At 43.9% G+C, this 142,779-nt stretch overlaps 3 protein-coding genes and 2 long non-coding RNA genes across 11 annotated transcripts in view; 2 read left to right on the plus strand and 3 right to left on the minus strand.

Moving 5' to 3' along the window:
* Positions 1 to 270: 270 nt before the first annotated feature.
* On the plus strand, positions 271 to 67,344 carry KDM7A (lysine demethylase 7A). 2 transcript variants are annotated; one of them, XM_084786340.1, is made up of 20 exons: positions 271 to 613; positions 21,786 to 21,871; positions 30,286 to 30,403; positions 33,107 to 33,267; positions 35,018 to 35,159; positions 35,635 to 35,821; positions 37,239 to 37,401; positions 39,271 to 39,358; positions 40,954 to 41,060; positions 46,110 to 46,201; positions 49,930 to 50,019; positions 51,333 to 51,542; positions 53,401 to 53,525; positions 53,717 to 53,871; positions 55,214 to 55,311; positions 55,952 to 56,100; positions 56,232 to 56,428; positions 57,781 to 57,866; positions 59,741 to 60,014; positions 60,769 to 67,344. In XM_084786340.1, exons 1-20 carry the CDS (start codon positions 420 to 422, stop codon positions 60,861 to 60,863), a joined length of 2,817 nt encoding a protein of 938 aa, XP_084642466.1. In that variant the 5' UTR covers positions 271 to 419; the 3' UTR covers positions 60,864 to 67,344. The 2 variants fall into 2 exon arrangements, with proteins under 2 accessions (XP_084642466.1, XP_084642467.1); XM_084786341.1 differs by lacking the exons at positions 271 to 613; positions 30,286 to 30,403.
* Positions 10,504 to 35,007, minus strand: LOC311600081. The gene is made up of 4 exons (XR_014780129.1): positions 33,479 to 35,007; positions 30,629 to 30,729; positions 22,325 to 22,414; positions 10,504 to 12,478 (listed from the first exon to the last, which is right to left on the minus strand). It is a non-coding gene; the product is annotated as an uncharacterized lncRNA (long non-coding RNA).
* A 9,142-nt stretch (positions 67,345 to 76,486) lies between the features above and the next one.
* Positions 76,487 to 77,066, minus strand: LOC311599886. Its single transcript, XR_014780045.1, has 2 exons — positions 76,975 to 77,066; positions 76,487 to 76,931 (listed from the first exon to the last, which is right to left on the minus strand). It is a non-coding gene; the product is annotated as an uncharacterized lncRNA (long non-coding RNA).
* A 52-nt stretch (positions 77,067 to 77,118) lies between these two features.
* PARP12 (poly(ADP-ribose) polymerase family member 12) lies at positions 77,119 to 133,722 on the plus strand. 2 transcript variants are annotated; one of them, XM_084785963.1, is made up of 12 exons: positions 77,119 to 77,642; positions 81,230 to 81,365; positions 84,450 to 84,741; positions 87,084 to 87,185; positions 90,399 to 90,522; positions 95,163 to 95,358; positions 98,890 to 99,031; positions 101,658 to 101,754; positions 105,452 to 105,527; positions 106,490 to 106,620; positions 107,491 to 107,642; positions 133,045 to 133,722. In XM_084785963.1, exons 1-12 carry the CDS (start codon positions 77,272 to 77,274, stop codon positions 133,068 to 133,070), a joined length of 1,845 nt encoding a protein of 614 aa, XP_084642089.1. In that variant the 5' UTR covers positions 77,119 to 77,271; the 3' UTR covers positions 133,071 to 133,722. The 2 variants fall into 2 exon arrangements, with proteins under 2 accessions (XP_084642089.1, XP_084642088.1); XM_084785962.1 differs by lacking the exon at positions 133,045 to 133,722 and adding an exon at positions 108,877 to 110,082.
* Positions 110,806 to 142,779, minus strand: part of TBXAS1 (thromboxane A synthase 1) — a 183,556-nt gene continuing 151,582 nt past the window's right edge. For all 5 annotated transcript variants that reach the window (XM_084785965.1, XM_084785964.1, XM_084785966.1 and 2 more), the window contains 4 exons: positions 118,288 to 118,379; positions 113,592 to 113,729; positions 111,530 to 111,692; positions 110,806 to 111,096 (listed from right to left, as the gene is read on the minus strand). In XM_084785965.1, coding sequence (XP_084642091.1) covers positions 111,022 to 111,096; positions 111,530 to 111,692; positions 113,592 to 113,729; positions 118,288 to 118,379 — 468 coding nt within the window. In that variant the 3' untranslated portion in view covers positions 110,806 to 111,021. The remainder of the gene's footprint in view (positions 111,097 to 111,529; positions 111,693 to 113,591; positions 113,730 to 118,287; positions 118,380 to 142,779) is intronic.

The raw sequence follows: 142,779 nt of genomic DNA on the forward strand, positions 1-142,779 counted from the left end.
CGCCCGCCCGGCCGCTCGCCCGCCGCCACCGCGGCGCGTGTCCTCACGGCGCCTCCGCCCGCCCCCCATCCCCGGCCCCGCCAGCCCTTCTGCGGGTCGCCGCGCGCGGGTCGCCGCGGAAGGAGGCGGGAGCGCGCGCGAGACGCACGGCCCCGCGCCGAGCGCCGGAAGCAGCCGCCGGGCCTCGCGCGTCGCGCGCGCCGCCCCCGCCCCTGAGCGGCGACCTTGCTCGCGCGCGCGCACTAAGGCGCCGCCGCCGCCGCCGCTGCTGCTGCCGCCGCCGCCGCCGCCGCCGCCGCCGCCGGGGCTGCTGCTCCGGCTGCTGCAGGAGGCGGCGCTGGCTGGCGGCTGCGCTCGCTTCCAGTCGGCGAGCGGAGGAGCGAGCGTGCGTGTGTGCGTGTGTGTGTGTGTTTTTAAAGATGGCCGGAGCGGCGGCGGCGGTGGCCGCGGGAGCAGGAGCCGGAGCCGCCGCGGCAGCGGTGTCGGTGTCGGCTCCGGGTCGGGCCTCGGCACCCCCTCCGCCTCCGCCCGTGTACTGTGTGTGCCGCCAGCCGTACGACGTGAACCGCTTCATGATCGAGTGCGACGTCTGCAAGGACTGGTTCCACGGCAGGTAAATAAACCCCCTCAGCCCTGCCGCTGTCGCCTGCGGCCACCGGCCGGCCGCCGCCGCTGCCGCCTGCGCCTCCCTCGGGCTGGGCCGCCGCGTCGCGCCCCACGTCCCGAGACTTGGGAACGGAGCCCCCGGACCGTGTGGAGGCGAGAGCTGGGGGCCCCCCCTGGACTGCTGGGCAGGCTGCGGAGCGGAGCCGGTGGGCTCTGCCGGCCCGGCGAAGAGTCGCCACAACAAACAGGAACAAAGGGGCCGGCGGAGAAGTTGGCAGGGGAAGCCGGGGCGAGGGGACGCGGCGGGCGGCGCGGCTCCGGTGGCGGCGGCGGCGGAGCGCAGGCAGGCAGGCAGGCCCGCAGCCCGTTGTCCCCACCACTGCCCTGGCTGCCGCCGGCCGCCTCGTCCCGGGCTCCCCGCCGCCCCGCGCCTGCCCTCGCCGGGCTGCCGCGCCTGCTGCGTTTCCGGGCGGCCGCCGCTCGGTCCGGCCGCGCGTCGCCCCCGCCGCTGGTCCCGTCGCGCCCCCTTCTCTCTTTATCAAACTTCCTCGGGCGGCGGGACAGGGCGACGGGGCCGCTAGTAAACAGAGCAACAGATGAGGCACTCGCGACTCGGTGCGGGGCCCCGTGGCGGCATAGTTTGGCTGGCCGCTGGCCCACCCCGCAACACACCCCCTAGGGCCGGGGGCGTGTGGCCGGGGTCGGGGGGACATCGCCGCAGACCGTCCCCGGCGTCGCTGTCTCGCCGCGCTTCAAACTTTACACTGAGTGCGGTCTCGGGCGACACCCGGACGGCCCGCAGCGGTGGCCCGGACGCTGCGGCCAGCCAACTTTGGGGTGGTGCGGTGGCGGACGTTGCCCTCGGGTGCCGCCGCAGCCGCACCGCAGGTTTGACGTTTGGGAGAGCTCGGGCCGCCTCCGCAGCCAGGCCGCCGACTCGTGTGTTTTGTAATCAAAGTGTGAGGCTAATAAAGGGCGGCGCCACAGCCTCTTGACTCCGGCGTGGGAGGGATTCGCAGGCATTTAAACAAAGAAACTAGTTGGGGTTGGGCTCCCAAAGTCCTTATTTGGGTGTTGTGGCAAAGCCTGCGGTCACCTTTAGGTGAGGCAGGTTTTCGGGGCACGGTAGGATGTTGTATCTTGACGAGAGCCCGCTTGGGAGTTTTAGCTGATATGGTGCCTGTGGTTGTAGCAAGTATGCTTTGATTGACAGCAGGACATTTAAATACAGCCCCCGCTCCCCCTCCCCAATTTTACAGAAACATTGCACCACCAGGCCAGATGTCTTAGTCTCCCTCTACTGGTCTGGGGAGAGAAAACCATTGAAATTTCAGGGTTCTTTTCTGTGTTGACAACTGATTAGGTAGAATTTGACTTAATTCTCAGGTACAGTTAAATGTACTGAGTTTTAAACTTACACGACTCTGACAACAGATAGCACGAACAGAATGATCACTTTCACTTTAAAAGAAGGGCAATGTACTTATTTTTTGTAAAGGCAAACTTGAACAGTCTGACAAAAGGAGGGCGGGCATTGTAATGTCACTTAGAAAAGTTTTAAAAAAATTTCGTTGTACATCAAAGTGGAAAATTTTGTTTTTGTTTTTTGAGACAGGGTTTCTCTGAAGTGAAATTAGTATGTATCAAATATTTCCAATTCTATATCTACATTTTCTGCAACCAGAATAGATTATCCAACATTTTTAAGTTCTGAAAAGAATAAAACAAGAATTAGTTGCAATTGCAGAAGGGTTCCAGGAACTATTTGACAGAAATACACTCCACTGTGTAATTCAGGGATTATATAGCTTAATAAATTATAGACTGAGGGCTTTAAAGCTTCATTTATTGTAACATGGATGCTGGGGAGTCAGACTCAGGTGCTCATGCTTGAGCTGCGAGCCCTGTTCACCCTGGCTTTTGCTCTCTGTCTCCGTGTCTGTCTTTCTCCTGGGTTTCTCTGTATAGGCCTGGCTATTCTGGAACTCTTTTCATAGATTTGCCTCCCCCTGCCTCCCAAATGCTGTGACTAAAAGCATGTACCACCATGCCCAGCTGCAGTTGTTGGTCTTAAGTTAGGTGCCTTAATGCTAGAGCATGACAAACCTCAGGTGGTTCCTCGCCATTTTTGTCACACATTTGAGTACCCGTTTGTAAACAGGATTTGAAGAGGCACTAAAGAGCTCAAGTATTGCCAGGCGGTGGTGGCGCAGGCCTTTAATCCCAGCACTCAGGAGGCAGAGGCAGGTGGATCGTTGTGAGTTCGAGGCCAGCCTGGTCTACAGAGTAAGCTCCAGGACAGCCAAGGCTAACACACAGAGAAATCCTGTCTCGAAAAAGAAAAAAGAAAAAAGCTCAAATATCCTCTCCTCACAAATATGTGCAGTTTCATCCATGAAAGTGACTCAGGTGAGCCCAACGTCTCATCATTGAGATGTTAATGTGGTTCATAGGTCAGAAGGTAGAAAATGTGTTCATGCTGCTGTGCCCCATGAAAGTGCTATCTTTTAGCAGGGTGTGGTGGTGCACGCCTTTAATCCCAGCAATAGGGAGGCAGAGGCAGGTGAATATTTAAGTTCAAGGCCAGCCTGGTCTACAAAGCGAGTCCAGGACAGCCAGGACTACAAGAGGAACCTTGTCTTGAAACCCCCTCCCCATCAAAAAAGTGGTATCTTTTTAGTAAGTTTAATTTTTAATTGATAATTTAGAACTTATATGTCTTTTCTATGATTGATATTTATTTATTCTAATGAGTCATTTTTAAATCACAGAGAAGTGTTACATATGTATTAATTATTAATTATGTGAGAATTGGTCCCTAAAGGACAAGGCATATCTTTAATAACAACCCTCAGGTTTTAAAAAAATAGTCCATCTGCAGAAGAGTAGGGTGGATAAGCAGTTTTTATGTGGATAATTTGTATTTTGTGTGTTTCTTTCTTTTCTTTTTCTTTGAGACAGGGTTTCTCTGTGTAGCCCTAGCTGTCCTGGAACTCTTTGTAGACCAGGCTGGCCTTGAACTCACAGAGATCCACCTGCCTCTCCCTCTTGAGTGCTGGGATTAAAAGTGTGTACCACCACTGCCCGGCCAGATAATTTGTTTTTAATTTATTTATTTCTTTTAAAATCTGTTATTGTCATGTGTGGGTTCTAAAGACGAAGCTCAGATTGTCAGGCTTGCATGAGAGGCATCTGCTATCTGGGAACCTCAGAACTTGTCTTAAGGCCTTCCGTGATACAGCAAGACTGAGACTGCTAACCTTTGGTGCATGGTGTGTAGTCAGGAGTTCCACCTCTTAGCCTGCATAAGCCTTTTGCAAAGGAGAGAATGAAAGAATACTCAAAATCAACAGGTTGTAATACATAATAGATACCCGGGTCAGTGAGCCGAGAGATGTGCTGGATTCTCCTAGGGAGCTTCCTTTCAGCTTAAACACAGAGCTCTTCCTCTCCAGTCCTGGTGGATGTGAGACAGTGCAGGCCCTCTTTGGTGCTGCCCATCCTATAAACTCCAGGCTGTATGACTTTGATAGTACTGTGATAGCCCATGAAAAAATGCATCGTTCTAGCTAAGTAGTCTTAGCATGTTTGCGGTGTCTTTGTAATTATATATTCTTTAGACTTCACAAGAGTAATGTGTTACAAACATTAAAAAGTATAGAGAAGCCGGGCGTGGTAGCAAACGCCTTTAATCCCAGCATTTGGGAGGCAGAGTGTCCCCCCCCCCCACAAAAGTATAGAGAAATAGAAATAACACGAAAGTCCATATCTTTCATGGATAACCACTATTTAATGTTTGAGGTATGTCTGCAAATGCATTTGCATACCAGAAGAGGACGCTGGATTCTATGGGACTACAGTTACAGATGGCTAAGAGCCACCATGTGGGGAGCTGGGAATTGAACTCAGGACTTTTGGGAGAATAACCATTGTTCTTAACCACTGAGCCATCTCTTTAGCCCCATGACTTTTGGTGGGGGTAGGGTGTTCCGAGACAGGGTCTCTCTGTGTAGCTTTGGCTGTTCTGGACTCAGTTTGTAGACCAGGCTGGCCTCAAACTTGCAGCTATCCACCTGCCTCTGCCTCCCTTAGTTCTGGGATGTGTGTCACTGTACCCAGTGAGGTATGACTTTTTTTTATATCCTTAAAGAACAAAATTGGGATTTGCTTTATGTATTGTTATCTTTTTTTTTTAACTATTATGTACTTCCTGTCATATTTTTAATGCTATTTGAAGTTTTTTTAGTGGCTGTATTTTTTTTTTAAAGCTGCATAGTGTTTGATTCTACAAAAGTGTAACATTTGAAAGTCATTTTCCTCTTATTACTTTATTTTCCTACTCCTTGCATTTACTAATGGTAATATGATTTACACCCTTTAAACCAAAATTTTATGGGTATCTCTATTTCCTTAGATTAATTCATATTCAAAATTTTTTGAAAAAAAATTGGTGGTTAGAAGATGGAGGTGTTTTTGACTTGACATGTCTTTGCCGGGCTGTCCTCCGAAAGGGTATTCTGTTTGTTCTTCAGCAGTGCCTGGTTTAGTTCCCTGTGGCTTCAGCAGTATCAAGTATTAAAACAGGACTTTCTTTGGAGTGTCAGCTTCTGAATGCTGACACAGACTCAGCAATTAAAAAGAATGAACTGTTGATTCATGTAACACCGTGGACGAAGCTCACAGGTGTAGAGTTTGGCATCAGAAGGAAGATGTGAGGTAGGCACTGCTTTTCAACCCAGCACGTGGGAGGCACAGGCAGCGAGAGAGAGCGCTGTGAGTTGTAGGTCAACCTGGACTACACAGCAAGTTCCAGGCCCTCCAGGCTACATAGTGAAACCCTATCCTCAAACAAAAAAGTTCAACAAAAAGGTTTTAAAATTTAAGAATTGGCCATTTTGGTAGCCAATAAACATTTTGTAAAAATGTTTTCCTTTTCACTTGAGTGGGAGTGCCTGCTGTGTAGTACCATTAAGTTGTTTGTTTAGTTTGTAAGGTGCTGGGTGCTGCTCTTGATGCTAGGAAAACAGCAGAGAACACGACAGAAGCTTCAGTCTGCACCAGCACATTCTAGTGGGAAGAGTGAGAAGCAGGTAGGACAAAAGAATAATGTGAAGAAAGTTGAACTGGGGAAAAGACAGGTTAGGATGTTTGCATGCCATCTCTCTGTGGTGAGCTTATGGAAATGTAGTGCTCATGATGCTGACAAAGTTCTGGGCCAGAAGCCTGTGCCACCACACCTGCATGATGCTGCATTTCTTTTTCTTTCAGCCCAGCACTTTGTCACACTTTCTGATCCCTTTTTTGTGGAGAACAGAGTTTAGAAACCAAGGTCTGGTTGGCTGTAAACTTGGTGTTATGTTTAGGCTTTCTCAGTGGACAGCTAGGAAACACAGTATAACCCACACACATGCAGCTCTATTTCTAGACTGTTACGGTTATTTTTACATACCTGTGTTTGTTTCTCTTAGTTTATTTCTTAACCCAGCGATTGCACTAATAATTGAGACTTTTATGTTTGTTTATAAGGATTCACAACACAATCTTGAGAAGGTTAAGTCTGTTCTGTGTTATTCTGACTCTGTCTTTGTCAAAATCCCAAGTTACTTGCTTTTCAGTTCTTTCTTTGCTCCAGCTAAATCTTCTTCATGTCTCCTGCACCTCTGCCTGGGGCTGAGTCCCCTCCTTCCTCTTCTAACTCCTCCTCCCCTGGCTGGCAGGGAAGTCCAGCCCTATTCTCCCCGCCGCTCAGCAATTGGCTGTAAACTGCCTTACTGGCGTACAAGGGGACAATTGGGGAACAGAGTTTATACAACATTGAGACAGGAGATTCTCAGAACAAGGCTTGTAATCAGATATGGAGGATATAGAAATCAGCATTTGAATTATACAGTAACCTTACGTCAACAGTAGACCTTCCTGTCCACACAAAAACCATAAACTTTCGTAGTGGCACCTCGTACACTAACAACACATAGCTCCTTTTAGTTTTTCTCTTCCCACTCTTAAATAGTGGTAAACTTAGCTCTTATCTAGAACATTCTTATTGTTGACTCTTAGTGCTTGTATAGCAGAGTCCTAGAATTACTAACATAGCCCCATTGTGAGAAACAGATTGGCTTAGTAAATTACATTCCTTATATAGTTGCCTTTAGCTTTACAACATTTAGTAAAAAATATTGTATGGCATTGTTTTTCTTTTCTTTTAGGCATATAAGACATTATGAAATGGGCGTGAGAAGTCCATTACCTGAAGGTAAACTCAGGCCTTCCCCAGCCTCCTGCAACTCCTTCTCCTTTCTAATCCTTTCCTCTCCACCCCTTGTAAAAAGCCACTTGGCTTTCTTTCCCTCCAGAGAGGGTCTCACTATGTAATCCAGGCTGGCCTTGAAATCACAGAGAGCCATAGCTGTGATTTCAGCACCTGTGCAGGTGAGGCAGGTGGATCTCTGTGAGCTCGTTGCCACCTAAGGCTGCATAGTAAAAGCCACCCCAGTCACTTCAGTCCCCCAAATTTGTGCGTGCTGTCCTGCCCAGTCCTCAGCTTTTAAAATTTGTTTTAAAGAATTAAAAAAAATATGTGTAATGTGTTTTGTTTGCATGTATGTATTTACATGTCTAGTCCCTTGGGGGCCAGAAGGGACATTGTCATCTCCACTACCCTGAACTGGAGTCAGTTGCCAGCTACTATGTGGGTGTTGGGAATTGAACTCTTGTCCCCTGTCAGAGTAGCAACTGCTCTTAACTGATGAGCCACATCTCCAACCCCAGGTTTTCTTTTCTCTTTCTTTCTTTTCTTTTCCTTTCTTTCTTTCTTTCTTTCAAGAAAAACGTTTCATGTGTCTAAGGTTGGTCTCAAATTTGCTATGTAGCTGCAGATGGCTTTGGATTTTGACCTTTACTGCACCCAGTTGAGGTGCCGCTGGGGATATTGAGCCCAGGGCTTTGTGAGTGCTATGAAAGCAGTTTACTAACTGAGCTGTATCACTAACCTAACCTGGTTTATCTTTCTTGCATGCATGCATGGGTGTGCTGAGGATTGAACCCAGGGCTTCACAAATTCAAAACCCACTGTCTATCAATGAACTATATCTCCAGCTCTTGTGACTTTTTTCTTTCTTTTTAAATTTAAATCACAGCTGGGGGGGGGGGTGGTACACACCTTTAATCTTAGCAGTCAGGAAGCAGAGGCAGGCAGATTTGATGCCGGCCTGGTTTACAAAGTGAGTTCTAGGATAGCCTGGGCTACACAGCGAAATTCTGTCTTGAAAAACCAAAGCAAACAACCCCACCCCAAACCCAACCAACAAACCAACCAACGAATAAAACCTCTTAAATTACATTTTTATTTATTATGTGGGCATGTGTTAGTGACCATGCATGCACTGTGGTGTGTGTGTCTGTAGAGGTCTCGTGCCTTTGAGGTTGGTTCTCGCCCTTTCCCCTCGTCCAGAGGCTGAGCGCAGGTGACCAGGCTTTTGAGGCAAGCCTTTACATACTGTTTCATTCTTCCCATGCTGGGAATCAAAGCCAGAGCCTTACACATACTATGCATGTTCTTTTGTTCTTTGCCTATTTTTTTTTAAAAAGTTTTTGAGACAGGGTTTCTCTGTGTAGCCTTGGCTGTCCTGGACCTGCTTTGTAGACCAGGCTGTCCTTAAACTCACAGAGATCCACCTGCCTCTGCCTCCCTGGTGCTGGGATTAAAGGAGTGTGCCAATATGCCCAGCCATTCTTTGCCTTTTAAAAAAATTTACTGTATAACTTCCCATATTCAGTTTGACAAGGTTTTCTTGTTTTTTAAGTCCCTGTGATCATAAAACTCTCATGTGGATCCTTCAGGTCTTAGTCCACTTCTCTGTTGTTTGTGGGTGTTTAAGTTGTTTATACTTTTTGTAGTTACTAACACTTCTTTTTTTTGTATATATGTAACCACCATGTGTATATATGTATTTTTATATTGTTGGAAATAAGATCTATAGTTGGTTGTCAGTAATGGTAAATTGAGTCACAGCTATAATCCTGGCTACTTGGGAGGACTCTTGGCAACAGAGTCAGATATTGTCTCAAAACAAACAAACAAACAAAAAAAGGTTTTTTTTTTTTTGGTTTGGTTTTTGTTTTTCCAAGACAGGGTTTCTCTGTTTAGCTTTGGCTGTCTTGGACTGGCTGTGTAGACCAGGCTGGCCTCGAACTCAACAATGATCCACTTGCCTCTGCCTCCAGAGTGCTGGGATTAAAGGCGTGCACCACCACACCCCGCCCTGCCCCCAATTATTTATTTATTTATTTAGTGTACAGTGTTCTGCCTGCATGTATGTCTACATGCCAGATCTCATTATGGATTGGTCTGAGCCACCATGTGGTTGCTGGGAATTGAACTCAGGACCTCTGGAGGAGCAGCCAGTGTTCTTAACCTCTGAGCCATCTCTCCAGCCCCAAACAAAAGAGATTTAAAAGGAGCTAAGGAGGGCCCTGAGTCCAGTCCCCAGTACCATCACTACCATTGCCCTTCCTGCCAGAAAAGAATACACATATGGTTTTATTAGCATAATTACATTTCTTGCTAGTAATTGGGTCAGTTTGAATTCTCACCAACATTGTGTGGGTCTCACTGTGTAGCTCAGACTAGTTTGAAACTATTTAGCCCAGAGTGGCTTTGAACTGAGATCATACAGGCCCATGCTACTATTTTTAAGGTATCTTAGTAGATTAGAGTTAGCCTTTTGTGGCAGTTATGAATAGTTGCTTCCACTGTTCAGTTGTATTTGGTTTGTTGTGGTAGTTTTTGAACCATGAAAACAAAAGTTTTAAGTTATATAGTCTTTTAGCAATATTTTCTTTTGAGTTATAATCCTTTTCTATCCAAGGTTAAAAAGAAATTTCACCTCTTTTCTTCTAGTACTTATATAGTTCTTTTTGTTTGTTTTTTTGAGACAGGGTTTCTCTGTGTAGCCTGGCTGACCTGGCTTGCTTTGTAGACTAGGCTGGCCTCGAACTCACAGAGATCCACCTGCCTTTGACTCCCAAGTGCTGAGATTACAAGTATGCCTCACTGTGCCCGGCTATTAGTTCTATTTTTTAAACATTCAGGTTTTCTTTCTTTCTTTTTTTTTTTTTTTTTTTTTTCGAGACAGGGTTTCTCTGTGTAGCCTTGGCTGTCCTGGACCCGCTTTGTAGACCAGGCTGGCCTCGAACTCACAGAGATTCACCTGCCTCTGCCTCCTGAGTGCTGGGATTATAGGCGTGCTTATTTTTGTTTTTTGAGACAGGATTTCTCTGTGCAGCCTTGACTGTCCTGGACTTGCTTTTTAGACCAGGCTGGCCTTGAACTCACAGCGATCCACCTGCCTCTGTCTCCTAAGTGCTGGCATTAAAGGTGTGCACCACCACTGCCTGACTTTTTCTTTTTTTAATAAAAAAGTCCTGTGCCCTAGGCAGCTTTGGTATCAGTATTAATAAAATTATAATTTTAGGGCTGACAGGATGGCCCAGAGGTTAAAAACATTGGCTGTTCTTCCTGAGGTCCTGAGTTCAATTCCCAGCAACCACATGGTGGCTCACAACCACCTATAATGAAATCTGATGCCCTCTTCTGGTGGGCAGGTGTACATGCAGGCAGCCCACTGTATACATAATAAATAAATATTAAAAAATTATAATTTTAGCTTTTCTATTTTTTCTAAATGGCATTGTTATTTAAAACTCCATGTTTGAAGCCAGGCATGTTTGAAGCCAGGCGTGGTGGTGCACATCTATAGTCCCAGCACTGGGGGTGGGGGTGGGGGGGCGGGGGCGGGGACAGAGGCAGGTGGATCGCTGTGAATTCGAGGCCAGCCTGGTCTACAAAGCGAGTCCAGGACAGCCAAGGCTAACAGAGAGGCCCTACCGCGAAAACCAAAGCAAACCAAACAAAAAAGCTCCTTGTTGGGAAGCTAGAGAGATAGCTCAGCTGTTAGGACACTTGGCTGTGTGCTCCAGAGGACCCAAGCTCGTTCCAAGCCCCCGTGCCAAGTGGCTCACAACCATCATAACTTTGACTCGGGGAATTTTAACACTCTGGCTGCCACAGGCACCTGTGCACATACCCACACTTACAAATAATAATTAAAAGTAATAAAAACAAAGCTTTAAGAAATCCATGTTGGCAGGGTGTGGTGGTGCATGCTTATGTGTGTGTGTGTGTGTTTGTTGTTGTTGTTTGTTTGTTTTGTTTTGAGACAGGGTCTCTCTGTGCAGCTTGTGTAACCACACCTTGCTGGCACATGCCTTTAATTCCAGCACTTGGGAGGCAGAGGCAGATGGATTGCTGTGAGTTCGAGGCCAGCTTAGTCTCCAAAGTGAGTCTAGGACAGCCAAATACACAAAGTAACCCTGTCTGGGGCTGGAGAGATGGCTCAGTGGTTAAGACCATTGTCTGTTCTTCCAAAGGACCCACATGGCAGCTTGCAGTGGTCTAATTCCAGTTCCAGGTGACCTGACACCCTCACACCAATGCACATAAAAGAAAAAAGAAAAAAGAAACCCTGTCTCGAAAAAAACCCAAAACCAACCAACTACCACCACCACCACCACCACCACCACCACCACCACCACCACCATCAACAACAACACACACACACACACACAAAAAAAAAAAAAAAAAAAAAAGAAAAGAAAAGAAATCCATATTGGAGCTGGAAAGATGGGTGGATCAGTGGTTAATAGCACTTGCTGTTCTTGTAGAGGGACCAGGGCTTGGTTCCCAGCCCTCAGTAGCACTTTATAATTGCCTTTAACTTTAGGAGATCTGATATCTTCTTCTGGCCTTATGGACACCAGGCATGCATGTGGTACACATACATACATGTTCACACATATCCATAAAACAAATACATAAATAATACACAAACAGGTAAATTTTTCTTAGAAAGTTCATATTGACTCCAGTGGTTTGAGATGCCAAACCCTTGCCAATTATATATACATGGTTGAAATTTCCATGTGTGGTATTTATGTTTCTATACATTCTGTTCCACTCGTCTCTGTCTGTTTCTGTACCAGCTGCACACTATTTAAATTTTAGGGCTTTTTTGAGGCAGGGTTTCTCTGTGTAGTCCTGGCTATCCTGACTTGCCTTGTAGACTGGGCTGTCCTCCAGCTCAGGAAAATCCTCCTGCCTCTGTCTGGGCTTAGAGGCCTGCGCCACCACACCCGCTCAAATGACAGGGCTTCTGTAGTGTGCTCTTAAGTCTGACATGCCAGTCTCGTCCTCCTAGTTATTTGTCTTCAGTGGTTTTCTCACTGTTCCATGTGAACTTCATATTAATATACCTACAGTTTAATCTTTTAAAATATATTTTTAAAGTGCATATGTGTGCGTTTCTATGTATGTTATATGTGTATGTGTGCCTGAGGAGGCCAGGAGAGCTGGCACTTGTGAGCAGTCCCGTGTAGGTGCTGAGGATGGAACGTGGAAGAGCAGCAAGTGCTCTCATTAAGCCATCTCTTTAGTCTAGTAACTTGTTTAATTTTGTGCAGAAACTCAATGCTATTTTTTATTGAGATTACAACAAATTAATTAATTTCATAGTAACTGATATTTTATATGTTGAGTCATTCTCTCCAAGTGAAGCACTTTTTACAGCATAACAACGTGTCTATTAGCTTGTGTTAAACCTTTCTTTGTGTAGATTTTGCTTATTTCTCAAAATCATTCCTAAGCATTCAGTTTTCTTTATTCCTGTGTGAAATGTGATTTTCTCTTGTTTGTTTGGTGGTTGTGGATATGAAGAGTGGACTTTGGCTATGTTTATATCTTGCTGTCTTACTGAAGAGTTGAGTTTCCGGGGCTGGAGATGTCCTTCAGTTGAGTGATTTCTCAGTGCCACAAAACCTAGGAGTGGACGAACATAATATTATCATCATGGCACTCTGCTAGGCAGGGTCATCAGAAATTCAAGGCCATCCTTTGCTACAGAGTGAGATTGAGGCCAACTTGTGATAAATTTGACCCTGTGTGAAAACAAAACACAAGAAACATGCCACCTGTCCCCACTGAACCTGTTCTAGTTAAGGTTACTATTTCTGTGATGAAGCACCCGACCAAAGCAACTAGGGGAGCAAAGAGTTTAATTAAGATCTATAGTGGGCGTGGTGGCACACACCGTTAATCCTAGCACTTTGAGGCAGAGACAGGAGGGTCTCTGAGTTTGAAGCCATCGTGGTCTACAGAGTGAGTTCCAGGACAGCCAAAACAGCACAGAGAGACCCTGTCTGTAAAAACAAGACAAGCTGTCTGAGTTTGAAGCCATCGTGGTCTACAGAGTGAGTTCCAGGACAGCCAAAACAGCACAGAGAGACCCTGTTTGGAAAAACAAGACAAGCTGGGCGGCGGCGGTGCACACCTTTAGTCCGGCACTCAGGAGGCAGAGGCAGTCAGCTCTCTACAAAGTGAGTCCAGGACAGCCAGGGCTATACACAGAAACCCTGTCTTGAAAAACAAAAACAAAAAACAAAAACAAAAAACAACAAACAAACAAAAAAAGATTTATGGCCAGGCATGGTAGGTCATACCTGTAACTCCAGCATTTAAGAGGTTGAACTAGGAGGATTGTCACAAGTTTGAGCCCAGCCTGGGCTACAGTGTCATTGTTTCAATAGTGGAGGGAACCCTGGGCGTGGTAGTATACACTTCAACACTTGAGAGGCAGAGGTAGTTGAGTCTCTCTGTGTTTGAGACAGCAAGTTCAGGCCAGCCAGTGCTATCTGTACAGTAGACCTTGTTTCAAATCAAAACCAATCAGTCAATCAATTAATAAATGACAAAAAGAATAACTCCCTCCTTTCTTTTTTCTCCTTCTTTCTAAGATTTATTTATTTTATGCATGAGAGTACTACTTGCGTGTACACCTGCAGGCCAGAAGAGGGCATCAGATCACATTTGTTGCAGGTTAGGAGCCACCATGTGGTTGTTGGGACTTGAACTCAGGAGCTCTGGAGGAAGCCGCCTCTCCAGCCCCTCCTCTGTTTCTTTCTGTTTGTAATCTACTTACAGTATTCTTGTTATTAACAATAGGTTTAGAAATCAAGATTGATACGTGGAGGCACACAAAAGGAAACATAAGAAATGAATTTTTATGTAAATATGTAATGAGTGGAGATATTTTGTTTCTAAACTTGCAGCAAAACCTGAAAACTTAAAAAAAGAAATAAGGTAGGCGCTCACATGTTTAATTGCAGCCCAGGAGGGACAGAGGCAGGCAGATCTCTGGTTCAAGCCAGCCTGGCCTGTATAGTGAGTTCCAGGCCCCTAAGGCTACACAGTGAGACCATGTCTCAAAAACACTCAGCAAAAAATGTTGAATCCCATTTCATCAGCAAAAGTATGAACATTTTAGAAAGCAATCTTGGAAGATTTTTTTTCCCTCTTTTTAGTTTTTTTGGTTTTTTTTGAGACAGAGTTTCTCTGTGTAACAGCTCTGACGGTCCTGGACTCATTCTGTAGACAAGGCCAGCCTCAAACTCACAGCAATCCACCTGCCTCTGCCTCCCAAGTGCTGGGATTAAAGGTGTGCACCACCACACCCGGCAAGAAAACAAAACAATTTTGAAAGAAAATTTAATCACGTGTACCCTACCACCCTCAGCTCAATGCATAGTAAACATGGTCTAGGATAGCAGTCTAGACTAGCTCCTCCTAATCTGTTCAGCATTCCTGCTTTGTGTCAGTAGATACATATTTTGTGTGGATTAACTGTAGAATGGACCTGTGTAGATAGATCTGAGTAAAAAATGCTGAATTATGTATGAATACTAGCTGTTTTCATAGGAAGTGGTCGTGAATTGACAGTGTGCTAGGCACTCTTGTAGGGTTTGGATTAATAGTCCCCAGTGCCGTGCTCTGCCAAGCTGCCTGTAGAAGGGTTACCTTGGGGAACTTGTTAAAAATAAAGATTAATGGACTACCCATTAACTTTCCCCTGTAGATTGACGGTGGGGTTTAGGAATGTGTGTGTGTGTGTGTGTGTGTGTGTGTGTGTGTGTGTGTGTGTGTGTAGGCCTGAGATTGATGATGAGAATCAGCCTGAACCATTCTTTACCTTATTTTTTAAGACAAGGTCTCTCGCTGAACCCGGACCTTGCCAATCCATCCAGCAGGTCCAGGGTTACTGTCTTTGCCCCTCAGCACTGGGATTAAAAGTGCATGCTTAGCTTTTTTTTTTTGAGGCCGGGGGCAGGGTCAGTCTAACTCCTCCTCATGCTTGCGTGTTAAGCATGTTACAGGCTGGGCCATCTCCCCACCTCCCTTCTTTTGAAATAAGCATTGCACAATACAGATTTCAGTTGCATTAGGTTTTGTAGATGTCTCAGAACTGGTACCAGTTTCTTGTGGCGCTTCCACACAGCTGTGGGGACATACTATGCTAGTTATCCGCACCTGATTTTGTTGTTTTGCTTGATGATCTTTTCATGTCTCATGTCTCCTTTGGAAAGACTGCCTAGTAGCGATTGGAAAAGATCCACAGGGGATTCTAATGGATTATGGGCATTAGGAGGCACAGTCTGATTGTTACAGGGGTTAGAAACAGTTTTGTTTGGTTTTGTTTTTGACTGTTAATTCCCTAGATCTTGAATTTCACAAAGAACTGTACTCACCAAAAATTTCATGAATTTCAAGATTCTTACATAGTTTTACATGTTTTTTCCCTTGCTGCGATTAGGTAGAAATCATCAGTGCAAAGAAACAAAACATGATGGATGAGCTTGAGATGGTTCAGAGGTTAAAGAGCAGTTGCTGTTTTTGCAGAGGACTCAAGTTCGGTCCCTAGCACTTAGGTTAGGTGGCTACAACCACTGGTAACTCTCGCTCTAGAGGATTTGACACCCTCTTCTGGCCCCTAGAGGCAGCCACACCATACACAAATAACTGAAAATTAGGGCCTAGAGAGGTCTCAGCAGTTAAGAGCATTTAACTGCTTTTCCAGAGGACTTGAGCTTGGTTCCTACCTCTCACAGCTGTCTGTAATTCCAGTCCTGGACTTCAGGGATACATGATGCATGTGCACACAAACAGAAAAAATACTCTTACTTGTAAAACAAAGAAAGAAACAAGTCAGGGCAGGAAAGATGGCTCAGCTGTTAAGAGCACTGGCTGTTCTTCCCAAAGGACCTGGATTCAACTCCCAGCACCACATGGCAGCTCACAACTGTCTGGAACTCCAGTTCCAGGAGATCTGACACCCTCACACAGAGACAGACACACAGGCAAAGTACCAGTGCACATACAAATTAATAAAATAAAATCATAGCCTGGTAGTGGTGGCATATGCCTTTAATCCCAGCACTTGGGAGACAGAGGCAGGTCGGTTGCTGTGAGTTCCGAGGCCAGCCTGGTCTACAAAGTGAGTCCAGGACAGCCAGGGCTATACAGAAAAACCATGTCTCAAACGAAACCAAACCCCATTTCTTTCTATCATTGTAATGCCTATGTGTAAAAGATAGTTATATTCATGTCTTTGTTAATGACTTACTGTCCTATTCATTGTGACCAGTGCTTACTTGACAAGAAGCTACTTAATGGGGTGTAGATTGGTAAAGTGGAGTATCAGCTTGAGAGGTAGAGTGGCCACGGGGCAGTGAAAAACTAGAGCTTTGTGGCTGCATTGGAGCTGTTTACTCCTTTGGATCATTCTCATGGATATTATTACCTTTGGTGAGGATAGATTATTTTCATAAGCTCCATTGTCAGCTGTATTGGTTGTTCTGTGTGTTCAGTGCCATACAGGGACAGCCAGAACAGCAAGCACATTCTCTATGCTCAACAAGCATGTAGGTAAGGGGTCAACAGGGGAAGCATCCTATTGTCACACACTCGTCGGGGAATATTACCAGTGGAATTGTGTTAGCAGTATTTTCAGCTTTTAAGAGTATTTTATACCACCCACCATTTCTTCTCTTCCTCTCTCCCCCCATCTGTTTCTCTCTCTCTCTCTCTCTCTCTCTCTCTCTCTCTCTCTCTCTCTCTCTCTTTTTGAGATAGGGTTTCTCTGTGTAGCCTTGGCTGTCCTGGACTCACTTTGTAGACCAGACTGGCTTCGAACTCACAACGATCTGCCTGCCTCTGCCTCCTGAGTGTGCCACCATGACTGGGTTTGTTGTTTCCTTTTATATTGTCTTCTGTTTGGTTTTCACTCTCTTTAGTGAAGATGTTCTTAGCTGGTTGGGAAGCCAGTGAGACTGTTGGAAACATGAGCCTAGCTGTTAGAGGTGGGAAGAGTCCTTGATATTCTGAGAAATTGTGAAACAGCCCATAACTGTCCCAAGACCTATCCTGACTCCAGATGTAAATGTGAAAGAAAATAAGATTAAGCTGTATCTATAATGCTGGAGTTAATTCACCACAAAGGCCATTTCTTCTTTTCTATTGACACTAGTGTGGGAGCTTTAGGGGCACAGGGGGACTCAAGTCTTCTGGTTGTGTCAAATGCCAGAGTAAAGAAATTGGATAGCTGTGTGTTTCAGATGCTCTGGTGAACTTTAAAAAAAGATATATTTTTTTATTAATGTGTATATGTGTGTGCCTGTGTTTTTGTGTGTGCAGGTACCTTCAGGGGCTATATTAGAATGGATCAATTGAGCCATACACCCATCCTCCTGTCTATCTGTCTATTTATCTGCCTGCCTGCCTACCTATCTGGGATATAGGTAAAATGTCTGTGGTCTAGCTTGTTCAACAATGGCCGTCTACAAATGGAGTGTCTAAGAATCCAGTAGTTGGGGCTGGAGAGATGGTTCAGAGGTTAAGAGAGCACTGACTGCCCTTCCAAAGGTCCTGAGTTCAATTCCTAGATACCGCATGGTGGCTCACAACCATCTATAATGAGATCTGGTGCCCTCTTTTGGCATTCAGGTGTACATGCAGGCAGATCATTGTATACATAATACATAAATAAATCTTTAAAAGAAAAAAAAAAAGGAATCCAGTAGTGGCTCAGTCCGCAAAGCTGATGCTTCAGCTGGTCTTCAGTATAAGCCAGAGTACCAAAGAAGTAGCTGTGATGCAAGTGAGAGAATGGACTTGCCAGGGGGAGCGAGAGCGAGAGCGAGCAGGCAGACAGAGCCAGCTTCTGTGTTCCCTGTCGTTATATAGGCTCCTGGCAGAAGGCGTGGGCCAGGTTAAAGCTGAGTCTTCTCATCTCAGAAGATTTGGATTAAAAGTGGGTGTTCCCACTTCAAAATATTTAAGGAAAAAAGTCCCTGATAGGCGTATGTGGCCACTTGGATTTTAATTTTAGACGTAGTCAAGTTGACAACCAGAAATAGTCATTACAGAGGCCAGAGGGCATTGGAACCCCTGGAACCAGAGTTACATGTGGTTGTGACCATGAGATATAGATTCTGGGAGCTGGACCAGTCTTCTGCAAGAGCAGTAAGTGCTTTTAACAGCTGAGCCATCTCTTCAGCCACAGAGCTGTCACACTCTTGACACAAGGTGGAAACTTGTGCTGAACTAAAAATTTAAATGTATTATAAATTTCTCTACCACAACCTCTACTATCAAAGAAAGATGAAAACATCTCTTATTTATGTTGAAGGATCTTTGTTTTTATACCAATTATTGCCTTTTGTATCAAACGGAATGAACTTTAAAACCTATTAAAACATTGGCTTTGGGTTGATTGTGTGACTAGCTACTCACACACATTCCTGGGATCATTGTGGCCATAGTTACTGAGGAGAGTCCTAGGGAACTGAACCTAGGAAGTGGCTTGTCACTGAGTGACTGGAAACACGTGTCAGCAAAGTATGGGATGGTGTCCTGTGGGTGCTTATGTGGTAGTCCACCCAGGAGTAAGAATTTGCTCTGGGTTTTGAAGATGGGGTGAAGTGTAGCTACTTGGTGACAAAGGGAAAGATGAAGAAAGAGTTTAATCTAATGGAATCCACTATAATGGGCTCTTAGAAGAATTTGACCACCCACTCTTAGAGCGTCAGAGTAGAGAATGTAAATGCGGACGTTGTCCAAGAGTTAGAAGAAATGTTTGCCAGATCCTGGTGAACCCTGGCTAGTCATTAATTCCATTCTGTTCTCGTCAAGAGTCCATTCCTCTACTTCCCCAGCCTCCCAAAGCCAAACTAAGCAACAGTTTCAGAAAAGAAGACAATAGACAGTGCTAAAGTTGTCACCACCCCACTCACCAAATGGCAGTGAGATTGCTCATTGATGGAAACTGTTCAGCAAAGGTCACATTGTTACCTCACAGGACCTCACCCCCCCCCCCCCCCACAGTGGTGTATAAACTGATTTTCTGCTGTTAGGAAAACTGACAGCTTGTATAGGAAGGGAAGTTTAAAAAGAAAAATAAATGGAGAAGAAACTAAAGGGTTTGTGCCAGATTAAAAGCAGTTAGGATTTGCTTTCACACTTGTGCACCTCGTGAGTTCTGTTCCTATTCTCTTACAGACATTTCTGTTAGAGATTGTAGGTTCTTTCAATGAGCAGTGAGGAGGGTGGAATGGGTAGGCTGGGTAGAATGGAAGTGTGTTGGTTGCCTCCCGAGTGTTGGGTGAGTGCTGAGTGAGTGCTGGGTGAGTGCTGGGTGAGTGCTGGGTGAGTGCTGGGTATGCTGTATCATTTTTGTGCCTTTTTCTTTGTCTATACTTAGGTTTATAATCTCACTGATTTTTGTTGTTGTTGTTTTCTCGAGACAGGGTTTTTCTGTGTAAGGCTGTCCTGGACTCGCTGTGTAGACCAGGCTGGCCTCAATTTCACTGAAGTCCCCTTGCCTCTGCTTCTCAAGAGCTGGGATTAAAGTTGTGTACTGTCATGCTCACTAACTACAGTGGAGTTATATGTTGCAAGAACATAGCTGGTTTTTTCTTTTTCCCATGGAAATAAGTGAAATGTATCTTAGAAATGTTCATTGAAAAGTCTGTCCAAGCTGGGCAGTGGTGGCACAGGCCTTTAATCCCAGCACTCGGGAGGCAGAGGCAGGAGGATCTCTGTAAGTTCGAGACCAGCCTGGTCTACAAAGCAAGTCCAGGACAGCCAAGACTACACAGAGAAACCCTGTCTCGAAAAACCAAAAACCAAAACCAAAACAAAAAAACCCCCAAAAAACCAAACCAAACCAACAACAACAACAACAAACCCCCTAACCCCCCCAAAAAATTATCATAGGGCTGGAGAGATGGCTCAGAGGTTCAGAGGTTAAGAGCACTGGCTGTTCTTCCAGAGGTCCTGAGTTCAGTTCCCAGCAACCACAAGGTGGCTCACAACCATTTATAATATGAACTGATGCCCTCTTCTGGCCTGCACTATGTACATAATAAAGAAATCTTTAAAAATTTTTTTTATTTATGTTGGGAATCAAACTCTGGTCTTCTGGAAAAGCATCTAGTGATCTAAACTATTAAGACATGTCTCCAGCTGTTTCCTTTTTAATTTCATGCAGTAGAGCTTGCCAGTTTTTGGGATTTTGCCTGCATGTATATATGTGTACCACATGCATGTGCGGTGCCCACAGGGTACTGGTGGTACAGTGGTTTGTGAGCCACCGTGTGGGTGTTGGAAACAGAATGAAGTCCCTCTGCAGGAGCAGGAAGTTCTCTTAGCTGCTGAGCCATCTCTTCATTTTCTCAGTGTTTGTTTTTAATTTTTAATTGAGACAGGGTTGTTCTGTGTAGCCTTGGCTGTCCTGGATTCTCTTTGTAGATCTGGCTAGCCTGGAACTCACAGAGATCCACCTGCCTCTGCCTCTCTGAGTGCTGGGATTAAAGGTGTGTGCCACTATACCCGGCTTCCAAAATGTATTTTAAAATTGCAATTCTCTGGTGAGTAAGGATGTTCAGTAGTTTAAAAAATATTTATCCTTGTTTGTATCTCCTTTTTGAACGCTTGAGTTCAAAGAGTTCAAAGAGTTGAACTCTTGAGTGTTTAGTTTTTAGAGCTCTTTATAGACTTTCAATATTAATTGCCTGTTACATATATAGTTGGCAGAGATTTTGTCCCATTTATAGGCTGTTTTTTGTTGATTATTTCTTTTTTAAAAAACAATTTTTATGTATGTGACAGTTTTGTCTGCATTGTATGTGTTCTATGTATGATGATGGTGCTCATGGGAGATCAGAAGAGGGTACAGGTCCTCTGGAACTGGAGTTACAGATGGTTTTGAACTGCCTTGTGAGTGCTGAGAATCAACCTTGGGTCTTCTAGAATAGCATCAATGATTTTAATTGCTGAGACATCTCTCTAGCCCTGATCGTCGTTTCTTTTTTAACTTCATGCAGTAACGTTCGTCAGATCTTAGGATTCTTTTCTGTGCTATTAGAAGCCTTTTCAGAAAGTCCTTGCTTGTGATTATTTCTAGTTCTTTGCATATTTTTTTTATAACTCTGTCAAATTTTAAAGTCTTAAATTAAGATCTTTGGTCCAGATTGAAGTGATTGTTTTTTTTAAATGCCAGAAGACAGCTAGGGATCTAGTTTCATTCTCTGTGGGAATGTTCAGTTTTCCTGGCACCATTTGTTTTTATGGGAATCCATGCTGTTTCTGTTACTGTGGCTCTGTAGTGTGAGTTGAGATTACGTACTGGGTTATTTCCAGTATTCCTCTTTCTGTTTAGGATTGTTTTTGTTTTCATATATTTTAGAATTGCCTTTTCTATTTCTGTGTTGAATGTAACTGAAATTTTGATGGGGCTTGTTGTGTTCTTGAGTTTATTTTGACATTCTTGCTAATGTTTTTGAGGTGTATGTGCTTAGCTTAGTCTTCCTTTTTCAAATACATTCATTTAAGGATATATATTTCTATTTACAAATTCTGCAACCCACAAATTACATTATGTAGTACATTCATTGTTAAGATAAAAATAATGTTCAGAATCTCATTATAACTTACCTTTGACTCATCTTACTGACAATACTTTCAGAACAGATGACATTACACAGTGCTTGAGGGTTTATACTTATAATTGTGCATTACTACTGCTGAAAGTGAACCGACTCCTGTGCACTTCGACATATTCTCCCCCACAGTTAATAGCAAATTTATTGAGGGAGAAGATAATAAAATTTATTATTTTCTTTGTTTTAAACTTGCTATTTGAGTTATTGTATATTTTTCACTCAAGTCTAAACATTGCCTTATAGTAAGTAAAGCCTTTTCATTCATGTTTTGTTTTTATTTGTCTTTATCTTAGCTGTGTTGGTGTAGAAGAACATCATGCTGTTGACATTGATTTGTATCACTGCCCCAACTGTGCAGTTCTACATGGTTCTTCCTTGAGTAAGTACAAGATGCCTAACTAAAAGTTAAGTGTTTGAAACTTAGCATGTAGATGATGGCACTTTTATGATGCTCTAACAATATCATAGTATCTACCAAGACCTGTAGGAAAAAAATTGAAAATATTAGAATAAAAATTTCATCTGAAAAAATAATTAAAAATTTGAGGAGTAGGGGATTTAGCTCAGTGCCCTGGGTTCAGTCCTCGGCTCTGGGGGAAAAAATAAATTTTTTTTTGTGGTATTCTGGTTGTATAGGTCATACTGGCCACAAACTCTTGATCTTCCTGCCTTTGCCTCCTAAGTGCTTGGATTTCTTTGTTTGAATTATTAAATATGCTACAAGAATAGAGAAAAATAGTAACATTTTTAATTGCCCATGCAGAGCTCCCAAACTTAAGCACGTCTTTTCAAAAACTTTTCAGTTTACAAAGCATGGCAAAGAAAAACTTACCTGATTCTGGAAACTTATTGTGACTGATGTTGTATTGGAGCAGTGTGCAGAGTTAAGATTCGACTCTATGAGCAGGTGCACAATGTGTACCTAGGAGAAAACGAGGGTATTGATAGGTACAGCACTGCACGCAGTTGCAGAATTTGGTTGTTAAAGATTATCTGCTTAAAATATCTCCGTCTGCATTCCCAGTGTCCATGGAAAGATAGAGAGGGATGGAGGATGAGACCCGAACAGGCCTCTGATGACAAGCTTTTTAGAGCGGACAGGTAAAGGCTGGAGTCCTTGTCATCCACTAGGCCAGAATATACCAGCATTAGAAAGAAAACTATTTGGTCTTTTACAGATACTTCCAAGGACTAAGTTAAGATGTCATTTTATAGATGTGAGAGAAAATATTTAAAAGGCTTTAGAGTATAACCATTAAAAAAAAAGATTTATTTATTTTTATTATGTATACAGTGCTCTGCCTGCATGTACACATGCATGCCAGAAGAGGGCATCAGATCACGTTACAGATGGCTGGTGGTTGCTGGGAATTGAACTCAGGACCCCTGGAAGAACAGTCAGTGCTCTTAACCTCTGAGCCATTTCTCCAGCCCATATAACCATTTTTAAAACACATTTTTGACTGCAAACTATACTTTTTGTGTTCACAAAATTAAAGGAGAACTGTAGACTTTGTTATTATAAGACTAGGAGGACTAGAGAAGTAGCTCAGCCATTAAAGGCTGGCGCTCAAGCCTGAATTTCCAGTATCCAAATTATCAACGCTGGACTCTCCAGCTCCCGTTCCCAGCACTCGGGGGGCAGGGGCAGGGGCAGGGGCAGGGGCAGAGGCCGAGGCCAGAGAGGCCAGAGAGGCCAGAGAGGCCGGAGAGGCCGGAGGCAGACGCAGACGCAGACGCAGAGGCAGACACATCTCTGTGAGTTCAGGGCCGTCAGGGCTGCATGGTAAGCCCTGTCTAAAAAACATAACAAACAAAACAAGAAGGAGCCTTTGCCTGAAGGGACTTGAGTAAACTGTGGGTAGGGATAGGTAATCTATAGCCTCTTTGTTTTGAAAATGGAGTTTTGCCCCGTTGTACTTTTCTAAGTAGAAAATATGTTATATGAAAATAACATGTGAAAAGAGACTTAGTAACAATTAGACTGATTATTTGTTAGAAATACTCATACTTTTCTTAATCTCCTTATAAGAGACTTAGGAATTTAAGCTATAGAAATACATAAGACTGGTTCATGTCTAATACATGTTACCTGTTTCTGTAATATACAATATAAACCTTTAACATACCTGGTAGAATTGTTATATGAATCTTGCTTGGTGTAGCACTGATGTATGTTGTATATAAATTTTAGTCAAGAAGAGGTAAACAATACAGTATTATTATTTCAGATGAAACAACTAAATTTTATATCAATCTTGGTGTAGAATTCAAATATCTATTCCCAAATGAAATGTTGTAAATTTTATTTGTAGGAAATACCAAGTTACTAAGGGGGCAGTATTACTTCAAGGGATATATTCTTTTGTTTTCATATGATGTCATCTTTTAAAAATCTCAGCACACTTGCTAAATTGATTACATAGACCATAATGGATCACAACTTACACTTTGAATAAAGATACTTCAGAGAGATGCTTGCCTGTTACTTGGCCCTTCAAGACCTTCATTCTAGGCACTGATGATCTTCTGGGCAAACATCCAACTTTGAGTACTCCGAGGGAAGATGCCCAAGATGCCGTAATCTGTTCTGTCTTGGTTTAAGGCTCACTTTCCCCACACTTCTTCAATCACTTCAATTTGGGTAATTCTGTTTAATTCCTTTCCCTCTGCTATTAAATGTTTCTTGATACCTGGGGTTTCCTGCTTCCTGTCAGATTCTTCCAGATGTCTTTATCATAGCTATAACATAGACATTATAGTACACACATAATAAGGTGAATTAGACTGTGCTCTCTGGTTGAGAATTAGGAACCCTGTTTTAAAGCATAAAGCTGCTCAGCATTTGACTATGTTCTGTGTGCTTCTCCCAAGGCGCTGTGACCACTATTCAGGTATTCCTTCATTGGCTTCCTCTAAAGAAAGGTCCAGTTAGCTGTTGTAGTGGCGGGTTTTAGGTCTCAAGCTTGTTGGCCAAATAGGACAGTTGCATGCTTTTCTTAATCTGTAGGTCAGCACATTAAAGGAAGTTATAGTATTGTGGCAGCTTATTATTTGCCAGGTGCTATAGGAAGTAAATACTTGACCTATGTTATTTCCTTCAGTATGTAAAAAAATATTTTATGAGATAAGAGATAAATTACCAACCTTGTGTAGTTATTTTCAGAACTGTAGTTTGACTCATAGCTATCAGGTCACAAATTTAATATGCCTCACTGATTAATGTGCTCTGCAAAACTTAAAATAAAAAAGTAGACCGTGTGACTAGGAGTGGTGGCATATGTTTTTAACCCCAGCACATGGGCGGCAGAGGCAGGCGGATCTCTGAGTTCTAGAGTGTCCTGATCTGGTAGAGAGTTTCAAGATGGCCAGTACTATGTAGAAAGAAAAGCCACATCATAGTTCACTTAGAAAATAGGCAGCTGTTGTGTTGTTTTGTTTTTTACTATTTTATTTTTTTTATTTTTATATTTTTGGTGTTTTGAGATAGGGTTTCTCTATGCAACAGCCCTGGCTGTCCTGGAAATCCCTTTGTAGACCAAGCTGGTTTGCCTCTGTCTGCTGAGTGCTGAGATTAAAGGTGTGTACCACCACACCTAGCTGTTTTGTTTTTTTAAACGATGAAGCCTGGTGTTAACACAGAGGTTTGAGCTAAGGCTACCTACCACTTCCACTTTCCTTGATGTAGTTTTATAATATGTAAGAAGCATCTTTAAGATAATGTTGTTGTGGGCTGAGAGATGACTCAGCTATTAAAGGCTAAGCTCACAACCCAAAGTATACCAATGCTGTTTGTATTCTTTTCTGTTGGCTGTGATAAAATTCCATGGCCAAGGAGTTTAATTGGGTTTATGGTTCCAGAGGGTTAGAGTTTACTCTGGCAGAGAGAAGGCATGGCAGAGAGAAGGCGTGGCAGCGAGTGGCTAGAGCAGCACCTGAGCTCATGTTTCTACTCACAAGCAGGAAGCAGAGCTAGTGTGTGGGGAATGGTGGAGGGCTTGAAACCTCAAACTGGTCCCCAGTGACACAGCTCCTGCAGTAGGACCACACTTCTAACCCATCCCAGTCAGCCACCGCTGGGGGCCACTCCCAGCCAAATCACCACAGGCTCCTCTAGTATTTCTGAAAATTTATCTTGAGGAATTAATCTCAGAAATAGACTTATGTACTTGACTGTTAATCACAATGTTTGATTGTTTTTTTTAATTTTCGAGACAGAGTCTCTCTGTGTTAGCCTTAGCTGTCCTGCACTGGCTTTGTAGACCAGGCTGGCCTTGAACTCACAGCGATCCGCCTGCCTCTGCCTCCTGAGTGTGGGGATTAAAGGTAGTACCACCACTCCTGGCATTAATCACAATGCTGTATGAAGAAAAATTGAGATCAAATGAAATGCTTGTTTTAGTTACTTTTCTATTGCTTTGATGAAACACTATGTATGACTAAGGCAACTTAGGTTTTTAATTTTAAGCGTCAGTATTTAATTTGGCTTATAGTTTCAGCAGGATTAGAATCCATGATGGCACAGCAAAGAAACAGCTGACAGCATCACATCTTGATGCACAACCATGAAGCAGAGAGTATGCACTGGGAACTGCAGAGTCTCTTGGAACCTCAAAGCTTGCCCTGCAGTGACACAGCTCCTTCAGCAAGGCCACAGTTTTTTTTTCAGTTGTTTTTTTTTTTTTTAACATTTTAATTGATTCTCTGTGAATTTCACATCACACACCCAACTCCCACTCTTCTTCTTATCTGCTCTTCACTCCTGCAACCTCTCCATAAAAAGGGAACAAAAAATAAAAATTAAAAAATGAGGGAGGGAGGGATACACACACACACACACACCCCAAAACTATTGTGCCGTGGTAGCTGCAGTGTGTCATGGTATGTCACATAATATACCCCTTTGTCCAAACAGCTTTAAAAAAAAAGATTTATTTATTTATTATTTATACAGTATACTGCTCGCGTGTATGCCAGGGCACCAGATCTCATTATAGATGGTTATGCGTACCATGTGGTTGCTGGGAATTGAACTCAGGACCTTTTGAAGAATAGACAGTGTGCTCTTAACCTCTGAGCCACCTCTCTAGCTCTGTCCAAACAGCTTTACTTGCAGATGTTCATTGCCATGAGTCATTCTTCTGGTTCAAGGCCTCTGGCTTCTGCTACAGCGCCAATACTGGATCCTCATTGGGACTGCTCCTGTTGTCCTGTGTCCTGGAGATCCTGCAACTTTGAATCTGCAGGCCTGGCCCCTTCCTGTACTCCAGCAGTTCATAGATGGTGGGTGGGGGCAGAAAGTGTGGATGTTGGAGTGAACCAGCTGAAAGTCCCGGATCTGGGCCAGGATGGAAGCTGAGTTGGTTAGCCCGCTAGCCCTCCTGTGCTCAGGCTCGTGCCCCCAGCCCAGCAGGGCCAGCTCTGGTGTGCTGCCCAGGTGAGGTGGTGTGGGCCCACTCTTCCAAGTGCTGCAGCCAGTGAGGGGCTAGGCCAAGGGCCACACCTTTAATCCTCCCCTAGCTAGTTCTACTAACTTGGGATCAAGCGGTCAAGTATATTCCATTCTCATTCAAACCACCACTGTGCTTAAGAATAAAACGTAGGGGCTGGTGAGATGGCTCAAAGGTTAAGAGCACTGACTGCTCTTCCAGAGGTCCTGAGTTCAATTCCCAGCAACTACATGGTGGCTCACAACCATCTATAGTGTGATCTCATGCCCTTTTCTGGTCTGCAGATGTATATGTAGGCAGAGCACTGTATACATAATAATAAATAAATATTTAAAAAAAGAATAAAAAGTAATTATAACATGGCACATCTACGTCTTAAAATTGTTGGCTGTTTTAAAATTTTGAAAATGCTCATAACAAATCACTAAGAGTGTAACATTTATATAATTCTTGAATGTGTCATGGTTCTTCTTGCCTAGGTAGTTTATTATATATGTGTGTAATAATGTAAATATATATGTAAAATAAAAAATTAATAAAATAAGTAAAAGATAAAACCAATTAGATATTTAAAAAAAGAACATGAGGAGTTAAAAATTAAGCTATATTACTAATATAGATGTGCCTTAGACTATCTTGCATTAATGATGGGCAGAAAAAAACTCAAAATACTGAGGAGACCCTGTGAGATAACTCAGCAGGTAAAGGTGATTGCTTCCGAGGCTCCCAACATAATTTTCATATCTGGCACCCACAGAATAGAAAGAACTGATCTGAGCAAGTGCAGTGTACTATGACATATACGTGCATGCACACACTCATCCTTTAGACAGATCTGTCTGATGAAAACCATACGCCATGTGATGGGTTATATTTGTGTCTAGCAGAGGAAAACTGACAAAAGATGCCCTTGAATTATAGGGACAGTTTAAAATTTTTGTTTTTATATTTGTATGTGTTTGTGTGTGTGTGTGTGTGTGTGTGTGTGTGTGTGTGTGTGTGTATGTGCACATGTTTGGGAGCCCGAGGAGGCCAGAAGAGAGCATCACAGGTCCACCTGATGTAGGTGGTGGGAGCTGAACGCTAGTGCTCTGTAAGAGCAGCCAAGTGCTCTTACTGCTGAGCCATCTCTCTCATTGTATGAATGGTTTCAAATGAGAACAAATACACACAAAGGGTACCTAGTGGAATTTCTTATGAAGGTTCAACTGTAACACACGTTCTCTTGGGAGATTTAAAGTGGGGCTGGGGTGACACTTAACCTCTCCTGTATTGAAGATCTAGTCACAATAAGTTACTTGGGAATCTCCTTTAGGCTCTAATCTTGATTTCTACATGTGTTGATTTTGTCTGTCACTGTTATGTAGATGTGGATCCAGTGTTATGATCTTGGTAAGGGAAACATTTAAAATAACTTGAAATCAGGCTAGGGTAGAGTTCAATTGGTAGAGCATGCGTGAAGTCAGGGTTTGATTCCCAGCACTGCATAAAACCGGATGTGGTTGTGTGCTCGTCACACCTATGATCTCAGCACTCCAGGATGTCTGGATGGCCAAAATTTAAGGCCATATAACCTTAGCTACATGAAATCTTGCCTCAAAAATAATAAAATAACTTGATATCATACAGTTGTTTTCTCCATAACATTCCTGTGTGCTCAAACATACAGGAAACGTTTCAGTAACTTTACAGCAAGCACCCGTGAGGCATCTTCACATACAGTTATCCCCTTTCCGTGCTTGTTGTACTCCTTGTCTCCTCTTGGATTATGCCACTGTCAGTAGATTTACTATTTTTAAAAATGTGTTTCTTGCCAGGCACAGTGGCACATGCCTATAAATCCAGCACTGGGGAGGCAGAGGCAGGTGGATGGATCACTGAGTTTGAGGCCAGCCTGGACTACAAAGTGAGTCTAGGACAGCCATAGGCTACATAGAGAAACCCTGTCTTGAAAAAACCAAAACCAAACCAACCCCCCCAAAAAGCCTGTCTTCTTTTCTTTTCTTTCTTGACAGGGTTTCTCAGTGAAGCTTGGGCTGTCCTGGAACTCACTCTGTAGACCAGGCTGGCCTTGAACTCATAGAGATCCTCAACTCCAAGAGACCTGCCTACCTCTGCCTCCTGGGTGCTGGGATTAAAGGCATGCACCACCACCACCATCACGACCCAGTTTAAAAATGCATTTCTAAGTAGTACCAGAAAGTTAAATTATGGGAGTTTTTTACTTTAAAAAGGATCTGTTTAAAACTGAAACCTATACTCTAAATGAAAACAGGAATGAGAATCTGAAACACACACACACACACACACACACACACACACACACACACACACACACACACACACACACTTTTTATTTGCCTGAATCAATTCTTGTCTCAGAGGATTACTGCCTCTGTCTGCTAATCTTGTCCTAGTCCTGGAAGCTTCTAGCCTCTGTACAATCTAACCTAGGCCTAGAATGTTTTCAGCCTCTGAGAGGTACTGCTTAATAAGCTCACCCTTTCTTATTCTCACTGAGCACTGGGCTGGTGGTTCAACTCAGCTGTTCTGGCCCAATCTTCTCTCCCAGGTGACTTATTCAATCTGGATTCTTTCTAGTCCTCTGAACTGCTCTGCTTGGCCTCAAACTAACTCCTGCAATCTTTTCTAATCTTCTGTCTCCTTCTAATTTGGTCTTCACCTGTGTTCTTTCTCTGCAACCTGTCTCTATTACTGTCCTGGTAAAACTGCCTCCTCTCTCTCTCTCTCTTTCTCTCCCTCCCTCCCCCCCTCTGTCTCTCTGTCTCTCTCTGTCTCGCTCTGTCTCTCTCTCTTTCTCTGTCTCTCTCTCCCCCTCTCTCTCCCTCTCCATTGCCCCTTTCATACCTTTCTTTCCTCTCTTCTCGTGAGAGTTGGGCATATCCTAGTCTATGGCTTTTTGTTTTGTTTTGTTTTGTTTTTTTCAAGACAGGTTTCTCTGTGTAACCTTGGCTGTCCTGGACTCACTTTGTAGACCAGGCTGACCTTGAACTCACAGAGATCTGCCTGCCTCTACTAAATGCTGGGATTAAAGGTGTGTGCCACCACTGCCCGGTTTTTAAAGTATTTTGAATGAAATGATCAGGCTTAAAAAAAAAAATTAATGATGAGGCTTTAAAAAACCCACAGTTAATTATTTATAATTGCAGCATTAGCTTTTGTAAAATTTTCTTTTGTGGCCTAAGAGTACATTAAAAATTTGAGTGTTTTCATTGTGTCTACAGTTGTTAACTTCTGACTACGTAGACTATAACAACTAGACAGTATATAGTATTTCCAGTTAACAAACATGTTTCTTTTTCCTGACTGCCTGTAAATTCAGTGAAGAAGAGGAGGAATTGGCATAGGCATGACTACACAGAAGTGGATGATGGCTCCAAACCTGTGCAAGCTGGAACTAGGGCCTTTGTTACAGAACTGCGTTCTCGAGTCTTCCCAAGGTATGGAGCCTTGTTCTGCCTCACACAAGATTTAACAGCGTTGGCTGATAAAGTGGCATTATCTGAAGAGGTCTTTTCAAATTTAGGTGCCACCATGCCATTAGTGTTAACTGTCTTTTCACTTTTTTCTGTAAAGGTAGTAGAATATCAGTATGAGACTGGAGAGTTGGCTTAGAGGTTAAGAGCACTGACTGCTGTTCCAGAGGTGCCATGTTCCATACCTACCACCCACATGGCAGCTAACAACTGTCGGTAGCGTCAGTTCCAAGAGAACCCGCCGCCCTCTTCTGGCCATCCTTGGTACTGCATGCACCCGAAACACAGACCTACATGCAGACAAAACATACACAAAATAAAAATAAGTAATGTAAAAGAAATTTTTTTTACAAGGCATAGAGTAGCTGGCCTTATGTTCACGGAACTTCTGCTGTGTGTTTACATACTGGGTTACCATGTTAAAATACTCATCCCCAGAATTTGAAACTTACTGATTTGAAGCGGTTTCTAAGTTTATGATTCCTTCTGACAATGAGACTGCTGTTTTTTTCTTCTGTCCTCCTCCTGTTCTACACATCTTTTTTCTCAAACGTATCAGCTGCCTATGCCCTTGGTCCACCAGAAGTATGCGCAGCTATTGCTTAGCCTCTGATGGCATCAAGCCTGAGCTTTGTGATTCTGAAAAATGATGGAGTACATTTGCGTTGCCTAGCATTGAATCATTTTAATCAGATTGTTTCCTACTCACTGCCTGACATCTAAAGAGGGCAATGCGTAATAAGCTTTTACACAAGATCATATCTCTGCTTGTTAAAGAGAGGAAGCACAATTTAAATTTAAATCATAGTATCATGTTCAGCCTATTACAGAATTTCTTTCAGATTCTGAAATGAAAACTGCTATTTTCCTCTGTCTTTACATTTCTCTGCTCTGTTCATCACCTTTTAGTTCATAAACAGAAACATGATAGGCTGGGCGTGGTAGTGCACGCCTTTAATCCCAGCACACGAGAGGCAGAGGCAGGTGGATCTCTGAGTTCGAGGCCAGCCTCGTCTATAAAGTGAGTCCAGGACAGCCAAGGCTACACAGACTGTCTTGAAAAAACAAAACAAAACAAAACAAAACTCAAACCAGAAACATGATGAAAAACCATCTATATTTGCCTCCCTCAGTTGGGTGAGACATAGGAAAACATACGGAACAGTGTTTCCATGTGATTTTTGTTGAATTAAAGGCATGGTAGTGCACGCCTTTAATCTTAGCACTAGGGAGGGAGATGCAGGTGAGTTTGAGACTAGTTTGGTCTATAAAGGGAGTTCCAGGACAGCTAGTGCTGTTACACAAAGAAACCATGCGTGTGTGTGTGTGTGTGTGCGCGCGCGCGCGCGCGCGCGCGTGTGTGTGTGTGTGTGTGTGTGTGTGTTTCTGAAGCTATCAGTTACCAGCTTCCAAGTAGTAGGAGAAACAGTTTGCTTGTTTTCCTTTTTACTGGATAATGCTTGATTTATTAGGGGCATAGCCCTAGAGTTTAGTCTGGGCCTATTTATAGGTCTCAGGTGTTTTTGTGTTCTCCCAAAACCCATCTATGCAAATTAGTGTCTGTGTGGACGGACATACAGTTTTCAGGGAGAGGAAATGTGACTTTTACTTATTTCAAAGATGTGTGACCCTCAAAAAGTAGCATTAAAATCATTAGTAATTTGGCTCTTCTGCCAAAGTAAACACGGATGAGAACATGTTAGAGCTGACTACAAACATCTAAACTATTATTGCTGCTAATTAAAGGGCTACTTTTAACTATCTCTATAAGCTTTTGATTATTTAAACTATGGCAAAGTAATTAACTACTAAATTAAACATAGTTGATGTAATGTACACAGAGTAGCTAAGTTGAGTAGGTTTTCATAATCGGCTTATTGTAAGTCTTTTGAGAATTTTTTTAAAAAAAAGATATGTTTATTTATTATATACACAGTGCTCTATCTGCATGTATACCTGCAGGTCAGAAGAGGGCATCAGATCTCATTATAGATGGTTGTGGAGCCACCATGTGGTTGCTGGGAATTAAACTCAGGACCTCTGGAAGAGCAGACAATGCTCTTAACCTCTGAGCAATCTTTTCAGCTCCCAGATTTCTTTTTCTATACCAAAACATTTATGTTTATAGCTATATATACATGTAATTCTTTAAAAATGTGATTATGTTATGAATGATATTATATATAATTTGCTTTTATGATCTATATCATAAGTACTTTTCATGTGAATATATAATTTGCCTCGCTCCATGACAATTGTACTGCACTCAACATTTTATACTCCCATATGATATATTATTAATTAAACATGAATAACTTTTAAAAAAGATTTATTTATTTATTTATTATGTATACAATGTTTTGCCTCCATGTGCACACCAGAAGAGGGCACCAGATCACATAGATGGTTGTGAGCCACCATGTGGTTGCCAGGACTTGAACTCAGGACCTTTGGAAGAGCAGCCAGTGCTCTTAACCTCTGAGCCATCTCTCCAGCCCAAACATGAATTACTTTAAGGGTTCTGTATAAGTTTTAAAAGAGGAGAATTAAGTTGAGAACCACTGATACAAATGTTTCCACATTGTCTTCTCCAAGTTAACTCATTAACGTAGGAATTTTATAAACAGCTTATTAAAAATTTTTTTTATTCTCAATATTTTTTCCTAGTGCCGATGAAATAATTGTAAAGATGCATGGCAGTCAGCTGACACAACGATATCTGGAGAAACATGGATTTGATGTCCCTATTATGGTTCCTAAATTAGATGACCTTGGACTCAGGCTCCCTTCACCTGCTTTTTCAGTGATGGATGTGGAACGTTATGTAGGTACGAACTTGGTTTCTTTAAGTACTTGCAAAAACATGGTAAAGCTCTAAGTGTCAGTGTCCTAACAGTATCTATGTGGAATGGAAACCATCAGCTCTGCCTGCTCGATGCTCTGTAACGGTCAGGGAAAACACGCCAGCAGTCCTTCTGCTGAAACAGCTCTACACACCTACAGTGGGCAGAAAAGGATGAAATACTGGCTTATTCTTACCATCACAGCCTTTTCCTACGGCTCTCTTAGTTGTTAAATTTGATATTTGTGTAGGGAAGTCTGTTACTGTAGGGCAGCTGGAGATTCCAAGAAGACGTGAGAAACTTGATAGGTTCTAAGTGCCTGCAGAACAGAGATATAAATTCAGTCTGCTCGTCTTCTGGATCCTGCTTCTTGACCTCCCGCCTCTGAAGGGAGGGGCCGTAAACAGAGAAGATTGATTCAGTTCAAATGTGTGTTTATTGATGACCTGCTGAACATCGCCATTTATTAACACCTGTACTGATTCCTCATTTTGAGACCTGAGAAAGAAAGAAACAAAGCCAAAACTACCGATAACCATATTCTTGACATTTTCAGTTCTTTCATTTATGCTCATTATAAAGTTTACAGATAAAGCTGATTATATGTACATGTACTTTGGTGACAAAAGATAGGTTTTTTTTTGAGAATCAGAACCCAAATCTTATCTTAAAATTGTTTGCCCACTACTATACATTATTTGCTCAGCATGTCATACTGAAGAACTTGTCCTTCATTCATTTTCACTGATAATTGTTTCCTATAGAAAAATCCAGTTAAATGCCCTGACTTCAACATTCATCTAAATTTAAATATATAAGGGTCAGATTTAAGTTAAACCTAACCTAACTGCCTATAAAGTAAATTGCTAGTGTAATTCAATTATAGGAAAATCTACTCAAACTGCTTTATCTGCTAACTTTTGGTACTGCAAAGCTCTTTACTTAAAATAACAGTGTGGAACTATTATGTTTTATATGAAGATAAAGAAATCTGGGGCAGTATTACTAGCATTTATGAAGGTATATTAATGTAAGAGTGGAACACATTTTCTATTTCACATTGGTTAACTATTGCCATATTCTGAATCTGATTGGAACCCATTGTAAAGGGGTTTTGTTTCCTAGGGTGGTGCTGCAGAGGTCTGCAAGCATCATCTCCTGATTATATAGGAAAAACTGTAAGGTGTGTGAGCATTCAGTCTGCACTAATATGAATTGGCATTCGCTTGTTGGCCACTGACTCTTCAGGGAGAATATTAGAAGACACTACCAGTGAAGCAGAAATTATTTGTCTTGATGAACTTGTTTACTGATCCCCCTAGGGCCATCCTTTTTAAAACTTAGACTCTTAAGCATTATAAAAACGAAAGGGAAAAGCCAATATTCTCTTTTATGTATGAGGAAGTTGAAACCCAGGAGACAGTGAACAATTTTCATATTCCAATTTAATGGTTTTTTTGGGGGGAGGTGGTGTGTGTGTATGTGTGTGTGTGTGTGAGAGAGAGAGAGAGAGAGAGAGCGCGATTGATTGATTATGCACTACCTACAGGAAATCATTGACACTTGGAAAGCTAGAAGGCTCAGTACATTATGTTTTCACAGTCAGTGTTACTTTTATGTAGTTTTATAGTTGGCTTAATTACACTAAGCAAATATGGTTTTTAGTATTTTTGTTTAGAGTATCTATGTATGCAAATTTTAAGGCCAGTAATAAGACTGTAACTTTTTTTTGCAGGTGGTGACAAAGTGATAGATGTCATTGATGTGGCAAGGCAGGCAGACAGCAAAATGACACTTCACAATTATGTTAAATACTTCATGAATCCTAACAGACCAAAAGTGTTAAATGTGATCAGCCTTGAATTTTCAGATACAAAGTGAGTATCTCTGGACATTTTGCCAAAGCATTCTCAATTTTAGGTAAATGTAATTTAATGATATATTTATTTTAGTAAGATGCATAATTGTGACTTTTATAGCTATCCATTGGAAGTAGTGTTCTAAATTTTGCTTTGTTAGGCTCACAGAATTATTTAGAAACAAGATGTAGCTGGGCATGGTGCACACACCTTTAACCCCAGCACTCGGGATGCAGAAGCAGATGGGTCTGTGAGTTTAAGGCCAGCCTGGTTCTAGGGCAGAACTCCACAGCGAGACCACATCTCCAAAATGACGATGACGACGACAGTGGCATAAGATGTATTTTAAATGATTAAGTATTATTTCTAATTTCATCCATTAAATATTGAGTTCCATTTAGTTGTTTGGTTTGGGTGACACGGGAAGAATAGTTTTGAGAAGTTTTTAATTCGTATTATGTTTGTATGTACATATGCCGTTTTCTTTTAAAAGGATGTCTGAATTGGTGGAGGTCCCTGAGATAGCCAGAAAACTTTCCTGGGTGGAAAATTACTGGCCAGATGATTCAGTCTTCCCCAAGCCCTTTGTCCAGAAATACTGCTTAATGGGAGTTCAAGATAGCTACACGGATTTCCACATTGACTTTGGTGGGACTTCAGTCTGGTACCATGTCCTTTGGGTAAGAGTAGGGTATTTCTTATATTCTTATTAACAAAAACATGTCACAGTTTTCTGGTGGGACATTCATTTGCTCTATGTAACAGTTGTAAACATTTAAATATTCTACTTCTTAAACATTTTCTACCTTGGTGATTTTTTTCCTCTTCTTAAATTTTAGGTAATAGAAAAGTCATGAGTTCTTTATTTAGATTCCTTTTTTGCCTCTATGTTAAGTTGGTGTCTGTTACCTTTGTCTCTTCTTTCTTTTCCTCCTTCTTAGTCAGTTTGCATTAATTGCTGAACCAAATGACAGAGAAGGAGTAAAATTACGGTGATAATTGCTCTGGCCTTAAGATGAGGATGAGACAGGGAGTTAGATGAATCACAAATGTCTATGAAATTCCTAGTTTTATTAGTTTTAATTTGTTTTGGCTTTATCTAGGACTACCTAATAAACTTTAGACTTATGTGACTAGACTTGAATAATAATGAAAATTTACTATAATTAAAAATAGGGTTGTTCGTTCCCACTAGTTACATTACCTGTAGCTGATGACTTCTAGACTGGAGAGCTAACACACTTAAAAGACATAAAAAATACTTCCACCCCCACTGAGTCACATGATACCTGGCCCAGGACCAGGTCCTTTTCAGACGCCTCTGCCTCAGCGGGACTCTGGACTAGAGTTGACACTGTGTCCTTGAGATCTGGTCCTTTTCTCTGAGGATGCCAAGCGTTCACTAAAGCAAGTTCATTCACAGGATTTTTAAAGAAATATACAAATCTACCTGTAAGTTGCCTATAAGATCTTCATGGTTCTGAGGGTGAGTTTTGAGAGATGATGGTGTTCAGACAGGAGCCTGTTAGCATAATCCTGTGTGTGGTTCTTTATCTTCCCTCTTGCAGTGCTCTCTTTGATGGGCTATTGACTCTGTCAGTTGGAGGTGGGAGGAGTTTTAGGGAACTAGCTGCTGATTAGATATGTGACTTTTTATTATTTACACCTTTTTTTTTTTTTAAACTGAGATAGGTCTCTCTGTGTAGATTTTGCTGTCCTGGACTCACTTCGTAGACCAGGCTGGCCTTGAACTCACAGAGAGCCACCTGCCTCTGCCTTCCAAGCAATGGGATTAAAGGTGTACGCTACCACGCCTGGCTATTACAAAAAAATCTTTTTGCTTTTTGAGACAGAGTTTCTCTGTGTAGCCTTGGCTATCCTGGACTCACTATATAGACCAGGCTAGCCTTGAACTCACAGCGATCCACCTGCCTCTGCCTCCCAAGTGCTGGGATTAAAGGCGTGCACCACCACCACCACCCCCTCCCCCGGCTACAACAAAACCTTACTAAGCTTAATGTAGATCCTTTTATTGGGAAATTGTACCAATTGCGATTGGCTTTTCTTTCTCAAAGTAGTATGATTACTTCCTTCTAGGGTGAGAAGATTTTTTATTTGATAAAGCCAACAAATGAAAATTTGGCACTCTATGAATCTTGGAGTTCATCTGTGACCCAGAGTGAGGTGTTCTTTGGAGATAAAGTAGATAAATGCTACAAATGTGTGGTAAAGCAGGGGCATACCTTATTTGTTCCTACAGGTAAGGTTTTACTCTCATCTGCTACTTTCCGTGGTTGGTGCAGCTGGGCTGATGCAAGGCTTTCCCTGAGGCCCTGATGCATGGAGAATGGATATAGTTTAGTTCCTTGTCTAAAACCAGGAACATGCTTGGCAGAGCCAGCAATAACCAGACACAGTTCCTTGTCTATAACCAGGAGTATGCTTGGCAGATCAGGAGGCTGGGACACTGTGGGAGCTGCTTTGGATCCTGTGAACCCAGTTCTTCCTACCTTACAGGGCTGTGGTTATCAGTCCCAAGGCCTCTGCGTGCTCCGTCTGCAAAGCTCTCGAGAAGCCCTGTGTTCCCCTTACGTTTGATTAGCTTCTCACTGACTGAGTTCCATTGTATGATAGTTTCTGCTGACTTTGTCCTTGCCCCTGGGGTGGAATAATAATTGCAAGCTTGAGTAAATTAATGAGTCCTTATCTACAAGTATTAGGTTAGCTTTTGAAAGGCTACCTTTAAATCCTGTTCTAGTGCTACCATTTATTATAATTTTTCTGTTGTGTCCTTTTTAATCTTACATCTTACATAAATAACTTCTTACAAAGTCAATTTAGTGACCACCCGGGGTACGTAAGGAAGAAGTTAAAGATAAGTTGTGAAGGAATGCTGCTTCTCTAGGAGCACGGACTCACAGCAATGTTGGAGGCATGAGTGCAGATCAGTACATGTGAGCTAGGGACAATTGAAATTCATTAGCAGTGGTGGAGCTTGGGGCCTCTCCAGCTTCCTGGAGTGTCAGAGGAGGGCTTGGTAAATCACAGACTTCTGGGCCTTTCTCTTAAGATTGTCGTTCAGTAGATGCAGGATGGGCCTGGCAGTTCACACCCTACCACCTTGCTGACTGATGGTGCTAGGTTGAGGACTGCATTGGGAGAGTCTCTGCTTTAAGCTGATAAGCTTTCTAAACAAACTAATGCTATAGTTTTCTTTGATGTACAGGGCAGTTGTATTCTTGGAAATTGTGCCAAAACCATGTATAAGTACATTGTCTAAATAATAGAATTTTAGTTTCTAGTCCCGGTTATACTAAACATGCTTTATTACTTATATGAACACCCAGCAGAATTTATATTTTTATGCCTTTATGTTCAATCTGCCAACATTTAAAAAGTTAGGGTGTGGTGGCGCATGCCTGTAATCCCAGCACTTGGGAGGCAGAGGCAGGCGGATCTCTGTTAGTTCAAGGCTAGCCTGGTCTACAAAATGAGTCTAGGACAGCCAAGGCCACACAGAGAAACCCTGTCTTGCAAAAACAAAAAACAAAACAAACAACAACAAAAAGTTAGACATCATCTAGTAGAAATGTCTCTCATTTTGAAAACACCCTAATGGGAAATAAAGCATTTGAATGTTGGCATTTAATGTACAGGTCCAGGTCCCACCCGTGTAAATTAAATGTGCCTTTCCTTCTTTTGGAGTAGGGCGTCCCAGTGTTCCTGACCCCCCCCTGCTTAGTCTTCTCATGTGACACTTGGGAAGCAGATTGCTCAGCCAGTCTTAGATTCGTCAATGCAAAATATGTTTTCTTAAATCAAACCAGATTTGACTGGCCTCAGAGTAAAATCCTCCATCGTAAAGGTGATTGTTTTTAAGTTAAGGAAAAAAAGTATCAGTGGCCACTGCTCCAATCTTCATTTTCCCCCTCAGAGTTAGCGTAAAACTTTACATGTTACAGGCTTTTAATAAATACTTAATGAACAAGTCAATCCGTTGTAATAAGCACCAATTTCTTTAGCACTAGGGTATGAAATAAATTTATACTGATATTTAAGTTACTTATTTCACAGGTAGCTAACATTGTTTAGTTTAGAAGTTGAAACATCATTGGTTTGTGTGTTTCAGGGTGGATTCACGCTGTGCTCACTTCTCAGGACTGTATGGCTTTTGGGGGCAACTTTCTGCACAATCTCAACATTGGCATGCAGCTCAGGTCTGTGTCACCAGTATTGAAAGGATCTTTTGTTCTTTTTGTTGTTGTTGGTTTTGCTGTTATTTGACTTTGGTTTTTTGTTTGTTTGTTTGTTTTGTTTTGAAACAAGGTTTCTCTGTGTAGTCTTGGCTGTCCTGGACTCATTTTGTAGAGCAGGCTGGCCTTGAACTCACAGCGATCCACTGCTGGGACCAAAGGCCTGGGCCACCACGCCTGGTTGGATCTTTTGTTCTTAATTAGAACATTTATGCTTGTTTATTATGGAAAGTTACAATATTTTTTAAGATCCTATGGAGATAGGCCTTGAAATGATTAGGATTGGGAACTTTTGGTGGATCCTTTCAAATGTGAAATAAAATTGATAACTTATTCAATATGATGATACTTCTCACATTTCACAATTTTATAAAATGTGTATGCTTTTCTTTGTCTATAAAATAGTGTTGTAAAAATAAATTAATCAGATCCTGGTATAACCTGTGTAGCTGGAATAATCTTTAAGACGGCGCTGCTGTCAGCCCCCCTCACATTTTGTTGCAATAAAGGATGAACAGTTATTTCTCCTTTTGATGGGGTTGATCCCAGCACCTTTGTGCTGACTTTCTCCCTTAGCCGTACCTAGGCAGAGTGCACTGGGAGCCGATACATAGTGAAATGCTTGCTGACAGGCACTGCATGAGGCCTGAGAAGGGGAATCCTTTTTGGGAGGTCAGGCATCATTGCGATTCCCTGATGTGGTTACTCTTGCAACTCTTTGTATGTATGGTGTCCCTTAATGTTCTGGCCTTTGCAATGAGCAAACGACGTGGTGGCTTCTACAGAGCACAAGGCTTTCAGCTATGGTAGGTTACATCCCTACCAGGTAAAAGTTTTAATCTTTCTGTACCTGACCTATTTCTGGAAAAGGTCACTTCTACATGCGCTATTGTTGGGATTCTCTGACAAACGACCAGTGTTGTACAAACTACGATCCCTATCTTTATACCTTGGTTAATGCCAAGTATGATCTTGACTTTGAATGGTGGCAGAGCCTGAACAGGATGTTGGTGGGCATCGCACATGGAGTGATCTTTAAACATACTGTTTTATTAGTGGAGCCCCAAAAATTCCTTGTTGTTAAAATTAGGATACAAATCCCAGAAAGCAAAGTAATCTTTCAATCTTTTAATTAAACAATTTTTTCCCCTTTTGAGACAGGGTTTCTCTGTGTAGCCTTAACTATCCTGGAACTTATATTGTAGACCAGGCTGGCCTCAAACCCAGAGATTCACCTGCTTCTGCCTATTGAGTGCATGTGCCGCCATCACCAGGCCCCAATGTGAGTCACCATGTGGGTGCTGGGAATTGAACTCAGGACCTCTGGAAGAGCTGTTAGTGCTCTTAACCTCTGAGCCATCTCTCCAACCCTACCAGGCCCCAATGTAATTCTTAGGTAGACTGTCACACTTACTGAGGTCAGAACCGGATAAGATCACACACAGTTCAGGCTTGTCAAAAATGCTGTCTTGACAGACCTTCATATTAATCATGGTATTGCCTTCATTTAACTTTGAAATGTTAATATGAATACTATTTTTCAAATTTCATCCATTTAGGTGTTATGAGATGGAGAAAAGACTAAAAACACCAGATCTTTTCAAATTCCCTTTCTTTGAAGCCATATGCTGGTTTGTAGCCAAAAGTTTGCTGGAAACCCTGAAAGGTACTGAATGATTTGTACACCTTAGTCTGTGATATGATGTATATTTGCAGATTTCTTCTGGGAGACCCTTTGCTCGATGTCACTCTCCCTTTTAAAATTATTTTATTTTTATTTTAAATTATGTACATGCATGTGTCGGGAGGGGTGTGCATGTGAGTACAGTGCTGGGAGTGTCCTCTATAGGAGCAATACATGCTTTTAACTGCGGAATCATCTTTCCAGTCTGGCTTTTCCCCTTTTAAAAAAAGTTCTTATTTCTTTTCCCTCCCTGTTAAGACTCTTTTTAGCCGTTAGAATAGTGGTTCTCGTGCTGTGACCTTTTAATCCGGTTCCTCATGTTGTGATGACCTCAACCCTAACATTATTTTGTTGCTACTGTTAGGAATCATAATGTAAATAATAGTCAGGATATGTGGTATGCTCCCCCTGTGAAAGGGTCATTTGATCCCCAAAGGTACCGCAACCCCCAGGTTGAGAACCATTGAGCTAGAGTATCTGGTCCATAGCCATCCCCTCCTTATTCTTAGAAATCAGGTGCATACCCACGTGACCCGGAAATAATGATTTCATTTGGTGGTGGGTTGGCCTGCACACATTTTAGTGTTATGCTCTCAAAAATGTGGTTTGTGTCCTAAACTATTACTTAACACTTGTTCTCAAATATTTGCTTAAAGAGTTAATCCCAGTACTCAGGAGGCAGAGGTAGACAGCTCTGAGTTTGAGGTTAGCCTGGTGTACATAACTGAATCCCAGGCCAGCTAGGGTTATGTAGTAAGACCTTCAGCTCAATAAGCTTAAGAAAATAATAGGGAAATTATTTGTGTGTTCTGAGTCATTGAATGTTTGTGCTATCAATCACCATTATGGCTACTATGCTAGATAGTTTAATTTACCTGTTAGCATACAAATTAACTGAAGAAAATGTTGTTAGCTGGACCCGATGATACAGATTTATAATTCTTTTCAGTTATTTGAGAGGCTAGAATAGAGGGATCACAACTTAGTGAAAGCTCTGTCTCAAAGGAAAAAGAGGCCATGAGGCCCTAGACACAGTCCTGTTGCCAAACACACAAAAAATGGTTAAAGATCCCCTGTATGTTTAGACTTGAAGATCTTTTTTACATGGTACAATTTTGGGTTTTGATATATTTGTATTCTGATTTAATGCCTGAGCAGTCAAGTTGGAGATTGGAACTTCATTTTCTGCTTTTCATTCTCTGTGCTAGTGGGAATATAATGTGTTTTCTTTTTCCAATTAGTTTGCAAATGGTCATACTCTTTAAATATTTATTTTTATTTCATGTGTACAAGTGTTGGTCTGTCTGTATGTTTGTGCCCCATGTGCACCTGGTATAAGAGGAGGGTAGGAGATGGCTCAGAACTGGAGTTACAGGTAGTTGTGGGCCACTCTGTTAACTTAATTAGAGTTTCTATTGCTGTGAAGAGACACTATGACTACAGCAACTTCCTTTCCTTTTTTAAAACGTTTTTTGAGACAGGGTTTCGCTGTTTAACAACCCTGGCCGTCCTAGATTCTCTTTGTAGACCAGGCTGGCCTCAAACTCACAGAGATCTGCCTGCCTCTGCCTCCCAAATGCTGAGATTAAAGGCGTGCACCACCACCTGGCCCCAAGCAGGCATTTTTCAAAGCACCAGTTAAGTTGCTTTTGTTTAACTTGAGGAGAGATGATCTGAGTGACAGCCTTCGTTAAAAGAGGTGCACATGGATGTGTTATGCCACCATCATACGCATTCATCCTGGAAATAGGAATGGTTATCTTGTAACCACAGCACGGTCTTCCTCACTAACCCTTTACTTCCTACCGTGGACAGTTTGCCAACATTTATTGTTAAAAAGCTTATATGATGTGGGTTAAGTGAGAATAGATATATGAACCTCCAGCCTGCATTTCATGCAAGTGATAATAACGATTAGCCAGTCTGGAATTTTGTAAGTCAGCCACTGGATGGAGCGGAAATGTTTTGCTTTTGCATCCACTTACCTGAATTTTGGCCATGTATGAAATAATACACTTGAGTTGTTTTAAATAATCACTCTCTTTTTAAAACCAAAAAAGGCACTAAATGTGTGTGTGTGTGTGTGTGTGTGTGTGTGTGTGTGTGTAAATTTATACACATAACACAGTTACTGAATACAAAATTGATAAAAATTATTTCTATAATCTATCACTGAGTTAAAAAAAAAAAAGATAAAACTTGGTACTATCCCTACAGTGTAAGTTAACATTTTCCTTCTTTTCTGTACTTAATCACTGTTGTATTGTTTGGAGTAATTTTTTTTTTCTTCATCACCCATGTTTTTGGTTTTTCTGTGTATCCTTGACTGTACTAGACTTGCTTTGTAGACCAGGCTGGCTTGAACTCACAGTAATTCACTTGCCTCTGCCTCCCAAGTGCTGAGATTAAAGGTGTGCATCACCATGCCCAGCTCCCATGTTTTAAATGAAAAGATTTTTTTTTCCTTTTCCATTTGTAAATTTCATATAAAAATTTCAAACTGATATTATCCTATGGCCTTTAAAAATGTATTTTATCTATTTATTTTGGTGTGGGAGGGGTGCCACTGCATGTGTGGAGGACAGAAAACAACTTTTACCTGTGGGTCCCAGGAATCAAACTCAGGTCATCAGGCACTTTTACCCACTGAGTCTTTTTATCAGCCCTCCTGTGAGGACCTTTTACTCAGCATTGTTTTGCTGTTTTGAGATAGAGTCTCTCCCTCTCCCCCTTCCCCCACCTCTCTCTCTAATAGTTTTTTTCCTTTTTTTTTTTTTTTTATTAACTTTATTTTATGTACCTTGGTGTGGGGATGTCAGATCCCTTGGAACTGGAATTACAGACAGTTGTGAGCTGCCATGTGGGTGCTGGGAATTGAACCTGGGTCCTTTGGAAGAACAGATAGTGCTCTTAACCATTGAGCTATCTCTCCAGCCCAAGATAGGGTCTCTCTTGATGAGACTTGATTGTTAGCATTAGAGACAAGCACTACCACATCTGAATTATCCAACTATTGTCTATAACTGTAATTTTCACTTTTCATTCCAATACTATTCCATTAAATAAACATGTTAATTTATACACCGAATCTACATACAATTATTGAATATTTGGGAATTGTTTTTAGTATTTGGTAGTTATGACAAGTCCTTGTCAGTGTCACCTAGTACAAGAGTTAGTACAGAGAATCGATTCAACTACTAAGGCTGTAACATCTTCTGTAATAATGACAGCTCTGTAGCCAGGCGCAGTGGTCTATGATCCCAACACTCAGGGAGGCAGAGGCAGGCGGATTTCGGTGAGTTTGAGGCCATCCTGAGGCTGTCCAGAACAGCCAAAGATACATCGAGAAACCCTGTCTTAAAAACAAACAAACAAACAAACCAGTTTTGCTCCCCTTTTTCTAATATTTATACCTATTTTTATCCCTTTACTGTATGGAAAGGCCCTGAGGGCACAACTAAGAACAGGAAAGGTGGCCATTTATTTTTCTTTTCAGTCTGGAAAGGAAAGCTTTCAGCCTTATACCATTTGAAGTGTTAGAGTTGCTTTTTATTGACCTCTTTAACAGATTTAGGTTAGTTAAAGGAGTCTGAGGGGGGTGAGTGTGTGTGTGTGTTTTCTTTTTTTAAGACTTTATTTATTGTATGAGTGCTCCATGTGCATATACACTTGTAGGCCAGAAGAGGGCATCAGATTCCAGAATAGATGGTTGTAAGCCACCGTGTGGTTTTTGGGGGATTGAACTCACTCTGAAAGAGCAGACAGTGCTCTTATCCACTGAGCCATATCTCCAGCCCTAAAGATTTAAATATTTTTTACGTATATGAATGATCTATCTGCCTGTACACCTGCAGGTCAGAAGAGGGCATCAGATCACATTATATATGGTGAGCCACCATGTGGTTACTGGGAATTGAACTTAGAACCTCTGGGAAAGCAGGCGGCGCTCTTAACCACTGAGCCACCTCTCCAGCAGTGTTTTCATTCTTTTAAAGTAATAATCAATGGAGGGTTTGGTGAAATGGCCTACTGCACAAGCATAAGGATCCTAGAACCCATATAAAAGTCAAGTGTAGTGGCAATGGAGAGGTACAGGTGGAGACTCCCTGGTGCTCACTAGCTGGTGAGTGGTCTTGTCCAGTCATTGAACTCCCAAGTTCAGTGAGAGACCATGACTCAAAGAATAAGGTGGCTTAGTGGATAAAGGTACTTGCAACCAAGCCTGAGGACTCGAGTTAAGTCTCCTGAACCCACATGGTAGAAGGAGAAAAATGGGACTCCTCAAAGCTGTCCTCTGGCCTCACACACAATCGCAGTGGTAGACATGCACCCCCTGCTCTCAAATAGATGTTTAAGAAATAAGTTAGAGGGTTGGATAAGATACCAACCTTTTGAGTTTTTAAATTATATCTTAATTAGTGTGTGTATGTGTTTGCATGTGTGTACATACATACAAGTGTCCTCAGAAGCCAGAAGAGAGGGCCTTGGAGCTGGAGTTAGGGGTTTTTATAAGCTGTCTGATGTGGTGCTGAGAACCCTAGTCCTCTGTAAGAGTAGCAAGTGCTCTTAACTGCTAGGCCATCTCTCTAGTCCCAATGCTTTAAAAAAAAACCTTTTAGTTTATGTGTTTCCTAACACATGTAATTTTAAATTTCTAAACATTTTGGGTTTTCTGTAGTTATCTGTTACTGTTATCAATGTTGTTGATTTCTAGCTTAATTACGAGGCCTTTTTTGTTGTTGTTATTTAGAGACAGGGTTTCTCTGTGTAGCTATGGCTGTCCTGGACTTTTTGGACCAGGCTGGCCAAATAAGCTTTCCTGTATTTTTTTCAGTATTTTTTTATATGTTTAACATTAGCAGTTTGTATCATTACTTTAAATGTAGTTCTGATTCTTTTTCTTTCTTGTATTCTCAGTTGATTATTTCCTGTCTTGTTTTAGATGTTGTTCAGTTTGATACTTGAAATATCCTTTTATACCTTTAGAACACTTTAACTTTTTTTCCTTGCCTCACTTCATCCTAACAGAACTGAAAGAAGATGGTTTCCAGCCTCAAACTTACTTAGTACAGGGAGTGAAAGCACTGCATACTGCTTTAAAATTATGGATGAAAAAAGAAGTAAGTTGGTGTACTTTTTATTATCTATTTTAGTGGGGTTTCTTACGCCTCTACCTCCCTTCCACCAATCCCCCAATACTAGGTGCAAGAGAAAGGTTAGTGGGCAGAAAGGATGTAGGTCTTTTTACTTTTTCCGGCTTATTAGGGTTGTAGGGTTCTTTAGGACAATACCTATCTCAGTTTTCAGGATATCCAGCAGTCTAGCAAACCAGCAACAGCAGGGGGTGTGGGGTGTGGGGGCGGGAACAGCAGCCTTCTTTCTCTGAGCATCCCTCATCCTCTTCTTCTCTTTGGGCTCTGGTATTTTTCCCCTCTCAGAATTCAACTAACTGTAGGTGGCAAAGACCTCGACCCTCTCTGAGCCACCCCCACCCCCACACACAGTTATAGTTAATGGCTGTGGATAAACTAAAGCAGCCTCATGGGATTAAAACAAAAACATGTTTCTATAACATAATTGAGTTTTTAAAGAAACTATAGTAGTACAGTAAGTTGTTATTGTTAGTCCTATTTGTTTTTGTGGCAAGATTAAGAAAACAGTACTTTTGTTTTGTGGGTAGCATTTGTGTGCCAGTTTTAAAAGGAATGGAAACTCACTTTATACACAGCTTATACTCCATGACATACTATATACAGATGTACTGATTGTGGTTAGAGAATAAAGAACTTTGGCTTTTATGTTTGAAAAAACAAAATGCAGGTATAGTTAAGATACTAAGAAACGAACATGCAGATGTAGAGTAACAAGAAACCATGTTAAACTCTTAGCATGCCAAGTACCGTGTCTTTATGCGTGTGATTTCCTTTAGTCTCAGAGCAGCTGTGTGGGGCCTGACTGCTGCTCATATCCCCATTTAAGTAACTTTCCCATGAGAACTGGCAGGGCTAGCATATAAAACTGAACTCTGGAGATCGCAAGTTCCTGTTGTTTATCACTCTGCTAGACTATATAAAAATGAGGGGATGGAAGGGGCAAGACTAATTTTGGTGGGTTTGTTTGTTTGAGACGGGGTTTCTCTGTATATCCTTCCTTGGCTGTCCTAGACTGACTTTGTAGACCAGGCTGATCTTGAATTCACAGAGACCCACCTGCCTCTGCCTCCTCAGTGCCGAGATTATAGGTGTATGCCACTACTGCCCAGCTTGGGCAAGACTAAATTATAGTTCAATTATTTGCAATTATTCCCAGCCCTTTTATAGTAGTTCTATATTTGTTAGCATTTACTTTTACTTCCCTTATGCTTCTGTAGCATATTCTTAAGCAGGTAACATTAATATGTTTAATGTATCCATGTCTCCTTCACTGAGCTTTTGACTTTTACTTCAACCCCATGGAACTTCACACATAACACTAGATAATATGAATGATAAATATGTGTGGTTGTTTCCAGATTTCTTTGATATCTAATTAAAACCAAAATCTTGCTATTAGGGGAAACAGAGAGCTAACAAGATGCTCAGGGTCTACAGCAAAGCATCTGCTGTGCAAGTCTGAGATAGTTCAATCCCAGGGACCAATGACAAATGTAGAGGCCAAAAGAAATGCCACAGAGTTGTTCTCTGACCTCCACACACATGCTTTGGCACATTCACATGTCATGCATGTGCACGCACGCACGCGCGCGCGCGCGCGCACACACACACACACACACACACACACACACACACAGCCACCACACCATCATCATCATCATCATCATCATTATCATTGTCATCATTATTAAAAAGAGATATTGGGGAATGATAATTAATAGGCTATAGTTCTGGGAACTTCATGTTCCCTTTTACTTTAGGATTATTGCTATAAATCTATTAGGCAAAGTGCTATAGAAACACCCAGGAAAGTAAAAACATGCCTTCTACTGTCAGATTGTATCATGTGTATGAGGTAGAAAAACACAAACAAGCTAATAGCTATGTAACACTCTGAAGCTTAAGCTGTGGAAATTGTTTTCTTGTCTACTGGGTGTCTTGCATGGGTGATTTTCAAATTGTGTATTAGCATTGCTTTGAGAACTTTAAAGTGAATCACTTGCATCTTACTCAAGATTATGTTCTTTTGGTTTTTCAAGACAAGGTTTCTCTTTGTAGCCTTGGCTGGCCTCGAACTCACAGGGATCCACCTGCCTCTGCCTCCCAAGTGCTGGGATTACAGGCGTGTGCCACCGCATCTGGCTAAGATTATGGTTTTAATAGCCATGGAGTAGAGTTGAGCCTAAAAACATCCTATGTGATTTCTGTGCATAGTAAACTTTATTATTAAGTATTATTAGACATTGAAAATAAGTATATTTCCAAACATTCCTACATTAAAAAAAATTATTTATCTATTATATATGAGTGCTTTATCTGCAGAAGAGGGTATCAGATCACATTATAGATGGTTAGGAACCACCATGTGGTTGCTGGGAATTGAACTCAGAACCTTTGGAAGAGCAGGCAGCGCTCTTAACCACTGAGCCATCTCTCCAGCCCCGATTCCTACATTTTTTAATATATTTGTTCAAAGACAGGTCGCAGTTCAATAAACAGGTTAAAAAACTGGATTCTGTAGTCAGGTATCTCATCTCTCCAAGTAGTGAGCTGTGTCACTTTTTTTTTTTTTTTAAATTACCTAGCTGAAGGTCTCAGTTCCCTCAGTCATAATGTGGCAGAACTGATTATAACCTGTAAAGGTTGAGCACCTTCAGGCTGAAATCTGAAGTGCTCCCAAGTATCTCAGATGAGGGATATTCAACCTGTAGTATCTATGTCAGTCTGATATTGAGGGGATTAAATGAATTCACACTTAGTCAGGTGTACGTAACAGAATCAGAACACAGAGCTTTCATTAGTACATATTACTGTTGTTAACTAATTTGTTTCAGCAAGGCATACTACTAAAAACAAGTCTGAAAACTGCATACCTTTAATCCCAGCACTTGGGAAGCAGAGGCAGGTGGATCTCTGAGTTTGAGGCCAGCCTGGTCTACAGAGTGAGTTCCAGGACACCCAGGGCTACACAGAGAAACCCTGTTTCAAAAACTGAAAAAGTCTGCTAAAAGCAAAAATGGAAACTAGTAGCCAGGCATAGTGACGCACACCTGTAATCCCAGCACTCTGGGTGGCAGAGGCAGTCGGATCTCTGGGAGTTCGAGGCCAACCTGGTCTACAAAGTGAGTCCAAGACAGCCATGGCTACATAGAGAAACCCTGTTTAAAAAAAGGGTTGGGGGGAAAACTAGTATATATCTCAAAATCAAACATTCTTAGGATACAGAGGTTAATATCTGTAAGTATACATAAAATAATGGTATTAGGTTGTAGCTAGTAGATATGCTCATTTACTAGTTCATTTTTTGTTCCTGTTAATCTTTTTCTCATTTGCTTTTGACCGTTAAACTTTTAACTCAAATTTATTCAAATTATACTTTGCATGAAAAAAAGGATTTACTTAGTACCAGTATTTTGACTTAAATCTTACCTTAATTTCTTTCTTAGTAGTTGTAGATAGAATCACAGTAGGATTTGAGGTATACAGTGCATTATAACAAGATTCACTGTGAGACAAATACATTTTAAACCTCAAGAGGATTTTTATTTGATAATGTGGATCTCCTTAGGTGACATTCCACCAAGTGTATAAACTCTTGAGAATGGCTTAATATTATCTGGCAGTGTCTTTAAATATAGAGAACTTTATATATTTAATTGACTTTGGTTTTCTTATCTTTATTACTCCAAATACAGCTTGTATCTGAACATGCCTTTGAAATTCCAGACAATGTTAGACCTGGGCATCTTATTAAGGAACTTTCTAAAGTAATCCGAGCAATAGAGGTAAGATAGAAGTGATCCGTGTGTCTGCTGTCTGGCTGCCTTGAGAAGCAAATAGATCTGCCACTGTGCGCTCAAAACTGAAATTGCTTGCTCTAGTGAAGGAATAAAAAGCTGAATTCACTTTATAGATTTCTAATGTCTTATAGAGAAATTTAGGATATTGTATTGTAATAAAATAACAGAGGCAGTTCCAATTACTATAAATCCTTTAAGTTACTTCAAAAGTTCAAATAAAAGTCACAATATAATGTTTATATCTATTTAGTTTCATTTACCAAGAGATGAATGTATGTGATGTAATTAGAGGACAGACAGGATCAAACAGTAAGTGAGTGAAGCTGGGTAGGAAAGAATATTAGGGAATCCCTTGGCCAAAAATACTGGAGCAACTCGAGAGGTCAATGCCTTTGATAAAAGCCCATAAAATCATGTGACAAAGTGTTTTAATTTATTAAGGAGCTGTTGTCAGTATTAAAAAAAAAAAAGGGGGGGGTTCATTAAAGTAGTTCTTTAGAAAGAAGAAGCTTGGTTAGTATGTAGTTTGAAATAAGAGGAAATTCATGGAGTAGTGAGACACTCTTGTAATTTAACATCTCACACTAGGACTGTGTTTATAGAATGGGAAGAGGTGCAGACATGGCTCAGCAGTTACAGCTAGGCTTACAACCATAATGTAAAGGGTGGAAAGAATTATATATCTAAGAAATATTAATCAGATCTTTTTGTTCCTTGATGCTGGGAACTGAACCCTGGGCCTTGTACTTTTTAGGCAAGTACTTTCTACCACTGACCTAAAACTCCAAGTCCCTAAGAAATGCTACAGGGCTTGGTATTAAAGAGTGACAGTAATGGCATGTAAATGGGTTTTCTATCAAAAGTTTTTAAAAAATAAGTATATAACATGTTATCTGTAATGTGCAGATATGTGTGTCATGCACAGTAAAACCAAAAAAATAGACTCAAAATTAACAGTTGAATAAACAGGACTATCATTTCTGAAAATGTCAACTCCAACTTAATATTACAGATTTAAGATGGAAGCATGGCGTAGTGGTGCATGCTTGTAATCCCAGCCCTTGGAAAGCTGAGCTAGTCCCATCCCCCTAAATACTCTGCAAATAAAACAAGGAAATGTGTTGTTTACAAAGTATGTGGAAGAAAAGAGATAAAGGTCTCAGGAAAGCTGAGGCTTTAACTTTTTCTTAAATAATTAAAGAGAAAGTGCTTTGGTTTTTAAAATATTTTTATGGTTCACTGTTTAGTCAAGTATAGAAGCTCTGTCGTAAAACATGCTCTGAATTTGATTCTTATAGGATGAAAATGGCAAACCAGTTAAATCTCAGGGAATTCCTACTGTGTGTCCAGTGTCACGGCCTTCAAATGAAGCATCTTCACCTTATCATTCTCGGCGAAAGATGAGGAAACTTCGAGATCATAATGTCCGAACTCCTTCTAACCTAGATATCCTCGAGCTCCATACAAGGGAAGTCCTCAAAAGATTAGAGATGTGTCCATGGGAGGAGGCAAGTATATGTCAGGGTCAAAAAATCTACTCAGACAGTACATGTATCTATCAATCTGGCTGGTGTCTACTGTAGATTTATAGATAATAACTAATATTTTTGTCTAGCCAACAGTGTGGTGTTAAGGTGCCTAGATTACATTCATTTGTTGACATGTTATTAGTCGATAAATAAATGTTTACCCAAATATCATGGACTTTGGTTTCTGAAGATGCCAGAACAAGCCGACTTGTCTCTGCTCTCATGTAGGTTTTATCAAAGTTTAAGTTGGAAGATAGGGACATAGATTAAAATAACATGGTTTCAAGATGGGCACATACTTGTAATCCTAGCACTTGGGAGTTTGAGGTAAGAAGACTGCTGCAAGTTAAGGCCAACCTGGGCTACACAGTGAAACCCTTTCTCAAACAAACAACATGTTTCTAATGCTGAGTGTTTTGAGGGAACACCCAAATAGTAGGGCAGCAGCAAAGTAGTGGCTGGTTGCTTTGCTGAAGTGCTCATAATGCCTTTCAGGGGTTGATGTTTGACCTGATACTTAACTAACAGAAGACGTCAAGTGAACACACAGCTTTGAATTAGTATTGCCAGCCAGGGAGGTAAATACCAAAAGCCTGTCCTTGAGCCACCAGCAACCAGTCCAATCCTCAGAACGGGAGACTGTTAGAATAAATCTGTTTAAGTTGGAGAAGTCCTGGTATACTGGACAGAGGCAGAAGAGTGTGGAAAAATGGTACCTTTATAAACCATGCTACTAAGTTTGTGACAGGATTTGCATCATCTGTAATATTTCACCTTAAGCAGAAGATTGACAGGTAATAGAAAGTATGATAGAGGTATTGCTGACTTAAAATACTAAAAGTTATATAGTCATTACAACCCTACATGGTTTTATATTTGATGTCATTGTTGTTTTAAGATTAAACAGTTCTGAACCTACTTAACCCATAGTTATTTTGGGCACTTATTATGAAAGGCTCTAATTATTAAGGGGAAGAAGAAATAATATTTTATACATTAAAAAAGCCAGCTCCAGGCTGGAGAGATGGCTCAGAGGTTAAGAGCACTAGCTATTTTTCCAAAGGTCCTGAGTTCAATTTCCAGCAACCACATGGTAGCTCATAACCATCTATAATGAGACCTGGTGCCCTCTTCTGGCCTCCTGGTTCACATGCAGGCAGAATACGATATAAATAATAAATAAATCTTAAAAAAAAAAAAGCCAGCTCCTCCAGGTATGGTGGTTCACACCTTTAATCCCAGCACTGGGGAGGCAGAGACAGGTGGATTGATTTAAGTTTGAGGCCAGCCTGGTCTACTAAGTAAGTCTAGGTCAGCCAAGGCTACACCTGTTTCAAAAAACAACAAACAAACAAATATAATCCCAGCTCCTATTACCTCTTTTTATTTGTGGTGACTCTTGTGCCTAGTTGTAGCAGTGTGGATACAGACATCTTGGTGGGAATGAATGAGGTCAAGGTTTGGGTGAGTGAGAAAGCTGACAACTGTACTTCATTAAGTGGAAACAGCCAGGAAACATGAGACTGCTTAAGGCCCTGTGACAGCACTTCAGTATCTGCAAGAAAGGCCTATATTTGGATTTCCTTTATGTAGATTTTGCATTTTATATTAGAAAATGTGTTTTATTACTAAATGGCCCTGCTGGATAATGAGCCATTCTGTATGTGTTGGAATGAAGAGCTCTGGGTTATGGGACACTTGAGATCTCCGCAAGCCTAGATGGCTGTCCATCCTTAACAAGGCAGGGTCACTCGAGAAGGGGAAGTATGCAGTCTTTTTCATTTGGGTGGGCCTGCCTGAAGGTGGAGATTAAGTCAGTTCTCCTTTGTACTTTAAGGACATCTTGAACTCTAAACTGAATGGAAGATTCAACAAACACCTGCAGCCATCGTCCACGGTCCCTGAATGGAGAGCAAAGGATAACGACCTACGATTGCTGCTGACCAACGGAAGGATAATTAAGTATGTGAAGTAGATCAGGGTATTAGATTGATTTTAGTGGGTCCCCTTTTGTTCATTTAACCCCTGCATTATTGCACAGCCACTTGTTTTAGAGGAGAGGGTCTGAGTTCTCTGTTGTGTCTGAATGGAGGGGAAGGGAATTTAGAGCCCTGCTTTACTTCTGAAGCAATTATTTTTCCTCCATGGCACAGAGATGAGAGACAGCTGTTTGCAGATCGGAGTCTTTATACAGCAGATAGTGAAAATGAAGAAGACAAGAAACCAACAAAGAAGGCAAACATGAAGACAGAACAGAGCTCAGGAAGAGAGGGGACGGGAAGCGAAGGATCTCCAAGACCACTTAACAGTATGTTTTTTGTCCTTTTGCTAATATAGCAGTAGGTAACTTTCTGTAGGATTGAAAATGCATTTATAATAGTGTTGGAAAATATGAAGTATGTTTGAGTAGTTCATCATAGGAAGGTGATAAATGTGAATGCCAAGTAAAGTACAGTAGCAAGGGACAGACTACCAGTGAAGGGGTATGTGATGGTCAGCAAGACCCAGGCAGATTCACCTTTTTAAAAATAGCCACTTAAAAGTTCATATAGTTTATGGCCTCTATTCTTCCAAATGAGTTTCAAGTTTAACTTAATTTCACATATGCTAAAATGTCTTTGGTTGGCTGATCTGTATATTTAGTGGGAATCCAAGTAGTATGGTGCCATTTGATTGCTTGTTGACAGGAGGCTTCTGTGTGTTAATTATTGTCAAGTAAGTAGTAATAGGTATCAGACACTGTAGTAAAAGCACCTTCTCCTTGAAGTCTTTTTTTTTTTCCTCCTGTGAACACCTGCAGGCCAGAAGAGAGCATCTGATCTCATTATAGATGGTTGTGAGCCACCATGTGGTTGCTGGGAGTTGAACTCAGGACCTCTGGAGGAGCAGTCAGTGTCCTTAACCTCTGAGCCATCTCTTCAGCCCCCTCCTTGACGTCTTTATTCTTTGGATAAAGTCTTAATTCCTGAACAGTTTTCAAGAATAGCATATTGCTTTCCATTTAAAAAGTAATTAGAATCAGGGCTGGGGAGATGGCTCAGAGGCTAAGAGCACTGACTGTTCTTCCAGAGGTCCTGAGTTCAATTCCCAGCAACCACATGGTAGCTCATAAACATCTATAATATGATCTGATGCCTTCCTCTGGCCTGCAAGTGTACATGCAGGTAGAGCATTGTGTGTATATAGTAATAAACAAATCTTTAAAAAGTAATTAAAATCAGTATTTTTTGGTGAGTACATTTTCTGCATAGTGAATATTATTGAATTCATTTGAATTCATTTTGAGTCTCTCAGTTTCCCCCAATCCCCGGTAAGTGTGGCCCTCTGGTTGGTAACCCTGCCTCTGCGTACATCATTGAGAACTGATAGAACTGCTGCCGTGCAGTGGACGATAAGGGGAAACCAAGGGAAAGGGAAAGGCAGACGCAGCCTGTAGTTCTTTTTAGGTTTAAAGGTTTTTAGTTTATTTCTGGAAAGAGAAATATCACAAATATTTTAAGGACATACATCAGTCAGTCTTTATCTTAGAGAGAAAAAGACAGGAAAATAAAAGCAGTGAGGAAAGAGAGAGTGGGGACATAGAAAGATATCTTGAAATTGAGTAGACTTTAGGGACCATGGCGTCTCTTATCCTTTCCCTTCTTCACCAGGAATCTTTACAAGTGTGAAATCAGAACTCAGGAATAGAACATCAGAATATTCTGATGTTTCTGATTCAGAAGACTCTGGACCTGATTGCACTGCACTGGTATGCTTGGAACCCCCGGGTTTATGTGTCATTTGGTGGGATCATGAGTACCCATGTAGCTTCATCTGCAACAGGAAGGTTGACGACAGCTGGTCTGTGCAGCACAGGGTCTCCCTGTGGTGTTACTATGTGTGTACACCATCCTGTGACTGGTCACATTCATAAACAGGTTTTATGTGTTCTGTTTAGATTTTTTGGCTCTGGTAAGGGTGGTGGGAGAATTCTGCTGCTTACACTAAAGTTGTTGTGTGGTTTTTGTTTCTGATGAGTTATATTGTATTTTACCTTTAAGTGTGTAACTATATGTTTTGTATTCAAGTGGTAGGTAACTATAGTTACTAGAGATTTTCAGATTTTGATGTGAAATACAGAAGTAACTTTATGATAATTAAGATTCTAACATCTAACTGGGCGTGGTGACGCACGCCTGTAATCTGAGCACTTGGGAGGCAGAGGCAGGCAGATCTCTGAGTTCGAGGCCAGCCTGGTCTACAAAGTGAGTCTAAGACAGCCAAAGCTACACAGAGAAACTCCGTCTTGAAAAGATTCTAACTTCTAAAACAGATAAACTCTTTGATTAGTGAGTACAGCCTTGGTCAATTTCTTTTTAGCTTTGTTTCCATTTAATTTATTATTTCAGAAAATTAATTTTGCCACTGAAGATTCTGAAAGTTCAGGTGATGAAAAGAAGCATGAAATAACATCAAACTTTAAGGAGGGATCTGATATAGTGAGGAACCTCCTTCAAAAGAGCCAGAAGCCATCTAGAAATGAGATTCCAGTTAAAAGGTAGGCTTGCAGAGGGGAGTAGGAGTTTTACATTGTAATGTAAATGCTGTGAAAACACTGTTTAGTTTTTAATTTTACTGAATTATCTCATCAGAAAAATACATTGTTTTTTTAAATCACCTGCTCCTTAGGGAGTGTCCTACCTCGACAAGCACAGAGGAAGAAGCTATCCAGGGCATGCTGTCCATGGCAGGGCTGCACTACTCCATGTGTGCACCCAGCACAGGCTGCAGTGGTGACAGGAACTCTATCCAGGATTCCAGAAGCTGCCACAGCAGTCACCCTGAGCTTAGGCAGTTGTACCGCTGCAATAAGCCAGTGGAATTTGGTAAGAAACAGAAATATCAATCTATTAAAAGTAATACATGACTCCAACTTACTGTGATTCTAGGTGAGGTTAGAATGAATATGAATAAGGACTGTTTACTATAAGAAATACTTTTTTATATAGTCAGGCAAGATTCAAGCATAACTCAAAATGAAGGTCCGTAAGGTGGCTCACTGGGCTTCCTGCCAAGCCCCTGATAACCTGAGTTTGAGCCCCAGGACCCGGATGGTAGAAGGAAAGAACCAACTCCCACAAGGTGTCCCGACTTCTATACACATGCTATGGCATATATGTACCTACATGTGACAATTAAAATGTAATTTAAATGTTGAAACTCAAAATGTAAATGACATGGGGCTGAGTATTCAGCTTAATTCTACCATTGCTTTGGCAAGGACAGTCTTGTTTTCCTGTCACCAACTATGAGCTCCCAGAGTGAAAGGGGTGTTTGGTGTTCTACATGGTCTGCAGAATCGGTTCCCTTTCCTTGTAGGAGAGGAGAAACAAGTTTTGAATAGTTTTTATTTTTCTTTCTGGTTGAGGCTTTGTTTTCCTCAAACTCTTTGAAAAGGAAATATTAGGAAAAGAGTAGACACAGCCAGTCATGCTGCCTCGTGTTTCTTCCCTGTGCTTTCAAAGAAAGAAATTCCCTAAAATCTTAGGATTGAGGGAGCAATGTAGCAGCTGTGTTAATTCCCACATAATTAGCATCATCTGTGCACCAGGACCTTGACCTCCATTTTACATGAACAGGAAACACTATTTGATGGGGTTAATTTAGCTTGCACACATTTTACATTGTGGGAATTTGAGTCCAGGCCCACTTGATCCCCAAATCTTTGCATATTGTGTAAGAGCAAACTAAAGCATGGAAAAGTTTTACAGCTTGTCTGAAGTTGCATTGGTACTTGGAAGAACCCCAATTTAAATCTGGGTTTGCCTGTCTTTCGCTGTTCCATTTTGCCTTCCTGCACTCTGTTTGGTCCCTTAAAGCAGGGAAATACATATTTTTGTCCTAATGTAATATATGCCATTTTAGAGACATGTGTATTGCATTTGGTTTACATCAACACCACCTGGCCATAGTACTTGACATTCGGTCTTCTAGCATCTAGCACAAAGCCCTACAACCTGTATTGTAAAGACAGTTTCAAGAAAATTGAAGGAATTAGCAAGTTTGGTTGTGAGTTGTTAACTGTGGGTTTTTGTTTGTTTTAAGGAGTGTAGGGAAAGAAAAGGTATGTGAATAAGTAGTTAATGTCAACATACATTTGCTTTCATTTGTAAGCACCAGGCTAGGTTTTTTAAAGATAAGTTTGTACAAAGATAATTTAATTAAAATTTCTTTCTAGGATACCATGCCAAGACTGAAGATCAAGATTTGAGGACTTCTTCCTGGACTAAACAGTTTGATAGAACGCCTAGACTTAATACTCAGGTATATTCCATAGTGGAAGTATGAAGAAAAGATTTAGAATATTCAAAATTGTTTTTGCTTTCTTTTTCAAACTTATTCTGTTTAATTCTTTTCTCTTTTGATGTTGGTCATGACCTCTCGGTTAATTTCAACATTTTTTTCCCCTTACAAATTGACTCAATTATCTTAAGAGTCTGAGCCGGGTATGATAAATGCCTTTAATCCCAGCACTCAGGAGGCAGAGACAGGTGGATCGCTGTGAGTTCGAGGCCAGCCTGGTCTATAAAAAATGAGTCCAGGACAGCCAGGACTGTTACACAGAGAAACCCTATCTCAAAAAACAAAAAAAACAAAAGAAGCAAAAACAAACAAACAAAACCCCAGGAGTGGGCCCCAGATCTTGGAATTTTTCTAGTAAACAAATAAAGTAGAGATGAACCTTACAGAAGCTAAATTCTAAAAATATGGGAGCCAGGAGTGGCGGCACATGCCTTTAATCCCAGCACTCAGGGAGGCCAGAGGCAGGCGGATCTCTGAGTTCAAGGCTGGCCTGGCCTACAAAGTGAGTTCCAGTACAGCCAAAGCTACACTGAGAAACCCTGGCTCAAAACAGAAAACAAAACAAAACAAAACAAAAATCAACCAAACAAAATATGGAGGGCAGTGTTGTAGTAAATAAAAAGGGTATTAATGTTTATTATTAATTGCCTATGATTATTTGGTGGTTATTATTAGCCTGCTACCATATTAATAAAAGACAACAAAACCTGATAGAGTTTTAAATAAGCCTTATTTCACCTGGGGCTGGGCCAATGCTATCCCCTAAGCTGCCTTGTTACCTCTCAGCCCCACATCCCAGGCCATTTGTGTAAATCATTCCTATCTGGGCTACTTCCCACCCAGTATCCCCGTACATGCTGCACATGTTTCCGTCTGGGCTGTTTTCTCCATGCTAAACCAGAGTAAATTTCCTCCTGGCCATGTGGTTCTCCATGTTAACTTGTGTCAGTCCCGCTTCCTTTTCTCCCCCTTTTGTTGTCTCTCACCTTCCCATGACCCTTTTGTCCTCTGAGCCTGGGAAACGTGGCCGTGCCTACTTCACTTCTCCCCTGCCCAGGTGTGTAGGCATTCTATTAGTCAAACAGGAATTATTTGGAGGCAAGGTTATACAGCAACATTTGGGGTACAAGATAGTCTGCTCATAAGAGATAGCAAGCCGACCTCAGGTGGCAAAATAATGAACAATCAAATACAAAGCACCAGATAGGGCAGCAAGATGGCTCAGTCGATAAAGGTGGCCCACCTGACCTAGTGGCCTAGGTATTCCTGGGACCCACATGGTAGAAAGAGAGAACTCATTCTAGAAGTTGTGAAGTAAACTTTCTAAAAAGGCAGTACATTGCATTGAGAGCCATGATCAGCCAAGGAAACTGTGGGTCCATTGCGTTTATTTCAGTTTTCTTGCCTATTGTGGGATAGTAGGCAGCACCCCTACTTGTTTTGACTTGACTTAATGAACTCCCAAACGTAAGTAGTAGGAACTAATCTTCCAAACCATTGGGTCTGTTATAGACTGAATTCACCATCACGAAGGGCAGGGGTCTGTTGAGCACTGCTGAGACTGAGGGCCTGGGTTTGATACCTAGGTCCCAGGCACATGGTGGAAGGAGAGGGCTAACCCCCACAAGCTATCATCCGGCCCCCACGCATGCACCCTGATATTTGGGCAGGCACATATGCACATATGATAGAAAAAGGGGGCGGGGAAGGAAAACCAAAATTGAGTAGTTTATTTCCTCATCTTTGTTGATTTTGCTAATGCAGAGAAAGCTTAAATACCTCATTTATCTGAAATTTGAAGAATTCAGCTGCATTTCTTTCCTTCCTTCCTTTAGGACTTAAGTAGAAGCCAGAAATACATCAAAAAGGAAAGCTCTTCAGAAATCAGTCAGAAGGCACAGAGCAGGCATTGTGTGGACAGCAATAACTCAAGCATTCAGAATGGAAAGTACACACTGAATCCCAGCTTGGCTTCAGGGCCATGCCAGATAAGCAATGGCAGTCTAAGCCCGGAAAGGCCTATTGGCGAAACTTCTTTTTCAGTGCCCCTTCACCCCACCAAGAGACCTGCATCAAATCCACCACCTATCAGCAACCAGGCAACAAAAGGTAACCTTTATACGTTTGCAGGTTAAGTGTATTTGTAACTCTGTGTGAAGGTAGTGGTAGTGGGTAGGTACTCTCTCTAAACCAGTGGTTCTCAACCTTCCTAATACTGTGACCCTTTAATATAGTTCCTCGTGTTGTGGTGACTCCCAGCCATAAAATTATTTTCATTGTTACTTCATCACTGTAATCTTGCTACTGTTATGAATTGCAGTGCAAGTATCTGTTTTCTGATAGTCTTAGGTGACCCCTGGGAAAGGGTTGTTCAACCTCCAAATGAGTTGTAACACAGAGGTTAAGAACCATTGCTCTACACTCATTGTCTGCATTATGGACAACAGCATGATAGCAGTGGGTATGAGAGGACACTTGAGCGGACGGTAAAGGAAAGGAGTGCCTTCCAGAGGCTTAGGAGGAAGCAGGTTCTTAAAAAGGATGAGGAGTTGCTAGACTGAGTTAAAGGAAGTGACAGAAGGAACAGGAGAGAGCATGACCAGAGGTGATGATGGTCCATGGGGAGGAATCAAGTGCAATCCACTCTGTTGTGTTTCTGCAGCAAATTGAAACTATGTTTCAATAGTTTGGAAGGACACTGCTTTCTCTTTTTGGGTTTAAAGTGTGAAGCTCAGAGACATGACTGCTTTTGGAATACTTAACCAGCTTGTTTACTACAAGCTCTCTAAGTCTTAAGTCTTCCAGATATCACATGACAAATACACTTTTTATGAGTATTAACAGTGTTGTTGGTGTTTTATAGGTAAACGTCCAAAAAAAGGAATGGCAACAGCCAAACAACGTCTGGGGAAGATCCTTAAATTGAACAGAAATGGCCATGCACGGTTCTTCGTGTGACAGAGCTGCTTTTGCAGTCACTCTTCCCTGTGGAAGGGCAGTCTTGGGGTGCGGGAGCCTGGAGTTTCCACCATCCCCTGCCTGGAGCAGTTTGTGTGTACAGTAATACTGCCCGGAACAGAATGGACCTGATGCTGCATTTTCACTGTGCCACACCCACTCAGCAATAACCCTTTGGACTGGTGGGGAGAGGAAGGAGGAGGGTAGAACCTTAAAAAGAGACCTTGAATTGTAAAGGGGTCTCTTGTCAGGGCTTGAATTTAATTTTGTTGTTGGTAGTGTCTTGATTTATTTTCAGTAGTAGGAGAAAGAATTATCAATAATTTATTTAACAGATTTTTTTTTTAAAGTTAACAGCTTTTAAATTCTTTCTTTTTTAAAGCTATTTATTTGGAAGATTTCTGGAGAAATATCTCACTAATTTAGATTTAAGAATGTGAAGGTTTTTAAATTATTTTTGATAGTGTGTGTGTTACATGTGGGGAAGAGCCACAGTAACAGTAGCTAGTCTGGACTCTTAAATTTGATATTCAGGTTAAAGTCTTAAACAGGGATTTGATGCATTAATTATTTTAAATTAAGATGTATATGAAATCGTTTTATTTTATATATTTTGTGTGTTTTTTATAAGCTATTAGCTTCGCTTTTGCTAACATCCAAGGTGCATACTGTAATCCAGGTTGATTCCCTTATACCCCACCTTTCCCTCTGCACCCCCGTCCCCCCCCCCCCCAAATGTTTTGAGATGACCCAAGACTCTTCTCTTTGCAGGGAAACACACCTCATAGCCAATGTTTAAGAACCACATAAAGAATCCTCATTTCTCATTTCTTTTGACATTGTGGTTTTCCTCTACATGTAAAGAAACAGGCTTGTTTCATTTTCATTTTTCCTGATGATATCTGGTCCCAAAGAGAACAGCTTTAATATCTTTTCCCTGCTTATGGGGAAAGTATAAGTTTGGTTAAAATGTCCTATTTGTAGATTTTCCAAAAACCTTTATAATTACAGAGGGCCTTCTTCAATACTGCTGTTGTTGGAAGAGCCAACATCTACCACAGGTTATATCTTACCATGCTTTTATTATCTAGACATAATTTTTTTAAAAATACAGTTTGATTTAGGATGTTCAAATCTGCATAAAAGCCAGAATACAATAGGATTATACTATATTAAGTTGTAAGTAGCAAGCATGTTGGAATAGATTTGTGTATGTGTGTTTTACTTTTTTAATTTTATGAATTATTTCAATACAGATTTGGAGTAAAATGGGTGCTTTTTGCAGTTTCTTCCATCTGTCTTAGCTAGTGGCACATGGAGGTTAAGTGTCTGGTTGAACTTTAATTAAGATAATAATTTATCTCCTTTATGTACAATTTTTATAAGTGCAAGTTTTCCATTTATAATAATTCTTAGTCTTTCCATTTTCCCCTCATGGCATAAAAATGATATTGGGGGTTTGATGGTATCACATTTTACAAATTCTTACAAAGACAACATAGGCAAATAACATGAAATTTATTTTTGTGGAGAAATACGGCTGTGTAATGGATTGTCTTGTTTTCACTCAGCAAGGTAGCTAGACTTTTTCTTCTGCATTAAGCATTAAGTTTAGAGAAAAGAATTATGTACCATTATCTTTCCTAGTTGCATTGAAAATATGTATCTCCAAAGAGAAATCTATCTATCTATCTTTCCTCCTCCTTCTTCTTCCATTTTTGGTTTTTGGTTTTTCGAGACAGGGTTTCTCTGTGTAGCCTTGGCTGTCCTTGACTCACTTTGTAGACCAGGCTGGCCTCAAACTTATGAAGATCTGTCTGCCTCTGCCTCCCAAGTGCTGGGATTAAAGGCGTGTGCCACCACTGCCCAGCAGAGAAATATTTGCTATTCTGTCTCTCTCTCTCTCTGTTTCCTCTCCCGGCCCCTTATTATTTCATGGGATAAAGAAGTTACAAATTCACCTTTTTGGTCCAGATTGCCTGGACCAAAGATTCGGTCTTATTTTGGATGGCAGGAAGAAGGATTTTCATGGAATTCTTAGTATCTCTAGACAGCACTGCTAACTCCTGCCTACACTATGCCATAACTAGTGGAGAGAAGGATGCAGTCATCTGGTGGTTGTATCTCAAGATGCAAAAATCTGGATTTGTCTGACTGCTTGCCTTTCCACACTGTATCACTGTGAGGTCTTAGAGGTTTTATTGTTAGAACACACATTTTTATTTGGGTTAAGAGATAAGAATGATTACTTCTTTTTATAAGTTAAAATTGTGGTCAGTATCCTGTGTCCTTAGGCTGATAAACACTAATTTTGAGTTGCCAGTATATGGAATTTTTAAATGACTATGGATTCATTTTTTAAAAATCATTTTAGCCCACTAACTGACTAAATTACAAAGCTTTTAGCCAGTTAATATAGCCACTATGAGAGAATCCATGTATCTTTTTCTGATTTGATAAAAATTTAGCCATAGAGTCAGTGATTTTTTTCTATTCAAACCTTATAAAGTTCCCTAGCTGTGATGTGTTCTTTTATCTCACAGACATGGCTGGACTTTGAGGTGTGACTACCGCTAAGATTTGGGCCCAACAGTAATAGGTAGCCTCAGTCTTTCTCATAGTCTCACTTATAACCAGTATAACCAGAGCTTAAGAAAACAATGGTGATAGCATTTAGTTAAAAGCAAATAAAATGTGTATATTGAAAACTAATGATTTAACACATGCAGCTTTAATTGCAGTAGTGAACCTGTCTTAATTCAGCTAAGTGACCCTTAACCTGGGATCTACTGTACTGTAATTCACAGAATTATATAATATTATGCTTCCCAGTATTGGTAATCATTAACAATATAAAACTGGCAGCTTAGTAGTTCAGGATCTTTGGAATACTTTGAAATTAATGAAGTTCCATTTTTAAAGCACACAATCCAACCACGTACTGAAATCTCACACTTATAGGAGACAGACAGTCTATCTATATTGGGAAATACTTAGCTTGAATACTATTCTGTGTTTTACTAATTCTACTTAATTCTTTTTGAGTGTATTTTTCTCTATTTATTCATATTAGATCAGCAGGTATTTATCAGCCTTCTACTGTGTGCCCAGAACTAGTTAGTACTGTAGGGGAATCTCAGTTTCAGTTTTTATCTGCCTGTGAAGGTGTGTCTTCTCCAGGATGTTAGCAGTATTGTTTTAGTTTCTAAGCAAACTTGAGCAGAAGGTGGCCCATTTGTAAACAGAACAAAGCAAACTAAAAAAGTCCAACTTCATTAGTTTCAGTTGAGATGTACCACTGTAGAAGTGGAAGCATTTAAAAATAAAAGACCCATGTTCTTTAACATTTAAGAAGAATTCCACAAGTTAGCCATTTCTGTTGGTAATCTAAGGATGTGGGATAGCTCAGAAGGAAACAAGAGACCTGCATTTTAGTCCATGTTTTGCCTCTTAGGTCAGCCAAGCAACCCTCAGTCAGTAAATTACTCTTAAGTCTTATTTCTAAGCCCTAGTTTTCCCTGTTTCTAAGTTTGGGTAAAACTACTTAGTGATAATCTTGAGCTATTATGTCATGCTTAGTTAACTATTAAATTACAACTGATGATGAATGCACCTGTAGAGAAAATCGTAAATGAAAACTGCTTCTATTTATCACACTTACTTGATCTCAAATATATGCCCAGGGTGTGCTACCTAAAAACCTGAAACATTCCAAACAAGGTGCTGAATTAGAATCAGGTTTTATGCTTGAAGTGAAAAGAGAGAAGTGAGCTCATCTGTGGACAGAGGAGTAAGAATGTTCATCATCATGTCAGCGGTGGTTATATAGCACAACAGAAAAGCTAGCCTTAGGTTTTTCTAAAAGAGGAATTAGTATGCACTCCTCTTCAGGTACTAAAGATAAAATAGGTGGTAAATTTAAAATGATTTGGCAGCTACTTGTGGGACTAGGGGAAAAATAAGGTAATTAGGAAAAAACTTGTCAAAGACATGGGTGGGTCAAGTACTATAACAACCAGGGAAGTCAGGAGAAGACTAGGAAGGAGACAGCTGGATGTGTTCAAAAATGAGTGTTGGCGTGCTTCAGAAGCAGCTCTGCAGTGGTGAGACACTGCCCGAGGGCTGCTGGGAACTGTGGTACGGCCTAGAATACTGCTGCTGGAAAGAGCTGTCATAGCAAATGTGCAGTTTTAATTTTCACGACGAGAGACATGAAACTTCATAATGCAAATCTAAATATATCTCAAAAATTCATCTTTCCCATTATATATTATACTAATTGCTACCTATGTAAAAGAGAAGGTCTTGCCTTTCATGTGTGCAAGGCCCTGGGCTTGATCCCTAGCACCACAGAGAGTTCCAGTGGAGCTGAGGCTTTCAGACTGTTACTAGTATCCTAGATTTTCATCTAATACAACCTCAAAAAACTAAGCATCATATCTTTTGTCCAAGAAAGCTACTCAATAAGGATATAACTCAGATAGGACAGAGATTTGTCTAGGGATATCCAGTGGCTTTGGGATCTCTGATACCTTGTTTCCTTACATAGACCCCATTCTTTGACCCTGCAGCCTCTGCTTGACTTGTGGATGCCGACCACGTATGTTCTTGAAACTAGACAACAAGAAGAATTAGTATACATACTCCCTAAATTGCTATTGAACATAATTACCCTTCGTCCTGTAGCTTTACTACTAACCCTTCCCTTATTTTGCTTTCATGCCATAAGTGAAATAAATATTTGATACCCTTTCTATAAACATTTCTTTAAGGTTTTAAGGAAGCAAATGCCTATTTCCAAAGCAGCTGGCGTATCATCACTACCACGGCTTTATTCTTCTATGATAGCCTCCCCTCTTTCCTGGGGTGAAGCAAATAACTCATGGAGAAACCCTTTTTGGTGCCCTTCAGTTTAAGGCCATTCGTTGTCTTAACTGTGACATTACACTTCTTGTTTAAAACCATTTAAAAGATGTATCCAGTGACTCTTCCAACATTTACCTGCTCTGCACTATTCATTAATGAAACCCTGGCTACCACGTAGCCCTTGACCTCCAAGTAGTTTACCTATGCAAGACTTGTGACACTCTGGATTCACTTTTCTTCATTACAGAAAGCAGTCATACATGTAACTTAATCATAAAAGATTTGTCTTCAAGGTTTTTTTTTTTTCAAAATATCACCTATTTTCCCTCCATGTTTTTTACCAAAATAATTATCGTAAGTGCTAGAATATATACTATTTTGCAGGAATAAAATAACCAAGGCATATGCTTATATTTCTTTGGTTGATGTTAAGAAATGCCAGCATTTCTACAACTATATAACTATCAACTCTATCAACTATAGAGTTGATTCCTTCCCTAGAATAATGTTTCCCTCTTAAGATTCATAAGTAACATTTTATTTTCACAAAGCATGCATATAACTTACATAATATAGTCAGGGACCTGAGGTGTAACTTGCTAAGTGAACCCCAAGGTTATTTTATCTTGCAAAAGAAACCTAAACCAAACTAAGGGCCTTACAGTTTATGGTTAGACTAAATCAAATGCTGTAACCTCAGTTTTTCAAAAAACAGCTCCTGACTGCACAATTGAGTCATGCAGTTTAAGTATGAAATAGCACTGATAGGAAATGCATGTGCATCTTTGCAGGCTGTATTTCCTTTGGAAAAGACTTTTCTACTTTTAATATAATTAAGCCATAACAGTTTCATGCTGTGGAAAGGATGAAAAGGTTCATTCTAAGAGATTATATAGTATGAACTTTCACATTTATTGTGAAACATCTAACTTTGCCAGTGTTCAGCAACTTTTCTTTTGGGGTGTTGGAGGGTGGTAATGGGGAGGGGTAGTATTGGTTTTAGGGGTCTTAACTCTGTGAAATTTGAAAACAGGACAGTTGTTGGCTAAGGTACTTACTAGTTTTGTAGTAATGTTTTGCTAGCCTGACTTTCCTTACTGGTTTTTAAGTCTATGGTCCCAGTGACTGTTACTTGTTTCAGGTGTGCAGAGTCGGGTCTCAGCTGTGTGTAGGCAGTCAGAATATGCACACGTGTCATTTGGCTACAGAAGCACACACTGTGACAGTGGGAGTGGGTGTGGCTGGGAGTGGGGTGCTGAAGCTTTAAGAGCATTTGTTTGTATTCAGAACAGTATTTCCCATCTTTTGCCTGCAGGCAGGGAAAATGTACAGTATTTATTTTGTTTCTGTTTTACTCTGAATTTGTAAGTCTCTAAGTAGCTTATATTATTATTATTATAGAGAAGACAAGTGACTTGCTTAAAGTTGTATTTAGTATTCTTACTTCCTAATTTCTGTATTTTAAAATATTGAAATTAAAATTGTACTACTTCTGTTCTGTTTTTTTTTTTTAGCACTCAGTGTATTTTTGTTGATTTTGTTTAAAAGTATAAATGTTGAAAGTTGTATAAAAATGTGTTTCTGAAAGAAAAAAAAATCTGAATTCTATATCCAATCCTGACTTGCCGTTCCCTTTTTCTGAATCTCAAGACACTAGAATGTGGGAAACCATTACGTTCTGAGGATTTAAATATGAAAAATAATGTCTTATTTCATTAGAGGTTATTGCTGGGGAAGAGTGATGGCCAAGAGGGGAGAAAATCTTAAGTGACTGGCAAGAAGAGACTGCAGGGTAGAAACAGATGAGGGTGCTTCTCTAGTTGTTATAAAACGATTTTGTTTCTTTCTTTAATGGTTGAGTTCTTAAGATCAGACACTATTCACATCTGCATAGCGCACAAGATTACACTACCTGTAGTGTTATAGCAAGTGCTACGGGAGTGACAAAACCAAGTCTAGGCCTCAGGGGGCTTCTGTGAGACAAAAAAGGTAAGGAAAACAAGGCTCAACTACCTACTAACCAAAGTATGTAAGTGCTTTCCTGGGAGGAAAGGCCGGCCTGTTTTTGGACACAGGGCCTGTGAGGAGACAAGTCAAGGATGAGGTAAAAGAGTATAAATTCTTGCACTGGAGGGAGGGAGTGGAGTCAAGAAGGGAGGAACACTAAGACAGTGCTTTCAGGGGCAGTAGGGAAGCCTCAAAAAGAAGTCAGGATGAATGCCCCTCATGGACACCAAGGCAGCAGAAGTCCTAGGATCCTTGGCACACACCCCCTCCGCAGAAAAGGGGTTTGGGGCACTGCAGCTGCCTGTAGAGTGGCTCCCAGTGCTTTCTGTACCTCCAGTATAAAGATTAGTCATGTTACAGACTGATGACAGAAGCCTCAACTGTAGGAACTTGTTCTTGAGAAACTCTTTGTAGGTCTAGGAGATACTCTTTCTAATGGTCACCTATTACAGTGAAATGAACACACCTCATCTTCACAAACTCAGCTTCATTTTGTGCGACTAGGAAATCCCAGGGGCTGTTGGTGTTGACCTCTTTCAGATTTACAGGGAGGAGCCAGATGCTTTGATACAGGATTCGGATCACAAGTCTCCATTACTTCACCATGAGTACTAAGTACAGACAATATTTTTATTTTTCCCCACAGTATCCCGGTGAGGTATGAGCTATTTTAGGGTACAGAGAAGGTAAGAATCAAGTCCCATCTTCACCTACTGTTCTGGTGAACTCAGGGCCGGGGGGAGAGGATAGCCCAGTGAGGGGGACTGAGCTAGGATCTCCAGCACTCATACAGGCAGATGTGATGACCCACAACCCGGGTTGTACTGCAATCCTTGGGGCAGGCTGGCTAGCTACATTTGCTGAGTCACTGAGTTCCCGTTTCAGCAAGAGATCTTCCCTCAACATACAAGGAACATCCTTAGTGTTAACCCCTACACATGTGTGCACACACAGAACCTAACATTTTAACCAAAAGTCTGTCCAACTCTTAAAAACTTGCTTCTAAGTTGTTTTTATTCTGTATTTTGAATTATGAAGGAGGAATTAGATGGTTCTTGATGTAATGGTTTGTGATCCAAAAATTTGTGTAAAAATATTTTTGTTTTTAAGATTTATTATGTGTACAGTGCTCTGCCTGCATGTATACTTGCACACCAGAAGAAGGCATCGGATGCCAGTATAGATGGTTGTGAGCCAGTGGTTGCTGGGAATTGAACTCAGGACCTCTGGGAGAGCACGCAGCGCTCTTAACTTCTGAGCCATCGCTCTAGCCCATAGTTTTTTGTTTTGTTGTTTTTTAAACCTCATTTTATAATGTGTCCTCTACGCACTGACCATTGGTGGTCTCAGGACTGGTCTCACCTTGTGGTACAGAAGGTAGGCTGTAAACAGGCAGTGGATGAGTAGCACTATTCTAAACATGAATTCAGTGTACTTCCAAAGCTGAGAACTAGAGGATGAACAGAGGCCTTGCCTGATGCATCTCTCCACCACCAGACAACCCATGCCCTGATTGTTGATATAACAGTCTCTCCTACATGGAAGTCTGTTCCTTTATCATTTTCTGCTCTCAGCTCCAAAAGTGGGTCATTCAAACAGAAGAAAAAAACCCAGAGGCCTATCTCAGTGCTGGGGGCCCACCATCCACAGCCTCGCCAGTCTCCTCCTCTTCTGTAACTTCTGTGCTCCCATTGTCCAGGCTATTCCCAATCTGTTCCCAAGATGTCTTTTACATGATTTTTTTTTAAAAAGAAAGATTTTGCCGGGCGGTGGTGGTGCGCGCCTTTAATCCCAGCACTTTGGGAGGCAGAGGCAGGTGGATCTCCATGAGTTCGAGCAGCCATCTTGGTCTACAGAGGGAGTTCCAGGACAGCCAGAGCTGTTATACAGAGAAACCCTGTCTGGAAAAATCAACCAACAAACAAAAACAAAAACAACAACAACAACAAAACCAACACCAACACCCCCCCAAAAAAGATGTTAATTATGGCAGGTGTGTGCAGTTCCATGGAGGCTAGAACAGAGTCAGATCCTATGTAAGCTGGCACAGTTGTGAAATGCCTGATATGGGCAGCTGAGAAACTAACCCTCTTCAAGAAAAGTATACTTAAACAAGGAAACATCTCTCCAGCTCCAGGGCTGGGCGTGGTGGTGCACGCCTTTAATCCCAGCAGGCAGAGGCAGGCAGGTTGTTGTGAGTTAAGAGGCCAATCTGGTCTACAAAATGAGTTCCAGGACACCCAAGGCTAACACAGACCCTGTCTCCAAAAACCAAAAGCCAAACAAAACAAAAAAATTTCTCCAGCCCCTTCTTTACACTTAAAAAAAAAAAAAAGATGTATTTATTTTTTATTATGTATACAGAGCTCTGCCTGCATGTACACCTGCAGGCCAGAGGAGGATATCAGATCACTTTATAGATGGTTGTGAGGCACCATGTGGTTGCTGGAAATTGAACTCATGACCTCTGGAAGAGAAGTCCGTGCTCTTAACTGCTGAGCCATCTCGCCAGCCTCTTTTACACTTTTTTAAAGTGCTAATCCTGATATGTTGTAACTTCAAACTCATTTTATGCTAGAATTTGAAAAAAAAATTGTTATTTTGAGACAGGGTTTCTCTGTCCTGGAACTTATTCTGTAGACCTGACTGGCCTGGAACTCAGAGAGATCAATCTGCCTCCACCTCCTGAGTGGTGAGATTAAAGGTGTGCACCACCACCACCCAGCCAGAAAAATTTTCTTCTGTAAGTAGTAATATATCTAAATTCCAAAAGGATTTTTAGTTTTTGTTGTTGTTTCATTCATTCATTTATTTATCTTTGGTGGTGGTTTTAAAAGCAGCTTTAACTTGGGAAAATAATTCACAGTAGTAAATTTTAGTGTTTAATTGACTCTTAATCTAGAAGTTCCCTACTGCTGTTCCTTGCACACTTTGTACTATTCCACCTGTTGCACAAGACATCCCAGTGGCTCAGACACTTAGTAAGACCTCCAGTTTTTTTTTTCCTAGCTAACTGCAAATATGCAAATTTTACTGTTAACCCCTTTGCATCAATTCAGTCTCAACTACTGAGAGACTGATGTACACATGTTAATATTACTATGGAGTCAACTTCCCTTAACACCTCATTGGGCTCTGGTTTATCTGAGGTACAGGTGTCAACCTTACATCCTTCTCCTGAGTTGACCCAACCTTTGGCAGCTGCTTCTCATTGCTTCTAGTCCTGGAATGAAGTGTACCAGTTGTTAACAGGGACTGTTACCTTTGGGTCGTAATCACTTACACATGCTTACATCAGATCCTCACTTAGATTGTTATGGCATCACTGCCCTGCCCTGGAAATGATTTCACCACAGCAGAGTGAAGAGGTGAGAAAAGCCATAATGTCTTTTTGTTCATCATTGAAGTGGTCCTCACACCACAAAGCTAAGCAAAGCAACAGGTGTTAACCAAAGACTTAGGCACTGAAAAGAATTAGAGAAACTGTTTAATTTCTCCATTCAATATGGTAGTTCCTCACAGGCCAAGGGAAAATCAACCATTTTCATAAATATTCTATTCCCTGGTCTTGCTTCTACTCCAGGACCTCACTACTAGTATCTCTCTTCAGCCTAGTTATCTGTGGAGATTCCTCGAAGATGCACATGATACTCTCAAATTGAACAGTTACAGAGTTTAATAAAAGCATTATTTACAATGTCAAAGGGGGATGCCAAAGGCATTCTAGGCTTAGTAGTTAGAACAGAGGGGCTATTACTGCTAGGGAAGGATGGATTACCAAAATGCACAGGAGCTTTAGGTTCCAGCATGGTGTGGCCAGCCACATGGAATGCCGACAGTAGGTTGTCCCTTTTGGCTCTCTGAACCTCTACTAGTACTTTCCCAGGCATACTCTCTGGAAGCTGGACATGTAGGGACCATGGATGCCAGTCCTTTGCGGTACAGAACAGAGGCTGGGCATGGTGGTGCACGCCTTTAATCCCAGCACTCGGGAGGCAGAGGCAGGCGGATCTCTGTGAGTTCAAGGCCAGAGTGAGCTCTAGGACAGCCAAGGCTACACAGAGAGACCTTCCTTGTCTTTAAAAAAACACTGTCCTCTGACCTCCACATGTGGTATGATGTGTGCATCCTTACACATACTAAATGTAATTTTCAGTATGGCAAGACACAACTGTCATCAATATTAAGTTTTTATATTGAGAGAACTCTACAAAAAAAAGTGTACTGTGCCATCCAGGAATACACAGGCAAATACCAGTGTAAGTGAGGAGGCAGAGAGCAGGGGAAACATGGGCAAGAACTTTTATTGGGAGAGATGTCCTTGAGAAAGAGTAGGTGATGAAGGGTAAATTGGGATAGGCTAATTTGAATAATTTCATCAGCCTGTGGGGAACACAAGGGCTGGCTCTCTCTTAATGTTTGAAACCTGGACCTGGAGCAGTTATTGACGAGAAAAAACTGCCCAGGGTGTGAGAACCCAAGGTAAGATATGGCAAAGAAAGAGGTGGCTGTGAGAGTAGGTTCACATTAGTCCTTTGCAAGTGAAAGGCACACCCCAGTGAGTTTGCTTAGGCTTTAGCCCAGAGTCAGACATCAAGCATCAAATACAGAAAGGAGAAATATAACTTAAATTATATAATCTGGGCTGGAGAGATGGCTTAAGAGAGATAAAGGTTAAGAGCACTGACTGAGTTCAATTCAGAACTAAGGTCCTGAGTTGAATTCCCAGCAAACACATGGTGGCTTACACCCATCTATATTGTGATCTGATGCCTTCTTCTGGCCTGTGGGTGTACATGCAGGCAGAACACTATACATAATAATAAATTAATAAATCTTCAAAATGAAACAAAAAACCATTAAAACTGTAATGTTGAAGGTTATGAAATTTAATAAAATTTAATAAAAATTATATAAGCCTCATTTCTATAAGTTCAGTAATAATGACCTTTTTTATTCTTATTAATTTTAGTCTTTTTGTCATTCTAGGTAAAGATTTGGTATTGTTTTTTTAAAATGTCAAAGAACTAAGGTTTGGTTTTAATGATTCATTGCATTCTTTTTCTAGTTTTTAATGCATTTCTATTCTACTGTATTACTTCTTTTGGATATTATTTTTCTAGTTTGTAAGGTAGGATATTAGGTTATTGATTTGGGATCTTTTCAGTGTAGGCATTAACAGCTATTCATTTTCCCTAAACATTTGCATACACCTCACAAGATTTATTTTTTCCAAGTATTTATATTTTGTATACATAGGTGTTTTTGCTTGCACCCATGTCTGTGCACCACGTACATGAATGTTCACCAAGGCCAGAAGGCACTCGATCTCTTGGAACTGGAGTTGTGAGCCACCATGTGCGTGCTGAGAACTGAACCAGGGTCTTCTAGGAGAGCAGCAGGTACTCTTAACATCTGAGCTCTATCTGACTTCCTTTATGAGCTCCTCTTTAACTTAGTAAGAGGATGCTGTATGTTCCCGCATTTGTGAATTCCCTGCATTTGTGCCTGATGTTGATTTCTAATTTCATTCCATTCTTTACCTACCTGATCTGTAGATTGTTATGTTTATCATTTGCAAACATTTTAGCCTTTATTTTATGTATCTAAGTGAGGAGGCCAGAAGAGGGCATCAGATCCCCTGGAACTGAAGTTACTGAGCCGTCATGCTCGGAAGGGAAGCCCAGGTCATCTGGAAGAGCAGCTTAGCCCCTGAACCATCTCTCTAGCTCTGCACTTATAATTTGTAATGTTTGTAATTATTGCCTCTAAAATCAGATGGAAGGAAATGAAAGCTTTTCATTTCCCCACAGTTACCTTTACTGGGGCCTTTCCTTTCTTCCTGAGAACGAGTTACTACTCAGCGGCCTTTTCTCTCAGCTCAAAGACTCCCTTTAGTATTTTTGTTTAATACTAGCAACTAAGTCAGTTTTTTAAACAGATAATTTGTTATTTTTAATGTATGTGTATGGGCATGGATCACCTTTAGACACCAGAAGGGGGCATCAGATCCCCAGTGACAAGTGGTTGTGCCACGTGAGTGCTGGGAACTGACGTTGGCAATAGCAGCCAGTGCTCTTAACCACTGAGCCAGCTCTCCAGCCCACTCAGTCAGCTTTTATCTGACAATGACTTGACATTTGACTTCATGTTTGAAAGATAGTTTTTCTGAATATAGAATTATTTGAGTTTTCCTTTCTTCTCTTGGCACTGAACATCCATCCTACTACCTTTTAAAAAATATTTATTACTATGTATATAGTGCTCTGCCGGCACATACACCTGCAGGTTAGAAGAGGATGTCAGATCACGTTATAGATGGGTGTGAGCCACCATATGGTTGCTGGGAATTGAACTCAGGACCTCTGGTGGAGCAGTCAGTGCCTTTAACCTCTAAGCCATCTCTCCAGCCCCCTACTACCTTCTAATATGCATGGTTTCTGATGGTAAATCAGCTGTTGAGGCTTCCCTGCACGCAATGAGTTAGTTGCCTCTCCTTTACCACTTTGAAGGTTTTTATTTAGCTTCCAACAGACTAATTATGATATAATTAGCTGGGTGTTCTTGAGCCTCTCTTACACTGAGCTCACTGAATTTGGGTATGTAATGATCTCCATCAAATATAGTTTTGGCCTTTCTTCCCTTTTCTTCTAGGATGTCCTGGGATTAAAGGTGAGCACCCCCATGCCCGGCTTGCCCGGCTTATACTGGCACTTTTCAAAGCCCATAATTGTTCAACTTTTTGGTTAGTCTATTGTTTTCATCAACTGCTATTCATTGCTTCAGCCATGATATTAAAATATTTGATAATTGTGTTCTCTTGGGAGAATAGGAACATTGTTATGACTTTACTAGTTCCAACAAGACCACATACAGACATGCCTTTTTAGGAGTCCCTCCACAGTGTTCTTTGGGATGAGCCTTTGAAAGAGCTCCATCCTGTCTGCTTCCTTGGTATTGATACTAGGAATATGAGTTGTCATTTTTCAAGGGTATCAGAGAGCTTCATGGTGTATGATAGAACTCAAGTAGGAGAAAATGCTACAAAGATTGCTGCTGAGATTTGGCTGCTTTTCTCCATTACATTCTGGAGGAGTTGCTGCATGCTTTTAGTTAACTCCCAGAGCTCTGAAACAGTTAATAGTATTTGCCAGCTTTTTCACTGCTTTTATGGAAGGCCCCACTTTAAACAAACAAACAAACAAAAAGAACAAAAAACCAGACATTGCCTTTTCAGCCACGCATGATATTAAAATGGGGGAACATTTGTGGAAGAGCACTTGTTTGACATGCAAAATTGAAAATAGTAAGGTATGAGCTGGTTGTGATGGCCATGCCTATAGTCCCAGCACTCAGGGAAGCAGAGGCAGGGGATCTCTGTGAGTTCGAGGCCAGCCTGGTGTACAAAGTGAGTCCAGGACAGCCAAGGCTATGTTGAAAGACCCCCCCCCAAAAAAAAAGAAAGAAAAAAAAGATTTAATAATCAAAATACCAAAACCACAAAAAGTATAGCCCTTCACCCCCGCAATTCATTTTCACTTGTCCTTCTGACAATCTAGTCTTTATACTTTTTTTTTTTTTTTTTTTTTTTTTTTTTTTTTTTTACTTTTTGGGAGGTTTACTGCTGCTGGGGATGGCGCCTAGTGTTGCGTGCTTTCTATAGTCTACCACTGAGCTACAGCCCCAGTACGCCCTCTTTTTTTGTGGTGTGTTCATCTGGGGGGGGGGGGCAGAGATCAAGACTGGTTATCATTTCTCAGGAACTTTCCACCTTATTTTTATTTTATTGTGTGTATGTACATATGATGTATATGTATGGCAAAGCACACATGTGGAGGTCAGAGGATAGTTTTCGGTTCTCCTCTCCGTCCGCTTCAGGTTGGCAGGCTTCTTTTGCCAGCACTTTTCTCTGCTAAGTCATCTATCCAGTTCCCAACTTATCTTTTTGATGCAAGATTTCTCACTGGAACCCAGGGCTTGCCATTGGTCTGGTCTAACTCCATTTTCTTTTTTTGCTTACATTTTGTTTCTGTAGTAATACTGCTCCCACTTCCCTGAGGACCAAACCCAGGGGCTATACCCTCAGATCCCCATTTTTGGTAGTATTTTATACTTAAATTTTATATCTGCTTTAAACTAATTTTATAAATACTCATCTCCCAATGTTCTGCCATCACCTTTCCTGTTTCCACTTTCCTAGCACTCCCTCACTCCGCTGAAACCAAAGTGCTGAGCTTCCTCCATGCTCAAAAACATGCTGCTGCTTACTCAGATTGTATGTGTGTGTGTTTTTGCCTGTCTGTTCACTACGTGTGTGCCTGGTGTCTGAACAGGCTGTCCCATCCCCCCTGGAAATAAGAGTTACAAGCAGCTGTGACTTTTGTGAGCTGCTATGTGGGTGCTGCGCACTGAGCCAGGGTCCTCCACAAGAGCAGCAAAATGAGCCATCTCTGCAGCCCCATTTCTACTCAACGATCTTTCCCCACAACATATGGATGTCCTTCTAGGTCAAAGGCAGATTTAATATGCCTGTTAAAGCCGTAGAGTCTGAATAACAGTCATATTGTTCTCACTCTGTCCTCTCTTGTGCATGTGATTTACTAACGCTTTTATTTCTGGAAGATTCCTGGAGGAAGGAATGGGGACGCCAAAAGCCACACTTATTTTAATAGGAATTCCCCCCATTTACTTACCCCCAAGAACGTTTAACTCGCAGGGTAACATATAGATGAGTCCTTTCCGGTGGAGAATCTTGAAAAATGTGCACAATCTTTATTTAGAAGGGGCAAAGGAAGAGATAACCGCCTTTTAAAAACGGCCGTACCTCCCCCTTTTCCTGTGGGAAATACGAAATCCGCGACAAAAGCTGAAAAAAAAAAAACCTAGAGTAGCGTTTAGGCGGGTCTAGCCTTGCCCAGCGGTTGTTTCCATGTGTTGGGGGGGTGAGGGGCGCGGGTGGGACCAGGTCCGCGGTCCGCCTGAGGAGCCCGCTTCAGCCTGGGCGACTCCTGAGCCCCTTGAAGGCGCCGGCCGCGGACAAGCCCCCTCAAGCCTCCGCCAACCGGCCGCAACCGGCAGGCGCCCGTCTGGAAACTTCTCTCAGCTTCTCGAGATCGAGGTCCCTGACTGAACTTCGTCGTCTCCCGGGCCGGGCCTCCGAGAGCGCTGCCTCGAAAGAAGCGGCCGCTTCTCCCTCTCTCTCTCAGATAGGGGTCGCGGGGGCCTCCGGTGAGGAAACGCGCCTCGGGCCTCGCGACGCCTCGAAGACACTCCGGGTCGCCGCTCAGTGCGCGCGCGCGCGCGCGCCGGCCGCCGCCGTCGAGCCGCGCGGTGCCCAGCTGCAGGCCCTCAGGCGAGGCTCCTCAGCTGCGGCCCGGGGGGGCGTGGCAAGGGCCCCGTTGCTCCTGTTTTCTCAGCTGGGGCTCGCTTTCGGTTTCGTTTCCTTCCGGTCGCTCCATCCCGCGGAGCAGTGAGGCCCCGGGGGCCCGCCCCGTGAACACCGCCGTCGTCCGCGCTAAACCTCGATCCGACGGCCATGGCCCAGGCCGCGGTGGCCGCGGCCGAGGTGACCCAGGTGTTGTGCGCCGCTGGGGGTGCCATGGAGTTGGCGGAGCTGCGGCGCCGCTTGCGAACGAGCCTGGGAGCCGACGCTCTGGAGCGGCTGCTGCGGGACCGCGGGCGCTTCGTGGTGGCCTCGCGGGCAGGTGCAGGCCGGGCTGGGGAGCCGCCGGTGGCGGCGGCGGCGGGGACGACGGCGACGGCCTCGAAGCGAGTGGTGCTGGCCGTGTCGTCGCTGCGTCTGTGCCGCGCGCACCAGGGTCCCAAGCCGGGCTGCACCGGGCTCTGCGCGCAGCTTCATCTCTGCAAGTTCCTCATCTACGGCGCCTGCAAGTTCCTGAGGACCGGGTAAGGACGCCGGCGACCATGAGCAGAGGTCCCAGCCCCCCCCCCGCCCCCCCCACCCCTCTACTCCCAGAGTTTGGGGCAGAAGGCGGGTGAGGTGTGGGTTCCACAGCCTCGCCTGTCCTTCACTCGGAAAGAACGTTCGTTGAAGTTAATGTGTGCTGCTGGAGTGGCTTAGATAGAATGTGGTACCAGGAGGCACACCTGGCTGGGCATGGCGGTGTCGCTCCCTGAAGCTGGTCCCCCAGGGCTAGTTGGAGAGAGATCTAGCTTTGAGGGGCAGGCAGCAAGGCTCACGACCGCAGCCCTAAGGAAGCTTTGGGAGTGCCACTCAACGCCTATTTGCCTGCTGAGAAGCCGAAACTCAGATTTTCAAAAAACCCATAGGGAACTGGTTTGCGTTCCCCCCCCCCTCCCCTAGCCACAGACCCTCCTGGGTGTTACTTCTGCACACCCCCACCCCAGGCTTTGGTTCATTTGGTGGCATTGCCCTCTCTGGAATGCCCTTCCTGGTTTGCTCTTTGGCAGGAGCTAAAAGATTATGTCCTCTTGAGCTCTTCCTCTTAAGCTCTTCCACATCACATTGTTTACTGACCTTATTAGTCGGGGCTGGCTCTCTGCTTGCACCTGAGTGTAGTAGGTGATTAGTAAAATTTGCTTATACTGAAGAATTTGGGCCTCACCTTGAAAGTAATAAGGGCTGTTGGGATGGCAGCCATCAGGTTTGCATTTTAGGAAGATGTTTTGGGTAGTGGTGTGGATGCCAGGTATGTTGAGCAGAGTATGTTGAGGCTGCCAGCTTCGAAGCTAGTCTAGTTATCTAGAATTAGTTTCTTTCCTCCCCTGCTTCCTTTCTCTGTAACACGATAGACTTTTTTTTCCTCTTTTTTTTAATGATGTCATGTTAATAGTCACCTTGGATTAGTAACCATGACCCATGCAGTCATTCAGGGATCCAGGCTGACAAATATAGCTGCACCCTCAACACTTCTGAGGCAGTTCTAAGCATTGAGTTGTAGGGTTTGAAGGAAAACGTGGGCAGTAGAGAGTCTATTGGGAAGTTTGTGTGGGCCAGGTCTAGAAGTGATAAATATCCCATCTACCAGAAGCTGTCTCCCGACCCTACCTAAGGGGTAAGGTCTGGGAAATGTGGTCTCTAGGACTCACTTACTCAGAAATAATCCAGATTAGAAATCTGGAAGAACGTGTGTGTGAGAAATTTGGGGAAGCAGGAGAGGATGATAATGTGAAGAGAGGCTGTGGGAGGGATGGTGACTCTTGTTTCTGTTTCCACTGTGGTCTGAAAGCCAGAGAGTGTTTGAGTTCTGTATTTAAAAGGAAGACGGAAGGCTCACATGCTGATTTGGAAGCTGCCAGGTGGTAAGTACTGTGGCCCTGGTCACAGAAGTACAGCTCCACAGGAGAAGGTGGCGCTACAGAGAGCGTGGAACTCTTTAAGAAATCTGCCATGCAAGAATGAGGCGTCTTCAGTCCCTGACAGCGGACCTGTGCTCAGGAGGCAGTGTGTGTGGTGACCAAGACTGTGGTCCCGTGAGCTAGTCACCTTGTTTCAACCCAGCTCTGTTCTTTGCTGGCTGGTGACCTTGGACAAGTGGCTCTGTGGCTGACTCTCAGTTCCCTCAATGATGATAAGATTACTTACCTCACAGGTTCACTGAGGGCTGAATAAGTTAGCTCATGAGGCATTTAGGGGCAACCTCTGTTGCATAGTGAATGCTCAATGAGTTTTAGTTGCATTGTTGCAGTTATTTGGTATTTCTGGCTTTGACAGCACCAAGTTATTTTCCCTTCTCATTTTTGTTAGCTTTTCCCCTAACCCTTTGAGTGGCTTGTTTGTTGTTCCAGGGGCCTATCCTGGCTACTCCTCTCCCCAGCCCTGACTCTGCAGTGCCTTTTCCCTTTTCTGCTACTGTATTCTTACCACAGCTGACCTCAAGCCTGCCACTTTTTTCCCTTACTTTTACCAGTTGGGGGAGAAGAGTCAAGGATGACTTCATGGTTTTTGATCCTCACAGGAGGAGGGAAGTTAACTTGCACAGAAATGGGGAGCTAGTGGGAGAAAGGGTTTCGGGATAGATCAGGAGCTTGGCATTCTTCAAGATGCTCATTACAGATGCTAAATGAGACATGGCAGTGTCTGCATCAAGCACATGCTGCTTGCCTGGCTTTCCAGGTGACCAAGGCATTATTAAATATGTGTCCCTGAGTCCTTAGGGTGGAGTTCCAGTGACTGGTTGATAAGTGCTTACCAGATGCTTGTGGGTTGGAAGTGTGGAGAAGGAGAGCTGCCCAAGGGCTGGCCCAGGAGTGTGTGTGTCTACGTGTACCCATACCTGGAAGCATGAGTCACTCTGCCTAGCATTAAAAAAAAAAAAGATTTATTTTATTGTTTTAAATCATGTGTCTGTATGGGGGTAGAGTGCAGGGAGTTGTGCACATAAGTGCAGCTGCCTTCAAAGGCTAGAAGAGAGTGTTAGTGAGACACCCCATACAGGTGTTCTTAACTCCTGAGCCATTCCTCTACCCCAGAGGAAGGTGGGTGGAGGGTTGGGTTGACACAGAGTCTCTACCTAGCTCTGGCTGTCCTGGAACTCACTATGTAGCCCAGGAGAAATCTGCCTGCCTTTGCCTCTCGAGTGCTGGGATTAAAGCATGAGCTATCCCGCCCCACCCCTGCTCAGGTTTTTATCCATGTTTAAGTGCTTACTGAGTGGCCAGTGTGCTGTGACACTTTCACACGATGGTCCTGCCCTTCTCATTATATACCTGCTGAGAAGTGTTGACCTGGGCCCTAGGCTTTGTTTAGTCTCATGTCTCATGGTAAAGAAGCGCGTGTTTTCATGCATAGCTGTTTTTTCTCTGCTGCTTAGAGGGAGGATCAGGAAGTGTTTGTGAAAAAATGCCATGAAGAATGATTTCACCAGCTCTAAGTCTGGCAAGGCCACCATGACAAAGTACCATAGACCGAGTGGCCCGACCTTTCTTCTTCCCTCCCTTCCCCCTCCCTCAGTCCCTGTCTTTCTCTTTCACTTTCTCTTCTCTCACTCTCCTTCCTCCCTCTCTTCCATTCCTTCCCTTTCCTTCTTCCCTCCCTTCAGAGAAGCTTTCTAGTCTACTCTAGTCTAGAACTCATGATCCCCCTGCCTCAGCTTCTAAGTGCTGCGATTATAGCACTCAGAATGCCATGATATACCTGACAGATGGAGAGACTTAAAGAACAGGAAGTTATTTCTCAGAATTCTGGAAGACGGAATTCTGAGATAAGGTGTTGGACAGGTTGGTTTCTTCTAAGGTTGTTTCCTAGGCTTTCAGAGGACCCCGTCTTCCTGGAGTTCTCATAAAGCTTTTTCTCTATATAGTCTATGCCCTAGTCACCTTTATATCAAAGGACATTAGTTATGTTGGATGGGGCCACACTACTGATTTTATTTTTTTAATTTAATCGCCTCTTTCATGACCCTATCTTCAAAGGAAGTTTTACACCCCGAGGACCTAGAAGTTGGAACTCTAATTGGGGATTTACGGGCAATTAGATTTAGCCTGTAACACCATCTCTGCTTCTTTTGCAGGAAGAACTGTAGGAATGGTCACAACCTGAAGACTGATCACAACCTGAGTGTGCTGAGAACACATGGTGTTGACCACCTCACCTATAGTGAGCTTTGCCAGCTTTTGGTTCAGAATGACCCCTGGCTTTTACCAGAAGTGAGTGCTAGAGAGATGGTGGGGGCTGGGGGTCCTCTTTTCAAGTAATAGTTAGAAGCAAGTGGTTGGAAGATAGATAACTCTTAGTGCTGAAGAGAACTGAGAACCCCATTTTGATTAAAAACCACTGCATGGAGGAGACTTGGATTTAATGTCCAGCTCTACTAATTAAATCTGCTAGATTTAATAACCAGCTACGCTGATCTTGGATCAGCCTTGGTACTTCTTGAAAAATTTCCTTCCCTATCAGTTGGGCTGGCACCACCCCTGTAGACGTTTAGTGAGGTTGACCAGCACCTGAAGTGAGTGTTATTTAGAACTGCGCAGGATGAGAGACTGGCCTGTCCCTGAATAGCAGGAGTTGGAACTGCATGCTTGGGTATTGCTCTTGGTCTATGAAGAAGACTTCTAGGGCTGCCTCACAGCCAGCTGCCCCGTTCTCTCTCTGCTTACTCCCTTGTACCCAGGAGAATGTGTACATTAGCTGACATGAAGTCTCGGATTGTATAAGCTTATTGCGTTACCTCTGTATCATTTGGTGGGGCAAGATTGGCAGCACAGAAGGTTTATTGGAAAGAAACAGAAGGTATAGAGAGCTTGTAGACAGCGTCAGGATCGGGCTGACTCTCATGGCAGGGGGCAATGAAGGAAGGGGCTGAGTGGGAGACTGACTATAGCGTGATGCCGAGAACAGGTCTACCAGGCTCACAGGTGCTGGGGGAGGACACAAGGCCTCCCTGTGATCAGAACCCTGGCTCTGTTGGGCTTTTCTGGGCCTTGAGTTTCTCCAGCAGATCTTAGCAGGTTGTTTTCCATGGATGGGGCAGGTTACATGGGATGCTTTGGCACTGTTACTGGATTGAGCCAACAGATTAGATTGACATTTTTTCTTTTTCTTTCTTTCTTTTCTTCCTTCCTTCCTTTCTTTCTTCCTCTTCTTTTTTTTTTTTCCTGAGACAAGGTTTCTTTGAGTATCCTTGGCTTTCCTGGACTCACTTTGTAGTCCAGGCTGGCCTCTAACTCACAGAGATCTGTCTGCCTCTGCATCCCTGAGTGAGTGCTGAGATTACAGGTGTGTGCTACTGTGCCCACCTAAATGAGCATATTTTAATGCAGATGTTTCCATATTAGATAGTTAATGTCACTCATTTGAGAAATGGTAGCATAGCATCAGGACTGGCACATAATAAATGTTAACTTTTGGAAATTCATATTGATTTAATTCAGCTAAGCTTTCTGGAATAGTCACTGTTGTCTACGCACTGTGATCAGGCAATAAGACCCTGCTTTGCCCGTAAGGGAAACAAATCAAATGATGGGATAGGCAGATCAGAGGATGACTTTTGGGTGATGGTTAAGACACTGTGAGAGTGGTGAAAAGTGTTTTGGGGTAGATGAGGCCTGCCCAGGATGCTGGAAGGCAAGCGAGGATGAGGATGCCCCCCTTACATGTCAGCACTGTTTGACATTTTCCTGTTTAGTAGTCACATCCAGTCTGTGACATTGATGGGATTCTACCCATTTCAGAGATTCAAAGACAGAATCTCAAAAGCTGGTGACTGGCTTGTTGAAGGAGTCGTCAGAATTGATATCTGGCTTTTTTTCCTTGGGTAGACCATCTCTGTAGAGTAGAGGCCTTGAAAGAGAGCTGAGTTCTGTTTCTGAAGCTTCACGGGATTTCTTCACAGCGTGGGGAATGTAGTGTCTAGGAATCCAGTAGGTGGGCCGTTTCCATGTTGAGGTATTTGGAGTGTAGAGAAGGAACAGTTATTTGAGGTTCAAGTTGCAAGTCTGTAATTGTGCACTGTAGTACGTGTTTGTGACCTCAGCACTTGGATGGTTAGAGGTAGAGGACTAGGTCTCATCCTTTCTTTAGCTATGTAGATTGAGGCCAGCCTGAGTGATGAGAGACCTTGTATCAACAAACCAGGAAAAAAGTTGTGGGTTTGCCAACAACCCAACTGAGCAAACAACAGATACAGTGACTAGCTATGTGAGTGTGGCTAGCTAACAAAACTTTAATAATAAAATTTATTAAATGTATTAGGAGTTGGGGGCCATGAAAACACAAACACACACACACACACACACACACACACACACAAACACACACATATTTATATGTATACAAGGGTGAGTGAGAGTCTGCTTGTGCCACAGTTTGGAGGTCAGATGACAACTCCAGGGAGTTGCTCTTCCCTTCCACTGTTATGTAGGCTCTGGTATTTGAGTCAGGTCCTCAGGCCTGAGCAGCAAGTACCTTTACCTGCTGAGCCATCTTGTTTTCCCTAGCTGTTGGGCTTTGGAGTCTGCTAGGTCCCTTGAGAAATGAAGGGGCGGTTTTCGGCCAACTCTGAGATACTGTAGCCCTCAGAACCTCTCTGACTTTGAATTCTGAAAGGAAAATTAGGTTGTGGGGCGAGCAGGGACTGCCTCTGACATGAACTCTAGTGCCCCCAATTTGATCTCTTCCCCTTGGTGGGGAGGCCCAGCGGCACACAGGCTATCCGGATGAGACCTGATAGGCTGTGGTCATATGGTGATGGAGGGGAGGGGGTGGGGGTGGAGGTGGGGGAGGACCCCACCTGTCACAGACCTAGGAGAGGGGAATAGGGTGAAAAAGGGAGGGGTGAGGGAACAGGGAACAGGAAAATACAAGCTAGGGGATAACATTTGGGATGTAATCTGGGTAAATTATAATAAATTAAAATTTAAAAAATTAAAAAATGCATACATCTGAACAACAGAAAAAGAAAATGGGGAGAAATGAACTAGTAATGGGTATTTGGTTTGGTGAGGCTGTGTGTGGGTAAGGGCAAGTAGATTGGTGTGGATAGGTGGCTGCTACTGCTGTGGCCTCTTTGAAGTTCTGTGGATCTTCCCAGGGGAGGCTCTAGTTTGGAGTGTATTTTAGCTTAGGGAGTGTTTTGGTGTCCATGTCTTAAGTGAGAGATGAGTTCTCTACGGCTCATGCGAATGGAACAATACATGACCATGAGGACCCCTTTCTGCCATGGCGTGATCATTGAGGTGTGCTGAGGACAGTGTTCATGGGATGATGCCTTTTCTCCTCTTTGTCAACAGATCTGCCTACACTACAACAAAGGTGATGGACCCTTCGGCTCTTGCTCCTTCCAAAAGCAATGTATTAAACTCCATATCTGCCAGTACTACTTACAGGGAGAGTGCAAGTTTGGCACTAGCTGTAAGAGGTCTCACGAGCTCACTAACTCTGAGAATCTGGAGAAATTGGAACGGTTGGGTTTAAGTTCTGACCTGGTGAGCAGGCTGCCTTCTACTTACCAGAATGCATATGACATCAAGAACAAGGGCTTAGCCCTCAGCAGATCTCCTACAGGTCCACAGGGCACTTCTGGTAAGGCTGATGGGAAATGCTACAGGCCTTGGGTTTGGGGCCTGAATTTTTGTTGGCTAGTAAATAGAATATGACTTTGTGTAAGTGTGAACCTCTGTTAGGAGGACTCATTGATCCTTTCCTAGCTAGAAGGTTGTGAGGATGGTTGAAATCTAGACACAGTCAAGATGTGAGTTGATGCAGGTCAGGGCTGGTGCATTTTAATTCTAGAGGAGCTGGATCTGCACTGAGGTGAGGTTAGTCTCCCCTGTGTAATTACCTTCCACGCTCTGGAGAATTTTTCTTTTCAGTGAGGGACCTAGAGTTGGGATGCTGGTTATACAGCTCTGGGGGCATCCACCAGTGACATTCTTTATGATATTGCGAATGAATGCAAGCAGGCCTTTGTAAAGCCATGGCCTTGGTCATATTCCTGCCGTGAGTAAGCTGAGAGAAGTTCCCCTCTCATTGTTAGGTTTTGGCTTATTCTCTGGTTCTTTTCAGCACTAGACACTGCCTAGCCCATAGTAACCCATCATTATGGGTGAGTGTGGTGGGAGTGTCTCTCAAGCTTAGTGACAGGGGGCTAGAGGAATTATCAGTTGAGTATTTTATGTTTGTAGGTGCTTTTCTTGTCTGTGCACCATGCATGCCTGATGCTTGCAGAGGCGAGGAGATGTTGGATACTCTGGAACTGGAGTTACAGATAGTTGTGAGCCACTGTGTTGATGCTGGGAATTGTACCCAGGTCTTCTGGAAGAGGAGCCAGCACTCTCAACTGCTGAGCCATCTCTAGCCCTAGTAGAGATTTTTTTAAAGGAATAATTTTTAGTTATTTTTTGGTGATTTTATACATGTATACAATTTTATTTTTCTTTTTTGTTTTTCTAAGACAGAGCTTCTCTGTATAGCCTTGGCTGTCCTAGACTCACTTTATAGACCAGGCTGGCCTTGAACTCACAGAGATCCGCTTGCCTCTGCCTCCCCGAGTTCTGGGATTATAGGCATATGCTACTGTGTCGAAATCATGGCCAGCTTTAAAAAAAGAAATATGTTTTGTGTTTTTTGAGGTAAGTTCTCAATGTGCACTAGGCTATACTTGAACTCAACAAAGATCCACCTCCTTCTCTCTCCCAACTGCTTTGACTAAAGGCATGCATCACCATACCTGACTTGATTTTTTAATAATATATAACATATGTTACATAATATATATGTAACATAATACAACAAACATATAATAATACATGCATGTCTGTTTTGCTTGTCTGTGCATCACTTGCTTACTTGGTACCCACAGATGAGAAGATGGTGTCAGATCCCTTGGAACTGGAGTTAAAGTTGTGAGGGACTGTGTGTACTAGAAAATGAACATGGGTCCTCTGGAAGAGCAGCCAGTATTCTTAGCTGCTGAGCCTTCTTTCTAGTCAGACTCAGGTTTTTACAAATGTAGGTTTTGGGGGATTGAACTGTGGTCCTCAAGCTTGCAAGGCAAGCACTTACTGAGCTGTCCTCTCAGTCTCCTCAGATATCTTTACTGATCTCCAGATATACAAAGATTTTGCCTTAAATAATGTTTAGAGTGTCATCTAGATTATGAGTTTATTAAAAAATGAGGGGCAGATCTACTGCTGAGTGACTCAGGTCTCAAAGCAGTCACTATCCTGGAGAGAGCAGGAGAACGTCAGGGTCTCCCAGGTGTGGGTTTTGAGGCCATTCTGTGGGATACCTGGGAGTTTATGAAATGAAGATGCAGATAACAGAATGACAGGTGATAGAGTAAACGAGGAAAGGTTTTCAGTGAGTTTTCTTAGTCTTGTTTGGGGTTAAGTGGATGGGGTAACTGTAATAGGTAAGGACTCATTGGAAGGGTAGTGAGCAAGGTATACTTTGAAAGAACTTAATATATGGTAAGTTTTCATCTTCAAATAAAATGTTCTTAATTTTAGTTTACTTGTAAGGCTTTTAAAACAAGACAGGTATATCTTTTCTTTTTAGTACCCTGTTCTAAAGACTTTATTGACAAATATTTTCCATAGGAACTAAATATGATTTTAGAAATACCTTCTATTTTCCTTTCCTAGGGACTTGGGTGGACATTCAGAGTTGAAATGTGGTCTCCTGGGTTTAATAAAAATCTGTGTACTGAGTGTTCTAGGATTTACCCTAAAAGTCAAGTGCTTACCTACCTGTGTGACTAGGGTACTTTTATCCCTTGAAGGATAGGTTTTACCAGTTTGCCTAGGCCACTTTTGTGCAGAGAGATGAATACATTCTTTCTTCCTTTTTTAGCCTTGAAATACTATAATCCTACATGAAAAGTGTCAATGGAAGCTGACATATTTTGTGGTGTTTCTTTGTAGAAAGAAAAGACAGCTCAGGTTCTGTGTCACCAGGAACTCCTAGCCAGGAGGAGAGTGATCAGATTTGCTTGTACCACATTCGGAAAAGTTGTAGCTTTCAAGGTAAGTTAGAGGCTGTTCTTCCCTCTCACGGGAGGGAAACTGCTTCTCATACCTGCTTGAGGCACCCCTTGAGAGAGGAGAGGTCTTTTTTGTTTGTTTGTTTTTAGTTTTTTTTTTTTTCAAGACAGGGTTTCTCTGTGTAGCCTTGGCTGTCCTAGACTCACTTTGTAGACCAGGCTGGCCTCGAACACACAGTGATCCGCCTGCCTCTGCCTCCCGAGTGCTGGGATCAAAGGCATGCAGAGAGGAAAGGTCTTGCCAAACTAGTTCTGAATCTGCTTTGTTGAGGATGGAAGGAATTATTTGCATTTTAAAAATGAAGCTGTGCTTTGAATCTGTACCAGATGAGTGTCAAGTGGCCACAGAACGTCATGAAATGGGGCTACTCAATGTAGTGGAAGCTGAGACAATTGCCACTTATGCAGGGTGACAGTGGGCCTAGGGGAGTCTCAAAAATTGGAAGACTTCAGTGAAGCACTTGGAGGATTGCTCAGGGTTCCTTCAGTATTGGGCAAGTGGTCCCTGCTTGCCTTGCTTTACCACAGATAGTAATTCTTGTGTGGGTCAATATTATCACAAAAGCTTTGTTTGTATTCTTTACTGATGGCTTAGCCTTTTGTTTTGTTTTGTATTTTCAAGACAGGGTTTCTCTGAGTAGACTAGGATGTCCTGGTCTTACTTAGTAGATCAGGCTGGCCTCGAACTCAGAGTTCTACCTGCCTCTGCCTCAGGAGCGCAGGGCTTAAAGGTGTGTACCACACTGCCTAGCTGCTTCCTAGTACTTTTTACATTTGCTCTTCTCTATATAGCCTGTCATTTCAAGAGCTCCTGGGAGGAAAGGGAGGTGGATGTGGGTGCTTTGAACCCTCGTGGGTGTTTTCTGTTCACCTCTAATCATTCCCTTTAGTGTTCTTCAGGGAGGGAGCAGGAACTCTTGATTTGGTCACAACCTCTGAACCATAAATACAACTTGACTGAGGGCTTCATTGTTAGGCTCATTCCTTGTCAAGAGTCCAGTAGGTCTCCGAGTCAGTGTGAGTCATGTAAGCTCATAGTGTACAAGTCAAAGACTTGCAAGTCCCTAAGATTGCTGTGTCCTGCCTTGTTGAATTTAAGAGCTTTCCTAGCATGGACACCCCCGGCTTCTTTCTTGAGGCCTCTTGACCTAGTGTTCTTTTTCTGTTTGTTTGTTTGTTTTTTGTTTTGTTTTTGTTGTTTCTGTGTCCACACACCTCCTGGCCGGTTCTTTAACAAGCCTTAGCAATGTCAACATGTTCTTTTTTGGTATTCCTTCACCACAGTACCTTTTGGAGAACCTGAAAAAGATCTGACTTCGAGAAAGAATGTACAGATTTCAGCAAATTTTAATTTTGTTTAAAAATTTTTTTATATTCACACAGGGTCTCTTTTTAAAGACTTGTTTATGTGTATGGGCATTTTGCCTGCATGCACACATAAGTGCACCACATGCTGCCTGGTGCAGTGGATCCCCTGGAACTGGAGTTACAGACAGTTGTGAACTGCCATGTGTGTGTTGGGAATTGAACCTGGGTCCTCTAAAGGGAGCAGCCAGAGCTCTTAACCCCTGAGTCTCTCTCTAGCCCTAGAAATTTTAATTTTCAACTATTAACTAAGCTTAAATTCATTATTTTAATATTTGAATTAAAATGGATTAACTATAGTTAATAAGAAGTGGATCTTCATCAACTTTTTTTTTTCTTAGCAACTAGGTATGCCTTTCCTGGTCTTTGGGTGTCTGTCTAGAAAGATGTTACACGTGTACTGGTACATATGTCTCTTTATATTAAATGTATATGTAGCACATTTGTACCTTCTTTGCTTCACTTAATCAGTTGCTTTCTTTTGGAGACTATATAATATAGTCTTAAGACTCAATTTGGTTTTTGGTTTTGTTTTGTTTTATTTTTCTGGTTTTTCGAGACAGGGTTTCTCTGTGTAGCCTTGGCTGTCCTGGATTTGCACTGTAGACCAGGCTGGCCTCAAACTCACAGAGATCCACCTGCCTCTGCCTCCTGAGTGCTGGGACTAAAGGCATGCGCCACCACCACCCGGTTTAAGACTCAATTTGAAACATGCAGAATGATGGAAGTTTTTCCTCATACCTCTATAAGGAACAACTGCATATGTATGTGTATTTAATTAGAGTGCTACTAATCTCTCCATCTCAGATTTTGTATATAGGAACATTCTGCACCTGGTTGAGTTCTTTCTAATAGTTTACATTTTGGCTGTACCTCCATGTCTAAGTGCGGTGCACTTCTTAGGCCTTTTCTCCTTTCTATCCTCCTCACCATCTCTGCACAGATGTACCAGTAACTCAAGAGCTTTTGAAAGGAAGTGTCAGAGCCAGCATAAGCAAAGTTGAGGCAAGATGCAAGGGTTTGAAGCGGGAGGGCAGTGAGCCGTGTGGCACCTAGAAGACAGAAGTAGACGGAAGGACGTGGGCCCTGATGAGCAGTGTATGTAAAGACCTTCATGGGTATGCTGAAGAAGAGGGGGCTCTCTTAGCAACCAGAGGGCATCTCTGCAGCTGAAACCATATTGCTAAACCACCTTCAATGGGATGTGTTGAGATTAAATGTATTTCTCCCTCCCTCCTTCTCTTCCTCCTTTCTTCTCTACTTCTCTCCCTCTCTTCCCACTAGTAGGGGTTGAACCTAAGGATTTTATCTGTGCCAGGAGAATGCCCTGTCATTGAACTTTTTTTCCAACCCAATTTTTACTTTGAACTTGTGATCCTTCTGCCTCAGCCCAAGCAGCTGGGACTATAGGCCTCCACCATCGAGGTAGACTCTGGGATGGATTCTTTTTGGAGATAAGTCGGGAATCTGACCTCTGCCCATCCACATACCTATGTGTATAGGGACAAGGAGCAGCTTAACTGCCCCTGAAGGGCTGAGGCCAATGACCTTCTTGGGAACAACTTCTTTATGGTCATGAAATGACATTCTAGACTAACACATTAAAAAAAACCCATTGTAATATGTTGTTTAAAGGGAAGACACATTAGTAAGACCCATAGTATTTCAGTATGTAAATGCCCAGGTGTAACTGCACTAACAAAGCATCACTTCCTCATAACTTTCCAGAATGTCTCCAGTCAGTGATCAGGACCACTCCCATTGATAATTGTAGGGTAAGGACACACTGTCTACTGCTAAGGTGTCTTACTACTTTATGTTTCTATTTTAGATAAGTGCCATCGAGTTCATTTTCATCTGCCATATCGATGGCAGTTCTTGGATGGAGGCAAATGGAAGGATTTGGACAACATGGAGCTTATTGAAGAGGCGTATAGCGATCCAAGTAAAGACAGGTAGGAGAGTGAAAATGTACCATTCTTCCTGGCTTTGTGCCCAGTCTCCTGGATACAGCCTAAGGGTTTTAGTTTAAACAATAATATGTGCATGCACTTGTGTGTGCACTCACACACACAATACCCACACGCATGAAACGCGTCACCACACAAAACATGACCTGGAGTTGGAAGCTCATGTTTATACTGGCAGTTGGGTAGCTGTCCCCCTCTTTTTTCTATACAAGAAGATGTGAGAAAAAAAGGTGGCACCAAGACCAAGTAACCTCAACTACTTGCTGCTTAGATTGATCACACACAAGTTATTATTATAATCAAGAAATAGTTTGTAAATTTGTAGTTTTTTCCATAAAGTCACACAGCCAAACTGTTTAACCTGAACGTTATTAATTTTTGTTTTTCCTAGCATTTTCACTCAGCCAATTCATACTAAATAAGGAAGTCCCAGGTAGTCTTCTTTTAAATACTTAGCTATTACTTTGGTTAAAATATGCTGTAATATGTTGCCAAAAAGATAATTTAAAACCCAGGAGGCAGAGGCAGGCAGATTGTTGTGAGTTTGAGGTCAGCCTGGTCTACAGAGTGAGTGCAGGACAGCCAAGGGCACACAGAGAAGCCCTGTCTCGAAAAACTGAAAAAAAAAAGATAATTAAAAAAATTTAGTTAGAGTTAGGACTGTGGACTGGAGAGGTGGCATAGGCAGAGAGCTCAGTGTTCTGCCGGAAGCCCTGGGTTTGGTTCCTTGGCACTTACATGGTAGCAGCTGTCTATTTCCTTTAATTGTAGAGGATCTTATGGCCTCTTCAGACACTGTACTTTTGTGGTGAATACATACAGATGAAATATTTATACAAATAAAAATAAATAAACCTTTATTATAATAAAAAGTTTGGAATTTATTTTATTTTTAGTTATGTCTATGTCTATGTATGTGTATGTGAGTGAAAGTGCCTGCAGAGGCCACAAAACAGTATTGGGTCCCCCGGAGCTAGGGGTCTAGGCAGTTGTGAGCCACCCGCTGTGGGTATTGGGAACCACAATCTGATCCTTGACAAAAGTAGCAAGTGCTCTTAACCACTGAGCTCCCTAAAAAGAGAATTTGAATATCTAAAATGATTTTCAAACTTAGAGTGTACATGTGCAAATTGCTATTGGCTAAGAATGTGAAACAAATTATTCCCCTTAGGAAGATTTAATAGTTCACAACCACCCATAAGCTTTCTATTTGAAACAAATTGCAGACCATGTTATGCATAAATCGTAAGTGTACAGCTCAGTTACTTTTGGCAAATGTATTTGCTTGTGTAGCCAGAATACAGAGTCCGCATCACCCTAGATAGTTCTGCATTCAGCTCACCTTCTGGGGTTGTCTTCTCTGACTTCTCTCACCTTAGGCTAGCTTTGCTGGACCGCGGACCTATACGCTGAACCATTTTCTGTGTACTCATAGGCAAAGAGTTAAGCACTACTGTGGTTTCTTTTCTTTTCCTTTAAAATTTTTTCAATTTTGCTTTTTGAGACAGGGTTTCATGCATCACAGACTGTCCATAAACTTTTGATCTGGCTAATACTGCCCAAGGGCTGGCGTACCACCCTGCCAGGCCTGAGATTGTTGGGCCAATCTTCTGTGCACCATACATGTGTTTATATGGGGGGACTTTCAGGAGGGACTTCCAGAGTGGTCTTCTGGGAGGTTGGCTGTTTGTCCTTGGCTTTGTCAGGAGATAACAAATTGTTTTCCAGGTAATTATAGTACTTTCCAGTCCTGATAGCAGCATTTAATGACGTGCCCTCCCAATATTAGTACTGCTGAGCATTTACATACTAGCCAGTCTAGAGTGTAAAATTTGCATGGCCATGATTTCCAGTGGAAAAAATTTCCATGTGTTCACTGGCTGTTTTTGATTCATTTCCTGTGCTATGTCTATCCTTAAACATATTTTGGAAGTAAGGGGAGCTGTGGTTTTTTTTGTTTTTCTATCCATTTATTTTGAGGCATTCTCTACATTTCTGGATATTAAATGTGAGCTAAAAAAATAAACTCAGTCAGCTAATAGTGCTTTCTCTCTTTAATGCAGAGAAATATTTATCCATCTTTTTCTTTATGGTTTTGTACTTTACATGTCTTAAGAAATCCTCCTTTATTGTAATAACAAAAGAATTCTAAATTTCTTCTAAAAGTAAACGTTTTAAGTATAGCACTATATTTAAATTCTCTTTTATGTGATTAAATTTGAGCCCAATTTCATTCTTAGGTGAAGCACCAGGTTCTCCAATAACTACTTTGAAAAGTTTTAATTAATTTGCTCATGATTAAAATACCTACCATAAAATTTAAACTACTAAGTACACTCATATTATTCAAGCTCTATGACTGTTCATTTTCGAAAGTTTATTTTTAAAACCACAAAAAGAGCTAAACTTGGTAAAGTGTTAATAAACCTTAGCTCATTTTAGCTCATTTTCATTTTTGTTACAAAATATCATCTTTTCTGGCCTCTGGGTAGTGCTTGCCTGTCAGTCCCACACTGTCCCACCCACTGAAGCTGAGTGCCGAGTTCTGGGGTCTGGTCAGGCAAAGGCTGTCCCCGCTCCTCTTCCTCCTCCCTGCTTCCTTCTGTTTCTTGCCACTTTCCCTTTCAGGAATTTCAATTTTTCATCAGCTTACAGATTACTCTCCTGTATTTTTACCTTGAAATTACATAGACTGTTGTGAGTTTGGGGAGCATTGTCTTTATGCTTTATGCATACATATGCCCACTTTCTGAGCCTTTAGCCTTGGTCTCCTCTACAATTGCTGCTGGAATTCTAACCACGTGTGTGCATTGTGTGCTCTCAGAGTTCCTTACTTTATCTATTCTCCTAACTGCTCTCTCATTCCCTTGGTTTCATTTAGGGAATTCTTCTCAGAGTACCAGCCACTGTTCAGCCTCATCTGAGATCTAGTAGTCCATCTGTGACTTACAATGCATGCATGATCCGTTATTACTATTCATAAATGTTCTTGTTTTCTCATGAAGTTTACCTCTGGTTAGTTGTTGTTATTTTTAGTCTCTTAATCCTAATGTAGACTTTTTATAATTAAAAAGAACCACTTTACACATACTTGTATCTTCGAATGCTGGTTTACAGCCTCAGCAGTCTGATTCTATTTATGTCTGTCAAACTATATTTTCTCACAATCTTGTTTCCACATGTGTTGTGTGACACATATGTTTGATTTTAAGTTCATGTTTGGTGAAGCTTTATTTGTGGAAATTCTTGTGAGGTGAGTTCCTCCAGAGAGTTTATGTTTGTTTTTCTGGGAACCACTATCTTTACAGCTAATTCTCACATAGACGTGTGAAACATCCCAAAACTTGAAGGCTTCACTGGTTGAAAGTCCTCGGGGAGTTTTTCTCTTCCCTCCAGAGTCACTGCGTATGCAGGTGAATTTCCTTCCTGACTGCCTTTGTAAGGCTCGTTCCTTGGACCTGGCTACACAGAATGCTGTCTCTGTTCTCTCTCTCTCCTCCTTCATCTCCTTCACCCTTCTTCCCTGTCTCTCCTTTGTCTAGATGGAGTCTCAAGTAACCCTGGCTGGGGCCTCAAACACACTGTGTACCTGAGAATGACCTGAACTTCTAGCCCCGCTTGGACCTCCCAAGTCCTGACAGCTGTGACAACAAGCCTGGCTAGCAGTGTCGCTCCTGACTGGGTCTAGAGGCATAGGCCTGTAATCCCATCTAGCTGGGAAGTCAGGCAGGAGAATCCTAAGTTCAGGACCTGCCTGGGCAACTTAAGGACTGCCTCAAAATGAAAATAGAAAATCACTCAATAAAATGAAAATAGCTCAATAAAAAAGAAACCTCTCCTTAGATTTGGCCTCCATTCTTACTCAGACACTACGTCTGCATGTGTCTCCTACCCCCTGCCTTGGACATAAAAACACAACTCCTTGTCATTACTGATACTGTCCTCACTTTCTTCTCTGGTTTTGTGACTCCCCTTGATCTTTGAGCAATATCACATTGAGAAAGGAGCCTGAACTTGTGGCCAGACTATCTGCTTTATGCCTTGTTTGCTGGCTGTTTTGGTCACATGTGTTTCTTAGCTTTCGTGGGCTTTTGCTTTCCCATGTGTTACATGGAGATAATTGCCTCATTCCATAGGGATGTACAGATAGAATCTTCTATACATAAATTATTTTATGCAGGGGCTGGCAAATGCTCAGTACGTGCTAACTATAGTCATTTTTGTTTTCTAAGGATTTACCTTTATTTTTGACAGCTTAGTAATGTATTTTATTTTTGTATCCCTGGAGATCAAACCCAGGGTACTGTTTATGGTAGGCCAATACTCTGCCTTCGCCACATCTTCTCCCTAATTATTTTAAAAAAGAATATTTTAACCAGCATTTTCTGTATTTACAGTGAGAGAATTTTTGTGACAACCAGCCTTCTGTATCACCCTTATTTTTTACAAAGTAGAAGTGATGATCTTGTAAATAAAGCAGCTTACACCACCTCCAGAAACATTTTAAGAACTGAGTATGTGCATCTACTCATCATGTATTTTCATGTATTTTCACACATGGAAACAGAACGACCTCTCTTGTTTAGTTGGTGAAGTTTTAATCTTCTTTTCATTCTTTTTTGCAGTATTGTGTACACAGGGTCAGCTACTAGCTTTCACTTTGATAATTTAGACTTTGGTTCCATGAAGTTTGGTAGTACTCTGGCTCGCCGACTCTCCACAGCTTCTTCAGTCACCAAACCCCCACATTTCATCCTCACCACTGACTGGATTTGGTACTGGATGGATGAGTATGGTTCTTGGCAGGAATATGGACGACAAGTAAGTGTGATGAAAAAGGATGACTGTTTTGTATAAGATGAAGATGCTTTCTAAGAAAAAGCACAGAGATCCAGGGAGCATGCTTGGTAGACACCAGGATCCCCAGATACCTGCATCTTTATAAGCCTATCTTTGAATGATTAAATACCTTGTCTTGTGAGCTAATCTTAAATAACTCATGAATGTTATTCACTGTTAAATAACTGTCATGATGTCAGCTTTCTTCATTGAGTTTATTAGTTAATAGAAAACTGTGGAGTTAGTGCCTAGTATAACTGTAGCATAAAGTTGAAGGCTTTCAGATTGCTTTTCTTGAGTATTTCCACAATTTTAGAAGCTGCAAATGTGTGGGAATAATGATTTATAACAGCAGTTGATTTGGAACCCAATCCAAGTAACTCACTGTTGAAGGTGGCTGAGATCAAAAGGAGTCTCTGAGGACTTAGAGAAGTGCAGTATGTGGAGAGAGCCATTTGTGTAGGGATTGCTTTCCATAGTAAAATTATTTATGGAACCTCTTCTATAGTGTCTCCCTAGTGCCAGCTTCACGGGCTGCTCTCGCCTTCCTCCCCACAGACCTCTGCTTTCCCTCCTCTCTTCTCCAGTATCCTGAGACTATCATACCTACATGTGGCCTCATTTAGATAGATTTTCCATTTTAGTGAGGAGCATGAGAGAAAGAAGCTAGGGCCTGACATGGAAGAGATAAGAGATGCTGGCTGAGCATGATCCGTGAGTCTGGCTTGCCTGGTTACAAGAGTCTGAGATCAGTGACAGGCCAGAAACACTTACCAAAGGCACCAGTCATATTTTATTCCATGATCCCTCTTGCTCTTAGGGGAAGACAGGGCAGCCCTGTTGACATAACGCAGAAAGACCTGAAGGTAGCTTATACAAAAGTAGGCTCCCTGGGTGGCTCCCCAGACTGAATTTCTCACAGTCAGGGTTGGAGACCTTTCTTTTCCAACAGTTCAGTCCACACTTTGGTTTTTAACATGTTCTTACTCTTGGATCACAATCTGTAAACTCACTCAGGACAGTTTGGAAATCTCTGGAAATGAGCTGCATGTGGATGCCGTTGGTATGCCTACACACCAGTGTGGAGACACAGGTGGAGTTGATGGGTTCTTAGAGTCTCCTTTACAGTGTTAGCTGTATGACCTTGGAATCAGTCTTCTCCTTTCATATAATTGAGTTCTTTAGGTTTTGTTTCTCTTTTGTTGTTGTTCGTTGTTTTTATTTTGTTGAGACAGGGTTTCTGTGTGTAGCCCTGGCTGTCATGGAACTCTCTCTGTAGACCAAGCTGGCCTCAAACTCCCAAATCTGCCTGCATCTGCCTCCCAAGTGCTAGAATTAAAAGTGAGTGCAACCGATGCCTGGCTAATTTTCAGTTTCAAGCCAGTCTCCCTACCCCCAGCCCCAGCCCCAGGAAAGTTAAATTTGTTTCAGAGTTCAGGATGTACCCCAAGATTTAATGTCAGGATTATCCAGGCCTGCCTTACAACACATGGGAATTTTTCATTGTAATCTTATTAGTCTCTCCAAGTGCTAAAACTTGAGTTTCTCAGCTGAACGACTGGGTTCTTCTTCCAGACCCCGCTACAGCCAACGTCTTTGCTTTCTGTCTGGCCTACCTTCCTTCTCTTCCCTCTGATAGCCTGTGTTAAGGGTTTCAGGGGCTGGGGCATGAGATACACATCTGACTCTGTCTCCTCTCTGTTCTTGATTCTTTCCTTCATTTCTCTGGACTACAAGAACCTGTTTTCTCCTCCTTCTCCTTCATGTCCAGAAGGGATTTTTATACTACCTCCTCATTCTTCCAAATTATAGCCTAATAATTTAGTTTTGAAGTTTAAAGGGAAAAACTTAGGCATGAATACAGGACCATAAAATAGATTCCTTCCTCTGTTTCTCAGAGGCAGGTACAGATTTAGTTTTATTTATTGTTTTATCCATAAAGCCTAGAAATTATGACTTAGTGAAGTATAGGTTTATTTTTATTTTATGTATGTGGGTGTTTTGTCTGCCTGCATGCCTATGCATTATGTGTACACATTGCCTGGAGAGGCCAGAAGAGGGCCTCAGATACCACTGGAACTGAAGTTACAGACAGCTGCCAGGTGGGTGCTGAGAATTAAACCTGGGTCCTCAGCAAAGCAACAAGTGATTTTAACCACTGAGCCATCCCTACAGTCTCAGGCCTCACTTCTTAAAGCTCCCACCCTTCACTGGGGACTAAGCTTTCAGAGCAGAAATGCATGAGAGACAAACCATGTCTAAACCATAACAAACTCAGATTTCAGATTTAGTCTGTCAAGTCTAGTAGGTAATTTCAGAGAAAATGAAGGATTAGGGAAAAAAAAAGAATATACTTCAAGAGACCAGAAAAAGAAAACAACATAGAAAAGGACTAAAGCCTGACTGGAAGACAGCTGAATGAGAAAGCCACAGAAGTTGTAGTATCATTTATCTTGTGCACTTAGCTTTTTAAAAGAATCCCTAGTTGTTAGTCAACTGGCCCTTTAAGAATTGTTAGCTCTTAGAACTGTTCAACCTTATGACCGTCAGTGTTGCTTGCCTCTTGGATTTCTGGAATATAAAGAAGCCAGCTGAGGCTAGGGTGTGGGTGGGGCTATCAGAGGAAAGAAGGCAGTTGGCGAAGAAAATATTGTTAGGAGGCAGTTGAGTCAGGAGAAGTCAGCTGAGCAGATAGGCTAGAACAGTGCTATAGTTTGGAGTTGCTGGTTTTGGGAAAACTGGGAGAGGGGTCTATTTAAGCAGACTGTTGGGGGAACTAAGGGAGGAATGGTTGGGAGAAACTTTTGAAGGGACTGAAACTGAGAGCAGGGCTGGCAAGGAGTTAAGAGAATTGGTTACCGTTCCAAATAGAAAGCCATTTTTATAAGAGAGCATTTTTTTGAGCTGAGTTGAGTAGCCTATGTGAATTTGCTGTTGATATCTTACCCTCATTCGAATGGTTGTACCATCTGTTCTGAAGAATTTTTAAATGTTTCTCTGTGTGTGTGTGTGTGTGTGTGTGTGTGTGTCTGTCTGTCTGTCTGTCTGTCTGTGTCTCTGTCTCTCTGTCTCTCTCTCTCTCTCTCTCTCTCTCTCTCTCTCTCTCTCTCTCTCTGTATGTGTGTGTGTTCATGCCACTGCATGGATGAGGAAGTCAAAGAACAAAATCATGGTGGTTGGCTGTCATGTTCTGTCATGTGTTCTAATGGCTGAACTCCAGTTATCCACCTTGGTGGCAAGGATCTTTTCCTGCTGCATCATCTTGCTGTTCTAGGCTTTGTCATTGCTCCTATCCCAGGACCTGTACTTACAGTCTTCTGTTTACAGGAATAGCTTTAGGAGAGCTATGTTACTCCCTTCTGTGTCCCTCACCCCTATCCCCTCACCCTGGTCCCTGGTACCTCCCTCTTTCCCTCTAACAAGATCATCTGTCTGGGGGGCTGGATTGAGCAGCATCTTCGCTTATCACCACAGGCTCTTGCCTCCATGACATCTCTGGATTTCCCCTTACAGGGCACAGTGCACCCTGTGACCACCATCAACAGCAGTGATGTGGAAAAGGCTTACCTGGCATTCTGTGTCCCAGGGGCTGATGCCCAGGCAGCCACCTTGAAGTTCCAGGCTGGAAAACACAACTATGAGTTAGACTTCAAAGGTAAGTCTTACTTATACAGTAGTGTCTAGCCCTACTTTATTAACCTGGGGGCCTGGGCTGGTATAAGAAGGGAAAGGAGGGTAATTTATCCCAGAAGACAGACCATCAACAGGTGGTACTGTCCTGCACTGCCAAGGATGTGAGCTAGGAGGATATGAGGACACATGAAAGACAGTCAGTGACCAGAGTGTGGCTGTTGTATTTCTAACCCTCCCCATATACCGGTCACCCACTGGCCAATTCTTCAGTGGCTCATTTGTGAGAATGTTTTTTAGGTTTGCTGTAGTTTCTCATGCCATTTCCATGCAAACATCCATCCAACTCTGCTCAGCTCACCTTTGATTATATTTAATAGTTTACATCTGGCATCTTGCAAATCCAGCGTGTTAAAGGAACTCACTATTTTGTATACTTTGTTCTCTGTGGAAAGCAGCGAAATGTCATCACTAAAATTTCCTAAAGCCTCTTGGTTGCTTACTTTTGGCCTTTTATTTTTGGCTTCTGCTTGTGCTTTTGCAGCACTTGTGGTTTTGTTTAAGGAAGATTCCTTGTTTTGCCTCTCAGAAGTTTCTTCTGTTCTCCAGGGGAATGACTTGTACTGGAAGAAGCCAACCAAGACCATGAGTGTCACAAACGACAGTCGCTGTAGTTGACGAGAGTGTAGATGAGCACAGACAGACAGAAAAGGCAGGGCTGCCTTGAAGAACCAGCTTATGCGGCTGTCACTCCTCTGACTGATGCTAGCCATAGTTCACAACAGGTTTTTGGTTTGGGTTTTGGTTTTGGTTTTTCTCTGTGTGGCCTTGGCTGTCCTGGACTTGTTTTGTATACCTGGCTGGCCTCGAACTCACAGAGATCTACCTGCCTCTGCCTCCCGAGTGCTGGGATTAAAGACATGTGCCACCATGCCCAGACAAATAGTTCTTTTTTTTTTTTAAGATTTATTTATTTATTATGTATACAGTGTTCTGCCTGCATGTTCACCTGCACACCTGAAGAGGGCACCAGATCTCATTATAGATGGCTGTGAGCCACCATGTGGTTGCTTGGAATTGAACTCAGGACCTTTGGAAGAACATGCAGTGCTCTTAACCTCTGAGCCATCTCTCCAGCCCTAAATAGTTCTTTTAAACATCTGGAAAATGTAAAACAGACACAACAGAAATGTCAGACTCAGCCTTCTAGTTCTCAGCTTGGGTTTCAGTCCCTGGAGATAGAGCAAACTTTCAGGACAAGGATATAGCTACATACATACACATGTAGCTAGAAAAAGCATGCTCATAGTGACCTGACCTAAGGTCATTAGGTGGTCAGTTTGCCTGTTGCTTGATGATTTTATAACAGTATCTTCAAAAGAAAAGGATGTAAGTCACTGGATTCACCTACATAGTCTCTCCTATGTATAATGAGATAGAGTCTCCAACCAAACTACCATTTACACTTCACTGATTATTAGGAAGGACTGCTTTTAAAGGACGTATGTGTAGCAACCCAAATGACTTATTCCGTAGGTTTGGGGAGTCCCACTCTGGGAAGGATTCTTGTCATGAAAGAAAAACTCCCAAGTGATAGCTGAGTTTCTAGAAGCAGAGTAGTGACATTCTGTTCACTGGCTGTCAACAGGCAGAGTTCCCCAAGCAAGCTCATTTAGGGATGTATCCCAGGGTAAATTAAGGAAACAACAAGGTTATTGGGGAAAGAGGGAAGGTTACAGGAAGTGTCTGACATATATGTAACCAGTCTGAATAGTCGATATATTTACTAGCAAAAGGTCATCTGAGAATCACTACAAATAGCTAATAAGCCAAGCATGTTAGTAAGCAAAGCATCAGTGCAAGGTTGAATGATGGGTGACAGAGGGCATGGAAGCTGCTCTGTGAGGGGTGGACTCACAGATAATGGGGATAGCTGCAGTGTAAGGGGCATACCACCAGGTAAATTACAAACAGCCATAGTTTTAAATACTAGAATGTTTCTAACATGAAAATAAAATTTGGTTTTATATATTAAAGTGTAAGAGTAGCACCTGATAGGGTTTTCTTAATAGGAAACATAACGTGTAGATATTTGTCATTTTCAGTGCCAAGGGTGGATTGATACTCACCCTCAACCCTTGGAACTAATCTGAGATTGAGGGTGGGGCAAATGTTTTGTTTCTTAAGGAGAACATGGGCTTGAAGATAAACACTGCTATAGGATCGGTTTTCTCAAGTTAAAAAAAAAAAGTTGTAAGGACAAATAATTACCTATAAATTACGTTAGCTCAAGATGCAGTATTTTGATCTCAGGGTTGGCTGGAACTTTACATCCAAGCTGGAAAAAAGTGCTAAGCAAAACAATAATTTAAATATGATTGGAAGGAACAATTCAAAAGCACTCATGTATAATTGATACATCAATTACTAATCATTTCACTATTCATTAAACTCAGTCTCCTAGGGATACCTACTTTCTGTATGAATATTTGAAATGTGTGAAATTGCCTTATTTTTAAGACTGATCTTGGGTTTTATGTGTTGGATTATCTGTCCAACCCATTTAATTTGTGTTTATAGAACATTACTGCTGTGCATGTACCCCCACTGTGTGTGTGTATGTACATGTTTTTCATTGGATCTTTTTTCAGCCTTTCTGCAAAAAAACCTTGTGTATGGCACTGTTAGAAAGGTTTGTCGAAGACCCAAATACGTGTCTCCCCAGGATGTGCAGATGAAGCAGTCCTGGTAAGTTAACAGTTGTTAGCTTGCTTGGTGTGTGGTTTTAGTTGAGGATGCTTTGCTGCCAGTAACACGAAGCTCCTCAGAATACATGAAGGGGTACTGACGAGCATGTGTGACTACTGCCATTCAAACCTATTAGTTGGGAAATTCTTTGAGCCACAGTGAGAATTAGCATTGTGGGTTTTATCACAGAGTTATAAGGCTGTCTGTTGGGATGTGCAAACCTGGCTAGATTGAAGCCAGCCCATCAGTTTGTCTTTGAATGTGGCAACTTATACACCTGAATCTTAAAAATGCTGAAGTAATGAAATAATGATGGAATTATACTAATAATAAAAGCTTATGTGTTTCATTCCTGAGTATCATAGAATACCAAAATAAACTGGCATAATAGTCATTAGTAAGCCAGCTTCACTTTCACATGGGTTTGTGTGTGTTGTGTTTGTGACAGGCTGGCTGCTAGGGGTCCTAGTTGAACCCGTAGGTAGCACATGGGGGAGGAGAGAGACTTTCTGCAGCAGTTGGGAAGTTCTTGAGCTCTGTACTGATCAAATCTCCTTTAAAGCAAGAGTGGTTTAGTCTTGGGCAGGATTAGAGTGTATACTAGAGGAAGATGGCCTGGATAGTGAAGATGTGCCAGGTTCCCATTACAGTCTGAGTTTGCCATGGCCAGTGCTGGGACTTTAAGCCAACAGTGTTGTTAACTGTGTATAGCTTTATTAGCCTGGGAAGCCAGGATTACTGCAGTTCTGTTGATAAAGTTCAGAGGTAAAGTTTATTGATTGTGTTTGTAAAACAGGTTATTTTTAAAAAAGATTTGGTATAAGTAAGAGGAAAGGTGTTTTTATCAGCCCAAGAAACAATGCCTTATCATTCAAATACAGCAGCTTAATTTCTTGAGAATATGCCCTCCTTTTCCCTATTCTAGTTAAAGTTTATTTTTGATATAAAGCATGTACTTGTTATCAGTCAAAACTCTATAATACACTATACTCAGTAGTTTGTGTCGGTGTTATCTCTACTCTGCTCCCATTGTGGAAGCCGTTTTTGTTTGCTTCTGATTGCTCTTTTCTCTGTTTATCTCTCAAAAATAAAATATGTATATATGCACAGGCACACATAAAGCCACCTGCCTACTTCCTTTCTTTGCTTACATAAGCGGTAACCTACTATATACACACCATTCGGCACCTAGTACATATCTTAAAAATACCCTGGTACTTGCTCTATTCCAGTCACTGAAGACTTCTTTAATCTGCTTCTGCTTGTGCGGTTCTTAATCGCACAATGTAGCATAGTTTATTAATTTTGCTATTACAAAATACAATGCTACAAAGAGCTCTTTGGTGCGTTGGGTGGTTGGTTGTCAGGTCAGAGTCAGGAGGCAAACTGAGTTTCTTTCCATGAACTTAGACTGCTATGGCCACCCAGCAAAATGTTGATTTGCTGGTTTTTCTTGGTCTTGTTATTGGTGAATCCCCAAACTGTTGGGTTTCTCTCATGCTCACAGTATTCTTTAGTTTGCTTCTTTTTTTTAAAGGTTTGTTGAGACAGGGGTTCTCTGTGTCCTGGACTCACTCTGTAGACCAGGCTGTCCTCAGACTCCCAGAAATCCACCTGCCTCTGCCTCCCAAGTGCTGAGATTAAAGGTGTGCGCCACCATGCCCAGCATTAGTTTGCTTCCTTTTATGAATGAGATTGAGTATATATATTTTAAAAACATAGGGGTCAATTCTCCTACTTTGTTTTTCTGCTGCAGACAGTCTTTTTAATTTAAATTTTATTTATTATAATCATGTGTATTTATGATGCATGTGTATGAAAACAGACTGGCATATGCATGGACCATGCATAGAAGGTTGGGAGGAAAATTTTGGGAGTTGGTTCCCACTTTCCATTGTGGGTACCTGGGAATCAAACTCAGGTCCTCAAACTTACACCAGAGGAACTTTACTCATGAAGCATCTTTCCAGCCCTGAGAGCTTTTTAATCTCTTAGGGCCTTTTAGCCATTGGCTGGTTCTATAAACTTCAAACATGTTTTTTGGCTTGTTATCTGCCTTATTACCTTGCTGTTAATAAGGCACTTTTCATTAGAGTGTTTTTATTGTGCTGTATTGGTTAAATGCCAGTCTCTTTGGTATTTCTTCTGGGTTTAGTTGTGGTAGATTATGATGGTCCTACAACTCGAAGTAAGTTTTTTTATTTCCCTATGTAGAGCTTGCTCTAAGCAAAAGTTGGAAAAGCCTTTTTGTCTACTTCTTTTATGAGACTGAATTTGTGTCCTCATTCTAATTTAGTTCTTAGGAGACCATAAACAGACATATGCTTAGCATGCACAGTGCAAGGCCCTGGGTGTGATTCCTTGCACCACAAAAAGGTAGCTATTTTGATCAAATACAAATAAGATTGAAGAAGTACTCTTCTGTGGGCTGTGTATGAGCTGAGTGCTCACTCGCATGCAGGTGAGGTGTCTGGTTCCTTCCTCAGTCCCTGGACAGTAGCTAGTTGTCAGTAACTCTAGCAACAATGGCTGCTTGGCACATATGAACCATACTTTAGTCTCTAGGAGCATCCTTTAATGTAAAAATTGAAGCTGCCTTTGTATACGTTGAGTTTAGTTCTGTATTTGGTAAGCATAATCCAGGGCTGGTAAGATTACTCAGTGGGTAAAGGCATTTGCTGCCAAGCTTAATACATCCAAGTTCAATCTCTTAGACCCACATGGCCATAGTAGAGAAACAACTAGAAGTTTTCCTGTGGCTTGGTTCAGTCTTGTTATGGTTTTCCTACATGTTGTTCCAAGTGTTCTTAGGCATAGGAAGAGTCACTGCTGATTTATAATCTGTTGATAATTTCACTGTCTTAATAGGTGAAAAAAAGAACCTTGTAGCTGGTTATTGCTGATGGATCCTTGCTTAGTTATTTTTAAACTGTGACATTTCCCTAGGAAAATTATTTGGGGGATTTCCTGGAGAATTGGGGTGAAGGAACATGTTCTGTGCCAGCAGAAACGAAAGGTAGATCCACTGTAGGAAGGACTGTGGAGATTTCAATTTAAGGGAACTGAGTTGGATTGTAGTTTTCACAGTGACGTTCACAATCCCTTTGAGTCATATGCCTTTTAAGTTTTAGAAGGTAATGTATCTGTTACATGACACCCTTTAATTTAGCACAGTAATGGTGTGGGCATGTGTAGCAAAAAAGAATGCACATTTAAGAAGGACAAATAACTGACCACAAGTAGCCTTATAAGCTTAACTCACATTTCTGTTACCAAGTGGGTTTGAGGGCCAATTTTACAGCTTTAAAAATATTTTCTGTATGTCAAGTGCACATCATTAAGGCTTCAAAAAGTCTTCAGTACTTTTTGAATTTCAAAACTTGGATAAAGGCGATGGCCAGTGTATATTGCTTTAATCAAGTCTCTGTCCCTTCTGTGGGACAGAGGTGGGACAGGGTTGGTGGGATGCAGGTGAGAAGTGCATCTCTCAGGGCTGATGGCTTTTTGGTTTGGCTGGTAGGCAAGACGAAGGCGCCCCTGTGTTGTAGATACTGTGCTGTGTGCTTCCTTACCCTGTAGCTTTTACGTACATTACACTGAGGCTCAGTACTGCTGGTGATATTGATAAGTAGTGTTCACCTGTGATTGATTTCCATATGTCTAAGGATTAGGAGTCTAAGTTTTGTTTTCCTTTTAGCAATACTAAGTTCCAAGGCCCAAAGAGCATCCCAGACTACTGGGATCCTGCAGCCCTGCCAGACCTGGGATTTAAGGTATGGGGTTTACACAGCCTGGAGCTGGACAGAGGGGTTCTATAGAGATGGATGAGTGTGGAAAGAATGCTTTGTGCAACTGTGGCTCCTGTACCAGAGGGTAGAGATGTATGTGGGCTTTCTGCTTTGTTTTTGTAGATTTTGGGATTTTAAGGTTGGATGACTATGTGTGTGGGGGTTGACTGTAGCTCCCAGGGAAAGGAGGTGGTTGGTGTGAGGGTAAAAGATAAACACTTTCTAGGAAGAGCAGAAGAAGGGGTTTCTGAGCACAGCTGGACTAATCTGTTTCACTAAGAAATAAAAAGAAACGGGAAATATTTGAATGTGATGAGGGGCATTGAGAGGGGAAGGCACTGGACAACAACAGACAGGAGGAGACTTCCATAGCTCATTTGAGGCCTGCTTTCTGGGAGCACTGCTGTGCAGCAGAGCACTGTCCTGAGGAATGTCCCCTACTGCTCTCAGTATGAGGGCACGTTGGCTGATTTCCAATGCTGGAAACATGCCAAACACTGCAGAGAGGCTTTTCCAATATAAAGCCTGCCCTGACAGGACTTCTCTCACATAGCACAAAGCACACATAAGTGTAGCAGGAGCATCATGTGATAAGCTTGGTGGGCTCACACACCTTTGATTGCAGTTCTCAGAGGCCATGTGCTCTAGTCTTCTGACCTTGGCATGTGTGGGATATAGAAGAGGAGCAGTGACACCATGGAGTAACTTAGGATGGGTGGCTTAGGCACCACCTGCCTGACCTGTGGACCATTTCCAATGTGAACATGAGGGAAAATACTATACTTGGTAAATATCCCATATCTGGAGAGACTGCATCTCAGGAAAGAGGGACCAAGCCGTCACTCTTTGGCGTTATCCTGAAGTTATAGATGTACCAATAGTCCTCAAGAAGGTTCATGTACTTGAGTCATATGACAATAATGCATGAAAGTATTTTCCCCTTGTAGAAGATCATTCTCAGTTCTTCCTCAGAAGAGTATAACAAGGTGTGGAACCTCTTCAACCGCACTCTACCCTTCTACTGTATTCAGAAGATAGAGCGGATCCAGAACTTGGGCCTGTGGGAAGTCTACCAGTGGTATGTGTGACTGATAGCTTTGCTCCTTGTCCTGCCAGCTGCTTACTCACATGCTCACCCAGTGCTGTTGTGTGCCATGAACTGTCTCTGCTCTCTTACTGTCTCACCCTAAGGCTGTGTGATGAAGTGACCCTTTGTAAAGGTGAGAGGACTAAAGCTTCCCTAGCATAGATCCTATGCTATGCCAGACTCCACTCTTGTCCAATCTGACTTTCTAAAGATCAGTTAGAAAGAGTGAGACAGTTCACTGACACCATCAGCCTCAAGAACTTAAAGCTGTAGTCAGAGAGTGGGGGCATCATCTGTCTATCCATCCATCCATCCATCCATCCATCCATCTGTCCATCCGTCCGTCCATTACATGAGGACCAGCATGCTCATGGTCAACCAGCATTTCTCTGCATAGGGAGAAATTCATCATGGCTCTCCATGGTGGCCCAGGCCTACTGACTTGGCCTCACATATGGGTCTGGGACAATATCCTAGCATTCTGCAGTGATGGAGACAGCCGTAATAGAGCGGGCACAGTGGGCTCTGAGGGTGAATGCCCCTCCTCTCTAGGCCTGCAGCAGCCTTACAACTTGACTTTCCAGCTTCCCAGGTTCAGCTCCACTCAGGAGCTGGGTAGAAGAAGGACCCATATCTGCTTCTGGAGCCTTTTGCTGTGGAGAAGCAGCTTTGCTTTTGCTCGTTGATCTGGCCCACCTGTCCTCTGTGGCTCGAGCTCTAGGGGTTGGCCAGGACAGCCACAGCCTCCTCCTCCTCCTCCTCCTAGTCACTTGATGCTTTTTTTAGAAAATGGGTTCAGGGGGGCTGTTCTTTGGTGGTCAGCACCTTCTTCCCTCAACATGCATTTTGCTACCATTCTAGGCAAAAAGGGCAGATGCAGAAGCAAAATGGGGGCAAGGAAGTAGATGAGAGACAGCTGTTCCACGGTACCAGCACCGGCTTTGTGGATGCCATCTGCCAGCAGAACTTTGACTGGCGGGTCTGTGGTCTGCATGGCACATCCTATGGCAAAGGTAAGGCAGGGGTGGCCTCACCAGTAGTTGGGAAACTACTTGAAGACTCTTACAGAGGCTACAAGAGGAGCCAGCCAGTCCCTGCTGTCAGTGACAAGTGTATTGCCTTCTGGCCTCTGGGACAGCTCCCAGAGCTGGCTGTTCTCTGGCTATTGCTCTGCTGTGTGTGATCAAGAGCTCAGTCAACTTATGGCAGGGCAGTCCCACTTCACTGGGATTTGTTTCCTGTAGAATGGAGGCTCTGAGAGGTAGCACGAATTGGAAAAGGAGAGCAACATGTTTCTAACCTTGCTGAGCACCCTAGGCTGCACCTTACTGATGTCCTTAGAATAGAAACCTGAGAATGTGTCATTCCACGTAGCATATGAGCTCTCCTAGAATTTTTATCTCTTGGTTATTTTTAAACATTATTGGCTAGTAATTTCCAACTCAGAGGAAAGTTGCAAACTGTGTGTTTATATACTTATGAACACATGTATGTATAATAATTCTTGCATACTTTGTATCCACATTCCTCAGTTTTAATACGGTGTTGCCCTGTTGGCGTTTTTCATCTTTTTATTTCTGACCCCTTTTCAAGTAGCTGGCATCTGTGATACCATTTCACCCTTCAACACCAGTTAAGAAGAAGGCTTCTTCTGTAGCCACATTGTGGTAACCAAATTTAGAAAATGTAAGAATCTGTTTGTTGGCCAGGCACGGTGGCACACACCAACAACAAACAACAAAAAGACTGTCTTACTTTAATTCCATAAACTACCTGTTTGTCAGTTTCAGATTGATGTGGTGTTTGTGGGATCAACTAGCTGGTGGTTTATGAATGCCATGTAGCTTCTAGTTTAGGTTCCTCTTTGAGATGAACCGCTGTTCTATATGTGGACTGCTGGTGTCTGTAGAATGGTTCAGTAAGAGGAGTGTTACTCATTTTTCATGTCACTCAGCTAAGGCTGGGTGGGGCAGCTCCATTTTATGGTCTAGATGGTCTAGTACTAAGTATTGACAGACTCTTTAGATTTTCACTGGATTCAGAGCTGAGAATAGTTTGAGTTAGGTGACCTCCTTGGAATGCCCTGCCTCACAGGTAGGTGTTACTGGCTGCCATGAGTGAGGGAAAAGGTAGAGAACTGGAGTGGAAGAGGGGGGTGTGGTGTTGAAAGGGCAGTGGCTGCTGGCATCACCCATAGCCAGGATGTGCTCTTCCAGGGCCCTGTGGAGCTTGTCTGTATCGTTTCAGGGAGCTACTTTGCGAGAGATGCTGCCTATTCCCACCACTACAGCAAATCTGACACACACTCCCATTCGATGTTCTTGGCCCGGGTGCTGGTGGGAGACTTCGTCAGGGGCAACGCTGCCTTCGTCCGCCCTCCAGCCAAGGAAGGCCAGAGTAATTCCTTCTATGACAGCTGTGTGAACAGCATGTCCGACCCAACTATCTTTGTAGTTTTTGAGAAGCACCAGATCTACCCCGAGTACCTCATCCAATACTCCACCTCCTCCAAGCCCCCAGCTGGACCCTCCATCTTTGTTGCCCTGGGCAACTTGTTCAGCAGCCGACAGTGAGCATGGCCAGGATGCAGTAGGCCTTAATGGCACATCTGTCTGGTGGAGCTGTTTGGAAAGTTTCTTTTTTAACAGAACTTTTAATGAACTCTTGTTTAATGTTGACTTCTCAGTGAAGTTTCTTTCTTTCTTTCTTTTCCTCCCCTAGTGCTGGGATGGAACACAGGGTCTTGTGCTTGCTACGTAAGCACTCTACACTGAGCTACACCCTCAGCCCTTTTAAAATGTTTTTATGAGCTAGGATTTTGCTCAACTACCTTCTGCCTCAGTCTCCTGAGCAGCTGGAATCAGAGGCCTTTGTTACCAGGCCTGAGTTGAAGCCACAGTCTTAATCCTTGGCTGATAACAGTTTGGTTTTAGGTCTTTTCTAGTTGGCTTATGATCTCACCAGTAGTGATTATGAGCCCAAGCTTGCCTTTTAATAATATTAACATTGTATTTTTAACTCTTGGGTGACTTTGATGTTTAAGACCAAGCACAGAATTTCTACATACTCTTTTATGGATTTGTTTTAACTTTAAGAGTTTATATCTCTGCAATAATTCTTGTTTTAGAGGGTCTTGTGGTTCATTTTGGTTTTTGTCAGAGGAGCATGATGGCCTTTAGCGAAGGGCACTACAGAGAAGGCCTTGGCATCACTGTCACTTTTGTCTGCTGCTTTGGCACCAACTCAGGCAATTCTTGATATAAGTGAAGCATAACTCCTCTGGCAAAGACATAGATGAGTGTCCCTTCCAGTCCTGGGCTTGGCTCACAAGTGCCTGTACCCAAATCCCTTAAGCACCCTGGAGACCTTCCAGGTGTGGATTTTATGTCCCAATAAGATTGATTACCTGTGCTGCAATGTCAACGAGAGTACGGAAATAAAATACTGTCTGAAGCAGATGAAGCCTGGAGTCCATGTTTCAGGGTCTGTTTATAAAGAACACCAGGTAGACACCAGGCCCTTTCCTGGGTGTTGGGATGATCTTGGTCCTGTCGGCCAATATAACCATCTGTAGTGGTTTTCATAAACATTAGGAATTTATTGTTCAAGGTTTTGGAGAAAAATCAAGGTGCCTGTAGATTCAAGGTCTGGTAAGGATCATTCCTCCTAGCTGGCAATCTTCTCAAAGTAACTGTGGTGGTAGAGGAGCCACCATCCCAGGCCCTTAATTACAAGGGTGTTAATCTCACTGACGAGGGCTTTCTGCTCCTGACCTAATCACCTCCTAAAGAACCTGCATCCCCAAACCATCCCCCATAGGTGCAAATGGTGTCCTTTAATCTGTGTTGCTATGAGTTCATGGTAAACGTCCAGTACATCTCTCTGCCCTTAAGAAATCAAAGCATAGTGAGGTGTTGGCGCCACGTTGGAGGCTGTGTGTCCATGCACATTATTCTCCGAAACCTGTGAATCGGGAGAAGCTATAAAAGCCCATGCCAGTGCTGTCAGGACCATTCACCTGGGTGTCCCCATGTCCCCTGCACTGTAGAATACCTCTGCCCTGAGGCCCGGGCTTCCTTTGACACCATACTTCCCAGGTTAACCAAAATGACCTTTCCCTTATTTAATCTTGGTCCCAAGAAAACCATGCTTTGAGCCACATTAGCGATGTCAAAATGAAGCGTGGTAAACATTTATTAACCATTTAGGAACTGTGACATAAATAACTTAGGCTCACATGCCATGTACTCTTTAATCACTCTAAGATAAAGGCATCTTTAAACGTTTCCATCTCCCCATGAGGCTTTTGTTTGAATCCTGGGTACCATCCTAACAGTAACTTGCAGGTGTCACCATCACAAGGTGCGCCCTCTTTCCCATGTGCCTTCCAGGTCAGCGTGACACTATCTTGATGTAGACTCCATTTTTGGGGCCTAAGGCAGATTTGGATTCTAGCTGAAGTGGAACCTAAAATAGAGTAAAATATTTGTCAAGGTTAACCATATCCAGCAGAAAACTTCCTTAGAACCTAGCCTGAAGCATGGTGTGTGGAAATCCTGCTGTGCACTGGGAGACAAGGTCTTTGGGGTCAGAAGGTGCCAGAGGGAGAAAAGCTGCATGCCCTAAAGCCGTCAGTGGCGGTTACGACGACGTGTGCTGTTGTACTGATGCTGATAAGAAAATACAGCACGGGGTTAAGGGCCAGCACTTCTCTGAGCACAAAGCACTCATTCATCTCCCTTCACACGGAGGATGAGATGGAGGCTGCTGCTTTTATCACACTCTGATCAAGAGACGGGCGTGCCTGAGACGAGAGGTGCTGGCCTGGTGCTGGCAGAGGCTGACCCACTGCGGGGCAGAGAAGCAGGGCAGGCCCCATCCTGGAATACCAGACGCTTACCTGAGTCTCGGGGCTGGCTTCAAACCGGAACTTGTGTAGGACCTGGAGCAGGGTTAGCTTGACCACCAGCAGCCCCAGCCGCACCCCGAGGCAGCTCCTGGGGCCAGCTCCGAAGGGCAGGTACGTGAAGGGCCTCTGCTGAAGCCGGGCCTCTGCTTTGAACCTGCAGGTTAAGTGAAGGTCACGGTTGGCCTGAAAAACCTCCTATAGCTGACTCAGTGGTTCTGAACCTTCCTGGTGCTGCGGCCCTTTAACATATTGTGGTGATCCCCAATCATCAAATTACGTCATTGTTACTTCATAGCTGTAATTTTGCTACTGCAATGAATCAATGTAAACAAATGATACGCAGGATATCTGATAAGTGAACTATAAGGGAATTGAGACCCAAGGTTGAGAACCGCTGATTTAAAAGTCTGGCTGAGTGACCCCTTCATCTGAGATCCCTTCCCTCCATCAGGGCCAACAAGATTTTGTGTACAGGACTGTCCTCAAGGCTATGGGTAGCTGGGGGCCTCTGACCACCATGCTCTAGTCCTTCTCGGAATTGTTTGTCTTAGAAGTGCTGTTCATGCAGCCAGCCAGCTGAGTGTACCCTCTCACAACACCTTGAAATTACCGTTATCCAAATGTATATGAAGCCGAGACATGATGCGAAATCCCAAGGCTTGACCAGCAGCGTATCCTGACCTACCGTGCCTCACTTCCCTTCTCATCGGACCACACAGTTTCTCTCATTTCCCTCTCAGCAAAATTTCCAGGCACTCGAACCACATCCTTGAAGTCTTCCCAGAGGCCCAACCTGCTATCTCAGTGAAGACTGGCAGCTGCTTCCCCACCACGCTGGCTTTGCTGGTCAGGATGTGGGGAGCTTGAGACCCTGGGAGCTTCAAGATTTGGACTGAAGGCAGAATGGCTGGACTTGCTATCAGATCTCATTCCTAGTTCTGCGGAGCTAGGAGCTATCTATGATAGCCAGCTTGCTTCTTACCACTTCTGGGCTTTCTTGTGATACACAGCTACTGTTTCTGGTTATGAATCTTTACCATGTTTGCAGGACCCACTGAGATGCAGGATGCTAGTTATCCAAGTCTCACAACCCCTGAGCAGGATATAGAAGTGGGCTGGGTTCAGCAAAGGGATGAAAAGCACAGTGGTTCCTTACCTACCTCCCCTGGTGGGTCATAGAGGAAAGAAAAGTGACTGATCCTGACAAGGAGCAGGGCGTGAGGGCTGCCCAGGGGTTGGTACCACAGAGCCTAGGCATGAAATTGACAGTGGACCATGAAAGGAAGAGGATCCAGGTCTATTGCATCTCAAGAATTTAGGTGTAATGGGCAGCTATGCTGATATGAATGCACCGGATGGCGGTTTTTTTGTTTGCTTGTTTTTTTTTTTTTCCTTCAAGACAGGGTCTCTCTGTCTTAGCACTGGCTGTCCTGGAATCACTTTGTAGACCAGGCTGACCTCGAACTCACAGCAATCCACCTGTCTCTGCCTCCCGAGTGCTGGGATTAAAGGCATGTGCCACCACGCCTGCCTTGGAGGTGATATTTTGCTGCTTTCTTGTGCACACAAAATATAACCCTGCGAGGTGGAGGTTTAGTGGTTAAGATCGTGTACCACTCTTATAGAGAGAGGACTAGGGTTTGGTTCCCAGTACCCATGTTGGGCAGCTCACACCTGCCTATAGCTCCAGCTCCACGGGACCTGATGTTTTGGCCTCCATAGGTTCCCCCACTCATATGCAAACTTAGACACAGATACACACGATATGCATAATTAGAAATGAAATTTTAAAAAACCTAAAACAACAACAAGTGACCCTGCCTCCTGTGTCCTGGCTTGGACAAACAACAGATATTGGTCCTTGTGTACATTACTGCTATCTTGCTAGGTCTCTGGATTCCTTTGGCTTTGCCTAACAACCCACCTGAATTGGTGAGGTCTTTGTTTGGGGGTGACTATGCCCCTGTCTCCTGGCTGCTTTCTCTGTGGCAAACTTTCTGTGCCGTACACTCACATCCCTCAGGGACTCCTGTTCTAGACAGAATTCACTTACCGTTCAGGGTCAAAGGTCTCAGGGTCTGGCCAATGCTCTGGGTCATGGTGTAGGGCACCCACGGCTATCTCCAGCACTGTACCTGCAGGGATGCGCTGTCCTAGCACCTCACAGTCCTGTGATGCCTCCCGAGTAAACCTGTGGGAGATAGAGGCAGGGAACCTTGTCAGCGTGCAAGCGGGTAAGGGCTTCGGGGTGTTATGGGGTGTGGAGTGATGTTGGAGGCAGAGGACCCATCCCTCTAACCAAGCTGAGCCATACAGAAACCATGTTTCTGTCCCATAAACCCCCTGCTCTCAAGGATCCTCCATCTCCAGGCCTTTCTACCTAATGCCTCATCTATGGGCCAAGCACTGAAGCCCTCCATGTCCCTGGGTGTTACAGAGGAGCCTTCCAGGGCTGCATTGGCCAAGCTACTGTCTGTCTGCTCACTCTCGGTTAAGCCTCCTCTAATTCCCCTCATTCTCCTACCCACTTCATCTCCTCTCATTCAGTACTAGAGCCCTGTTGTCTGGCTTCCGTCCTCTGTCTCCCACTCCATGGTTGGTTCTCATGTTAAGACCGTGAAAATATTGGGTGGCCCATCCTGTGCACCTGCAACCTATAGCTTAACTTAGCTTTTTTTTTTAAAGATTTATTTATTTATTATGTATACAGTGCACATCAGATCACACTAAAGATCATGTGGTTGCTGGGAATTCATGACCTCTGGAAGAGCAGTCAGTGCTCTTAACCGCTGAACCATCTCTTCAGCCCTTAACTTAGCTTTTATGTGCCATTGACTATTGGTGGGTCAATCATTAATGGATAATCTTGGTTGTCAACTTGACTACATCTGGAATGACCTAAAAATCCAAGCAGCTGGATACACCTGTGAGGGACTTTTCTTGGTTGGATTATTTGAGATGGGACCCACCCTGAATCTGGGCCATACTTTCTGGTCACGACCATACCTTCTGGTCACAGCCAACATAAAAAGACATGGAAGAAGGAAGCTTTGCTTTTTTTTTTTTTTTTTTTTTTTCCCTCCTTGGCCTCATTCTCCCCAGGAAGCGCATCTGTCCTGTTGATGAGCCATTCCTTCACTGGTGTCAGAACCTGCTTCTTCAGGAGTCCAATGCAGGTTGAAAGCCTTAAGCCCTCGAGGGCTTCCCTGGGACTCCAGCACCAGTTGGGACCGCTGAGACATCCAGTCTCATGGACTGAACAACTCCCAGAATCTTGCCCTTTTTCTCAGGAGACAGCCGTTGTCAGCCTGCTGGGTCCACAGCCTTAAGCCACTCTTATTAATAAATCCCATGTATATGTATTTTTTTTCATTCTGTCAGTTCTGGTCCTTTAGAGAATCCTGACTGACACAGCTATATTTCGTGGAATAAAGCTGTGACTAGGAGAAAGCAGATCAGAAACCAGGATGAGGGGAGCATTATGGGATATGTGGGGAGAGCTAGCTTGGGATGGGTACCCCAAGATCCTGAACAGGTGAGGGAGTAAGAGCTGCTCTTACAGCATGAGGTGTTTGCCCCCAGGGCTGCATGGAGTGCTGAGCTAGGACTGTTTGACCAGAGTCAGGTCTTCTGAGCCGCCTTTCCTGGCTCTCTCCCATGGGCCTGTCTGTGATGACTGTTCTTTGTTCCTGGAGTTCTGTGTCTTACCACAGCTTCTCACAACAACCATTGCTTAAGAATTCACAAACTCAAATTTAAAAAAAAATTAAAAAAAAAAAGAATTCACAAACTCCCTTCCTTACAACTTGCAAGCCCAACACAGTTGTCTTGAGTTTTGCCTCATTGCCACGGGCCAGGCATCTAGCCTAACAGCTGGCTCTGCAATTCTATAGCCATATGATTCCACCCTTGGGACTGAGCATGGGGACCTCCTGCCCACTGTTTGCTTTCAGTAACACAAACAAACCTGACTTGTCGGTCCAAGCTCGGGGTTGAACAGACAAGTTTCAACTACTGAGTCCCTTCAAGCCCTTTATTTATCCGTGTGCGTGCGATAAACCCCACCCTCTTCTCTCGTCAGACTCCAAACCCTGCAATGCCCTGACTTTGCTGTCCTGAGCTTCTCTTCAGTGTGCTGTTGGGCTTTGGGACTAGAAATAAACTTCTGGAAATCAAAGGAGGCATAGAGAGCTGCAGACTCTTTGCTTTGGGATGCAAATATGTAATCTTGAGCTTTTTGGTCTTGAGAACAGCCCCTTAAAGGTTCTATCAGAGTTTAGAGAACATCTTAAAGAACGGGATAAAGCTTTTCTTTCTTTCGTTCTTTTTTTTGAAAAGGGTGGAGTTATAGGTATAATTTTCCTTTTATCATCACCCACTTTTGCCTTCTCTCTTTCTTCTCCAACTACAGCTGGGACTGTGGTGGTCTGTGGATTTTTTCTAACTTTACCTGTCTGTCTCATTAAACAAAACCCCTTCCTCACCCTCCTCACTTCAGACATTTCCCACTTGCAGGGGACACAAGTGGCCTTCTGTGTGCCTTGCTCTGGGGTGCAGAGTTACCTTTCAAGGGCCGGTTTCTGGTGGGGAGAGGTGCAAGGGTTGTTCTCGACTTTATTCTTTCATTCACAATGAAGCCTCTTCCGGTTACCCCGTTTCCCCAATTTGCCTTCCCCTGATCTGGTGGTCCATGCCTGCTGTTGCTGCTGGACCCTCAGCTCTGTCTGGTTTCTGTTGTGGCTGTAAACATGTTTTTGTTTTGATCACAAGTGTGGGATGTGAAACAGACTTGTATGAGGGTGTGAGGTGTTTTGTTTGTCCCCTGGACAGACTTGTGAGAGGACATGTGATGTTTGTCTTCTAGAAGAGGAACTGCTTCTTGTGGGGGTGTGGTTATGGGCTCTGAGAGGATACACACACACACACACACACACACACACACACACACACACACACACACACACACACAAAACAAGAGGCTGGGCTTTTGGTCTTGGAATTGTTTCCTATAGTTTGGCTGTTCATTGCTCCACTTCAAGATGATCCTAGAGAGAACTGCTCCAGAGTGAGGTTCTGGGTTCCAGCTGCTGCGCTTGCAGTCCCTTTGCCGAATTGCTGGTTTGCTGTTTAATGGGTCTACTGGAACCCTGATGATGAAAAGTGGAATTGCTCCAAGGAACTGAGTCTAAAAAGGTCTACATCTGCCGCTCCCATTAACCTCTTTTCTCTCCCATCTAAGGTAGGTCGGTTGAAAGGGAGGAATAAGCATTAAAGAACCACAAATAGAGTAGGTTTGAAAAAGTTCAGGTGTCTGTCTTCTCTTCCCATGGATGATCTTCATGCCAAGATTCTCTACCTAGTGGCCCTCCTGGGCCACTGACTGTCATTCATGAAGCTGTGGCTCTGTTGGTAAAGTGCATGCCTTGCCACCACACCGGAGGGCCAGAGATGTGGGTCTTCTTGCCAGCACCAGGAGATCAAGAAGGGAGCCTTCAAATTATTGAGCTGATCTGCATCAAGGGACCCTCAACTCACACTGTAGCAACTCTGTCTATTTGCTCCTGAGCCTGCACATTTGGATTATAGCTATACATAAACCTCTCATGTTGTGGCTTGAGACATCCCGTTGAGCTACTGTCAAATCACAGTTAGAAAATGATAAAAGGCATCTCCATCTGGTCTTTGTGGTATTTGGAAAAGTGCGGATGGAGCGAGGTTTGTGAGGTGTGGCTAAATGGCATGTGGTGCTTCAGAGAAGTCTGTTTACGGTTCCACCTTTGAGGGACCCTGGCTAAGATGCCTGTCCCCTGGGGCACTAGGTTTGGGAGAGTTTGAAAGAAGCAGCCCTGGTCCTTAATCTGAATTTGCAGGTGGCACGACGGTGCGTTGGTGACATGTTGTGAGTGCTGAAATGTGTCCAAGAATGTCATATGAAGGACAACAGCTCAGAGTGCTGTCACAGGGCAGAAACCCTCGCTCACCCCAGGTTCAGTTCCCAGCATCTACATCAGCTGGCTTGCAACTTCCCCCAACTCCAGTTTCAGAAGCTCTGATGGTCTTTGGCCTCTGCTGTATATAAACACACACACACACACACACACACACACACACACACACACACACAAGAATAAACAAATCTTTTAAAAAAGATGTCCTTGATAGTGGTGCATATAAACCCATATGGATGTGTGCGTGTGTGTGTGTGTGCGTGCGCGCGCACACACACACTAAAAATAATTAAATCTTTGAAAAAAAATCCTTGCTATGAAGTTTTATGCAAGAACTCTCAGCAGGGGCTGTTGGGCACACCAGGGAAGGAACATTCTAGCCCCAGATGGTCCTCTGCTAAATGTCTGCTCCAAGGCCAAGGAGTTTGGCCTGTTTTGTGCATACGCTAATTTCTCTAGTGCTTAGCACAGAATATATAGGTGATGAATGAATGAATGAATGGTTGGATGAACCAAAGGGCAGGGGTGATGGCAGATTTTATCAAAGGCTCAGAGGCCAAAGAGACAGGGGTAGGCTGAGGAAAAAGGTCATGCAAAGGCTGGTGACATTTGGCAAATGTAGTTTAACCTACAAGAAAATGAGCCAGACTTTTCTATCCTTCTGTCCGGTCCTCCAGGTGGTACAAGGAAACCCAGGAGCCCAACCAACCCAGCCCTTTAGGAATGTGGGACAACAGGTGGCAAGAGTCTAAGGATCAGGGAAGGCCCCAAACGATGATGCTCAAGGGGCCAAGGACGTACCTGAAAGCTGGTGGGTACATCCGCAGGGTCTCTGCAATCACCATGTCCAGATAGGGCAGTCCTTCCTGCAGGCTGCAGTACTCAGAGGCCGCCTGAGGCAGGGAGCAGACAAAAGGAGGTTGTTTTAGAAGGAATCTCACAGTTCTTGGTCCTTTTCCAACTTCAGCAAACATTTCTACGGAAGTCCCACAAGATGAAAAGTAGCTCCCATTCAGATGGCCTCTCGGCAGCCCCCAGCATGCTCTACCTGTTTCACCTCTTGGTGTCTTACATCCTTGAAGACAAACAAGTGCATCCTGGGACCTGGGGGGTCTTTGAGTATAACATGGAGAGATCTGGTGTGATGGCTTGGGTTGTCAACTTGACAGGAGGGAGAGTCACCTGGGAGATGGGTCTGTAGTATATTCTCTTGCCAGGGTTAATTGAGGGGAGAAGAGCCACCCACTGTGGGTGACACCGTTCCCGGGGCTGGGATCCTGGGCTGTGTGGCGGGGAAAGTAGGCTGAGCACTTGCACGCATGCGCCTGTTGCCCTGTGAACACGTGAGCGGCTGCTTTAAGCTCCCAGTGCCTCGAGTTCTGCACCATGATAGGCTGTACCTTGGAACTGTAAACTCAAATAAACCATTTCCCCTTAAGGTCTGTCAGTGTTTTTATCACAGCAACAGGAAAAGCAACAAAGGCGGACTCTAAGACTACAGTGACAGCCCCATTTACTGAGAGGCGATGGCATGGCTAAGCACGGCAAGCCCGTCCTCTTGTTTAACCCTCCCAGCAAACCAAGGTGGCAGCTTTTCCCCTATCTCTTCAACAAGGAAGCTGAGGCTCTGAGAGGCTGTCACCTGAGTAGTAATTGGTACAGCAGTAAAGCTACGAGACACACAGAGAAGTAGCAAAGAATAAAATTGCGCAACACTTAGCAAGGATGAACAGTTGACAAAATCCCCCAAAGCTATTATATACCGGCAAGAAGAGACAGCTCAGACGAAGCTGTCAAAGGGTATGAAAAGGCAAAACCCAAGAGGAAAAATACAAGTCACGATGAAAAAAAAAATGCAAAACAGTAATTTTCCATTTCTCACACACATCAGGTTAGAAGTTGGAAAAGACAGATTACATTTTGAGAATGCAGTTCCTAACATCTGGTGACTCCCAAGGGGAGGGACAGGTTGGTGTGTGTAGTCAGCAGGGCGTGGGTACCCCGTGGGTGGGGCGGGGTCTGACCCAGGCACTCCCATCCTGCCCCTGCACACCCTGTGGGGGGAGGGGCTTTTTCTGTTTGGCAGGTGTCACTGTTCGAGTCTGAACTGAGTCTGAACTCCCACAGGCTCCTGTTTGGGATGCTTGTTTCCAGAGGGGGGCATTATTTAGAGCAGTCAGGCACCTTTAAGAGGTTGGGCCTAGCTCCTGGAAGTAGGTAGCTAGAGGTAAGCCTTGAAAGTTAAAGCCCAGGTCCTGGTCTGCTTACCACCGTGAGCCACCACAGCTCCTGTTACTCTGCTGTTGCCTTCACCACAGTGACAGACTGAACTCTGAAATTGTGAGTCAAAGTAACCCTTTCTTGTCCTGAGTGTTGTTTATGTCAGGCGTTTTGTCATAGCAACGGAGAAAAGTAACTAATGTTTTCAATTAGTGGCAGTCATCCCAGAAGAATCTCTAATCTGAGGAAGGGCTTTATTCTGTGCCCCCCCCCCCCTTGCAGAGCAGCAAGAGGTAGACCAAGTCCATCTCGTAGCTGTCACTCTCCACAGACCAGCCCCAAGTGGCTTTACTCTACCTGCAGGAAAGAAGCCCACGAGCAGGAGACCACAAGGCCTCACTGCCAGGTAGTACAGCGCTAGTCCCCCCATCCCCATGAGCATCCTGGGGGCAGCTGCAGTGTTACCTGGGAAACTGCTATAAAGGCAGCAAAGCTGGTGGTGAGAGGCAGGGTCAGGACACCTGGAGTCTTAAAGTCTATAATAAATACTCTGGCTAATCTGTGATGGTTCAGCCACTCAATAAAGCACAGCCGTTTAATGATGGCCGTCACGAGTCAGCCTGCAGCCAACGTATGTGGTGGAGTCCCCTATCTGTGAATGCTCGTGAGTTTGGAAGGCAAGGGAGATAATTGCACTCTGTAATATATAATGTCACCTATCGCTTGGTTTTCCCAACACGTTCCCTCCTCCACGTGGGGGAACTGTTTCCGTCTGAGGCTCTTAACTTGGCTTCCGACTTCTAGCCGAGGCCCTGTGTGCGTGCGTGGTTGCTGCTCTGTGACTTAATTTCTTGAGACTGTGAATAGCTCAACTGTTAGATCTGTGCTCTGCGGAGGAGTGGTGAAGAACTCAGGTACATGGGCTGGGGCTTGGATGGCCACACCCTGCCCTGCTGGGCTGTCTCCCTTGGAGGAATTCTCAGTTGCTTTCTCCGACCTGTCCTGACCCCTGGACACAGAAACGAGAGAGAGAGAGAGAGAGACAGAGAGAGAGAGAGAGAGAGAGAGACAGAGAGACAGAGAGAGAGAGACAGAGAGAGAGACAGAGAGACAGAGAGAGACAGAGAGAGAGAGAGAGAGAGACAGAGAGAGACAGAGAGAGACAGAGAGAGAGAGACAGAGAGAGACAGAGAGAGACAGAGAGAGAGAGAGACACAGAGAGACACAGAGACAGAGAGACAGAGACAGAGAGACAGAGAGACAGAGAGAGACAGAGAGAGAGAGAGCAGTATCTTGAAATGACTATGACTATGGTGGCCATCTTAGCTTCAAGCTGGAACAGCATGGAGTACATGGTGGGACTGGCCAGAAGGCACAGAGATTCAAGACACTCTTTTAAAAAGTTTTTTCAAGACAGGGTCTCTCTGTATAGTCTTGGATGTCCTGGACTTGCTTTGTAGACCAGGCTGGCCTTGAACTCACAGTGATCCTCCTGCCTCTGCCTCTCTGAGTCCTAGGATTAAAGGCGTGCGCCACTACACACAGCAAGATTCAAGACTCTTTAAAGTAGCAGATGCTGTGGGGACCATGGGGAAGAGAGACACCTGGCCCCACTTCCCCAGACTCTATTCCCTTGCTACCCCGCAGCCAGGCTTGGGCCTAGGGTTCAGGGTACCTGTGATGCTCTGGCCTGGAGGGGCTTGAGGGCCCTGGGGTACTTTCTCCCCTGCTTTCCATTTTCAGGAGTATGGTTTGTGTTTGTGTCCTCAGCCATTTGAGGGTTCACAAAACCCTCAAACCCCACAAAAAAATTGTGGTCCTGCAAAGTGACTTTGGAAACCGGCATTGTATGTTATAAAGACCCAAAAATGGCTGGAAATTTCATGTAAATAATTGAAAATTTAGATTTTTTCCCCCCAATACACGGTTTCTCTGTGTAGCTTTGGCTGCCCTGGACTCACTCTGTAGACCAGGCTGGCCTCGAACTCACAGAAATCCACCTGCCTCTGCCTCCCTGAGTCCTGGGATTACATGTGCGTGTCACCACGCCTGGCTTAGATTTTTTTCTTTGCTAAGGATGACATTGAATAGAAATGAAACAGCACCTTGACCAATCAAACAAGAGACCATGGAGGAAAGAGGGCCATGCTACACCTGCCTGGTTGGCACTTCCTCTTACCTTTTGAGTAAAGGGTCCCAAGTTTGCATTTTGCTTTGGGCCTCACAAATTGTAGTCAGCTCTGCAAAATGTGGCTAATTAGTCCAAATGGACCAGTGCAGAAATCTGCACTGGGGCGAGGGAAAAAGAGGCAGGGGTTGAGCATAAGTCAGACATGAGCTGTTGGTGGCCACCTTCTGCTTCATGGATTAGTGAATATAAAACTCAAGTTGGCTCCAAGGAAGAAACAAATTAGATGTAAAAAGAGAAGCAGAGATAAAGAACTGAGGTCATTTCCTGGTGCCTCATGGGGTTCTTGTCCCTGCTTGCTATCTACTCCAGGCAGGTTCCCACTGTGGACAAAGCCAGTGCCATTTTGTGACCTGCTATCGGTAACCACAAGGGTCCTAACAAATGCAAGCATGTGAAAGGAAAGAAGAAAGAAAGGGAGGGAGGGAGAGACATGGTGACTACACCACAGTACAGATCTCTGTGTCTGTCTGTCTGTCTGTCTGTCTGTCTGTCTGTCTGTCTGTCTGTCTCTCTCTCTCTCTCTCTCTCTCTCTCTCTCTCTCACACACACACACACACACACACATCTATATCTGTATAGATCTAGGAACTGCAGCTGTGTCTCTGATAGGTAAATGGTGCTGTCTCCCAAGTCATCTCGTATGATTATAAACTGTCTGGATTTGTCAAAAAAAAAAAAAAAAAAAAAAAAAAAAGGAGCAGCTCATCAGGTGTGCCAGCCAGTGTTTTCATCGTAAAGTCAGCACCTTCATTTAATCTTCTTCTGCATGGCCCTTTCAATGCCCCTGAGCTGTGACTCAAGTGCACCTATGAGCATCACCTTGGTCCACTGTTCTGAATCTATGGGCTCACTCTCTGGAGATCTGATGGCCTGTGGTGGGGTTTTCTAGAACCTTCCTAGTACCTCAAGTGCCCACAAGACTGGAAGAATAAGCACAGAAGGTAAAGAGAAACACACTCTTCCTTTATGTTAAGTCCAGGCCAGGCAATAAAATTCCAGGCTCTGTTTCCCAGAGCAATGGCCTCATCCTGATTTCTCCCAGGGACCTCGGGGACACAAAGGGCCTGAGCTGAGCCTGCCAGCAGAGGGCAGCAAGTGTATGGTAGATGGAGGCTCATCGGTTCTTAAAAGGGACCTTAGAAATCCCTGCATCTGACTTCGTGATAGAGAGGAGAGAAAATGAGACCCAGCGAGGAAACCCGTCAGCTCAGAGCTTGCTGAGAGCGTGTTCTGAGCCCTTCTTCACCCAGAACTCTCCTCGTGAGCACCTCGGACAGCTGCTGGGCTTGGTGCCAGAGATCCAGAGTGACAAGAGCTCTGTCCTTTGGGCAACCACACTTGGAACAGATCGTGTCACTGGACGCCACTGGTGCTGTAGAGGAGAGGCTTGGGGCGAACAGAGATTCTCACTCAGCTTGGGAAACCATTCATTCCTTCACCCAGGCTGTAGGTCCTGTGCCAGGCACAAGAGACGCACGGACGCACACCAGCCAGTTGCCTTCCTAGAGTTCCCAGTCTACCAGGGTCTGAGCAAGTACGTGAGGGTGGGATGGGAGAACAGAGAGAGGACACACATCACTGACAGATGCTAGGGGGGAGCTGTGTCCACACTGACCTTAATAAAGAAAGGTGTGTGGATGGTGTTTCCGACTAGCGTGAAACAAATATTAGAGCTCAGTCAGGTGTCTCTGAACCCAATGGGATAGTTGCTGCTTTTAAAGAACTATGGCCCATCTTGCTTTTAGTGCGATGATGACACTGTACACAAACTTTAGAAGTAAGACAGAATACACTGGCCATGTTAGAGAAACACACCAAAATGTTCACAGATGATATGGGAAGGAAGTTTGGGGCATTAAAAAAAAATCATGCAAGGGGAGAAAAAGTGGGTAAATAGTGCATCTAAATTGGCCATGAGATAGCACTTGTTGAAGTGGGTGACGAGTTCATAGATATCCCTTAAATAGCCTTATAGTTATTTATTTTTAAAGATATGTTCATTTGTACATTATGTGTATGGGCTTTTTGCCTGCACACATGTCTATACACTATGTATGTACAGTGCCCACAGAAGGCAGAAGAGGCTATTAGATTCTCTTGAACTGGAGTTGCAGACAGTTGTTAGCCAACATGTGGGTGCTGGGCACAGAACCCAGGTCTCCAGACGAGGAACCGTTGAGCCATCTCTCCATCTCCTAGCCTTCTAATCTGTTTCTAGTAAAGTCTTCCATAATTAAAAAAGTCAAAAATCTAAGTAAAAATTTAAGGAACACAGCGGTGAGTGGGACTGACTGCGCAGAAACTCTGAGGTGGGTGCAAGGAATTAAAATGGCGCTGCCAGGCTTAACAAGTGGGGCTCAGGTTCCACCCTGAGTTGGACCCTGGATGGATGGCAGTGCGCTGGGCACAGGAGGGAGAAGGAGTCTCATCGGGGTAACCATATCCCCCAAGAGAAGATGCCAAAGAGCACCAAGTAGCTGCTGGGTGAGAGGGTGTGGCACATGGCAGGTCTCCTGGATGTGGTTTTCCTTGGGCACCTGGAAACTCACCAGCATGAAATGGTGTGTGGCGATGCCAATGCTGATGGGATTTATTTGACCAAAGGGAAGGGTGGGAATCTGGGTGAAGAAAGCATCTGTCCCTGGAAGTGCTGGGCTGGTGGCACTGTCAGAGAAGTGCTTGCCATGCGAGTGATGGCCTGTGCCTACAATCCGGGGGTTCTCAGCCTTCCTAATGCTGCGACCCGTGACTACAGTTCCTCATGTGGTGATCCCCAGCCATAAGATCAGGTTCATTGCTACTTCATAACTGTGATTTTGCTACGGTTATTCATTGTAATGCAATTATCTGATATGCAGGTGGTCTTGGGTGACCCCTGTGAAAGGGTCATTCATTCAACCCCAAAGAGGCCACAACCCACAGGTTGAGAACCCTGCTGGAATCCCTTCCTTTCTGTGAGGAAGGACACAGAGGGTCCTTGGTCTTGATGGCCAGCCAGTCTAACCAAATTAGCAAGCTCTAGGTTCAGTGGGAGAGCCTATTTCAAAGAGATAAAGCCTCTCTCTCTCTCTCTCTCTCTCTCTCTCTCTCTCTCTCTCTCTCTCTCTCTCTCTCTCACACACACATACACACACACACACACACACACACACACACACACACACACACACACACACACACACAGACCAAAAGGATCCCTGGAAGAAAAAGCAGGAGGCTCACTCTGTATATTTAATATAGAAATAGCATCTGTTGGGCTGGGGAGCTGGCACAGTGGGTGAAAGGCTTGCTGTACAAGCTTAAGGACCTGAGTTCTGATCCCTAGCACTAGGGCTAGAGACGGAGGATCCCAGGGCTCACTGACAAGCCAGTCTAGCTGACAAGGCATGCTCTAGATCTGATGACAAGCCCTGTCCAAAAAAAAAAAAAAAAAAAAAAAGAAGGGTGACAGCAGCCTGGTGAATAATATTCCACTTAACCCTCAAAGTTTTCCTGGCCCTGCAGGCCAAGCAAACCCCACCCCACTACCCCCCTACCCCCTATTCTCCTACCCCCTGCCCCCCACTTCCTACAGACATCTTTGTGAACATTAAGCAACTATTAGAAACTGGCACAACAGTCTGGGACTTTCCATTTCCATATATGCAAACATGACTTAGCATACCCTTATATATGCATCACACACACACACACACACACACACACAGACACACACACACACACACACGCTCGCTAGGCTGTTGTGCCGGTTTCTAATAGTTGCTTAGTTCACGAGGATGTCTGTAGGAAGTGGGGGTCAGGGGGTAGCAGAATAAGGGAGTAGCGGGGTGGAGGTCTGCTTGGCCTGCAGGGCCAGGATAACTCTGAGGGCCGAGTGGAATATTCTTTTACTGCCAGCCAGGCAACATGTCAGTCATCTCAGTTTCCAAAAGATTATCATTAATGAAGTCATTCTGGGCTCTGCAGCCTCCACACTTAGAAGTAAGGGGCCTCAAACCTTTGAAAGCTAGACATATACACTTACTCACCCATGAGGTAACCCGATCTGCCCCTCTCCCTGGCTGTCCCTTGCGGGAGCCACCATTTCCACATGTGCAGGGCCCAGGTAATGAGTGGATCACACAACAGCCACAGCCTTGGTCCTGGTGCAGGGCACCATCAGTCTGTGACCTTGATTGCCGCACCCCAGTTCACAGGAAGGGCAAGTGGATGATGGCGATGGCAGTTTCTGGAAATTTTAATAAACTGGTTGGTGTTTCTGTTGGATACACCCACTGGCTGGACTGCTTTCAATAAGAGACCTCTGTCCTCTGTAAGGAGTGTTAGTAAGAAAGGGATGCCCAAAGCTGGTCAAAGCCATTTGAGCTGGGATTTGCTTTATAAAATGAATTTCTGCGCTCTTAGAAATGAGGAAAAAAAAAAAAAGAAAAAAGAAAAAGAAATGAGAAAATTAAATATCAGGAAAATGGAAATTTAAAAAGTGAGTGGGTCCTGCCCCGTGTTTACATTCTCACATGAGAGGTCTTTGATTTTCAGGGAGATTTTCACTTATGTCTGATCTGCACTGGGCAATAAATTCTGGTTTTAGTTCTTTGATTTTTTTGGCCTCTTAGTCTTTTTTTTTTTTTAACCCATTTATTTATTTTATGTGTATGTTTTGCCTGCATATGTGTATGTGTGCCATGTGTGTACTTGATGCCCTATAATATAGAAAAAGGTGTCAGGTGCCCTGGAACAGGCATTATGGATGGTTGTGAGGCGCCGTGTGGGTGCTGGGAATTGAATCAGGGTCTCTACAAGAGGTAGTCTGCAAGCCTGAGCCATTCCCCCAGCTCCCTGTGTTAAACTGATTAAACAGTGTTTTTATTTATTTATTTATTGTTTTCTTTTTTGAGATGGGGTCTTTTGCTTTGTAGCCCTAGGTGGCCATGAACTTGTGATCCTCCTGCCTGCTGGGATTACAGGTGTGTGGCACCACACCCAGGTTATTGACACATCTTTGAAGTAGGAAATCCTATTTCCCTTTCCTAGTAGCCCTATGTTTCTACACTTAGATTTTGTGCGTGTTTATCGTGAAAGCTAGACATCTACATAGACCTACACATATCTACACACTAGGTGTGTGCACAGATGTGACTAGGAGGTAAATGGAAATAAGGACATAAAAATAGCATTGAGTTACAAAGATTTTTCTCCTGGAGATTCAGAAACCTAATATAAAAATTAGCATTATCATTTCTGGTCAAAGGAAATAAAGGTGGCTGGCTCCAGGTTGTCCAGGAGCGCAGCAGCAGCAGCAGCAGCAGCAGCAGCAGTGTGTATTGATTAGCGCTACTTCTGGTTGTACAAACAGGGTCTAGTGATGTCTCCTTTCTCTCTAGAAGCAGGGAACTAAAAATCTTTCAAGTGTGGGGACGGTTTGGGGAAATACAGACACAACAGACACAGGAAGAGAAAGGTTCTATGCACCTGGATTCTCCAGAGAGCAGAGACTACAACTTAAAACTGATCCGTAGAAAATGTAGTGACCTTAAGCCTTGCCCTTTGACCACAAAGCCTTCCTTGAGGTATATGGCCTGGGTTCTCCCTGCCTGTCCTGGGGTCTCCCTGCTTGGCCTGGGTTCTCCTTGCCTGGCCTGGGTTCTTCCTGCCTGGCCTGGGGTCTCCCTGTCTGGCCTGGGGTTTCCCTGCCTGGCCTGGGGTCTCCCTGCCTGGCCTGGGATCTCTCTGCCTGGCCTGGGATCTCCCTGCCTGGCCTGGGGTCTCCCTGCCTGGCCTGGGATCTCTCTGCCTGGCCTGGGGTCTCCCTGCCTGGCCTGGGGTCTCCCTGGATTCTTCACAAGCCAGGTCTTACCTTCTCCCAGCACAGCAGGATCATCTCTGAGATTCCACAGGAGTTCAATGGTTCCTGTGAGCTGTTACAGATTTTGAGTGAGAAGCCATGAGGGCCTTGATATGGTTGTGTGTGTGTGTGTGTGTGTGTGTGTGTGTGTGTGTGTGTGTGCGTGCGCACGTGTGAGCAATCTTTTCTCAAGTTTCCTGGCTTATGTAGCAATGCTCGGAAAGTGCTGCATGCTAGTTTTTAGAGAACTTGGCAGCCTTCGAGGCAGAAATACACTCATAGCTTAGAGGAAGCCACGAAGAGCGTGTACATGGCGTCTATTTATATCCACATTAAAAGAAAAGAGCCAGAATTCATCTCACACAAACAAAGGGATTATTTCAGGTGTGCCTGGGCTGGTAGGCTCAGGCCATTAAGGGATTAGTTGAGAGGACAAATGAAAGAAGACACACACACACACACACACACACACACACACACCCATCCACCCATCCACATACCACACACGCATGCACACACACACATGAACCAGTGCACACACGCCCACATACACACTCACCACCACCATCATCAGTCTCTCCTCCTAAGGCCCCAGGCTGAATGTCATCAGCTGTGCCAACCCTCAAAGGGCCCTGCCTTTAGAGGATAAAAATCATGGGATTTCATTGTGCAGCTCTGCTCTGCTCACCAGGGGCCCCACATCTTTATGCCATTCAGCCTTCAGGGCTGCTCTGAGAAAAGTAGGGGTACCCCCTCCATCCTATGGTGGACCTCTTGAGACCCTTCCCTGCAGTCCCAGAGGTTAAGTGTCCCGTTCCTGGTCACATGGCTAGTAAAAGGTAGACTTGGGACAATCCAGGCCTTCAGATGCCACCCAGCTCACCGCGCCCCGCCCTTCCCCCCCCCCTTCTCTCCTTCCCTGTCTGCATTCTTCCCTCTTGGACCGTTTATGGGGGAAAATGTCCTCTAGAAAACACAGCTCACACAGACACATAGAGCTTAATGGATTTAAAAAAAAAAAAAACTGGTATAAGATTATCCAGAGCAAGACACAGAACATTCCAGAACTCTGTAGTGCTCTATGCCCCACTCCTGCCATAATCCTTTTAGAAGTCCCTGACAAGTAACATAGAGTTGGCTTTGCCTTTTCCCGTCCAGCTTTTGTGAGTGGAACATTCAGGAAGCAGGCTCCTCATTTGCCCCCTTCTGATCAGTGTTGTCTGTGACCTGTCCATGTGGGGTGTGGCCGGAGTTGTAGTGCCTCCTCTGCCTCTCGCTGTCTCTCTTCCGTTTGTGTTTGTTCAGGATGGAACCCAGGGCATTGCACATACTAATCAGGGATGCTACACAACGCACATTCTCACGTGCGATGCTATCTCCATGGATACATAACCATGGGTCCATCCTCTCCGTTGCGGGTGGGCATTTGAGTGGCTCCCAGCGTGGAGGCTGTCATGAACAAAGCTGATGTGACTGTTCTTGCCTATGGTTTTGGGTGCACTTGGACACAAGTTTCTGGGGTACATGTCTAGGAATGGAATTCGGGGTCCTAAGTGATGCGCAGGCGTAGCTGCAGTAGATGTTTCAGCTTTACAGATTGTGATGCCTGAAATTTTTGGAATGAATCCATCAAAAAAGCAGCAGGTTGACATCTTAGTTTTCTGTATTTACTCCAACTACAGGTCTTTCCTCTGTCTATTATGATATTGTAGAGTCTAGTAATACTAACTCTCCCAGGGAAGGGTTGAGGGAAGAAACTTGGGGTACTATTTTGGGAGTTGAATTGCTTATTTGAATAGTGGGGTGTGGGGGGGGTAGGAATGGGAACAAATAAGACATATCTAATTGCATAATTTTAAAAATTGTCCCAATTATCAAATGCAATACAAGTACTCATAAGCAAAAAAAAAAAAAGCATTCCGGCATCAAGCAAATTTACGGTTTTTTGTTTTTTGTTTTTTTTTTAATTAGCTGCTGTTCTATAATATTTAGCATTCTGTCCTCTCCATTAGCACAAATCATTCTCCGTTGATTGTATCTGATGCTTAGAGAAATAAGCCCTTTTGTAAATGATAGTTAAATCACCCAGCCTGCTCTCTGTGTGTACAGAAAGAGTGGACTGCATTTAATTCGCAGGGGAAAAATGTATTTATTCACTCATCCCACAGACAGGCATTGCTTAGCAGCCTGTGGGAGGTGGGGACGGCAGAGGAGAGGAGATAAGATGTGATCCCAGAGCATATGGAATTCATTGTGTGGCGGGGAAGCCATTCGTTTGTTCATTCAGGGATTTATTGTTCTGGTGGGGCCACCGAGGGCTTTTGAAGAGTGGAGGTAACACAGTGAGAATGGTATTTTTGTGATCTAACAATGACAGGAAGAATAGACGGAGCAGGAGGGCTTGGGAAACAAGGCAGGGGGTTCTGCGGCAGTGATCAACTCCACGCACAGCCCGAGGAGGTAAGCTGCCTCCCTCCATTTTGGTGCTCCCTGCTGGTGCTAGGGTGGGGTGGGGTCACCCCAAGGCGTTCACATTCAATTGGTGTTGTTTTCCAAGCTCCCTACGGGATTATCCTATGTAGTGGATATCAGGATCACCGTTATAAAGGAAGATTAGACCGGAGGGGAGGTTTGGGATATAAAGTGGGAGGAAGGGGATTAAAGCCAGTCCCAGGCTTCCCTGCGGGGGACGGAGAGAAAGGTGGAAACAGGCTCCATGGGGCAGAGGAGGAGCTTGGTACCTGAAGATCTGTGTGGGAGCCCTCCCCACCCCCACCCCTACCCCCATCCCTGCCAGAGAGATAGCAGCTTGTGCCTAGAAGTGGGGAGATGATGTGAAACTCAGTCACACGGAAGAGGTTGTGCCCTTGGGGATTAAGAGAAAAGAAAGCACAGAGGGACTGAACTTCGCTTCTGCTCAGTGAAGGTGGCTGGGTCAGTGGAAAGTGAGGGAGCCTGAACAACAGCTCCGATTGCTGTAATCTGGCTCTAAAAAACATCTCCCAAGTGTTAAAGGTTCACACAGGAACGCACCAGCCCTGTGCTTTCTGGAAGCGGTGGGGGCCTAGGGGAGGTCATCTGGTTGTTGGAGGAGTTGACCTTGGAGGGGATAGGGGACCCCAGCCCATTCCTCTGCTGTTAGCATCTCTCGTGGGCTGAAGGCTTCACTCTACCTCATCCTGCCTGCTCTGGGCAACAGAGGCCTACAACCAAGACTGTATCCTTCAAAACAGTGAGCCCGAACAGACCTTTTTCTCTGTACTGGTTGGTCGTCTTGAGTATTTGCTATAGTGACATGAAGCTGACTGACACATGGATCACACCCCATCAAGGACTGGGTGGGGCAGGGGGGAGGGGCATTCAGGATTATGGAAGGCTAGTGCATTGTCAGCGAGGGGAGGAGGGAAGCCAGAACAGACACCAGTGGGGCTAATCCCATGCTACAGGTCACACATGTGGCAGGTAAACGCTGTGTGGCCCCGTGGGCTTCTGTAAAGGTCACACTTTAGGATATCAGTAGATGCCCTTCATCGGTGGATGACATGGGTGACTCCAAAGTGCTTCCACCTCTGAGTTGGTCTGACGCACCAGGGCCATACCTCATCAGCTCCAAGACAGCTTCGCGACCCTAGAACACTTTAGTCACTCTGTCAGACCAAGTAAATCCCATGGGAAGGCAGAGTGGTCCCTGCTTTAACCCCCATCCCCCTCCCCCACTTCCTGTGTGCTCTTTGTTGATAATCTACCCTGAGCAGCAGAGTTCGGGTCACTCACTGTTTGGAGAAACGGCAAACAAAGATAAGAGCTCTAAGCACTGGAATTTATTTTTTATCCACTTGGCCTAAAAGCCACTTGGCCTGTTAAATTTAGACAGCCAGTTCCAGACCTCTCCCGCCCTCCCGCTTCCTGTCCCCTGTCTGCCACCATGCCTAGAGCGTGGTCTCTGCTGGTTGTGGACTATGTCATGTATTCACAGAGTTTGGGCCAGAGTCAGCCTGGCTGGATGTTTATCACAACGTATCACTGGAGGGGCCTGGGAGAAAAGAGCCGTTTCCTCTGGTCTCCAGCTCAGTTCACCAGCGTAGCAGCAGCCGCAGCCAAAGCTGCCCAAATATTTACCCAAACAGCCTCCCAGGCAGGGCTCCTGGGCTTCTGTGTCACACTGTTGTAGGTGGGCCCTGCCCCACAGGATGTCACAGCATCCTCAGCAGACCAGCTTAGGTTTGTTTACAAGGTCACCTTCCACCTGCCCAGAATCTATCATTGAACAGCTTTTTTTTCTTTTTCTTTTTCTTTTCCTATGTGGTGTAAATCCCTTTGCAATCAACTCTAAGATTCAGAGAAATCCTTTCTGTTGATCTGAAGTTCTGTTGTTTTTGAATATGACTTTAAAATAAATGAGCCATTGTCTGGGCTCAGAGTTTTCTAGAAAAAGATCTCTACTGTGATGAGATTTATTGTAATAAAATCCCCCCACACCCATACACACACACACACACACACACACACACACACACACACACACACACACATTTATCTTCAAATCCATGTTGTTTGCTCAGTCTGTTTTCAAAGCTCCAAGTCAAAGCTGGGGGAAAAAATCCCCTCCTCCATTAAAATAAATCCTCTTTTGTCCAAGAGTGATATCTAGAGGCTCAAATAGCGTTTGGCATCAGATTTTAAGGATTGTTGAGAATTGAGGAGCTTTTTATTTATTTACTTTGATTTTATGTGTATGAGTGTCTGCTTGCTTGTGTAGCTATGCACCACTTGCATGCAGTGCCTGGGATGGCCAGAAGGGGGCACTAGATACCCTGGGACTAGAGTACAAGCCCCCATAGATGTGCTGGGAACTAAAACCGTTCCCAACAGGGACAGTGTGTGCGCTTAACTGCTGCATCGTCTTTCCAGCCCCTAGAGGTAGCTTTGTGCACCAGCTCAGGAGAAAAGAGAGATAGACACCAGTGTTCTGGCTGGCACTGGGCATCTGTCATGGGACACTTCAAAGAAAAAAACCAAAAACAAAAACAAGAGGCGATCCCCAGGTTCCAGAAATGTAACCCAGTCACGAGGAACCACAGGCCAGAGAGATGAAACAGCTCAAAGTGCTTAGCAAATGAGGGGCAGAGGGAGCTTCAGCCCGCAGGCCAGTAGGCCCTGGCTCAGCAGCATGCTTTCTGCCAATAGTGCTAGAGAGGGAAGCGTTTGACAGCAAAAACCAGGGTAAGAAAATCCAGAGATACACCCCTGGATGTGTTTCCTGAGTTCTGATTTCTTTCCCTCTTTGCCTTCCTTTCTTCACAGGTGCCACAGCCAGCGCTCCAGTCTGAGACAGTGCAGCCGTGCACCCATGACCACAGAATGTACAACAGGGATGAAGTGTGGTCTGTTCCAGATCAGTGGAGTAGTGTGACTTCACACTCCTTAACGCCCCGCATCACACTGCTGCTCACAAGCAGGCAGTGTAGACAAGTGCTCCCTCCTTCCTCCCTCTCTCTGGGGGAGCCCTGAGAAAAGCCATGGGAGTATACAGAAAAGGTGTCAGTGCAGAAGCAATGCGTCCTAGCGCCTGGAGCTGCCACCCAGAGCTGTGAGAATCTGCTGTCTGTTGTTCCAGGCCCTGGTCTCTGGTGGTTTTTTGCTACAGCAACCTGAATTAAGACCAAGACCAACAATTGCTTTTTGTTTAAACTGTGGGCATATGTGGAATACTGCACGGGACTTTCTTATGCAGTTGTGGGTGTCTTATTCTTGCTTGACAGTCTGGCAGCTTGAGGTGGTCCTGACCCCCCCCCCCAATCACACACACACACTCACACTCACACACACACACACATACACACACCGAGCGCTTAGATTTTTGGACTTTAATGACTGGCCATCAGAATTGTAAAGGACGGAGCTGAGTTGCGAATTTAGCAGGCCCCACGAGAAAGTGGGGAAGTTACTGGCCTCACTGAAACTGTTTATCTGGAAAATGGGACAAGGTCTCTTGAAGGGTCAGGGCTAGGCTGCCCTCATACGTGCTGGTTTTCTATTTATTTATTTAGTTTTTGTTTTCCCAAGAAAGGGTTTCTCTGTGTAGCCTTGGCTGTCCTGGACTCTTTGTAGACCAGGCTGGCCTCAAACTCACAGAGATCCACCTGCCTCTGCCTCCCGAGTGCTGGGATTAAAGGCATGCGCCACCAGCGGGGCCCATGCTGGTTGCTCTTAAGAGGCTTACAGTTCTGCTTTGGGCACAGGATGAGTACGTGACCATCACAGGCTGTGTACAGGCTCTGTGAGTCCATACAAGCAAGCCCTGTATGTTGTACCAAGGACGAGATGCCACATCAGACATCAGGCGGGGCTGCCTCGGGGAGGTGCTGGGCAAAGGTCCTCTCTGGTGGCAGGGGGTGGAAGGTGTTACTAGGCAAATCCTCCAAGATGAGGCGAGGTTACAGCTTAGTGTGCCAGCCGGCCCCAGGTGGTGGCTGTGGGGAGAGAGTTTCCCTGGCCTGGCATCCCAGTGTTACCCAGCTCATGGCCAAAGTCTGGTCCTGGCCTCCTTGCTGTCTCTAACTCTGTCTTCCTCAGGACACCAGAGTGACCTCCCCTCCTTCCGAGGCACTTTATGAATTGCAGGGTCTGTGTAAGCCTAGTGACTCCCCGTCCCACAGACAAGGAAGGCGCCTGCTGGTTTGAGTGAGTGCTATTTCCCATAGGTCCATTGTGTCTGAGTACTTGGTTCCCTGTCAGTCCTGGATTTGGGGGATGTTACGGGGTTTTAGAAGGCACAGCCTTGCTAGGAGAAGTGCGTCCCTGGGCTGGGCTTTGAGAGTCATAGGCTTGCTCCGCTGCTTCCTTTGTGCGATTGAGTTGCCATCTCATAGCTTCTTGCGACCGTGCCCTCTCTGCGGTTATGGGCAAAATAAGCTAGGACTGGTGTCTGGTTATCACAGCAACCGGAAAGTAACGGATACGGTCTCCCAGTGGCTGCTTATGTCACACAGGAGGAACTAGAGGCTTGAGTGGCAACGGGAGAGCTGGGGCTGAGCCTAGGCCTGCTTCCATGATCCCATGATGCTTGGGTCCTCTCGTGACACTGTGGCTTGTCCCCTTCCCACCTGGTGCTCTTTTAGGTCTTTCTCTGCACCTGGTGCCTCTCGGGAGAAGGACTTCTTGCCAAGAGTCACCCCCGCAATGGCAAAGAGCAGAAGGGCACCCGGAGAGGAGGCTGGCCTGCACTTCCCTGCTAGGCCACGCCCCTTCTCCTGCCGGAAGTGACTCAGAATGACGCTAATGGGCATGAAGGGGCTTTTTAATGAAATGAGTGTGGGGGACTTAATCAGAGTCTTATTTTCCATAAACCACAGTTTGGTGATTGCTCAAAGTAGCTGCTCCATGAATTCAGACTCCCTACATCTGGCTGAGCCCCAGCGAAGGGTGCTGCCAGCAGCTCTTTAGATAGACCCCTATGGGCCTCTCCAGAGAGACGGTGGCACGGGACCCTCTCCTCCCTGTGGCATGCTGCGGGAGAATATGCAGCCATAGCGGTCTCTGAGGGAGAGGCAGGCCCTTCGTGCGCCCTCCTGCGGCTTCTTCCCGTGCGCCGCCCATGTAGCACCGCAGGAGGAGCAGAGACCCCGTCTCTGAATCTTTCATGGGGTGAGAAGGGTCTCCCTCATATCCTCTTTTCTCAGTGCCCCCAGAAAAGTTCCCTCATTTTCTGGGCCCAAGCACCCAAGGATTCACACAAAGACTGCCTCATCTGTTCTCATTAGAATTCCCCGGTAGCATGGGCCTTCCACCAGTCCCAGCTCTGGGTCCCGCCCTGGGTACCTCTTTTGGATTTCTTATCTCTGAGATTAGGCTGTTCTGATGTGGGAAAAACCCCAAGGGGGTGCTATGGCCCCGTGAGAACGAGTCACCCCCTCAGTCACACATGAAAAAAGAGTCTCAGTTTATATGCTTACTTTAGCGATAGATTCTTTCAGAAGCACCCCCTCCCCTCCTTTTTTTTTTTTTTAAGTAAGAATTTTTGTCTGCCCCGCAGGAATCCACTTAGCTACCCATGGCACCCCGTTCAGGTCTGTGTTCTGCCTCCCCCTGTGGCTGAGTGCTGCCTGGACCTGCTCCGCACCAGCACTGTGTAGGGCATGGGTAGAGATGGCCAATGCACAGGGACATTCTAGTGGATGGCTGGAAGTGAGGGCCCTGTGGCTTTCATGGGGACACTGTGAAGGTCAGGATCTGCCTTGGGTGAGGGTGGGGGTGGGGAGGGAACACTGGAAAGCCTTACCCCCCGCCCCCCCTCAGAGAACAGGAGCCTCGTGCTGAAGCAATTTTCCAAATGCATTTGTGTTCTTTCACACAGAAACGATAAGAGCAGTTAAACAAGGTTTTGGAACAACGCTGAACCGTGTTCCATTGCCGCTGCGAGTTTATTGCCATTTTATTGGCACACACTCTTCTGTGGTTTCTGCCTCACTTCAGCCTGGTCCCAGCCCAGAGACGGAGGTGGAGGCCTGTGCTAATGAGGGCAATTTGTTTTGGCTGGGGATCTTAGAGTCTTGTGTTTCTTTGGTCTATATGCCTTGCTGCCCTGGTTCTGGGCCTGGTGCACACATGGACGCCTGGCTCACAACCTGCAGTCTGGGTGCATCCTACACCACACAGGGGCAGGGCCTCTCAAAGAGACTTATCGTGAAGCCTGGGGTGGCGGAGAGGTGAGTCCCTCTAGGTATCAGAGGTGACATTCCGTGTCACTCTCTTAGGGGAGGGCCAGCTGGCTGTAGATTCCCCCCGCCCCCTCAGGATCAGGCAGCCAAAATCAGAGATCAAGCCTACAGCCACCCACACAGAGACTGAGAAGGTAAAGAGAGCAGGGAAGGAACTCTGTGTGTGTGTGTGTGTGTGTGTGTGTGTGTGTGCGCGCGCGCCAGAGAAGCCATCAGCAATCCTGATGGGTAGGCCCAGCTGATCTGAAGCCCTTCAGGGACCAAGTAGGAGGTCTTAGGGGTCAGAACCAGCACGTAGGATGAATTTTCAGAGAACAGAGGCTGTGTCACTGACAAAGGGCTTGTTGGCACATGGGTGAGCTGAGATGAACACCTCTAAGTCTGGGCTGCTGAGGTACATAAATAAGGAGGAGCGTCAGGCAGGGGCGAGCACATCTCACCCCAGACACCACCTGTGCCCACAGCTGGGCAGCCTTTGCAGCTATTTGCAGGATCAGCCTACAGAACCTCAGTCCTGAAGGAGGGGCAGGGAGATGTGGATAGAGTGAGGGTGGGAGTGGGATGGAGGGAGGGAGGGAGGGAGAGAGGGAGGGAGGGAGAGGGGGGGGGCCAAGCCCTGGGAAGGAGTCCGGGCAGAACCAGTGATGTCATTTATGAGGAAGGAAAGTTCCAGGTCTACAGCAAAACTTAGCTGTGTTCTGTGGGTGACGTTCTCACCTGTGCCGTGTACAAACTGAGCTGTAGTTTATAGACAGAGGGATTTATGTGCAAGGTCAGGAGGCACAGACGGTGGCATCTGGCAAAAGGGAGGTGGGGCTGGTGGCATGGAGTGAAAAAAAACCAAGTGTTGTCTGCTTCTAAGGCCAGTGACAGGGACAACAGAAGGACACAGGAGAGATGAGAGGCCGGTGGAGTGATCTGTGGCAGGTCTTCATGAGATAGGATGTGAACTAGGCCAGCAGAGTAAGGGGCCCTCTTGGGGCTAGGGTCTTTGGCGTCAGGGAGGTTAAAGGCGAGTAGGAGGGGGCAGGACTACGGTAGTACTCTGGCCGAGAGAAGGCAAGATGCGGTGGACTCTCTGGCCCCTCAGCTGCAGAAGACACCGCAAGCCATATGAGACCTTCCTCTTTGGACCTGGCACAATGCATGAAACAGGCTGCTCCGGCTGGTGAGGGCTGGTCCCTGTCAGCCCAGCGCGGGGCAGGCTGGGAATCCTGCAGCCCTAGCTTAACAGGGGTGCTTAATTCCATAGAGCTTTGCCTCTGGTTTTCTTAGCTTTGAACTCCAGCTCTCCCTCCGTGTGGCAGAGTCCCTTGGCATGGGGCTCACGTGAGTGCTAATCGCCCACCCTACTCTCTTTGTAGTCTAACTTGGGGGGTGGGAGCAATTTGTGTACCTTCTCTGTGACCTTAGCTAGCACAGCTTCTTCTCAAAGAACTGTCCCTGGACCAACAGGCTTTAGCCGGCCTAGTGGATCTTTTTGGAAAAGTAGTGAAAATAGCATACTACATACCGTCTTTATTTCTGCTAAAGGCCTGCAGGCTGCTGAGAGGAAACGGACCCAAACGAGGGCAGGAGAGAAACATCAGTGGCCTCTTCTAAAGATTCCTCCGTTCATCTGTGTGCCCTCTCTCTTCTTATAGGTCACCAAGCATGACTAACTGGCCTTACTCTGGTGGGCACATTGCCCTGGTGCAGATGGCTGAACAAACTCAATTCTCCTTGCCAGCCAGCCAAGCAGGGACAGCCACCAAAGGGCGTCTCCATACACCCCTGAGCAAAGACATCCATCCCTGTTCCTGCCACACAGAGTGCCACATAGCCCTCTTCCCTCTGGCCTGCGCCCTGGGCTTGCAAGCTCATGAGTTGCGGGTCTGGAGTCTTCTAGAATGCCCTGCGCATCACACTAGTACCAACAGCATTCTAAGAGTCAGCACAACCTGTGGCAAGGCTCGGCGAAAGCCTTGGAGGTTGTAGAAGGCTGAGGCAAGCAGAGGGGTCCCGCCTTCAAGGAGGAGGTCAGATGCAGAGCAGACAAGGAGCTGCCCTTGGGACTCAGAATGTGGGGACAAATGCAAGATCACGTAGCTCACCTGGGGATGTACACCCAGATGCCTGCGGAGTCGGGAGGCACAGTGACTCTGTGAACTGGTGCCCAGAGGGCATGGGTGTGCCTGTGCCATGGAAGGGCTCTAGCATCTGGCCTTGCCACAGGCAGGAGTGGTCTTTGGCGGATACTGCTGGAAGGAGGGAAGGGCTGAAGGCAGCCTGGGCTTCCACCGCTGCAAGATAAAGCTAGAATCCAGATTTTTGTAGAATTCTAATGTCTTAAATCTAGCTATTAGGACATATTTAAAAGCTAAAACAATTCCTCTCTAGTTGCACTCAGTTCATAGGCTGCCTATGTTGACCTCTGCCCTCCACGCTCTGCTGTGACTGGACTCTGGGGACTGGGCAGCCTGCTGCCATGCCACTTGATGTCTGCCCGCTTTTAGCATAGTCCCTAGGATGATGTGCTATTTGTCTCCCAGCTTAGCTAAGAAAATAACATTCTTTCCCCAAACTTAGACTTGGCAGGTGGGTGGATTTCTGGTTTGGGAGTTGAATCTTAAAAAAAGAAAAATGCACCTGATAGGAAAATGTCATTTCTTCTCAGGCATATTGCTGCTGTTTGGAGCCTGGGAGGTTCTCATGGCTTCAGAGTCTTCTGGGTCTAGGCAAGGGTCATCTCGTCAACCTGGTCTCTTTTTCAGGATCCCCAGATGAGTTTGTATGCCAACGTACATTTTTTTTTTAAAGTCAAACAGAATAAAGACAAAAATGTCTGGAACTAATTCCTTTACATACCCAGAGCTGCCTTTCTTTCTGATGAGTGGTCTCAACAGCCAGGGTCAGCATCCATGTGTTTTATAATCGCATGAGCACTTTAGGCTCAGAGGCCCCAGACATAGGAATGAACGTGGGAACGTGCGGTGAGATTGAACAGCACGGTGTCAGGGGGCATGGTGTCAGGGGGCGTGGCATCAGGGGGCATGGTGTCAGGGGGCGTGGCATCAGGGGGCGTGGCGTCAGGGGCGTGGCACCAGGGGGCATGGCGTCAGGGGAGGGACCTTCAGTCTTGCTGGGGAGTTGTGGAAATGAGACTCCTGCTCAGGTGCCACTGAGCGCTCTGGTGGACAGGGAGGGGCAGCTGCCCGTTGCATTGTGACTCCCATCCTTTGAGTGTGCCTGGAGTGAGCAGGGAGCAGGTGGATAAGCCAATGAACACACCAGTTTCTAGAGACACTGAAACAGCAGGAAGCCCCAGGCAGCAAGCTCCCCAGGGTGAGTCCAGGATTGCAGCCAAGGACGAGAAACCGAGAAACCGTATGAGAGGCTGGGGTGCTGAGTATTGGCCCATCACTGTAATCCCAAGCTCCTAAACTCAAGGTGGTGCCTTCTAGAAATCAGGCCAAGTCTAGTTCTCCTCCTCCTCCTCCTTCTTTTGTTTTTTGTTTTTTTGAGACAAGGTTTCTCTGTGTAGCCTTGACCATCCTAGATTCGCTTTGTAGACCAGGCTGGACTCACACTCACAGCGATCCACCTGCCTCTGCCTCCCAAGTGCTGAGATTAAAGGTGTGTGCCACCACGCCCAGCCTGGCCAAGACTAGTTCTTACAGATCACTGGGAAAAATTCTTCCGGGCCTTTCTGCACCTGACTTCAAATTCCACCTCAGAAACCAGCACCGAACACTAGAAGCGGGTTCAGAGTTTAAATTTGTTTTCACCGCTTGCCAGCTGTGCGGCCTGAGCCGACTTTGACAGCTGCAGTTTCTCACCCAGTACAAGAGAAAAGCGCTGGCCTTGCCGCACAGAGCTGTGTCAGCACAGATCTCCGCTCAAGGATGGCTCGGAAAATAGCGTCTGCATAGGAAAGCTGGGATGGACACTCGCTACTTCTGTTCAGCCTCCCCAGGTCCTACCAGGGCCTCCTGCCCTGCCTCTGCCTCCTCCTGAGTGCTGAGGATAAAGGTGTGTCCAACCACACTCGGCTGGTATGAGATGTCCAAAGGAGATTGGAGGAGACCCGGGATATTGTTCCCACAATATTTGAAAGACTTAATTCGGGGAGAAAATAAAAGGACATGCCTTTTCCACTCACTTCATCATGAACGTACAGGGCTTCTCACAATACAGGACCACAATACAGGTGCTATGAACTCAGGTAAATCCAATGGGGACTTGATAACGGGTCAGGGATGGCCCCACCCCGGCCCTTTGAAAATGAATATCATGGAAGCACCCTTCAGCTCTGCATCACACCATCCATGTGGGGCCTGCTACGTCTCCCACACCTAGAGGGACACGCGGGAATCTCTTGGCTCACTGGCTTTTTCTCAGCTGCTTCCTGGGCAAGACACAGCTCAGCCTAGAGAAGGCTAGACTCTAGATTGGCATTGCAAGCTTAAGGAACACACCTGGAGCCCTCCGAGTCTCTGTTTTCTCAACTCTACGAGGGAGTGTTTGCCGCAGGCATCGTAATTACTGCACAGGAGATGGAGGACACGTGGGCCCCTGTCGTCGTTACTGCCTGTGAGTGGCTGCGTTTGCCTTACATCACTGATGGTGACAGTCCTAGCAGGGGCACACGGAGGCCGGTCAGGCTCCCCAGAGGCACAGAGACAGCGGCGAGACACGGGATTGTCAGTAAGTTGCTGAAGACCAAACAGCCAGAGCCAGAATGAATGGGCTTTAATGCCATCGAAGTTTAGGCAGGTGCCGCTGCGTGAGCTAATTAGCTCAGAAGCGGTGTCAAGTGTGGAAGTTTGAGGAGATGACACGATAAGAGAGCCTTGTCCCTGAAGGGTAACAATTAAGGATGCAGCGGGGGAGGGGGGGTATCCCGGTGGGGGGGGGTTGTCCCAGTAATGTGCACCACAACTCAAAAACCAGGCAAAGGGTGAGGAAGAGGAGCGGATGAAACTCAAAACATAGGCTTGGGAGTTGGGAGACCAAAGTTTCGGGCCTCGTTTTGTCACAAATGTGCACAAATGGGAAAGTCTTTTTTCATTTTGTTTGTCTGTTTGTTTGAGACAGGGTTTCTCTGTGTAGCCTTGGCTGTCCTAGACTCACTTTGTAGACCAGGCTGGCCTTGAACTCACAGAGATCTGCCTGCCTCTGCCTCCCAAGGGCTGGAATTAAAGGTGTGCGCCACCACGCCTGGCTTTCAAATGGAAAACTCTTAACTGGTACTACATTTTTCCTCATTTGTAAAGTAGTTTCATGCATGGGGGGAGGGGAGGTGAGAGAGGGGACGGTGGCGGTGGCTTCATGTGCCTGCAGGCAGAGAACAAAGGGGGACATCTGATGTGGTTCCTAATTCTTTTGAGACTGGGCCCCTCGCTGAACCTGGAGCTAGGTTGGCAACCAACCAGCCTCAGACGGTCTCCTTCCCTCCCACAGAACTGGGGTTACAAGTGAGCTTTGTGGATGGGTCCTGGGACCCGAACCCATGTCCTCATAGTTACACAGATGCCCTCTTACTCATTGAGTCATCTCTCCACCTCGTGGGTTCTTTCGTAATCTCCCTATTCACTTTCCTGCATGGTGACCCTGTAACGCAGTGTTTTTCAAGACAGACATTTAGAATACAGTAGTGGCCAGGTGTGATGTGCATACTTGTAACCCTGTCACCAGGGGATGAGGGCAGGGCAGCTTGCTCTTAAACAGTCAATTCTAGAACGGCCAGGAAGATAGAGAGATATTCTGTCTCAAACAAAACAAAATAAAACTGAATCACAGAACCCCCCCCCCTCCTGACAAAAACCTAAATAAATAAATGAATAAATAAGTGAATAAATGCAGGGCATATCACACACACACACACACACACACACACACACACACACACATACACACACACACACGTATACAGCAACCAGAGTCTCCCACCACCACTACAGGGTGTGCCCTCCTTTTTATATCCTGGTGCTCCCAGAAATGCCCACATAGGTCACTTGCCTCAGTTTCCCCTTTTGCACTGGCGCCTCTGTCTAGTCTAATTCATTTAACTCTGTTAGTGTCCCTCAAAGGACCAGTCTCTCTCACAGCATAAAGGCACAAGGTCCTGCAGTGAGCATCCTCTCTGGCAGCAAATACCCAAGGGTTAAGCTGACTCTGAGTCTAAATGCAGGCCCCGCTGTGCCCCAACCCCCACCCCCACCCCACCTCCAACCCCCAACCCCCCCACTTCCCCCCCCCACACTTTAGAATAGAAACAAAAGCATTCAGTTCGCTGAAAATAACAGTTCGCAGCACCTACATTTTCAGTATAAGTCTA

Source organism: Acomys minous, assembly GCF_964271855.1.
Source record: "Acomys minous genome assembly, chromosome: 6".
In the NCBI taxonomy this organism is placed as follows: domain Eukaryota; kingdom Metazoa; phylum Chordata; class Mammalia; order Rodentia; family Muridae; genus Acomys; species Acomys minous.

Bases quoted from the DNA above. Each gene is read 5' to 3' on its own strand.
- KDM7A (XM_084786340.1), top strand. From the start codon at position 420: ATGGCCGGAGCGGCGGCGGCGGTGGCCGCGGGAGCAGGAGCCGGAGCC. The intron at 41,061-46,109 runs GTACTGAATGAT...TCATCCTAACAG, and splicing joins TTTGCTGGAAACCCTGAAAG to AACTGAAAGAAGATGGTTTC. The intron at 51,543-53,400 runs GCAAGTATATGT...TTGTACTTTAAG, and splicing joins AGATGTGTCCATGGGAGGAG to GACATCTTGAACTCTAAACT.
- PARP12 (XM_084785962.1), top strand. From the start codon at position 77,272: ATGGCCCAGGCCGCGGTGGCCGCGGCCGAGGTGACCCAGGTGTTGTGC. The intron at 105,528-106,489 runs GTATGGGGTTTA...TTCCCCTTGTAG, and splicing joins TGCCAGACCTGGGATTTAAG to AAGATCATTCTCAGTTCTTC. The intron at 107,643-108,876 runs GTAAGGCAGGGG...GTATCGTTTCAG, and splicing joins TGGCACATCCTATGGCAAAG to GGAGCTACTTTGCGAGAGAT.